Genomic DNA, 114,480 nt, shown 5'->3' on the forward strand with positions numbered 1-114,480 from the left:
CATTAACTTTGATTATGGTTATTGTTCCATGACCTATGGCTGTTTATAAACAGAAATTTTCTCAATAGCAATCATACCACATCATCTTATTAATACCAGTATTATTTATACTGTCAAACCCAGTCATTTGTTTTTTCTTTCTGTTCAGATTTGTTAGCTTATAGGTTGAACCTCTTTTAATATAGACAATGCAATTTCCAAAAGGAACTCCTTTTAAGGAAAAAAAAAATTACTATAATGTTTCGTAAATAAACTGTTATCACAGAGAAATGTCTCGCTTTTTTGTAATTTCAATAATGCAAATGTTGAAATTAAAATAGCAACACTTTAACATGTAAGTTTTGCAATTATTCAAAGTAAATGAACCCTGACTGAAGGTACATGGTAAAGCAATTTCCATGGAAATGAGATGTACCAAAGCTAATACAACTGCATACTAAATACCATTGACTTATCATAAGTAGTTTCCTTTAAACAAACTTAACAAAAACTAATACATGTAAACTAAGCAAAATTTCAAAGTCAATAAACCATAACTGAGGGGGTGGGGTCAAATAATCTCCATGGTAATGAGATATGCCAATGCTAATACAACTGCATACCAAATATCATTGACCTACCACTAGTGGTTCCCCATAAACAGACCTAATCACAAACTAATACATAAAACTAAGCAAAAGTTTCAAAGTCAATATACCATGACTAAGGGGACAGGGCCAAATAATCTCCATGGAAATGAGATATGCCATTGCTTATACAACTGCAGACCTATTATCATTAACCTACCACTAGTGGTTCTCCATAAACTAACCTAATCACAAACTAATACATGAAAACTAAGCAAAAATTACAAAGTCAATAGACCATAACTAAGGGGGCAGGGCCAAATAGTCTCCATGGAAATGAGATATGCCAATGCTTATACAACTGCAGACCTATTATCATTAACCTACCACTAGTGGTTCCCCATAAACTAGACCTTATCACAAACTTATACATTGTTGATGGCGCCGCCTCCGAAAACAGCATACCTATGTCTCGCTTTTTTACTCTGTCAAGCGAGACAAAAATCACATCCTGGAATCTTAAGTTCATATGCACTTATTCTTTACAAAGTTCAAAACACAGGGCTGTGCAGCATATTTTCAACATGTTTATGCCTTTCAAAGCCTTTTTAATAAGCAAGGTAATTAATATTCACAGTACTTTAAAAAAAAATCATTTTAATGTTGAAAATTGATGAAGGGAAATGTAATATTCAACCAATACAAACCTTATAAATGAACGCAAGTCTTTTAAATTCTCTGAAATACAAAATTCAATTTACTTTTCCATATATATATATGCCTTTTTCAGCTGCACTGGTTTTTCTGTGATCAATTTGCTGTAATATTTTCAAAAGCATACACAAAAACATTATGATTGGTTTAAAAAAATCTTAAAAATGGAAATTAATCAATGATATAACGTTGTTTTTTTTTGGTGTACAACCAATGAGATTACCCATAGTCCTTAGATTTTGAAAAGGAAAATTACATTTGTTGCATAAACACAGCCAACTTTGCCAAATGATTATGATGAACTAAAATCAAAGGAAATTACATATAATAAGCTTTCCAAATAGATACCATGGTCCCAATTTATTATATTAGTAAACTCAAGGAGATGGTGTTTATAACCTCCTTGTTTAATTAAATGTCTTTTACTGACCTTTGTGGCATTTTAAATAGCTACTGAAAGTACAATTTCTTTGAAAAATATTGATTTTAGTTGAAATGATAGGACGTTTTTTCAGTGGGAACTCACTTTTGTCCTGACTGTATATACTCTGAGTCTAGCATTGTTGAAAATCTATATAATGGCGTATATTGTCTGGATTTCCTATCTAATACCAATTTAGATGACTTTAAGTAACTAGAATCTAAGAACTGAAAAGAAACATTTAATATTAAAACAAGTCAATGAAAAAATGTTATACTTCTCAAATAGATAAACCAACATGAAGAAATGGTTAAGAGTCATCACTGTGTTTCCCATCCAACCTTATTATGTATGAAAAATTTGTGAAATCTTTAATTCTTTAAAAGTAATTTTCTGGAACTAAAAGTTTGAAATCCTGAACAGAATACATTAAGGTTTATGACCCCTTCTGTAGCCATCTGAATTCGAAATTTTCAAACTGCAATAATATCAAAACAGCAAAGATAATGTACAGTAGAGATTGGCCATTTTGTACATATACCAAGGGGAAACTTCGAACAAAGCATCATTATTTATAGTTTCATTGCATTTGATAGAAAATGGGAATTTCGAGACATATAAAACCAGATTCTTGTAGAAAATCCACATACTGAGATTTTCGTTATAAAATTCTAAACATAGATTAATTACTTGTTTGTCCATGGTGTGCTAGCGTTTATTGTTTACAAAAAGTCCTAAATAACCTTTTAAGGTTCATCATAACAAATGGACAAATATGGCCGTATTTTCACCTCAAAAACTACTCTGTGTATAGACTTACCTGTGCAGTTTGGAAAGTTTTAAGGCCTGGCATCCACTAGATATATAAAAGTTAAATTTATTTTGCATATCAGAAAGATAAAATCGCTTTTGGATTTTGATGGGCATTTTTTTTCCTTCCTGCAGAGGGTGTAAAAATAAACAAACACCTGAATTGCATTTGATACTGTCCACTCAGTTTCTACGGTTTATTCCCGATTGTCCCACTTTTTAAAATTTTAGAGTTCTGATTGTCCCACATTATTTTATGAAGTAAAATGTTCTTAGATAAACAATGTAACTGTTGTTTGTTTTGCTAAATAAACAAGAATTAATTTATTGCACATTTAATATTAATTTTATAGAAGTATAAAAAAAAAATGTTTTTTAAATCATTAGATTAATGCACTTAATTTTGATTTAAAAAATATTATTTCTGATTTATGAAATATATCTACAATGTTACGTTATTTATAAAACAAATTTCAATACCGAAATTTTAATTACATTTTCTCTATAAAGTTTTTGAATAAATAATGCATGCAATTAAAAAAAAAAGAAGGTATAAACTCATTTACATTCTACACTTTACACGAACTTGTTGATGGAGAGATTTTTCCAGAAGTCTTTACAATTTTACTAGGGAAGTCAGAGGACATTAATACAACATTCTCTGCACTATTGAAGACTGCTAACACCCAACGTCAGATTCACCTGAACCAAACAACTTCCTTTTTTTGATAACGAAGCTGTTGTCTAGAATTCTGCCAGATCAGCCTTTCTAAGAATCAATATCAAAGGTTGTTTTTCCAATACTCCCAGTGTCTTTGCCATAAAGTGCAGTCAACAGGACTCGTCACCAACTATAAAGAAGAACCAGACTTCCATAAAAAAAAAAGATGTGGTATGATTGCCAATGACTAAATGACACAGAAATTAACAACTATAGGTCACAATACGGCCTTCAACAATGAGCAAAGCCCATACAGCAGAGTCAGCTTTAAAGGTCCCATATGAAAAATGTAAAAAAAAATCAAACTAGAAAAACTAACGACCTAATTTATGTACAAAATAATGAACGAAAAACAAATGTGTTACACAGTAACAAACGACAACCACTGAATTACAGGCTCCTGACTTGGGACAGACACATACAGAACATAGCGTAGTTAAACTTATTTGAAGGTGCCAATCCTCCCACTAACCTGGGACAGTGTTGTAACAGTACAACATAAGAATAAACTAAAAAAAATAAGTTGAAAAAGGCTTATCTCATCAGATGGGTACAGACAGAAATACATCTAACAAATCACAGAGTGGACATGGACGTGGACGGCTACTTATACATCCCCACAACAAAGACACTAAGTACAGATCTTAGAGTACTCGCAGTTACTGACAGCTAGTTCAAAGCCAATAAAAACTAATTAAAAAAATCATGCATCTAAGACTAAAATTTTATGATTTCATATTATATTCCATGTTTGATGATACTTCAATTGTACCTACTACATGTATGTGCAAAATATAATATGTAAGTATTATTATTTGTTCATGGTTTTTTTCATATTTTATAAGTTACAGTGATTAGTAACCTGTAATTAACTGATACAGACTATAAAAACAAATTAATCACTATCAAAACAATTCCCAATTGTCCCACATTGAAACTTCCCAATTGTCCCACAAACATATTCCCGATTGTCCCACAAAATTTCATTACTTTTTTACCTGTAATTTCAAAAAGTGGGACAATCGGGAAGACACCGTTTCTACCTTTAACTCACCTATAGATGTGTAGATATCTATTGTCCATGCCAATCAAGGACAATTAATACAATACAAACCAGATGTTACCTGAGAGGGAGCATCTCAAAGTTGTATCCCAACTTAGTTAATTTTTACACCTTCTGCAGGAACGAAAAAAAATGCCCATCATAATGCAAAAAAGATTTTATCTTACTGATATGCAAAATGAAATTAACTTTTATATATCTAGTGGATGCCAGGCCTTAAAACTTTCCAAACTGCACAGGTAAGTCTGTACACAGAGTAGTTTTTGAGGTGAAAATACGGCCATATTTGTCCATTTGTTATGATGAACCTTAATTCCAAAAAAAACTCGTGGTGAGTCATAAAAGTCTAGCGCACCCTAGAAGGTGTACTTGAATAGGTCCGTATTTACATTTGTTTTAACCAATATCTTAATTTATAATTTTGTTTTAAGGAAATCATTGCTAGCACTGCATGCAATTATCGTCTATCAATCAAGCACCGAATTGTCAAATATTAGATTGCAAGGGGAAAGGCTGTGGATTTTCTATAAAATTTCCATAAGGCATATGTTGAGCATTGAACATGTTGAATCAACAGAAGGGTACATGATCCCTAAAGTAAATAATTATTACTACACTAAATACCTTAAACTCGTCATGAAACTTTAAACTTTTTCATGTCTTCAAAAATTTTCAGGAAATAATGCATTTCTTTGTCCAAGTAAAGATCAAACTAATTTGAATTCAAACCTAACCTGTAAGTCACATGATCATACGTACAGGTAAAAATCTTTTCACTTGAAATCTACTCACTTCATACTTGAGTAACTGGCTTGGTAGAAAAATATAATAAATGAAACCTGACACAAGGTGTTTCACAAAATATGTAACAGAATTTTGTTCAGATAATAAAGCATTCCCCTAAAGGGAAAATGAACAGTAAAACCTAAAAACATGAGGCTCCAATAACCTGCATAATTTTTGGAAAATTTTGCATGATATTGCTTAAAGCATTTAAATGAGTACATATCTAAACACTGATATTTGGGTTAACTCAGTTAAAAAAAACGTTTTTACAATATGAACAAAGGTAATTTTGGACCCTTTGGCCCCTTATGTTGACCATAGTAAAATGTGGCTAAAATAAAAAAAAAATCCAAATACACAGTTAAATTCAGCATATCAAAGAACCTCAACAATGCAATTTTTTATGACACTTTAGACCCCAATGTGGACCAATTTAAAACGGGGCTCAAAATCTGAATACAAGAGTAGATTCGGCATATTTTAAAAAGTTTGATTGATTGATTTTTGGTGTTTTGGTGTTCATATCAAGATCAGAATAATGTGATAAAGAAGAATAGTTATATACCAAACACAAATCAGAAAACGTTTTACTATCACGGGGGTCATAGGACAATTTCAAAGTCAGAGTGACCTTACTTTGGTAAATGATACACCCCAATCTCCATGTTGTATCAGCATAACAAAATTGGTCTACCTAAATTCTATGGTACAAAAATTATGAGTGACCTGACTTTTGGATATGACACATCCTTGAAGCCCATGATGCAACTGCATACCAAGTTTGGTTAACGTAAGTTGAATAGTATAAAAGTAACCTGACACAGACGGACAGACACATATTACTATATTAGATACGAGTAAGCTGTTCATCTACAGTAGAGACATTATGAACCATTATAATCCACCAAATCTGTGACTGTTGTGTGGGACCATAATCAGTTCTTTGAATAGTTGTTTCCAATATAGAAACAAAGTTGATATCGGTTGCTTGCAGAAAAAAATCTTATATAAACTTGATGCACCTCATGATAGTGTTGGTCAATTTCTAATTCATCCCACAGTTTAGAATAAAAGTAGATGTTTGGGATGTGTTATAGAGAAATATCATGTATTTTTAAAACCTATATGGTTTCTTCTTAACAAAATTCTTATTTTTATCCACAAATGGTGTAAAGTAAAAGATTAAAAGAGTAAGACTCTTGAATAAAGATCTCTGTTACAGTCATTTCCATTGCAGTCTTGGATACAGGTTTTTTGTAATAATCTTGGAATGTCACCGATTTTATTTCTTATATTTGAGTAACAGACACAGTTGAAATCAATTTGAAGAATTTTTTTGCTCTTATAGTCACATTAATGATTTTGACATTATATAGGCATCTGTTGAAGATCATATCAAGATCTCTTCCTATTGTTTTTGTTTTGTTATGATGTGGCATATACTCCACATCTCTTTTTAAACTTATTCATTCAAGCTGTTATTTCAATTTTGAAACTTAAAGAATCGTAGCAAGCATGCTCATGTACCCCATGCCCCCACATTGTCACCGGACAAAAAATCTCACCAGAATCCTAAGTTCAAAGACTCATAACTCCTACAAAAGATAAGTTCTTGTAGATATACACATCTACATATTATGTCCTATTTAACTACAAAGTTTCATGAAATTCTGTTATGTGGATTCAGATGAGTTGCTACAACTAACTGTTGCAGTAGTATATTTAGACCAAAATTCTAAGTTCAAAGGGGCATAACTCTAAGAAGAATAAAAATTGAATCATAATTTCCTGTCAATTTGCACATTTACTATGTCCTTAACAGTAACCTACAAAGTTTGATTTTGATATGGTTTCAGAGGGTAGGGATGGCAAGAACAGGACTGATGAATAGACAGACAGACTGACAGACAGATCTGCTTTCAATATTATTATTTTCTTTACACTTTCACCTCAGCATCACTTGTGCCTATGTGTTTTTTATTTATTGTATTATATGTAATTCTAAATATTTCATGAAATTTTTGTATTAAGTATATTCATCTTATACCCTATAACGGTTATGACAAAATGGATAAGTAAAAACTGACTGTTGTCAATGTAACGAAAATAAGATACAGTCTGTGTTTGTCAAAAATGAAAATTCTAAAACAGAATATGAAAGTAAATTTTACTAGCTAAAATGAAAGATACAACAATGAAAAAATTATATAATTTGTCCATCACATTTAATTGTAGTACAGTACAGTCTTAAATTTCTTCTTCATTGTTCAAAATTCATTTATGTCATGTCAAGTTTTTTTGTCTCTTTTGATCAGGAGGAGATAATCCATTCTCTTCTTCATCATCATCATCATTTTCTTCATCGTCTTTATTTTTTTCTGCAGACTTTTCACCTATTTGAAATTTTACTTAACATATTATATAGGTAAATATACAAAAAAAATCTTTATTAAAAATCTATATCTTTGCAATTATAGTTAATAGATATATGGAGATGTGGTATGAGTGCCAATGGCAATGATACAACTCTCCATCCAAGTCACAATTTGTAAAAGTAAACCATTATAGGTCAAAGTACGGTCTTCATTTTACCATGTTAATTGTCCATTATCAATACTGCCTACTCTTGCCAATTTCGCATGAGATGCCAGTCTTTTGTCCAGCAATACTAATTTCTTTTAAAAGAAGAATCACCCAAATTAAAAACAGTATTTTCTTCCATGAAAAGGGTCCCATGAATAAACTGTTTGTTTGTATTTATTCATTAGACCTTTGTGTACACAGTTGCGGATCCAGAGGGGGGTCCAGGGGTTGGACCCACCCTTTTTTTTAACAATCAATGCTTTGGAATGGGGACATATGGTTGGACCCACCCCCTTTTATCCTGGGTTGGAACCCCCTTTTAAAAATGGCTGGATCCACCCCTGCTACAACATATGTAAAATGATAAAATACTAATTCATTTGTTATATATCTGTTTTTTTTAAATCAAGCATCATTAGTCATGAATTTAAAAATTAATCAAAATAAAGAACTTAAGTTGATTCTGTGATTTTTTTTAGATTTAATTAACATTTCAAATGTGCTCGACTTCAACACACTGTATGAGGGTCATGATGGATGGTACATTCATGACAAATAAAAGTAAAAATTCATGTCAAATGATGTTAACGGTAATTTTTGGTGCATGACAATAAAATGTACACTTTCTTTTAGACGATAAAAAAAAACGGCTAATCAGTTTAAATTAAAAAAAAAAGTCAGGGACACAAATTCGTCGGACAAAATAAATTAATAAATATAAGTTAGATTTTATGAGTCGTGGCATATGCACCAGACAAAAGGTGTTTTGAAATACAAGGAAAACCCAACATATCAACGAAGAAGGGCCTCTTTTGCTGTGCATAAGATTAAAACTTGTCACCAGGTCTTCAGCAATCGGCTTTTTAATATTCATTTACAATGACAACACATTCATCATTATAACAGAAACCAACATTCAATGTGTTGTAAGCGTTACATTTTTTCACACAAGAACATTTTAAACAGTGTATTTCTAAAATGACCGAGTGTCAACTTATATGTGTTTTGTATTGCACCATTAAGTAAAAATAACATATATATAGAAAATGACAAATTAAAATAAAAAATTAAAAATTAAAACAGCAAATTAAACTATCTATACATAGATAACACTAATCAATTTACTTCTATGGTCAAACTTAAGAGCGAGGAACACGATTCCCTAAAAAAGAGTGATTTGAAAGATTTTTTGCATTAGATTTCGAGTTCTCAAATTTGTTTTAATAGTTCCATCACATTGATGTAATGTCATTACAGGATGATACTCCCATAACAAACCGTGCATACATTCATTACATGTACATATGTCACCAATTAACACAAGTTGTATTGTTTCAGATTCAATTTAACAAAACAAACAGTGGCATCCTGTTGAGTATATATAAGGCATCGTAATTGGAGATAGGAAAGACAATCAAGCGGCAGGGTGCCTGCTGATAATAAAATTCATTTGACAATATATCAATTTCGAGCTTTTTTTATATACCACCTTTTCATTTTCTTTAAATATTATCGAAATACAAATGATGGAAAAATGTTGTACGGGTGAAAAAAAAAATTGAACAGCGAATCGTTTATTATTATTTAAATGTAAATGTATACTTTATTAATTATTATTAAATACGTTTCGCCAAATATTTTGTGTTCAATATTTATCGTTTCTATTTGAACAATAAAAAATAGCCGCAGTGAACACTTTGAATTTGAACTTATTATGTATTATTTCATTTATTTAAGAACAACTGGAATTTATTTTACATGTATAACAGCATGATCTCGCTAATGTACATTGTTTTCGTATATTAAATTTGTGTTGGTTATTTTTTTTTAAAGACAACTTTTCAAAACGCCGGAGATCTAAGAATTTCTTAATTTAAACTGACTTTTCTGACATCAAAATATAGCTTTTTGACAGGAGTATTCAACAGTATGTATTAATAGTATTTCCTTTGCATATTAAGTGTGCTTCAATTTTTTTAGTTACTGCTGTCTCGTTTCTTTTGAGGTAATTCATCGTTATTTACTGATGTGGGTAAGGGAATTTAGATAATGAAATTTAAAACAATCGGAGACCTAACAATGAGATAAGATAAACTGATTTTTTTATACCAACAGAAAGGTAAATCTATGTAGAATTCGGTCGTATGTTTTAATAAGAATTCAGATGATTAATAAAAATAATATGAAGAATTAATGAAGGGTACCCATTTATTTTCCCATTACTTTCTATGTTAATCCATGGAAGTAATATTTAAATATTACTTCCATGGTTAATCGAACATCATTAAAACATTGCATCCCGGGTGTCGCTGATAAGGGTAATCGGCCATTAGTGTTCTTCATTCTTGGGTATGTCGACGTCAAACTCAAATGGAAGGTAGATGCTTTATACTAGCAACAGTGAGTCTAGCATGTCTAGGTGTTAGCAGTTGCCTCGATTTGTCCATCCTTTAAGTGGAAAGCAGTAAGAGCCAAAAATGGCATTTTCCTCATAAATCAGTAACAAAATAGGAATTTGCTTTGAAAATGTTTTCTCTTTTCTTATCATTAACTACAGGTATCCTATGATAAGTTAAGACTAAGCGCTACTACCATGACTGCCTCGTGTGTTGCTGAGACGTATCTCAAGGTACAACCCCCTTCCAAACATAACATTTTGTCTTTGTTAGAATAATTCGTATTTGGTTAAAAAAGTAATTGGACCTCACAATATCAAGATTTTTCGATGATAAAGTTTGGCGAAATTATCAGACTTTCATAAATATTTCAGAGCGAAAGGCGTTTGCTGACTATGGGAGTCAGGAAATGTGTAGCATAACACCAAAGTTTAATAACTTTGTATATATTTGCTTTGTTAATTACTAGTTCTTAAAACTATCAAAATAGATATGTTAGTGGGTCAAAAGGATTGCACACAACTTTACTTGCTTAAAAACGACATGGTGGCGTATATATTTGTTCTTGTCAATCTGTACGTATACGTCCATACGTTCCGATTTTTTTTTAGGTTTTGTGTTTAGCTCAATTTCTCGAACAAAGTTAGGACAAATTTGGGTCACTAAGTTTTACGTTTAGGTCCATTTCGCAGTAACCTATATATTCGAGTAATGTATCAATGATACTTCACAACTATAGTACTCTTGTATAGTACAATGCTGTATCGTGACATAAGGTCACCAAAACTCTACACATATTCTTGTTAAAATGTGTAGACCACATTGGTCATATGTCAATTCCTATGGTGTTTCGATACTTCGGTAACAAGAAGTAATGGTCAGTGTTTCGATCGACCATTTAGTCGATGCCGTATACTATTTAGTCTACCTCTAGTTCTTTAAGGTCGGCGAAAAAAGAACTGAATTATGCATGTCGAAACTCTAAAATACATTTTATTTAAGGGGAGACCAGGAAACCGTGGAAACATCTTCATCATCCGGGTCTGAGGATGAAAGAGAGAAAGAAGGCTAATTGATGCAGAATCAGATTTAATTCTGATTTCGACAGATTCGGAGGGAAAAAAGCATGCAACTGAAAGTTTTAGCAACCGTTCATGCATTGAATCTGACTCCTCTTCCTTATCGTCATTGTACATAATTGCTGATCCTAAGTATGTTTGTACCATGGAAAAAAGTAATAGTGATGATGATTCTGTAGAAAAAAATCATGAACCAGTTATCAATATATCTAGCAACACTGATCTCAGCGATGTCAGATAGCGGCGATTCATTAACAATCAGGTAAACTAAAAAAATGAAGAATATACATACAGAAACAGCACGACACCAACCTAACATGTCTACAGTAACATTGGCTTTGCTAAAACAATGACGTGGATCCTATCTATTGAAATACATTGCACTTTATCTAAAAATCCAAAACTCGAATGGACCAGCCCCTTTTGAGCCCTTCTCTCTGTGAAGTGGTATAGGCTAGGTCAAATCTGTTAAATCGAGAGCTCGAACAGAAACTGCAGGCTATTACACATTTGTAAGTCTTCTACAGTTCAAGCCAGACTTCCAAATCAAATCTTTGTCTCTATGGAAGAATTAAGTAAAGGTTTTAAGTCATGCCCTTATTGCACTTCGTTGACAATGCTGATAAAATTGGGTTCACATGTATCATAAGGGTCTTGTATTTGGCACGAAGACCAATTAGACCTTTATAAGGATTCATTTTATTGAGGATATTGAGTGCATGCAACACATGTCATAGTTCATTCTTAAGCTTTGTTTTTGTCCAGTAGTTTAGCTATGTAAACTTCAATTTATGTAGGCTTTTACGCTTCATCATGAATTATATAGTTATATTATACACGTTGTAGGGAAAAGGAAGATGTAGAGCAACTGACTAAACAGTTAACCGTGCAAGGGGCATGTAAACATATACTAAAATGAGATGAAAAAGATTATGTGTCTTCTGTACCAGTTGACTGCATTGAGACATCAAATTTTGTCATCGATACTTTAGCGCTGAAAGATCAAGACGACCTTCGAATTCATATGGCAGGGGCCATGAAAAACAATAGAGTCCAACGTGATTATGTCTCTGTACAAATGTCTGATGGAGAAATATCTGATATGACTGTCTTGAAGAAAAAACCTTCAGTAATGAGAAATTCCATTTACCGACTCAAAAGAACATATTTGACTTCGAAGAACACTAAAGGTTTTAGGAGACGACTGTATGAACCTCATGACAGTGCTGGAAAACCAACTAGATTTGTAATCTTACAGTATGTGGTCGAAGATGTTCCTATTTTCACGAATGTGCATGGTAACACAAAGACGAGAAACACGCCGTACGTACGTACAAGTAAGCGAGTACTGGCTGATATAGGCGAACATCTTGACGCTGGGAAACGCGCAAAAGAAACTTTCGATGTGATTTTTGAAGATGCGGGTGGTATGATGCATGTCAGTATAGCCCTTTAGAATTGCCGAGAAACACTAAACAGATTTACAATGGAAAGTCGCAGTTGCCGGAAAGGATAGGGATAGCATGTTTCAGCTGATAAAAGCATGCAAGGACCAACAATCACTTGCAGATCCGTACATTAGACTAGTACAATGTGCACCCGAATTCGGCTGTATTTGTTCATCAGATTTGCAACTTATGGAAATGGATATGTTTCTTAATACGAATCCTTCAGAGTGTACAATTATGGGAATAGACCCAACTTTTAACCTCGGCGAATTCGTAGTAACGCCCATTGTGTACAAGAATTTAAAGCTAATTCATCGCAGAACAGGCGAATGTCCCACGTTTTTGAGACCAGTGCTTATTTATCAAACCAAAACGGAGAGAGCGTTTGATTTCTTTGCCTCTTCAATTGAGTCCCTCCGAAACACTTTAGCTGACACACTCTTTATTGGAACAGATGATGAATGTTCAATTTTCAACAGTTTTAGTAGGTACATGCCAATTTCCAAAAATATGCAGTTCTAGCGTCATGTGCGATTAAATTTGGAGAGAAAGTTGCATACGCTAGGGATAAACAATACATATACAAACCAGCCAGTTCATTAAAGATATTTTTGATAAACATGTTGGACTTGCAGATTGTTTAACTGACACTGACTTCGAAAATAAATTGTTGGAATTGAAATGTGAATCAAGAAAAACAACGGAGCCAGCGTTTTATACATGGTTTTTAAAGTATAAAAAAAACCTAGTGCAAAACTGCTTGCTACTTCCGTTAAGAATTAGTTATGGTTTCGGATTTTCGCATTACACAAGAAATGCGAACGAAAGTTTGAATAACAGTATTAAAACAAAAGACGGATTACCAAGAGAACGAAGTTACCGTTTTCTGTACCAAAATGCGGGAACTTGCTGACGAGCAGAAAAATGACACAGGGAAGGCGATTATTGGTATGGGACCCTACCAGATCCGTACCGAGTACATGTGCAGCCATGTACTGCTTAGTTCAAACTTTCAGAGTTGTCTCGCAACAAGCATATAACAGCCTTTCTAAAGGCTCCACTTAAACCGTCGCAATTTAGGTCATCAATACAGGTTCCGTTTGGGAACAGGCTGGGACTTCAGGAACATCTCTTGAATCACAAAGGCACAACAACAACATAAAAGGTTATCGATTTCTCTAGAAGAAACTCATCTTCATCCCACAATTCACGAGCCGATTTAGAAAAAAGCGGAGTCGCTTGTTGATTCTGGTTTGGTAAATAAAGCGCCTGGTGTCCAAAACGGATTTATGGTTGCTTGTACGTCTGGAAAAGATCCACATTTTGTACGTCTTTTAGGAAGCGGAAAGGGCACTTGCAATTGTGAAAATTTCAATATTTTAAGCATATGCTCACATGTATTGGCGGCCTCTGAATTTGGAAGACAGCTGCACAAACTTATCAAATATCTTCGAAAAAAACTCAATCGGCACCTAATCTTCAAGAGTTGTCAAAGGTTAATATGCCAAAACACCTACAGAGAAAGCCGAATCAAAAACCGCGATCAAATAAAAGAAAGCCTACGAGAGACTTCGGTTCAAATCCTAACACAATGCCAAGTGCATCCATGGAGGACTTGGAGAGTGACAACGGTGGATATCACATAAAATCTCTGATTGGTACACAGATTCGTTCTTGTTGTGGGCAGCCAATTCGATTGCCGCCACATATTCCACCGCCACCGTATGACATTGTTATTTGTCAAAAGGAGTATAGAACCTTCAGCAAGGATGGACAACTTAAACTCACACTTCAGCCCCCAAATGTTCATTACCACTTTAGATTATAGTGTATTTTAAGAAAACACGATGACTTTGACAAGAAAAAGTGAAGTCTCCGAAATCAGTAACACCAAATTTCACAGCATTACATCGTTCTTATCTTGACGCAAACTTTATCATGGATTACTGATTTTGAGTTCGTTATTTTATACTTTCATGACTTCAGGGATATTCGTTATTTTATACTTTCATGACTTCAGGGATATTCGTTATTTTATACTTTCATGACTTCAGAAGTATATTTATGTTTTTTCAGTAAAGCATCGGAGGCTTTACAGCTATATTATTATGTCACAGTATTTTATTTCCGTCCCGCCTGATATTAAAGTGTTGGAGAGCTAGGCATATGGTAATGCTTTTCCGACATTAATACCAACAAAGTATTTCGGTATTGTAATTAGGTATACATTTTATATACAGTGAGTGATTTTGTCAAGAGTTGCATACAAATATAGTGCATCCGCCAGTGTATTGTATTGATTGTTACATGTATTGATTTGTATTATCTCCCTTACTCCATGTGTCATGTACTTGTATGATTATTGATGGGTTATTTCCCTTTATTGTTTCCCGCCTCACATTGATTATTAAATGTGCCTTCCTAACGATCACATGTGTTAGTTTTCTCTGCTTACTGGCGATCTAAGTTTCTATGTCTAGTTACCAGGTTTCATATCTGTGGTTATCCATACTTGGTTGTCTCATCGGGTTTCTCTTACGTTTTCTTTCCATTATACAAGAACAGATACATTTTTGTAACAGGAAGAATCACCAATGCAGAAAACCAAAACAAGATATACCACACCGCCAACAAACAAATATATCAGGATATCGAGACAGACTGACTTGGTAAAGACACCACATGTGGTGTACATATAATGTCTTGTACGGTGACCTATAGTTGTTTATTTCTGTGTCATTTGGTCTCTTGTGGAGAGTTGTCTCATTGACAATCATACCACATCTTCTTATTATATTGAAGTCAATACCCCTCAGTTCTCCTCTAATCAAAAACAATACAAAACACGACGTATAACAGATACATTAATTTATATATCTCGCATTGTATGGAGAATTGTTTACGTAACAATTAAAATGTGCCGTTTAATTACTTCTACAAACACAAAAATAAACATGACAAACATATGAGACTATATCCGACCACCAAAGCTAAGCTGTACAAAAACATTGAAACAAACAGAAATAATCCGATTAACAAATATAATACTTATGGACACGGCAGCAGATTTTTGTGTGTTGTTAGGTTACTGTCTATTTGACGTTTATCCTACATATCTTTATATTCATTTAATTGCTGTTTGGAAAATCAGAAAAGTCAAACGGGCTCCAAATCATAGGCTAAACATCTCCTTTATTTATTTCAATAATTTTTTTTTTCTCAAACTTATTCATCGACCAAAAAGAAAAGATGCAACTTCTTCCAGTTTCCGTTTCCGTTCCGTATTCCGTTTCCGCCGTTTAGCAACACCCTAAAAACTAGAGGAAAAAAAGTAGTATTACGTTTTCCCGGCTTTGGTTGGCCTTTTGTGTTACCAAGGTAGGTGAAGGAAGTCAACTTAGGAGCGCTGTGATTGGATGTAAGGGTACAATATATTTTTTTTATTTATCTATGAATAACTGCTGTGTGTATATTTACAGTATAAATTTTGAAACCCATTGAAATATTTTCTAGAGAATTATTCGAAAAGACTTCCAAAATTTCATAAATTTGGTGTAAAATGACGGTGGGCATGGATAACATAAACAAGCTCCGTTGGAAGTTGGTCGTGATACTATTTGACTTCAATTTTTAAAACAGAATAACAAGTAATAGCTTTTATAAAAAGCTTGCCGTCTCATAGCTGATGAAAGTGGAAAATGTTTTCTCTTTGTAGTTTAATTCGTTCAGAATTGTATGTAAATTTTAGTGGATTACAAAAATTATAAAAGGCTTATACAATTTTTACATCGCGATGACCGTGAGGGCATTCCGATGTATTGCTATCGCCTAGATTTCCATTACGTAACTTTCGTTTTGGGTTTGTAACCGATCTATAAACATGATAAATACGCGGATATTAACGAGTGCAAACTAACATTCATTATCGTTTGTTATAAATACATCTCTTCAATGAATACTAATAAAAATATTTTTCTATAGGACATAATTTAATAATATGAAAATGTTTTGTCGTTAGATATATATATATATATATATATATATATATAAGTAAAAAATCATTGATAATATCTATGCACACGTACCGAAAAATTGTGTTAAAGCATGCGGAAGAATATCTCAAGAACGTTTTGCGACAATCCCGGCAAGGACCGATAACTCTCTAATTGTTTTTGCGGGAAAATATGAATGCCTACTCATATCCAAACTTTTAGAAAAATCGAATTTTTACAGAAGAATGTCCACCATGCACTTGCACTGCACTATTATAAGAATAGTATAATAGAATGATATACAAATGGATGAAAATTATATATATATATATGTAACTGTTATATTAATATAATATATAACAACAGACCAGTGTATACTGATTTGTATCACTACAACATAATAGTTATTACGGTGAGGTTGAATTTCCTGTCATTTATTCATCATCCACGCACGAACTTGTCTCAGAAAAAAATATATCTCTGTACATTAACCTCAGTTTCAGGTATAGAGATGTGATTTTTTTCTGTGACAAGTGCTTTTGACCATCCACAAGAACTTGCGGTCATCCGATGTTCAGTACTTCAGTACTTTGATTTAGATTTACCAATTTCTTTTGGGGAAAGTATTGACACTGGAAATGGAGAGGTAATGTCTTTTTATCGATTTTTTTTTCAAACAGATATAGGAGTTGTTCGTTGACTTTTTCTTTGGTTGTTTGATTATTTATTTGTGTTAGAAAAGTATGGCCGCTTCCACCTGAAAGTTTTTCGTTCATAATAGGCATCGAAAAGTGTAGAGAGTGAAACGTAGTAAAATTTAAACATATTAAAACACAATTAATATATTTCCAACGGTATCTCACATCTGTTTAAAAATGATCCTTAAAATGTAAAGCTTCACATATATGTATGGTTATTTTTGTTGTCGATGAAGATTTTGTCTATTCATTGCAGTTGGACTGCAATGTGGAATGCCCCTCGCCTCTTTTTCTATATTTGAATAGTGAGTATCCTTACAATTAAATGTTTCTTTTTTCAGATTATTTGGTTTTATTGGACTTCTTGATTATATTTTTTGATGAAAAATACTCAAGAGTCGTGAGACGGGTAATTTGTTATATAAGACCTATTGTAAGCGCCTGAAATTCAAAACATAGTAGTTTCGCCGCCATTCTTTTTCAAATTATAATGGACGTCGTTGGTTATAAAGAAGGTGATAAGTTCTGCAAAGCTATTTTAATTTCACTATGAGGCCATCAACATAAGAGAATCAACAAATTTGACTAAAAACTTTATTAAGCATACAGCTTGATACTGTATCTGTTGTTATTGTTTTACTTGTACATATCTTCATATTTATTTACGATACCATTTAATGTTGGATAACGAATAAGGCCCTTATCATACTTACCCTTAAAAGCTTGACATACTGGATTGACATAATCTTTTGTGGGAGACCGTTCGTATGTTGACATATAAATGTCTTTTTGTTTTATGATCATAGTATATGTATGTTTATACTTGTTTTACAATTCTTGTAGAAAACATACAATTAAGAATAATCTTTTAAAATGCCAACAGTATTTTCGTCTTTTAGATTATAATTTTCTTTTATTTCTCTTTCTCTCATATAGCATGTCTAGTATAAATAGTCAATAAACCTCAAAACAAACATTAGAAGTTTGTTCCTGACCCTGCTCATAGCTTCAAGTAATATCTGAATTATTTTTTTGTAACACAAAAATTGTTCCGGCGTGACATTTGTTCAGCCGGAACTTATTTCATAGGAAATATGTTCCACCGGAATTTATATCACAGAAAATTTATACCCGGAATATATATTATAAGGAAATATGTTCCAGCAGTGTAAAATTTGTTCCGGAACTAATTTTTTTACTAAATGTTAAATAAGTTCCGGTTGTTAAAGATTTACATGATGCATTAACTTTATATCAAGCAAAACATTCTATAGTTGTACCTGACAAATTTAATACTCAACATTGAAGTCTTTAAACAACACGAAAACATTCAAAATAAGGTAAATCTTTTAGAAATTCAAATTAAGTCAGCATATATATCATGTATATTGTACGTAGATAATATGATTAAAAAACAAATGCACAACTATGATTAACAACTGTGATAAATATTTAAAATACATTATTTCATTTTTCTACAAATTCTGATATGAAGTAACATATGTTGAATTGTAATATTCATAAATAAATGATTGATCTATAAAAATTTTCTGATGGATTTTTCCGGCTTATTCTTCGCTTTTCTGCCTCAATGAATTATTGTAATTAAACATTTTGCTATACTCCACAAAATCCATATTGGATGTTTACACCTTTTATTTATTACATTATCAATATAATACATGTTTTTATAATGTACTTGAATTATAACTTTAAACTCACTGATAACAATGCTCAGTATTAAAGATAACTTGTATAACCAGTGGAACATATTGCACAAACAAGGAACTTATTTCACCAGGTAAGGAACAAATCTCTCAAACCCGGAACTTATTTCACTAGGTAAGGAACAAATTTCACAAACCCAGAACTTATTTCACCATGTAAATTGTGGAACTTATTTTATAGAGATGGAACAAATCATATAGACATTATCTGTGAAAAAAGTTCTCCCGGAATATATTTGCTGTGATATTTGTTCCACTGGAACTTTTTTCACAGGAACAAATTTTGACTCCCATATTCACAACTATTCTATATATTATAGTTGTTAGACTTGGGAGGATAAAAAACTTTAAAATGTTGTAATGACATGTCCATTGAAGAAGACCGTAGATTGAACTTTAGAAGTAAATTGTCACGTTTTGTTTGTTGCTTAATTGGGTTGCTGTCAAAATTAATTATGTATACTTCACATCTCCTTTAAAATCATTCATAGAAATTAAACATTGCTTAAAATATGTTAGCATACATGTATAATTGCTTTTACCGTCTGAGAGTAGTTTTTTGTTCTTCTTATATTCCCCTTTATGCTGGTATAAATTCACAGACGTATAATTTCTTAAAGAATAATAATAATTCAAAACATGAAGGACACATATACCTTCTTCCAAAAATTCATAAAATTAATCTAGAAATAAGTAATGAGGCATTGCGAACTGGTCAGCTAGCAGGACACATTAATGTTCGTTACCGACCAATCATCAATAAGTGTAACTCTCCCGCGAAAGATACTTACTTGATCTATTTATAAATATAAAAAAAGAAGATGTGGTATGATTGCCAATGAGACAACTTGATTAACAACTGTGATAAATATTTAAAATACATTATTTCATTTTTCTACAAATACTGATATGAAGTAACATATGTTGAATTGTAATATTCATAAATAAATGATTGATCTATAAAAATTTTCTGATGGATTTTTCCGGCTTATTCTTCGCTTTTCTGCCTCAATGAATTATTGTAATTAAACATTTTGCTATACTCCACAAAATCCATATTGGATGTTTACACCTTTTATTTATTACATTATCAATATAATACATGTTTTTATAATGTACTTGAATTATAACTTTAAACTCACTGATAACAATGCTCAGTATTAAAGATAACTTGAATGTATAACCAGTGGAACATATTGCACAAACAAGGAACTTATTTCACCAGGTAAGGAACAAATCTCTCAAACCCGGAACTTATTTCACTAGGTAAGGAACAAATTTCACAAACCCAGAACTTATTTCACCATGTAAATTGTGGAACTTATTTTATAGAGATGGAACAAATCATATAGAAATTATCTGTGAAAAAAGTTCTCCCGGAATATATTTGCTGTGATATTTGTTCCACTGGAACTTTTTTCACAGGAACAAATTTTGACTCACATATTCACAACTATTCTATATATTATAGTTGTTAGACTTGGGAGGATAAAAAACTTTAAAATGTTGTAATGACATGTCCATTGAAGAAGACCGTAGATTGAACTTTAGAAGTAAATTGTCACGTTTTGTTTGTTGCTTAATTGGGTTGCTGTCAAAATTAATTATGTATACTTCACATCTCCTTTAAAATCATTCATAGAAATTAAACATTGCTTAAAATATGTTAGCATACATGTATAATTGCTTTTACCGTCTGAGAGTAGTTTTTTGTTCTTCTTATATTCCCCTTTAGATATATTTTTAGTCCTCTGTTCTTCAACGTCTGCTATTTTTGCTAGGAAGAGCTAGCTAGGTAGATCTAGACAACATCCAGCTCAGCCCAAGTGTGTGTGGGGGCACTTATTATGTAATGAGTGGAAGGGATGAGTCGCTGGGATAGGTCACTATTTGAAGCGTCATGATATTGCATGAGGTCGAGAAATTTAGGTGAAATATAAGACAAGGTTGATGATTGAATCTGAAACTAATCAGATGTCGATATCTTTTTTACAGATGCAATTAAAATCACCAGAGATTGTGTATATATGTCTCTAAAATCACTTTCGTAAATGTTTAAGATATTTGTCAAATCTATCTACTATTTACTAGTATCTCCTAATGAAATCTATCTACTATTTACTAGTATCTCCCCATGAAATAGCGTAACAATGTCAGCTATGTGCAGGTATATATACTTATTGTAAAAAATATATGATAGCTAGGGTAACTACATGTATGTTCTTTTATCATTCAAGATATATATATATATAAAGGGAGGGGTATTGGATGTCTCAGCTGCTCAACCCTGCCATAGAAAGGTCGAAGTGCCGCCGACCCCGCCCCTGAGATAAAAATTCTCGTGTAAATTAATATCAATCGAAAAGAAATTATTTAATATCTCCGTTTTAAAATGTTTGTGTTGCCTTTAGATTATCTTAATTACTGAGTACAAATAAATATAACCTAAGAAAAAAGCGTTTTCCTAAAAGTTTTCTTATGTTTTCACGTATAAAATGTACGCGTGAGCGACTGGATTGAAATAATCACGTGTGTGTTTACAAATCTTCAGGATATTCGGCTATTTATAGATAAGTGTTATCTGTGTGACGATATGCATGATTGGTAACCAGGCAAATCTATTTACTAAAATAAAGAGTTCAGATCCGACACTCTACGGGATTAAAAGACATTTACTAGGTTTGAATTGTCCCAACCAACCAACGAACTTTAATTATTACAGCGTCGGTAATATCTTCCAATCAGATAGCAAGAAAGCCTTTAGCCCGCACACTGTCGATCGTTCAACTCTTAATACCGTCTCCGAGGAGACGGTAATAAAATACTAACACCACACATAACTGTTTTGTCCAGGTTTTTATTATAAAAAGTGGTAAATTTAGAAAATGTTAGTGTTGTCGCCTATGGCAGAATAAATTTAATACTACCGTTTTCCCTACAGGTAATTTAAAAAAAAAATGATTTTAATTGTTACCTGCAATTTCCATATGAAATTGGGTCCCTGTCCGGAAATGCATTTCGGCAATAAGCCTCGGAAGTAACAATAATTATTTCTTGTTACTTTTTGACCCTCAATGCTCCACTTCATATTTTCAAAACTCGGTTAAAAAACTAATGATTATATTGACATGTTTATTTCTTTGTATATGTATTTATGATAGGTCTAGTTACCGAAGGTTAGATATGTATTTTTATTTTTGGAGGATGTGGTCGGGTAAAAACTGTGGGTAACGCAACCACTAAACACTACACGTTTGTGTCAGTGTCAGTGTCCTGCAAAAATGCACACCGGAACTCTACAACTAATGATGAAGATTCGCCCTATATCTACTAACACGGACAATAGACTATTTTCATATTACCTACTTTTGACTCCGGAGTTTATATTTTTTTCGACAGGTTACCTGATCTGTGGTAGGACATCTTGGTACTCGGTCAACTAAGAGCAACTTAAAAAAGTAAAATTAAGCTTACAATCGGTACAATTTGGGGGGGGGGGGGGGGGGTCAACTGTTTAATGTTATCTATACATGACAATGTCATGGGAAAACAGTAAATCTTCCCCCTAAATTGCACCGATTAAATGTTGGATTTTACTTCTTTTGGTTGCTCTTACCTGGCGGAGTACCAGGATGTCCTACCACATAGTAGGTAACCTGTCGAAAAATTACATAATCCGGAGTCGGTAATATGAAACAAGTTGCTTTTTTTAAAAAAAAAAGACAATACGTGAACCTTAGAACTTTTTTATTCTAATTATTAATTCAACTGAATAAGAAATTATATATCAGTGTTATCTTGGCCATGTGTTTGGAGGATAATATTTTCTTTTTATTGTAAATCATTACAATTTTGGCATGTTGAGAGAAGTGTTAAATATAAAGCAAGGAGAGAGAAAAAATTCACAGACGTATAATTTCTTAAAGAATAATAATAATTCAAAACATGGAGGACACATATACCTTCTTCCAAAAATTCATAAAATTAATCTAGAAATAAGTAATGAGGCATTGCGAACTGGTCAGCTACTATTTATAAATATAAAAAAAGAAGATGTGGTATGATTGCCAATGAGACAACTCTCCACAAGAGACCAAATGACACAGAAATTAACAACTATAGGTCACCGTACGGCCTTCAACAATGAGCAAAGCCCATACCGCATAGTCAGCTATAAAAGGCCCCGAAATGACAAATGTAAAACAATTCAAACGAGAAAACTAACGGCCTAATTTATGTACAAAAAATGAACGAAAAACAAATATGTAACACATCAACAAACGACAACCACTGAATTACAGGCTCCTGACTTGGGACAGGCACATACATACAGAACGTGGCGGGGTTAAACATGTTAGGGGGTCCCAACCCTCCTCCTAACCCGGTACAGTGGTGTAACAGTACAACATAAGAACGAACTATAAAAATCAGTTATAAAAGGCTTAACTCATCAGATGGATACAAACAGAAATACTACACAGGGTGGACGTGGCCGGGTACTTGTATATCCCAACAACAAATAGACACTAAGTACAGATCTCAGAGTACTCGCAGTTACTGACAGCTAGTTCAAAGCCACTAACAACTAATTAAAAAAATCATTCATCTAAGACTAAATTATCAATTAGTATACATCCAACATCCAATTATTGAAGGGGCATAACTTTTACATTCAAGATACAAAAAAAATCATTAATAAAATAGAGTCACACGAGGTAAAAAAAAGTATGCATTCTTATTGCCTATGATGTACGTCAATGTACACAAATATGATCATTGATAATTTAGAAGAAACTGTTATCAATGCATTAAAATTTAATGACACACAGGAGAATATACTTAAAAGATTCTCAACAAAATAGATTTAACTGCATTTGTTAAATTAATTCTTAGAAACAATGAATTTGAGTTTAATGGACTGTTATACAAACACATTATAGGAGCGCCCATTGTCACCAACATGCACAGATCTGCATCTGTCTGCCCTATTCATTAAAATCTTAGATAAATTCCAATGGAGAGAAAACATCAAATTACACTGTCACTAGGGATGACGGTTTTATGGTCTTCACAGGCAAATTAGAGCAAGTTGAAGATTTCTTTAACCTTGCAAACGAAATTGACCATCTACTTAAGTTCTAATATGAGGTGTCGACATCTAGTATGGCATATTTAGAGGGTGGTAAAGGGTTATTTTCGTGCAACGTTTTCGTCCTTTTTATTTCACGTGTTTCCGTGTTTCGACTTTTTATTTCTCGTTTTCTCGTGTTTGGTTCGATGTGCGTGCTTCGTGTTTTCCCTTAATTATTTTCAGTGTTTCGTGTCGGTACTCTTATTTTCTCGTGCTTGTCCCGCATTTGATTAAAAAGTAAACCGGGACTAATTCAAAGTCAGCCTAAATATTGTTTTAAATTATAAACTAATTAACTGGTCCCAAGATATTTATTAATGGCCTATTGTATTACTATGATAAATCGGATGCAACTAACGGATGCTAAAAGGTGACCACATGCAGGGTCGCCATGTCCATTTATAATGACTGCATGATCTCCAAGAACGGCTGAGTAATAACTTTTGGTACTTTTTTCATTAATATTGACGATTTTATTCCGTGGCTTCGTTTTTCCAGAGTGTTTTTTTTCCGTGCAACTTTGCGATATGTTATCATGTGTTTCCGTGTTCAGACCCTCCCTTTTACCGCCCTCTATTTAGATACCGAAGTGTACAAAAGTGAACGATTCCATAATAATGGAATTCTTGATGTTAAGTCACATAAATTAACTACAGGCTCTCAAGAGCCTGTGTCGCTCACCTGATTCTTCTTTGGTTTTGGAAATCATGTTAAAATAGATTAAAATCATAACAGATACCCTAATAATGAGTGAGGCCAAATTTGGTTTAATATTGGCCCTGTAATTTAATAAAAATCCTGGTGGCCATCTTGAACAGTAAATCAGCAACAAAGTAGCAACACTTCATCAGCACCTCATGTGAAACATTTATGCCATGTTTGGTTTCATTCCATTCAGTGGATCTCTTAAAGAAGACATTTGTATGTATTTCCCATAGGGTCCTATGTTAAACTAAGTCCCCCACTGGCGGCCATCTTGGATGATGGATCGGCTTCAAAGTAACAACAGCACCTCATAAGGAACATTCATGCCATGTTTGGTTTCAATCCATTCAGTGGTTCTCTAAAAGAAGACATTTGTATGTATTGTCCATTGGGTCCTTTGTTAAACACTGTCCCCAGCTGGTGGCCATCTTGGATGATGGATCAGCTTCAAAGTAACAACACTTGGTCAGCACTTCATAAGGAACATTCATGCCATGTTTGGTTTCATTCCATTCAGTGGTTCTCTAAAAGAAGACATTTGTAAATATTTCCCATTATAGGGTCCTATGTTAAACTAAGTGCCCCCCCCCCCCCCCCCCCCCCCCCCAGGCGGCCATCTTGGATTATGGATCGGCTTCAAAGTAACAACACTTGGTCAGCACCTCATAAGGAACATGCATGCCATGTTTGGTTTCAATCCATTCAGTGGTTCTCTAAAAGAAGACATTTGTAAATATTTCCCATAGGGTCCTATGTTAAACTAAGTCCCCTGCTGGCGGCCATCAAGGATGATGGATCGGCTTCAAAGTAACAACACTTGGTCAGCACCTCATAAGGAACATTCATGCCATGTTTGGTTTCATTCCATCAAGTGGTTCTCTAAAAGAAGACATTTGTAAATATTTCCCATAGGGTCCTATGTTAAACTAAGTCTCCCCAAGGCGGCCATCTTGGATTATGGATAGGCTTCAAAGTAACAACATTTGGTCAGCACCTCATAAGGAACATGCATGCCATGTTTTGTTTCATTCCATTCAGTGGTTCTCTTAAAGAAGACATTTGTATGTATTTCCCATAGGGTCCTATGTTAAACTAAGTCCCCCACTGGCGGCCATCTTGGATGATGGATCGGCTTCAAAGTAACAACACTTGGTCAGCACCTCATAAGGAACATTCATGCCATGTTTGGTTTCATTCCATTCAGTGGTTCTCTAGAAGAAGTTCAAAATGTAATAAGTTAACGACGACGACGGACGACGACGGACGACGGACGCCAAGTGATGAGAAAAGCTCACTTGGCCCTTTGGGCCAGGTGAGCTAAAAACACAGAAACGTATCAATTTTTACCAATCACTAGTGCACATCCAAAACACACATAAATTTAAGAGCATTACAGTGTGTGAATAATATAAGAAATTTCTACTTCTACCACTTAGTGACCACCTTCATTTGGTTGACTATCCTGTCACTGTTTGGTGTGCTCTTGTATATTTAACAAGTCCAAAAATAATTTTAACAGAAAAGAAATAATTTGTGCTGTACATAACATTTATACATGGTGCAAATAAAAACATGGGACTCAAAGTCAAAGTCAAAGATTTTATTGATATAAAATCCAAAATATGGATTGTCATCAACACACAAAGAACAAACATTAATCATTACAATCAATTATATAACAATACAGAACATAAAAAAAAGAAGAAAGAGGTATATATATAAATATATAATGAGTATTTTTATTTTCCCCTTCTATCTTTTTGACTGAGGAGGTACAGTTTTAGATACTAGTATTACAATTTATACAATATAAACATAAAATAACTTAAGTTAGTGAACTTCTGAACGTGTACATCTCATTAATACCTTTAATGCAACATTTACTGACATCATAATCATTACTTCGAAATATGAAATAGAATTTTTCAATGTCTGAAAGATTATTGAAAGATGGTAAAATATCAGAAATATTCTGAAAAAATTTATTCCTCAGATCATTGAGTTTGGTACATTTTATGGTAAAGTGTAATTCATCTTCAACTTCAAATTTACATAGGGGGCATAATCTGTTTTCTAAATCAATCTTTTTATGTCTGCCTTTTTCAATCATAAGGATACTATTACTTATCCTTATTCTTACAAAGTTTGAAATATCAGCTCTGTCTATATCTAATTTTAAAAAGTTCTCCATATCAAATTTCATCTTCAAATCCTTGTAGGTTCTTAATTTGTTTCCTCTTTTATCATTAACACTTTTTGAAATGGAATTCTCCCAAAATTTTATGAAATCATTTTTCAGTTTTTTATTTATAGCAAAAGTTAAACGATTTTTACTAAGTGAATTTTGATTTTCCCAGACATGTTTAAATCCAACTTTTTCAAATAACAATTTAATTTTTGTTCTATACCAGTCTGAGTTATTATTAACACTTGATGAATAAATCATATTTATTAAACTATCTGGATTTGAATTGACTACATGATGCCAGTAACCTACACACAGTTTGATAGCATCAACAGAACATGGGATCATACCCAATTCCCCCAGAACAGCCAAATTTGATGCAGTTTTGTTAACTCCTAAGATGTATTTAGCAAATTTAATTTGTACTTTTACAGGTTGATATAAAAAATATCTAGACTCCATGGAAGCATTATTTTTCAACAAAGTATCTAGACATAAAATTTCACTACAGTAAAGAAGTATAGGTTTTACACATGAGTCAAATAATTTAAGATTTGGTAATATATTTAGTTTGTCTGAATGCAGTGTTTTGGAAATGCAAAATGATGCTTTTCTAGCTTTTTTACATAAATATTCATTTGCTTTGGTGAAGCTACCTGAAGGTTTAAATAATACTCCAAGATATTTGTATTCTTGTGTAATTTCTAGTGCATATTCCTTGTACTTAAAATTGTCTTTTTTAATTACTCTTCCTGATTTATTGAATACAATAACCTTTGATTTGTCTATATTTACTGATAAATTCCATGTGTCACAATAATTTGATAACTTACTTAAACAATTTTGTAGACCTTTTGCAGATTCTGATATCAAAACAATATCATCTGCATACATAAGACATGATAAATTTACATTGTTTAATATAGTGGGGTCACATGAGTTGTCAAATATTTTGACAATATCATTAACATATAATGAAAAAAGTGATGGACTTAAAATACATCCTTGTTTTACTCCTACTTTTGATGAAAACAACGTTGTTTCACCTTCTGTAAATTTAATTGAGTATTTAACTTCATCATACATATTTTTCAAAATATTGAAAAAAACAACCTGATAGGTTATTACAGGACAATTTATATAATAATGCTTCTCTGTTAACTGTATCAAACGCCTTCTTAAAATCAATAAAACAAACATACAATGATTTAGATAACTTGAAGGCCTTATCAATAAGACATTTTAAGGTTAAAATATGATCACTAGTTCTACAGTGTTTCTTAAATCCAATTTGTTCACTGCAAACAATATTTTTTTTCTCTAGAAAATCATCTAGCCTGTTTGATAATATTTTAGTAAAAAAATTTCCAAAACAACTAGATACTGCAATTCCTCTATAATTAGAGGGGTCATTAAAACAACCTCCTTTGAAGATTGGTTTTATGAAATTTTCTCTCCATAAATCAGGATAAATTTCACATTTTAATATAGCATTGAAAATACAAACAAACACTTTTGCATTAATATTACAAGTAATTTTTAACATTTCATTTAATATACCATCAGGCCCACTGGCCTTTCCCAACTTCAACTTCTTTGCTGCTTTCTGTACCTCCTCAGTCGTAACCTCTGAATTTAAAATTTCAATATTTTGATTTTTATAAGAAGATATGTGTATATCTTCATTTTCATATCTATTTATATGATCTATATTCATTAATCGATTAAAATAATTCAGCCATTCTTTTGGGGATATATTACAACTTGGGTCGTTACTCACTTTTTCTTTTAACTGGTTAACTGACTTCCAAAATTCTGATGGGTTTTTGTCTTCAGATTCTAAAATATTTTCCAATAATTTATTTTTAAATAGTCTATGTTTCTTTCTGGTTAATTTATTGAATTCTTTTTTATTAAAAGCAACTTTTTGTCTAAAATTTTTGTCCCAAGGATTATTACTTAAATTCCTAGCCAATTGTTTCACATGTCTGTATTTAACTTCACACTCGTCGTCATCCCACAACTTTTTCTTTTTTCTCCGTTTCTGAAAATTTGGTTTATTTGAAATGTTTTTTGTACTTTTTGTTGCAGCACCAATCAAAAAAGAAGAAAATTCAGAAACTTTTTCATTTAATACTGTACAAAAACATTTTTTGTCAAGTGATTTATTAATGTTTTCTAAGTCTTCACATAATTGATTTAAATCAAAATTTAATAAGTTTGACTTGAAAGAAATTTCCTTAGTATCATTCCATCTAATGTTTCTCATATTTTTCTTTAAACAATCTTGTAAATTTGTATCAGAAAATTGAGATAGAATTTTTACATGTATAGGACAGTGGTCAGAAAGTATAGGATTGAATTCATCCACCTCAAAACTCACAATATTTTGTAAAAAATTTGAGTTACAAATGCAATAATCATCAATTGAAGCTCCAATATAGTTATGATATGTTATTTTCCCTAATGAATCACCAATGGTTCTACCATTTAAAATTCTAAGTTGAGCATCAATACATAAGTCAACAATATTCTTTCCATATTCATTTGTGTTTTGATGTAGTTCAGTATTACGAAATTTTTGTATATTATCTGCCACATAATTAAGTGGTAAAAAATTGTCAAGAACATGATCTGAGTCATTTACTATAAAATCTTGATCCCCTTTGTTAATGTGAGCATCTAAATCCCCCATTACCATAATATCTCCCAACTGACTAAATTTTCATTTATTCATGGGACTTGAAAATTAATGTGCATGCAGTAGTCTCTTGAATGAGTCAAGACTTTTTGCAGCGGTCACTGAAATAATAGTGACATCAATGAATTAAATAAACATTTAATTAACTTACAAGATAACTTAATTGATAGAGAATACTGTAAAAACGAAACAGTAAAAGTTGTAAAAATGTATATTAACGAACAGTCTTTATTTAATTGTTTTATTTTCATTTGAAACAGATTTTTTTTTATCTGATTTGTCAAAATGACAAGTGGTCATAATGATTTTCTTGTTACAAATCAAATCCCAAAGCCCACTATAACTCATTATGTAGAAACCACAGCACTATTTTAAAATATTTATCTGTGAATATCTAGACACAGATGTTTGATAACATAGGTCGTTATAATTAAATGTTGACCATTTAACTTTCACTTGTTTATCAAAGGGTACAACTGTCAACTTTGCTCAAGTAAGTAAACCCTTGCAATGCATAAAATGTAGCTTTACAATAAATATACATGTTTGAAAAGGATCTATAGATTGTTTATTATCATATATCAGATAAGTGAATTAGCTATCTATACATGTTTGAAAAGGATCTATAGATTGTTTATTATCATATATCAGATAAGTGAATTAGCTATCTGTGAAAATTCTTTATTGCCATGTTTTAAATATCTTAGATACACCGTATGGAGGTGCTCTTAATTGCAGGAAGCTAATACAGATAAAACGAATAGGTGTTCCGAATGAACAATAATTTAGCTTCCGAATATTCCTCCATAGACTATATTTCTAACTAATAAATATGCGTGAACCCTCAGGGGTTCACGCAAAACCCTCAGGGGTTCACGCAAAAAGTCTACGCTGTGGTTGTCATTTTTTCAATTTTAATTACTAGATTCCATATAGATATAAGAAGATTTGGTATGAGCGCCAATGAGACAACTCTCCATCCAAGTCAAAATTTATAAAAGTAAACCATTAAAGGTCAAAGTACGGTCTTCAACACGGAGCCTTGGCTCACATTATAGGTAGGTCCGTATGCTATTGCTTATTAACCTCACCCGGTCTCCAAAAAAAAAACCCGCGAAACCACAAGGTAGGTGAAGGAAGTCAACTTAGGAGCGCTGTGATTGGATGTAAGGGTACAATAAATTTTTTTTTATTTATCTATAAATAACTGCTGTGTGTATATTTACAATATAAATTTTGAAACCCATTGAAATATTTTCTAGAGAATTATTCGAAAAGACTTCCAAAATTTCATAAATTTGGTGTAAAATGACGGTGGGCATGGATAACATAAACAAGCTCCGTTGGAAGTTGTTCATGATACTATTTGACTTCAATTTTTAAAACAGAATAACAAGTAATAGCTTTTCTAAAAAGCTTGCCGTCTCATAGCTGATGAAAGTGGAAAATGTTTTCTCTTTGTAGTTTAATTCGTTCAGAATTGTATGTAAATTTTAGTGGATTACAAAAATTATAAAAGGCTTATACAATTTTTACATCGCGATGACCGTGAGGGCATTCCGATGTATTGCTATCGCCTAGATTTCCATTACGTAACTTTCGTTTTGGATTTGGAACCGATCTATAAACATGATAAATACGCGGATATTAACGAGTGCCAACTAACATTCCTTATCGTTTGTTATAAATACATCTCTTCAATGAATACTGATAAAAAAAAATTTTTGTTTAGAACATAAATTAATAATATGTAAATGTTTTGTCGTTAGATATATATATATATATATATATATATATATATATATATATATATAAGTAAAAATATCATTGATAATATCTAAGCACACGTAACGAAAAATTGTGTTAAAGCATGCGGAAGAATATCTCAAGAACGTTTTGCGACAATCCCGGCAAGGACCGATAACTCTGTAATTATTTTGGCGGGAAAATATGAATGCCTACTCATATCCAATCTTTTAGAAAAATCGAATTTTTACAGAAGAGTGTCCACCATGCACTTGCACTGCACTATTATTAGAATAGTATAATAGAATGATATACAAATGGATGAAAATTATATATATATGTAACTGTTATATTAATATAATATGTAACAACATACCAGTGTGTACTGATTTGTATCATTACAATATAATAGTTATTACGGCGAGGTTGAATTTCCTGTCATTTATTCATCATCCACACACGAACTTGTCTCAGAGAAAAAGATATCTTTGTACATTAACCTCAGTTTCAGGTATAGAGATGTGATTTTTTTCTGTGACAAGTGCTTTTGACCATCCACAAGAACTTGCGGTCATCCGATGTTCAGTACTTCAGTACTTTGATTTAGATTCACCAATTTCTTTTGGGGAAAGTATTGACACTGGAAATGGAGAGTAATGTATTTTTATCGATTTTTTTTTTTTCAAACAGATATCGGAGTTATTCGTTGACTTTTTCTTTGGTTGTTTGATTATTTATTTGTGTTAGAAAAGTATGGCCGCTTCCACCAGACAGTTTTTCGTTCATAATAGGCATCGAAAAGTGTAGAGAGTGAAACGTAGTAAAATTTAAACATATAAGAACACAATTAATATATTTCCAACGGTATCTCACATCTTTTCAAAAATGATCCTTAAAATGTAAAGCTTCACATATATGTATGGTTATTTTTGTTGTCGATGAAGATTTTGTCTATTCATTGTAGTTGGACTGCAATGTGGAATGCCACTCGCCTCTTTTTTCTATATTTGAATAGTGAGTATCCATACAATTAAATGGTTTTTTTTCAGATTATTTGGTTTTATTGGACTTCTTGATTATATTTTTTGATGGAAAATACTCAGAGTCGTGAGACGGGTTATTTGTTATATATAAGACCTATTGTAAGCGCCTGAAATTCAAAACATAGTAGTTTCGCCGCCATTCTTTTTCAAATTATAATGGACGTCGTTGGTTATAAAGAAGGTGATAAGTTCTGCAAAGCTATTTTAAATTCACTATGAGGCCATCAACATAAGAGAATCAACAAATTTGACTAAAAACTTTATTAAGTAACAGCTTGATACTGTATCTTTTGTTATTGTTTTACTTGTACATATCTTCATATTTATTTACGATACCATTTAATGTTGGATGACGAATAAGGCCCTTATCATACTTACCCTTAAAAGCTTGACATACTGGATTGACATAATCTTTTGTGGGAGACCGTTCGTATGTTGACATATAAATGTCTTTTTGTTTTATGATCATAGTATATGTATGTTTAAACTTGTTTTACAATTCTTGTAGAAAACATACAATTAAGAATAATCTTTTAAAGTGCCAACAGTATTTTCGTCTTTTAAATTTATAATTTTCTTTTATTTCTCTTTCTCTCATATAGCATGTCTAGTATAAATAGTCAATAAACCTCAAAACAAACATTAGAAGTTTGTTTCTGACCCTGCTCATAGTTTCAAGTAATATCTGAATTATTTTTTGTAACAAAAAATTGTTCCGGCGTGACATTTGTTCAGCCGGAACTTATTTCATAGGAAATATGTTCCACCGGAATTTATATCAGATGTCGATATCTTTTTTACAGATGCAATTAAAATCACCAGAGATTGTTCATATATGTCTCTAAAATCACTTTCGTAAATGTTTAAGATATTTGTCAAATCTATTTACTAGTATCTCCCCATGAAATAGCGTAACAATGATAGCTATGTGCAGGTATATATGCTTATTGTAAAAAATATATAATAGCTAGGGTAACTACATGTATATATATATAATAGCTATTATATCTATGTTTTATCATTCAATATATATATATATATATATATATATATATATATATATATATATATATATATATATATATAAAGGGTGGGGTATTGGATGTCTCAGCTGCACAACCCTGCCATAGAAAGGTCGAAGTCAGCGCCGCCCCCGCCCCCTGAAGATAAAAATTCTCGTGTAAATTAATATTAATCGAAAAGAAATTATTTGATATCTCCGTTTTAAAATGTGTGTGTTGCCTTTAGTTTATCTTACTGAGTATAAATAAATATAACCTAAGAAAAAAACATTTTCCTAAAAGTTTTCTTATGTTTTCACGTATAAAATGTACGCGTGAGCGACTGGATTGAAATAATCACGTGTGTGTTTACAAATCTTCAGGATATTCGGCTATTTATAGATAAGTGTTACCTGTGCATGATTGGTAACCAGGCAAATCTATTTACTAAAATAAAGAGTTCAGATCCGACACTCTACGGGATTAAAAGACATTTACTAGGTTTGAATTGTCCCAACCAACCAACGAACTTAATTATTACAGCGTCAGTAATTATCTTCCAATCAGGTAGTAAGAAAGCCTTCAGCCCGCAGACTGTCAATCGTTCAACTCTTAATACCGTCTCCGAGGAGACGGTAATAAAATACTAACACCACACATAACTGTTTTGTCCAGGTTTTTATTATAAAAAGTGGTAAATTTAGAAAATGTTAGTGTTGTCGCCTATGGCAGAATAAATTTAATACTACGGTTTTCCCTACAGGTAATTATAAAAAAAAATGATATTAATTGTTACCTGCAATTTCCATACGAAATCGGGTCCCTGTCCGGAAATGCATTTCGGCAATAAGCCTCGGAAGTAACAATAATTATTTCTTGTTACTTTATGACCCTCAATGCTCCACTTCATATTTTCAAAACTCGGTTAAAAAGCTAATGATTATATTGACATGTTTATTTCTTTGTATATGTATTTATGATAGGTCTAGTTACCGAAGGTTAGATATGTATTTTTATTTTTTGGGGGATGTGGTCGGGTAAAAACTGAGGGTAACGCAACCACTAAACACTACACGTTTGTGTCAGTGTCAGTGTGTCTTGCAAAAATGCACACCGGAACTCTACCACTAATGATGAAGATTCGCCCTATATCTACTAACACGGACAATAGACTATTTTCATATTACCTACTTTTGACTCCGGAGTTTATATTTTTTCGACAGGTTACCTGATCTGTGGTAGGACATCTTGGTACTCGGTCAACTAAGAGCGACTTAAAAAAGTAAAATTAAGCTTACAATCGGTACAATGTTGGGGGGGGGGGGGGTCAACTGTTTAATGTTATCTATATATGACAAAGTCATGGGAAAACAGTAAACCTTCCCCCTAATTTGCACCGATTTAATGTTGGATTTTACTTCTTTTGGTTGCTCTTACCTGGCCGAGTACCAGGATGTCCTACCACATAATAGGTAACCCGTCGAAAAATTACATAATCCGGAGTCGGTAATATGAAAAAAGTCTACGCTGTGGTAGTAATTTTTTCAATTTTAATTACTAGACTCCATATAGATATAAGAAGATGTGGTATGAGTGCCAACGAGACAACTCTCCATCCAAGTCAAAATTTATAAAAGTAAACCATTATAGGTCAAAGTACGGTCTTCAACACGAAGCCTTGGCTCACATTATAGGTAGGTCCGTATGCCATTGCTTATTAACCTCACCCGGTCTCCAAAAAAAGACCCCGCGAAACCACAATCCCGTCTCCTCGAATGGGACCTACTGAATTAGATTTATCACCGGGTTTTTACTTACATGAGCAACAAGACGGGTGCCACACGTGGAGCAGGATCTGCTTACCCTTCCGGAACACCTGAGATCAAACCGGTTTTTTGATAGGGTTCGTATTACTCAGTCTTCAGTTTTTTATGTTCTGTTTTTTTTTAACTGTTGTTTGTATGTTGGTGTTTTTCTGTTTTTTTTTTGCCATGGCATTGTCAGTTCGTTTTCGACTTACAAGTTTTACTATTCCTTTGGTATCTTCCGTCTCTTTTTTATGATGATTTTCGCACACATTGTGCTTCAATCTATAGGAAAGTTCATAAACTATTTTATTAATGCCACGGTAAAATGAAATCGGGAAATTTATTAATATTTAAACCGCGATGTATCATTATTATGATAGTGAACTACAAATTTCTTCAAGTTTCTATCAGCAAACACATACTACAAGGTCGAATATTTCATTGGAGATATACGTAGCTGTAAAAAGGTACATTGTAACTAATAGCATAATTATATTTTAAATTATATCCTTTGATATAAAAAACAGAAGATGTGGTATAATTGCCAATGAAACAACTCGCTACCAGAGATTAAATGACTTAGAAGTAAACAACTAGCCTGAGAGGTCACCATTTTTTATGTTTGTTTTTTGTTTTTCATGTTTATTTCGGTGTGTGTATGCAGAGACATATGTGTATATATGTCTCTGGTGTTTGCATGGGGGTCGTTAGTTCATTTAATTTAAAACTGAAGCCATAAGTATGGCACGCCTGAACCACTTTTATAGATTATCCTAGATTATCTCAGATAAACTAGGATTATCTCACTATTTTACATTAAGCTCAGATAAACCGGGATTATCTCGATTTTTTTCAGATAATCCCGGTTTATCTCAGAATTTTAAGATAAACCGGGATTTTCTCAGCTTAATGCATATTTGAGATAATTCATTATATTCCTCACAAAATTAGATAAATAATTAACTGGAGAAAATCCGGGATGATCTGAAAATTCTGAGATAATCCGGGATTATCTGAGAATTTTGAGAAAATCGATTAACTGAAAAAAAGTAGCCAATAGAAAGCCACGACACATTGGAGGAAAATTTCATGGTCATAAGGGATAAGATATAGATACAATGGTGCATCTATACAGATAGAGAAGAATGAAAGATTACGCTCTTACGGGAAAGGTGTTAGAAGTTTTAAATTTCCAAATTTGATAAAAATAACAATTGATTTACTCAGGATGTACATGTATGACAAGTGTATCGATAATAATGAAGATCAGAGGGATCTAGAATTTAGAAGTTTATCTTGAGAGGTTTTTTAAGAGAATTTGAATGTTATATCCGTATTTGTCTTTATGAAGATAGTGAAATATGTTACATAAATCTGGCATCCGCACAATTAACTAGGACAAATAACTAAAATGTTGAAATAAGTTAAGCAAAGTTGAAATACACCATTTCGAAGTTCTAATGAGTTTCCTTTTAATAAAGTTATAATCTTTAAAAAAAAATATCACGCGCCGTTTTTCTTTCCTTAATTTTCTCTTAAAAGAGTAAAATATGGTGCAGGAATTTATCATCCATTTATTGCGAAGTGTTACATTTTAGTACTTACTTGGCGCGTGATATTTTTTTTTTTAAAGATTATAACTTTCTAAAACGAATCTCATTAGAACTTCGAAATGGTATTTCAAATTTGTATAGACCTAATCAACATGATAATTGGTATCGAATATGATCATCGGTCATGCATGACATATTCCAAATAACGGCGCGTGTTAATAAACACGTCAATAACTTCTGAAATATTCAATTAATTTTATTTAAACAAAAATATTAAGATAACAAAATAAATAATTTATCGGACGCATACCATCAACGCCCACTAAAATATCTATTACATGTCCTGAAGGAACTCAGGAGGCCCTGAGCGGTTTTAAAACGTACCGCAAAATTATTACTTAAAATAATTTTTGTTGACTGTTAAATGAAATACATTTCAATTCATGGAGTGTCAGTGAGTTATAATATATTTTACAAATGAGGGCCCCACTTTGGTAGTCCAACTTGAACACATTGCGCGATCGTATATATGCAATCAGGAACAGATGTATCCACGAAATTATATTAACATTTTATGAACTTGCCTGCTTAAATAAATCATGTTTTAGTTACAACATACACTTGTAATGTACTATTATTTATAAATCAATGTTTAAAATTCACATATATGTGCTAAGATTAAAACTTCATGTAATATTTCAATACTTTATTCTTATAAAATTTTTCATTAATAAATACTGTTTAAACTAAGATTAAAATTTCATGTGTCATACGGTCATTCCAAGTGTCATTCGGTCATTCGTGTTACGTATCTCCAGTACTTCTCTATGGATAAAAGCTAAAACTACTGAAAACAAGTTCACCAGAATTAATCGAAAACTTCCAGAAAAAGCTACTAATAAGCTTATACTCTCATTAACAACTTATGTAGCAGATGTTACTATCAACATCCTAAACGGAATACTACCAGTAGAAGCCCAACTACATATCCGAGTACTTGGACTATTGAACAACATCAGTAATCAGCCCGAAAAGAGCATAGATAAATTGCTAGCTGACGACAACTTAAACTGAAAAATAGCCAAAGTTCTAGTTGCTTGTCGCTATAAAACATATGCCCAAGAAGTACGATCTACAAAATGGTACATGGACAACACCGTCAAAAAAATATTATGGACCTCCAACATCAACAAAACAGTACAGAGCTACTAGTCTAAGAGTAACTTCAGTAAATAGCAACACTGTATTCTAGCTTCGAAGGCCGTACGGTGACCTATGGTTGTTAGTTTAAACAGATTTTATTGTTCAAAAATGACAAATGGATTAGATACAAGTTTTTCAACTTAGTAACGTCTTCTCCTATTGTTGTCAATTTCTGTGTCATTTGGTCTCTTGTGGAGAGTTGTCTCATTGGCAATCATACCACATCTTCTTTTTAATTTCCAAAACGACGAGTGTAAAAAAAAGCAAATATGCAAACATACAGCCTGATTTATATTTACAACAAAAACAAAATGAAATACAGGAAGAAAGACTCAATGACACCATATCCAGAAATCAACGCCACTCTGCTTATTTGAATATTATACTAAAGAAATCGGATACGGATCACGGAAATTATATTGAAATGATAGGGAATTTTGAAAAAAAATTTCTGTTTTAACTTTAACTTAAGTGATAGACAGGTTGCGGGGACAGAAAATAAATATACACAACAATATACACCATTTAAACGAAACATAATGACTGTCGTTGCAAAAATCAAGGTTCCTGAGCTATTTTAAAAATCGAAGCGAGAGGCTTTTAACATTGCAGTATAAAATACAGGCTAAAATGGCTGAAACGTCAAATTTGCAAACTTCGTGTTGAAAATTGGCTAACAAAGTCATTACAAAAACAGGTTGCGGGGATGAAACTTGAAACTTGAATGTCCAAAGAATAAGCAAGTCCAAACCTTGTATGTGTAGTCGTTGAACTCTAGGTTCCCACGTAAAATTAAAATGCCCCTATTTCAAGAAGAATAAACTCACGAAAACACGAAAAATTCACTAAATTCGCGTTCATTGTTTTGATTTTGACCGCCTGACAACTTTACGGAAATATCAGAGTGATAATGAACAAGGACTCTGTGACGGGCAACTTATAATATCCGTGTTTTAAAGATTTTAATGATATCAAGCCAGTCCAGTTCAAACTATTATCACGTGGTACAATTCTCATTTACATATTATGAATATTAATTAACAAAAGTACTACTAATTTCTGGCTATGACAATATGTCATGACGGAGGAAGGCACATGCATTTTTGGAAGGGGCTTAAAAAAGGTCTAGTGCCAAACCATACCTTAAACTGAAACTGTACACATGGGATAAGACCGAAGTCAGAACTTAAAGTAAAAATTTGTTGAAAAAGGTCCAGGGTACCGTTTCACAAAGCCTTCGTAAGTCTACGTGTCATCGTACGTTCTCTGTATCTGTATGAATACGTTGTCGATACCAATACTGGCTTTAATACAACGGTTTGAGAGAGCGCCGCCGATTTATTGGCGGGGCGTGAGAGCAGATTTGAAGCTCTCTACGCTTGATGCGCGCACTACAGTGTCGTCTAGCTGATTCCACGCGATCACTGTCTTTACAAAGAATGAGTTTGTATATTGTGGTGTTTTGCTTGGTGGAATGTCAAAACACTTAGAGTGATTTTTTACTTGCTTTTCCACAATATTTGTTGCGTGGTATTCTTCGAATTTCTTGGCAGTTATTGTTCTCTTCGGACGTGCTTTTTTGAGGAATTCGTCTGGTTCAATAGCGGGAACCAGTCCCTCAACCACTTTGTACATAAATATTAACTTCTGGCTTGTTCGTCTTGTCTGGAGATCTTGTAGTTCTAGTTGGGCAAGCATTTTGGAGACACATCCGTCCTCTCTTGACTTGTAGTCTCTGGTGATAAATCTTGCCGCTTGACGTTGTATCCTTTCAAGCTTATTTATGTTAGTTACCGTGCAGGGGTCCCATACTATGGCTCCATATTCCATCGTTGATCTGACGAGCGAGATGTAAGCTGTTTTTTTACAATCTTGTGGGCAGTATTTTAAGTTTCTTCTTAGAAAGCCTAGTGTTGAATTTGCTTTCTTTGCCACGTTTGATATGTGGGTGGTCCATTTGAGGTCCTCCGAAATTTGTAGGCCTAGGTACGGGTTATGCTGGACTTGCTGTAGTATGTGTCCATTTAAACTGTAGAATTTATGGCTCTTGTTTCTGATGCTTAGGATGTAGCATTTTTTGGCATTGAACCGCATTCCCCAGTTATCTGCCCATACTTCTAGGTTTTTGAGGTCTTCTTGAAGTATGTCGTGGTCTTTCTGAGATTTCACTGTTCTGTAAAGAAGGCAGTCATCAGCGAAAAGTCTGACTGAAGATTTGACGGCGTCTGGGAGGTCATTTATATGGCAAAGGAATAGCAACGGTCCCAGGACTGTGCCTTGTGGGACTCCAGAGTCGACCGTTACTTCTTCTGATTGTTCTCCTTCCACTACCACTTTCATTTTCCTGTTTGTCAAAAACATATTCAGCTAGTTTTTTATTGGCCCACGGCTTCCATAATCGCCCATTTTTGATAGTAGTTTCTTATGGGGTACTGTGTCGAAAGCCTTTGAGAAGTCTAGTATGGCAATATCGGTTTGTCGTCCGGCATCATATGCTTTCATGAAGTCGTTCATAGTGACAAGTAGTTGGGTTTCACATGAGTAACCGGATCTAAAACCATGGTTTAAAGATGTTGAAACATCATGCTTTTCTAGATGTTTCATTATGTGCCTGCATATTATATGTTCCAGGATCTTACATGGTACTGATGTTAACGATACAGGTCTGTAATTCTCAGCAGCATGTTTATCGCCTTTTTTGAAAACGCATGATATGTTTGCGTTAAGCCAGTCTTGTGGAAGGGTTCCAGTGTCTATAGATTTTTGGAAGATTGCTGTCAGTCCTGGTGTAATTTGACTTGCACATTCTTTCAAAATTCTGTTTGGAAATCCATCTGGTCCAGAAGCTTTTGATGGGTTGACATCTTTCAGCAGTTTTTCTAGTCCCTTTTCTGTTATTATGAGGTTTGGTATAGATTCCTCAATATGTTTTGTTGTGTCTGGTATTGTTGTGGATTTATCTATAGTGAAGACCGATTTGAATTGTTGTATTAGGATTTCAGCTTTCCCTTTTCTGTCGCTGGTGAGTTTCCCTTTGTTTTTTAATGGGGCTACTCCAATGTTGTCATATTTTCTGGATTTGATGTATTTCCAGAATGGCTTGGTATTGTTTGTTTCTAGGCCCTTTAGTATGGTGTCGTTGATATATGACCATTCGGCTTTCCTTATTTGACTTTTGACTTCTTTTTGGAAGTGCCTGTAGTTTGACCAATTTTTTGTTCTTTTAGCTTGCTTGTATAATCGGCTTTTCTTTTTGAACATCTTCCTTATTTTGTGTGTTATCCAGGGAAGGCTGTTTTTTGAGCGGATTTCTTTGGATGGTATATGTTTGTCCATGCTTTGGAATAACTCTTTCTTGAACGTGTCACTCATTTCTTGGACATTTGAACCTTGTGTGTACATCTGTTTAATTCTTATTGATGTTTTAGAGATGTCTTCATTTAGTTTTTACCAATTTGCCTTTGAGTAGATATAGCATTTTCTTGGTTTGCTGCGTTAATAGTATGGCTTAGTGTCGCAGTCTGTTATCACCATTTCATGATCTGATATGCCTGGTGCGTTTTCTGATGTTTTAACTAAAGATGGATTGGCGGTGAATACTAAATCAAGGAGGTTGTTTTCTCTTGTTGGTAGTTCATGTATTTGAGTAAGTTGGAATGTGGCTGTTAGTTCCATAATTTTGTTTTGGATTTCTTTATCGTTTGCATTTGAGTTAACTGTTGATGTTTCCCAGTTAATATCTGGACAGTTAAAGTCTCCTGTTAACATGATGTTGGTATTTCTGGCTATTGCCATGTTGAGTGATTTTTCTAATTCTTCCACACATTTCATGTTCCTTTGTGGCATGTAGAATGAGCCGATAAGTAGTTCTTTTTTCCCTTTAAGTTGTATTTTAACCCATTCTATTTCGCAGTTTGTAACAAGTTCAGTTTGTTCTACAGTTATGATGTCATTATGGACTAATATAAAGACTCCTCCTCCAAGCGTTCCCCTGTCATTTCTATATGCTGTATAACCTTCTGGGAATACTTCGCTTGATTTTATTGCGTCTTTTGTTGGATTTTTCCCAGGCTTTTCTCCTTTTAACCATGATTCCGTTCCACAAATTATGTCGGGTTTTATGTAATTGACTGCTGCCTTAAATTCTGATGTTTTGTCTTTTATGCTCCTACATTTAATAGTTAGTATTCGTAGGTTTCGTTTTTCCGGTAGGTTGAAGATGTTTTTGCTTTCTGTTCTGCTCTTATTTGTTGTGTTCTGACTGGTTTTTGAATTTGTTCTCATTTTGGGGCTGCTGGCTTTCAAAGGGCTGAATATGCTTGATGATATGGATTCAAACGTGATGTTATGTGTAAGTGGTTCGTAATAGTTGGTAGTATTTAGCTCGTAGTTATGAAATGTAAAGGATGATACATTAATGCTATCGCATTTACAGCAAAGCCATTGAACATTAGATCTTTCGAGTAGTTCATAGTCAGCTGTGCATAATTCGATGCATGATCTATGATGCCATATGTCACAATCATCGCAGCATACACCTTCGCATTTCCATGTTACAGGGTGATCACAAAGCCCACATGGGTAGATGCTTTCTTGTTTCTCTCTAGGAACTGGATTTTGTTCTATGTCACCTCCAAGTAGTATTAGGAGTAATACAAGGTGATGTTTTGTCTTCCCTTTTATTGGTAGTGAAAGTGGTCGTCTACCTGTGTGTAGCATGTTTTTGTTTAGTGTTGACGTGAGAAGTTGTTGATGTTCCCATGATTTGCCTGTTGTAATGCTGGTTCCTATGTTGTACAGGAAGCCGACTATCAATATTGTAGCTACTATGTTCATATTGATTAGATATGCGTATATATGTTGTTTTTAGTGTTACAGTTTTTTTGGTGAAGCGCGGAAGAGCCCGTACTGACCTCAAAACTGTAAGCGCTTGACCAATGATCTAGTTGAGTTCAGTGTGTTATTTTTCCCGGTTTCTTCTGTATATTTAGCTTTCTATTGTGGATTATTTGGTTTGTGTGTTTGCAGTCTCGGTTTAGCGCGGAAGAGCCCGTACTGACCTTGAACAGCAAACACTACCAACAATCTAGTTGTGCCTGATCTGCTATTTTCTTGAGCCAGGTGCGTGCTAGTAAGTTGTCCGGGTGTATGCCATCTACATATAAATCAAAGTTGTAGTGTTTTCTTTCGGCTGTTGTGCGTTGAGCTCCTTTCTTGTATTTTGATTTGACTTGCAAGTCGTTTGAGAATTTTGGTGTATGGCTGTTAACTTCTGTGTTTAGTTCTTTGACTTTGTTGTTAAGTTTTATGACTTGTTCTGCTAATTCGGTGTCTTGGGATTTGAAATCCTCTGGTGTTTTGTGTTTTTTGACTTTATTCCAACGGTGTATTGAATATACTGGAGTTTCTAGTATGGTAACCCTACAATCTCTGAATTTTTTTGTCATTTCTAGGCATTTTCGGTAGAATTCAATGATATGTGAGATGGTTTCTTCTCCATGAGATGTTATGGATATATATCTTTTGTTGTAAGTTGTCAGGTCACATGTACCAAACCAGATGTATATCCAGATAGGGCCTAGTGTGTCTATTTTATGTTTGATATTTTTTTCTAACCAATCATATCTATTTTTGCTATTTGCTCCACTTGCACTCCACCATATTATTGAGTTTTCTACTTGGTTTGATGTTGTAACCCTCTTTTTAAGCCAGTTTCCTTTACTATCCGAAAGTACTACGGGAGTGTATTTTTTCTTTGATGTTGGTGTGCTTGTTGTCTTGTTGATGAAGTTAACGAGTTTATTGCTTGACATAAGGTTTGAGATCTTGTGTGATGATTATTAAATATTTATTTTTGTACAAAGTGATGTATTGGGACTGAGTTCCTTGCTATTACAGTTAGCCGCACATTTTCGATGTAAAGTTAACCTAGTTGTACTGAAGGTAAACAAATAAAGATGGCGGTAAATTGATTTGAAAAGTTATCTTCAAGTTTGTCGAAAATTTCACAATTTTCTGCACAAATGTTTGTATAAGGGAATTATATGGTGTAATGTTTGTGTTTGAAAATAATTCCTGATAAATTTCCCTGCAGACTGTGTCTAATTATCGCTGTTATCTCCGTTCACGTTTTTGTGAAGAGTGCTTTCTTTCACGTCCGCACTTCTATCGAGTATGGCATGCCAAATAAACATTCTAGATAATAATTACGGATGGCGAATATATAAATAACAGATCAATAACTTACATTGTAATTCAGACGACATAAGAAGACACCATATGTGACAATTTTAATTAGTCAATTGTTTTAGTGTAACAGAGTTGCTTTTTTTCTTAGATCTACAAAAAAACACAAAACAAAAAACGAACTGGATGCTATCATATCAATATAAATGCAAGTAAATAATTTTAACCCGTTTTCAATATTTAAGATCTGAAACTTTTATTATTAATATAAATTTGATACAGAATTTAATACGATTAAACAATTATGCAAGTAGTCATAAAAATTGCTCTGCCTAATGAGTTTAATAAATCATATTGCACAGGGAGAGAAGCTTTTAAATACTTTCTTTCATTAAAAATGAAATTACGACGTCGGCTGAGAGAGCATGGTATATATTGTCCGTTACATTTATTAACAACACCTTGTACAAATATTCTTTTCGAAAATAAAAACAGTTAAATAGAACAAACAAAACTATCCGTCACAATGATATATGAGGGTCTGGATTAGGGGGGGGGAAGGGGAGGGGGGGTTTACATTTCTGTATTCTGTAATTCTTTTGGCCATTTTTCTCTATTCAGTAAGAAATGTGCTTATTCTGTAAATTCTTGTGTTCAGACCGTGCATATGAAAATTTCCTGTTGTATCATGATTTTGACATGATAAGATCTTTTTGTCTGTATCAACGACATATAAATATTTGAATTTACATTTTAAATTGATACAAAAAATCAAAATTCTCTGATCTATAGATTTTCATAAATGGAGTCTAAAATATATCCATAATAAATGCACTGTATCAAATGCATATATGAGAACAACTGCTACGCGTCGCATACTATGTATAGAGACATGCATCATAAATCTAAGTTAAAAGACAAATTTTAAAAAAAAGGAATTCTAAAAGCTTTCTTTGACAAATTTTATACTAACTTCATTTTAACAAGTTTAAATTACATTTTCTAAAATAGAGCTAAGAACTGTTTGTAATGTTGTAAATTTAATTCGTTTGAAATTTTTATTCAAATACGCTGTTGAAGATTACTAAGCGCCAATAGAAATCAATAATTTTGTATTTTATAAATTAGTGTCTTCGATAATGAAAAATTCGTCATCGAACAGTCTCATTATCATGTCGGTATTCGAAATGATTCGTTTCATTGTTATTACAAACAAGAGGCTCTCAAGAGCCTGAATCGCTCACCTGTATTTCAGAGGAGAAGATTTTTAAATGTTAGCAAACTTGATGAACAAATTGTGTAAAATTGTCTTTAAAGGGCAATAACTCCTTAAGGGGTCAATTGACAATTTTGGTCATATAACTTTTTTGTAGATCTTACTTTGCTGAACATTATTGCTGCTTACAGTTTATATATATCTATAATAATATTCAAAATTATAACAAAAAACTGCAAAATTTTGTTAAAACTACCAATTCGGTGGCAGCAACCCAACAATGGGTTGTTCGATTCGTCTGAAAATTTCAGAGCTGATAGATCTTGACCAATTAAACAATTTTACCCCTGTCACATTTGCTCTAAAAGATTTAGTTTTTGAGATATAAGCCAAAAACTGCATTTGACCCTTATGTTCTATTTTTAGCCATGGCGGCCATGTTTGTCGATGGATACAAACTTCGGATACAATTTATAAACAAGATACGCTAAGAAACATTTAGTTAAAGTTTGAAGGTAATTGGCCCAGTAGTTTCAGAGGAGAAGATTTTTAAATGTTAGCAAACTTGATGAACAAATTGTGTGAAATTGTCTTTAAAGGGCAATAACTCCTTAAGGGGTCAATTGACAATATATATACAGAGTGGTGGGAGATATACAGAGTGGTGATATATATACAAAGTGGTAATAGATATATACAGTTATGATATATATGCAGAGTGGTGGTAGATATACAAAGTGGTGATAGATATACAGAGTGGTGATAGATATGCAGAGTGGTGGTAGATATACAGAGTGGTGATAGATATACAGAGCGGTGATAGATATACAAAGTGGTGATAGATATACACAATGGTTAATTATAAACGAAGTGGTGATATATATATACAGAATGGTGATAGATATACAGAGTGGTAGTAGATATACAGAGTGTTGATAGATATACAGAGTGGTGGTAGATATACAGAGTGGTGATAGATATACAAAGTGGTGATAGATATACAGAGTGAAGATAGATATGCAGTGTGTTGATAGATATACAGAGTGGTGATAGATATACAGAGTGGTGATAGATATACAAAGTGGTGATAGATATACAGAGTGGTGATAGATATACAGAATGTAGGTAGATATACAGGGCGGGGACAGATATACAGAGTGGTAGTAGATATACAAAGTGATGATAGATATACAAAGTGGTGATAGATATACAGAGTGGTGATATATATACAGAGTGGTGATAGATTAACAGAGTGGCGATATATATACAGAGTATTGATAGATATACAAACGAGAGATAGATATAGTGGAAATAGATATACAGAGTGGTGGTAGATATACGGAGTGATGGTAGATATACAGAGTGATGGAAGATATATACAGATTGGTAATAGATATACAGAGTTGTGATAGATATACAGAGTGGTGATAGATATACATATTGGTGATAGATATACAGAGTAGTGATAGATATACAGAGTGGTGATAGATATACAGAGTAGTAATAGTTATAGTAGGAACTTGTTGAATGTCTTATAGTGATGGCAAATATACGTTGAATGTCCTATATCTAAAGCATGTACTTGTTGAATATCCTATTGGTATAGTAGATACTTGTTGAATGTTCTATATAGTAGTATAACAGGTACGTGTTGAATTCCTATTGTGATACTAGGAACTTGTTGAATGTCCTATATTTATAGCAGTTCCTTGGTGAATGTCCCAAAGCTATAGCAGGTACTTGTTGAATGTCCTATAGTTATAGATGGTACTCGATGAATGTCCTATTGATTTCCCGTGTGGGTTATGGTTACCAGAAGTAGAGGTATGCATGGTATCTAAAATTACCCATAGCACTAGACCAGTAAACGTTTTGAAGCATTAAGGTAGAAGGTGTCTGGTTTGTCACAACGACCACCTGAACTATTACCGGCTGTCGGCCACGATAATAGAGGTAGAGATAGAGTTAGGCATTGACCTCTAAAATGGACCAAATCATTTATACATTTAAAAATTATAAACCAAATTCATGAAAGAATCCCACACAGTGATTTTTTTCTGAGACTTATTTTTCGACATTCCAATACACTATGACAGCATGTTTTTTTAGTCTCGTAAACACCACAAAGGACATACTTTGAGCACAAAAAAACACAATGTAGCAGAAAGGATAACAAAGGAGTTTATAAGAGCACAAAGGACCTTATAATCACTGTTTTGTAAGGAAATAGTATTTTTTTAAATCTGTATTTCAGAAATGTCAATATATGCTTTGCTTTATCAAATCTTATTTTGGACAAAAACAAAGAATCTACAGAAATGTTCTTACTTTATGAATCTAAATTTGCTGTGAGGAACAAAAAGTGCACATGGTGCAATAAAAAAAAAGGTGCAATAAAAAAAGGACTGCACAGCTGTCTTTTGGGTATATGTTTCGTTGGGCTGTTTGATGAAACAGATAATACACCTGTCTAGATAACCTCGATATGTAATTGTAATAAAAGTATATCATCATTCCGTGAAATATATGGCCATGAAGAATATATTTATGAAAATCTCTCTGAACTTTATACCTTCTAATAAAAAATTTTACAAAATGGTTTCTATTTCTCCCTTTTTTACATCAACAAACGATGAACGATGTCTTTGGTCGTCGCTTGTGTAAATGTTTATTAAATAAATATTATTGTATTTGATAAAGTTTATATGTTTTTAAAGACTGTATTTTTTAACACTGAAATTTTGAAAATGTCATGTTTTAAATACTATCATTCAATACACTAAATATAGTTGACCTATTGCTGATAAATTCTAAAAAACAGACTTATCGCATATAGTATTAGTAAAATTAAAAAAGAAAACATTATTTTGTGCATTCGTCGACTTTGAAAAAGCGTTTGACACGATTTGGCGAGACGCAATGCTTTTGAATAATATGAATGGATGTATGTATAATGTTATTGTAAATATGTATCAAGATACTAAGTCATGTATGTATTTCATATAACAGTTCCGTGTCTGATTTTTTTCCCATGTAATAACGGGGTTAGACAAGGCGAAAATTTATCGCCTTTTCTTTTTTCTCTATTTTTGAATGATCTTGATTCATTTTTCCAAACTTGTAATATAGAGGGCCTAAAATCAGTCTCAAAAGAGCTTGAAGAAAAACTTGACATATTTTTAAAACTTTTTATTATTCTGTATGCTGATGATACTGTGTTGATGGCCGAATCCGCAACTGAACTCCAAAAACTATTAGATTGTTTTCTAGATTACACAGATGTATGGAGGCTAAAAGTAAATGTTGATAAAACAAAGGTCGTGGTTTTTTCAAGGAGAAGACCATCATGTAATTTTCAATTTTTCTTTAATGAAAAAAAACTGGATATCGTTGATGAATTTAACTATTTGGGCATAATTCTAAGAACAGGTAATTTTAATAAAACGAAGCAATTTAATGTAGAAAAGGCTACTAAGGCTTTTTACGAAGTGTTAAGACTAGGTCGTCTACATAATCTTTCTATATGTAGTCAGTTGGACTTATTTGATAAAATGGTAAAATCAATATTACTGTACGGTTGTGAATTATGGGGTACAATGTATTGGAAATAATGAGATAATTGAAAGGGTACAACTAAAATTTTGTAAATCATTATTAGGTCTGAAAACATCAACACCCTCTTACATGATTTATGGGGAGCTTGGAAGATATCCTATAGACTTGGATATAAAAACTAGATTGATCTCATTTTGGGGGAAATTAAATGCTGGTAAAGAGACAAAACTATCATATACTTTATATGAATTGTGTTATCACATGTCTATTAATGACAATGTGCATTTTTCATGGTTAAACAGAGTAAAAGACTATTTTAAATGAATGTGGTATCCCCAATGTGTGGGAAATGCAATCTTTTATGAATTGTAAATGGTTAGTTTCATTCATCAAGCCCAGACTTAAAGATCAGTTTGTACAAGTCTGGCATTCTTTGCTTGAAAACTCACCAAAAGCACTTAATTATAAACTATTTAAAGATGTTTTTGGAAAAGAAGATTATTATGAAATTCTTGGGAACAAACTGTCTATTGATTTTTGTAGATTTAGGACCACAAAGCACAAGCTCCCTATTGAACAGGGTAGATGGAATGATATAGTTAGAAATAATAGATTGTGTCTTCTATGTAATAAAAATAACATTGGTGATGAATTTCATTACATATTAGAATGCAAATACTTCCAGTTGGACATGTACACCTTACAGTCCTTCCATATACCGAATATACTTGACCTATTGCTTATTGTATCTGAGATATAGACTTGACCACCAAAACTTAACCTTGTTCACTGATCCATGAAATGAGGTCGAGGTCAAGTGAAAACTGCCTGACGGACATGAGGACCTTGCAAGGTACGCAAATACAAAACATAGTTATCATGTTACTCATAATAAGAGAGAAATTATCATTACAAAAAATCTTAACTTTTTTTTCAAGTAGTCACTGAACCATGAAAATGAGGTAAAAGACAATGGACATGTTACAGACGGAAACTTCGTAACATGAGGCATCTATATACAAAGTTTGAAGCATCCAGGTCTTCCACCTTCTAAAATATAAAGCATTTAAGAAGTTACCTAACGCCCCCCCCCCCCACCCACCCACCCCCTTTCCCCATATGTCGAACTTTCTGCGACAAAAGTCGCAGGCTCGACAAAAATCCATCTGATTGTCTAAAAAGATAAGTCCTTCCTTAAATATAATCAAAGAGACAGTTTTTTTATCACTGGATTGTGCTTTTATGTCTTGTTGAAGAGAAACAGGAAACATTGTATGTCACATTATTATTTCAAAAATGCAAATACTGTTAAATACAAGCAGATTATGTCTTCAAAACACAAATCAGAACTGATTAAACTTTGTAAATTTATAAAGATTATAAAAGAGAAAAAGATTGAACAGAAACCATAAGAATATAAATCTTTCAAAATTTCTTTTTCGTGCATGAATTAAAATATTGTTTTGAACAGTCTTAAACAAACTTTTATTACTTTTTACTATTTTATTCCTGTTATGTGAACATTTAATGGGGGCAGTTGTTATATATTAGCACTATAACAGGTAGAGCTTTGACAATCTTGTCACCTGTAATTACATTTACCTGTAAGAATAAAACGTTTTGGTTCAAGATTTAGAAACAGAACGAAGAGGTTTTCTCCTGTTTCTTAGCCACGGGTGTCATTCGGTTTATCGAGAGAAATGATAGTGAAAGAATATCTTACGGTGGTCAAGTATTGCGAGACGATCGTGAAAGCTCTGGTACCGAATCGTGAATGTAATTAAATGTAAATTCTACTTCAGAATGTGTGAAAAAATCGCTGAATTTTCAAAATGCGGAACAAATCCGAACAAAAAATATGTCTGTCAAAATGATTCAACTTCCTCAACATTACTGTGCAATAAGATAAAGAAAAAATGCAGTACTTTATGACAAAAACACAAAAGGCACAATGCATGTCTATGGGATTAATTAAAAAACACTTTTTTTGTACCTATAATGGTCATGTTGCAATATATCATGATATATTTGAAATTTAATCTTTGTTGTGTCCAAAAGTACAGTATAATAAAAGTATGCTCTTCCCTTAAAATCGTTCATTTGTTTATGAAAACCTTGAATTTTGTTGATTTTTCATCAAACTTGATCGTGATAAATCAGGCAACGCATTATTTTGATCGTGAAAGATAATGCGTGACCAGACTTTATAATCAGAAATCAATATTTCTTTTACCATTTGATATACCTGCAACTGGTTGAAGCCTGTAACTTTTTTGATAAGAAAGAACATGAAAGCTATCATTTGTTTTTTAAATTCAACACTTTACCTCTAAAGTTAAAAAAAAATTAACTTAAAACGTATCTAAATCAGTGTGAAAAATTCAGCTCTGAGAATCGGACTAGTACAAATCAAGCAGACCGCCATTATTTAGTCAATACTATGGGTATGCAACGTTTAAACCAAAAAGTTAACCATCAACCAAAAACTTATAGCAAAAACAGCATCTTTCATGAAAATTTTTAGATTGAACGATAACCAACATTTTGTTATATGTATCTTTGTATACAACGTAGCAGATGTGGATTGATTTCCAATGAGATAACTATATATTACAGAATAAAGAATACCAGAGCGCAAATGCTGAAATGTCTCGTCTGCTTTACTTATGATAGTATATTTGTTGAACTTCTGTAATATTAAGGGTTTTACTAGAAGTGTCACATACTCTTAAAATTGTCAATGATTTATAAAAAGAGGTCAAGGTCAGATGAACCATGACATACAGATCTCTACAAAAATCCCGCACACCAAATATAGGAGTCCGATGCTTACAGTACCTTAGAAACTGACAAATGTAAAAGTTATGTTTGGCCAATTAATTCGGAACATGAGGTCGAAAGTATATGAACCCTGACCGACAGTCAGACACAGACATCTTACTATCATTCAATATATCAAATACAATTGACGTCATATATGAAACATGCATACAGACATGTACACCATACACCAAATACCGTGGCCCTATAGCATACAGGTATGTAAGCTTTATAAATAATATTAGGCATAAAATGAGAATTCAAAGTTATAAATACAAAATAAAACATCTTAATGTATAAAAAAACAATACTTATGAAGGACGGACAAATGGACTGGTATTGATACAATTTACCATGTCTGTGTGGTATTATAAGATATTAGATCCAATGGCATTGCATGATTATAGCCCTATTCACCAGCAAAAGAGACCCGGGTCAGTCATGCCAATCTAGTTTTTTTTTAATACCAATAACAAATATTAATTATCATATAATTGAAGAATAGTATGAACGTCTTCGTAGCATTAGATCTTTCACGATCCTTTTCACGATCTTCAAAAACCGGTACGTGATCTTTCACGATCCGAAATATCAATTTTGTGTAAATATTTCTTTTTCTACCAAGTTTCAGATTATGTTTTATTATACAAAATAACTATGAGAACCATTTGATGCATTCAAATAGAATGCCCTTTTTCGAAGAACAATAGTTTATTTTATTGGAATTTGTGAAAAAAAATCATGTTTGTTTACATTTTTGATGTCACTGAAATGTCGAGGAGCAATATGCCTTTTGTTGTTTTCTAAATTAAACTATGTACTTTTAGAACTGGATTTTCTCACATACTGATCATAATGTTCAACCATTTTGACAGACAGTTTTATTTTGTTGTAAATTTGTCCGTGTAATTAATTAAATTAGATTATTTAATGACTTTTCATATGTCTTCTCGATTAAATTTCTTTCACGATCCGGTACCAGAGCTTTCACGATCGTCTCGCAATACTTGACCTCCGTTAGATATTCTTTCACGATCATTTCTCTCGATAAACCGAATGACACCCGTGTTAGCGAGTACACACACATTTTGTATTCAGACAATGTACATCCTACAATTAATAACTGGCGCTTTAAGGTTCGTGGCATATAAACTCTTATGTATTTAATTATTTTGAAAACAAAATGAAAATTATGTCTAAAGAATAACCATGATGAAATAATTGTTTTTTCCATAATTGAATCGTGCATTATTTGTATTGGATTACTTAGTTGCCTTCTTTTTAGTGCTATCTATTTTGTTAACTGACAAATGACGAAATAATGCAATAGTTAAAATTAAATATTTTACAAAACTTTGTCACGATTAAAAAATTAAAACCGACTGAATGAATTAAAATATGAGAATTTAATAATTATCGATGTCGAAATTAGCCGTCGGTAATAAACAGTCAGTTTGTGTAAAAGAAATAGCTACCAAATTTGTTTATTATGTATGTACAAAGTATATGTATATTGTATATAATCAGCCCTTCTGTATATTACTTGTTTTTATAATTGATTCAACAAATTTCGCCCCTCCTCTGAAAAAGGACGCTAATTTTTATATAAAATCTCGCAAAATTATGACCAATATTTTGGCACATCCCCGTTCACCCAATAATAGGAAGTGATATGGTTTCAAAGAGAAAGTAAAACGTTAAACGCCGGATTGTCGTCCAATTAAAACACTCGTTACATTGTTCTTTTGTATATTTAGAATCCGAGATAAACCTAGATTTCTCGAGAAATGCGATAATTCATTATCTGAAATTGAGAAAATTAATTATCTGGAGATTAATTAGGACTATCTGAAAATCGATCTGAAAAACCTAGATTTTCTTAATACTTTGAGATAAACCGGGATTTTCTCCACATAATGAATTTTCTGTAATTTCTGAGATAAACTAGGATTTTCTCGAATTTGAATTAAGCTGAGATAATCTTAATTTATCTGAGATAACCCGGGATTATCTGAGATAATCTAAGATTAATTAATAAAAGTGGTTCAGGCGTGCCATACATAAACCATTATAAAAGTCAATTACTACAATTCATATGCCGGAAAACGGTTCCGTACTACTAAACAACAAAGAATATGTCAGTCAGTGGAAAGAATTTAAAAACGTAAAGGTAAGAATATGTATTTTGTAGAACATTTTCCCAGGTAACTTTAATATTCGAATTTATTATATACTTAGTAGTAAATACAGGTAAATTGTAAGTGTAATACAATCAATGACAATCATGCTGTATCAACCATCCGTGATGATATCGATATCAGTCACGGTTACAGAGCTCTTGGGATTATATTGGTGTCTCGGGTTGATACAGGTATGATATTGAAAAAGCCATATGATATTCTCTATATACATTATAATTCTAAACTTGTCGCATTTATCTATCAACATGATTATAATGTGAACTTTCAGCAATGATATACAACGTTGCATTTATTAAAATACATTGTATGGATTGTATGGCTGCATGTAATTAAGCGTCATGTAGTGGTGATATTACGTGGTGAGTATAAACATTACATTATCCCCTATATGGTGTGTTGAGAAGAGTAAACGTACTAGGAATTTGACAGAAACGTTTCAAAAATGTTTTCGTTTTTAAACATTACAATTTGTTTGTTTCGCTGGGGGATAGGGTTTTTTATCGGGTCAAACAGTTGTTTTCAATTTAATAAATAGGAAACTGTTTTTTTTTTCAATAACATAGACATGATAGAACCTAGATTATTTAACAACAAAAAACCATGTTGTTTATATTAATTTTGTTTATCAATTTTCAATAAAAACAAACTATTTTATACTTCTTTTCTGAAACAAGAAGATACATTGTCGGTGTCTTATCGTAAAAAAAAAATCAGTATAAAAGTAAAGTTTAGAAAGATCGTAATGAAAAGGAATATAAAAAAAGGTATGGAAAGCTTTCTTTACATACTGAAGTTAATAAAATAATAAAAACAAAACAAATAAACATCATAATATATTATCAATCTAATGAGATAAACTCATCATAGATACCAGGCTTAAATTTTTATACGCCAGACTATCGTCTACAAAAGACTAATCAGTGACGCTCGAATAAAAAAAATATAAAAAGGCAAAATAAAGTACGAAGTTGAAGAGCATTGAAGACCCAAAATTCCGAAAGGTCTTGCCAATTACAGCTAAGGTTAGAATTAGTTCTCTGCACTTGCACCTCATTTTCTTTCGGCTGTTTATATGTCGCGCGTGGAAGTTTGTAAACATTGCATTTTTGCCTGGTTTTGGAAAATTGACATGGATAATATTTAGAGCAAGCAAAAGTTTAATTGATTTCGAAAACGAAACATAGAGTCACTTTGGTTTTAAACGAACTTCAAATTTAAATTTGAGATACACGCTCAATCAATGATCGATCAAAAATGCTGTCTTGATCTGTCTTGATCATTCTTTAAACGCCTCTTCAATTTGAACCAGTGTTTAGAAATACTACAAAATGGCTGCAATGGAGTTATATCAGGAAAAGTCTGAGACTATTTGAAAATGACCTGGCCAGTCAATTGTCAGTCAGACAATCATGGTTCTACTGTTGTAATTTTCCCATTGACAGTTCAGTTTTGGTTTTTTTCGAAGCTGATACTGACTATTAATTTGAAGCCATATTTGAGGGGCCTGATGGGGGGGGGGGGGGTCTCATCACGATTTGATTTTTTTGTCAATCACGATTCACAGAAAATAAATTTCCATGATCACGGATCACGAAAATATAAAAAAAAAAAATCTGTAGAAAAACGGATCACGATAGCGAAAATGCGCCGATCACGAAGAACGAAAATAACCCATCAGGCCCCTCATATTTCAGTAACAAATGACAGACGAAGCACATATTGAAAGCAAAAGATAAAGAGCACGGAAGAAAAACATTAAAGACATAAATGGTACTAAAAATGTTCCCATTAGGGAGAATTTCTTCTGAATCAATTTCTCTCAATTACAGCATCTTCATCGTTGAGTAAAAAATAGTTGTTATCAGGCTTCATTTCATCGATCATTCTAAACCGTATGATATGGTTCCAGATTCGTTGTTCATCAACTTCCTGTTTACAGAATACTTATAATATTAAAATTATTCTAACTCATGCAGTCGATGTATTTTCGATCAATTTTCTTTGGAAACTACAAATAAAAGCTTCCTGAAATTTCTTATCAGGCTTTATCCTACAATTGGGTGTCTTATCATACGTTAACAGCCCTACAGATATCGCTAGCCATACAGATATCGCTTTAAAGCCCCGCCCACTGACTTGAATGTGTACATGTGTAACACACAAAATCAACCATGCAACAATATCAATAATCAGTTATTGTAACGGTCAGTTCGAAATTCTGAAGCGTAGGACAAATCATACACGTTTGTCTTAAATCGGACAATGTTTTGTTATTTCTTTTTACTGTTTAAATTAGTTGTTATGTTATTATAAATAATTATTAACTTTGAGCGATATATGTATTAGTGTTGACTATGCGATTTTTTTCGGCGTACCGGTCATCAGCTGATTGTGTGATTTTTTTTAAATATTACTTCGCGGGCCTCAAAGGTAAAATAAACAAATACTAATATATTTTAAATCGAAAATGAATGCAATAAATGTGAGTATTTCTGTCTTTCAAAGCAAAAACAATGTACAAAATTAATTGCAGGATAAAGACAATAAGGGGACGACCATTTGATATTCTGGGGGGGGGGGGGGGGGGGGGGCCAGGAGGATTTTGAAAATAAATAACTCAGCCTTGATAATCACAAAAATAAATGGTTTGTTCTGTGGTAGTTTGAAAATAAATTACCTGACTTACAATGTATTGAAAATAAATAACTCAGCAGGTCTAATCGAAAGTATGAGATGGCACCAGATTCTTCATAAATTCATCTTTTTTCCAAAAAAAAATCGGGAAACACTTCCCATTTCTTTTAATAATAAAAGTATAAATATTATTTAAATATACTTGAAATGTCAGAAAATTGGTATCATTTAACTTGAGGTTAATTGTCTCAGGAACACTTTCCCCACTTTTATTAAATCAGGGCCGTAACTACATTGAGACAAATGCCTCATGTAGGAAATTTCAAAACCAAACGCTTATCTCCATATCATATTGTGTTCACCGTGAGTGCCTTGCAAGAAGCAAGTTCTGTTCTCCCTCAGACGTAGCCCCTGATTTTTCGGGATCAATGTTTCTTATTTATTTGTCTTTTGTTCATTGATTGCCCTTCTGTATTCTGTTAGTGTTGCATTCATTTTGTAATTTAGTAATTTTATTAATAACTTGATCATGAGTTTAAAAAAACACAGCAGCCACAGACTTAACTATGTGAATTACATTTTTGCTTTATCATGCATACATGTATTTGTCTTTTGATGTTGTTCCTAGAAACTTAAGTCTCACACTGAATCTATAACGTGATTTTTTTTTTGAGACCAAAATATTGTCATAAAATTATTAAAACAGAACTTGCATTTTCAGTTTAAGAAAGGGTCTGGGTAACACCCAGAAAGCATGATTTTGCATCATTTGTTCTATAGCTTCTTGGGCCTTCAGTGGTTCAAAAACCCTTCAAAAAAAATTTTGCCTCGCTCCGCTCGGCGAAACATGTTTGCTAATACTTTTAAAAGAGCCTTAGTTACAACCAAACTTTAATACTGTGTATGAATGCAATACATGTATATGCATTGGGGAATATAGAAGATTCATTTCTGCAGAGGATAATAATTAATTTCTGATTAAATGGTACATAATGACTCGACTATACATGAATTATTTATAATAAACAAATAATTTAAAAATTGTATGTTTTTCAATATTATAAATATAGCTGTGAAAATAAATAATCAGTCCCTTGCTTTAATGAAAATGAAAAATCTTGCTTCAATAGTGCAGAAAATAGATAATCTGTCCTCTTAGTTTACAAAAATAAATAACCGATCCAAAACAAATCCTCCTGCCCCCCCCCCCCCCCCCCCCCCCCCCCCAGAATATCAAATGGTCGTCCCCTAACTGTTTATAGTGTCTTTAAATATCAGCTATATTTGTACTCGGCTCGAAACAGGAGTAATAGCTCGCTGAAGCTCGCATTACACGGTGAAACAAACAATCAAAAATCGAAAAGGGGCAAAGTTTACTTTAGATAAAATAATATTTAATCTAATTTTTATACGAGACCTTAAAATATTTTTATTTTTTACTATGATGAAACAATGACTGTAAATAAAAAAAAAATATCAAAAAACATTACATTCATCGATTAAAAAGTAAGCATCTGAAATCGATGTTGAAACGATTGTAATTTTAAAATTAATTGATTAAGTTTTGTCATTATTAAAAATTATACAATTTTAGAAAAGCTGATTTATATATTAACATTGTGTACTTTTTAAAATGAAGGAATTTTAGCTAATAGGTAAGTATTAAATTGTACCGGAAGCAGAAGAACTATCCATTTTTGAATAATTTATCCTGTTTTGTTATCACAAAACTATCTCATTGCTATTTCACATGTTGGAATGAATATTAAATATGATTTACATCCCTTTTACTAACTTTTGTAACACTTAAAAAGATTTAATTATTACAATAGGGGAGGCTAATTTTGTAATGTCACTCGAAGTTGTGAATATGTTTAACTTATAAATTGGTCAGACAATACTTGGTCATGTTTTATGAACACGACCGAGTATTATCTAACCTATACATAAGATTCATTGCTAATAACTGACAATTGATTTTCAGTCTTTCAGTCAAAAATGACGGAAGGAGCACAACGCCAAAGTCAACATATTAAAGGTCGCACTGAAGACCAAGTAATACAATTAGACACTGATGAATCAAAAACAATGTTAAAACCAAACCAACAAATTAGGCCATTACTTCCAAACAAATGTATCAGGGATTTTGCGTTAAAGTTGTATGGTATGAATGTTTTGAAATTTGAGGAATTAGATAGTTTTGAGGACAGGAACTATCATATCATCGTAGACCCTGTTATAAACAATAACTATATTAAAGACTTCAGCAAAACAGGCTACGTTCTGAAGGTTCTCAACTTGAGGGATTCCAAGACACCAGCTTTTATAGGTAATAAAAGTATTAACATTTAATTTTGAGGTGTATGCATAATGAGTCTATCACCTTGCTGTTATTTACACTGTACGATATTTAATGTTTTAAGTAGAAAAAGGAGAAGATCCATACATTAAAAAGATAAAATTTATAACTAATTGAAGATATCCAGTATATTTATTGCAAAAGGGAGGCGGATGATACCAACAAGATATTCAAATTCATAAGTCGAAGACAAACTGACAATGCCATGGCAAAAACCGAATAACAACAAAAAAGACAAACAACAGTTTACACAACACAGCATAGAAAACTGAAGACTGAGCAACATGAACTTCACCAAAATCGGGGGGTGATCGCAGGTGCTCTGTAGATCCTGTTCCTCATGTGGCACTCTTCGTGTTGCTCGTGTTAGGTACAAATTCGGTGATAAGTCTATAATTAAATTTCGAGGAAAAGAGGATTGGATAGTGGTTACGATAATTGGAACATACCCGTCGTCATAATTGAAACAAATATTCCACAATGGTCAACCGACTCGTGATGGCGTCTGTAAAGAAGGCATAGGGATGACTTCAACTTCACCACATGCATTGGAACCAATGATTTAAATAGCTCCCTTTTAAGCAAGCATATCACTCTTTGAATATTTATTCTCTTTCGACGGAGCTAAATTTGAGGTTTCATATTGATTTTGTAATCGTTTTTCTTGTTTATTAAGTTATTTTTTCCCCTATATCTATATGATCTTTATAATTATGCGTAATATTTTATTACCACAACTGGGTCGATAATACGGTTTGTAGATTGCAGGTCCAAGATGTATCAATAATCCGATGTTCAATAAGTGTTTTCAAAACTCAACCATTTTCTGTCTTTTTTTCTCGATTAGTGTAATACACAATGATTGACTGGTGGTGTTTACCTTTCAGAACACGTGGCTATATTATGGCGGACCATTTGTATTGGTAGAGGAAGCCGTAGTACCCGGAGAGAACCGCCGAACTTCGGCAGGAAAACCGAGGCGGGGTTCGAACTCACAACCTCAGCGTTGATAGGCTAGGGATAGTTGTAGATGAACAAGAGGCCCTAAACAAAAATACAGAGAAAAAGAACATGACAAATGAAATGACAAAAAAAACCAATTTAAGAAAAGCGTATTTATTTTACTATTTGGTTTATGCATGAGACAAACATACGGTATACAAGTTGAACAATACGAAAAATGTATAATTCTTATTATTACAGAAGCACAACATTCAATCTTAGAACATTTACGGAGGAAGAACATTCCTGCGCAAGAAGTTGTACAGAATGTAGAAGGAAGAATGTGGTCACTGCAGGGTGTTACTAATAAATCTAATGGTAACAATTGAAAGAACCTTTAAGTTACAAAACACTACCATAAAGGAAAAGTCGTAATAGAATATGTTAATTTTGTTAATAAAAAGAAGAGAGTGATTATAAAAATTTGATATAACGATCAGATACTGGTTTAGTTTTATTTGTAATTTTAATGTCATCATTACGTCAAAGAACTAGATTTTATATAAGTACATGTATATTGAAAGATAGTTAATATAAAAAAGAAGATGTGGTATGATTGCCAATGAGACAACTCTCCACAAGAGACCAAATGACACAGAAATTAACAACTATAGGTCACCGTACGGCCTTCAACAATGAGCAAAGTCCATACCGCACAGTCAGCTATAAAAGGCCTCGAAATGACAATGTAAAACAATTCAAACGAGAAAACTAACGGCCTAATTTATGTACAAAAAATGAACGAATAACAAATATGTAACACATAAACAAACGACAACCACTGAATTACAGGCTCCTGACTTAATGTCTGCTTTCAATTTACCTAATATCAAGGTTGTTTTATATAGTATAATATTAAAATAAGGAGATATAGTATGCTTGGCAATGAGACAACTTTCCACCAGAGTTCAAATAACGAAGATAAATTTTAGGTCACCATACGGCCTTCATCAATGAGAAAAACCCATACCGTATATAGTCAGATGAAGGACATGAACTATGATCGACAATCACCGAATTATATGTTCCTGACTTGCGACAAGCACATCAAGAATGTGACAGGGTTAAACATGTTTGTGAGCGCTCAACCCTCCCTTTACCTGGGACAGTGGTGTTACAGCACAACATAAGAACAAAACACTGCTACTTTACAAAATAATAACCTACAGACTCAATTGTAAATTTATGAGTACAACTAGACCAATTCATGTTTTTTAAAACGTCCGTTTTATTATATAATTATTGTTTCAAAATGTAGATAACACTAAATAATTTGGGTGTGTCCGAAGCGCTTTTTCGGATTTACCTTCATAAGAAAAGCAAAACTCCCTAAATTTGAAAGCCAAAGATATTAACTAGAATTTCGCGAGGGGCTATGAGAAGCAACACAAATCCTTTTTTAATACAATGATATTGTTTTATAGAAATTAACAGCCGATACATTTTCCATATGATGAAATACATGGAAGGAGAAATAGCTATTACTAAGCCCTATGTTCCAGTGACTTTATTCAACATAGGAAAGTTTGCTGGTAGACTACAGAATGCTCTAGAGGTATATAACATTAACGATATTAAATATAACTACATATACGATATGTTACCAGAAAGAGAGCAGAATTGTATCATAGTAAACACAATTTCAGCTTGGAACATAAACTAAATGTATGAAAATGGACAATAACTCCTATAAGGAGTCAGCTGACAATTTAGGCTATGCTGACTTATTTGTGTATCTTATTGTGCTGAACATCTTTGATATTTACAATTTCTCCATCTTTTTTGGTTTCTGCAAAGATGCACAAAATGGATAAAAAAGATCTTTCCTATAAGGGGTCAATTTACAATTTCCTTATTTGTAAATCCCCTTTGCTTTAATATTTGTGCTATTTCTGTTTCTATCTATTATGGTTTCTCTAAAAATGGTAAAACATCCTCAAGGGCAATAACTCCTATAAGGGTTTAATTGATGATTTTACCATGTTGGCTTATTAATTTGTAGATCTTCTTTTGCTTAACAATTTTGCTTTTACAATTTCTGTTGATGATTTCTATTATACATCTATCAGTATAGTTTTCAAGATAATAATCAAAAACTCCTCATTTGATATATTATATATTTATTTTAAAAGATGCCATTTATTCTCATGTTATATTCGACTGAAAAACTGCACTTCAGGAAAGAATGGCCAATGGATGGAAATATCAGAGAAAAAATGATTTATGCAATTCTTAACCGTAATTTTATCTATTTCTCAGGATTTTGATAATGCTTTTCTAAGAGAAAGAGTTTGCCAATGGAATTTGGCAGAATGTCCTCGAATTTTAGATTTCGTGTTTGCTTTGAAAAGCAAGGAATATGCGCAACTTGTAAATGTTATCATAAAAGAATATATCAAAGAAGTGAAACCAGTGTTGGGCCAGTTAAGGAAAGGTAAAACTCCATCAGATAGTTCAGTTTTTCTAACAGACAAGTGCACTTGACATTTACGTTAATGATAATAAAATGCAATTAAGATAAAAGCTTTTTTTTTTAATTTTTGTAACGTATTACTAATAAGATAAAAGAAGATGTGGTATGAGTGCCAATGAGACAATCCTCCATCCAAGTCAAAATTTATAAAAGTAAACCATTATAGGTCAAAGTACGGTCTTCAACACGGAGCCTTGGCTGACACCGAACAGCAGGCTATAAAGGGCCCCAAAAATTACTAGTGTAAAACCATTCAAACGGGAAAACCAACGGTCTAATCTATATAAAAAACGAGAAACGAGAAACACTTATGAACCACATCAACAAACGACAACTACTGAACATCAGATTCCTGACTTAGGACAGGTGCAAACAATTGCAGCGGGTTTAAACGTTTTAATGGTACCAAACCTTCACCCTTATCTAAAACAATAGTGTAACATCACAACATAGAAAAACACACTATAAAATATCAATTGAAATGGCTTAACTCAATCAAAAGACATATTAACACCGGTGAACATACACTGAACAAATAAATTTGATCTATGATACAATGCAAATACAAAATGAATAAACTAAGGGAAGAATAATTAAAGTAACATGTTATACCGCTGTGAAATGTTAAATAATTTAAGAAAAACAACATACTTGAACAAAAATATCAGCCATTTGCAATTACTTTAAACACAGGTAAATGAAAATAATTTTGTTGTTAGGTATACGTGTACAGTTCAGATAGAGAAAGGAAATATTTTTACAAAATAAATAATTTTGATGTTCATAGTTCGAAGAAGTGAAAATTTATAGTAATACCAAACACTTATCAAAGCTGGTATATAGACCAGATATAACCCTGTATAACATTAAATAACAAAAAAGCATTACAATTAGTATCAACAGGTCATAAACAAGAAAGTACGCTTTGAGAGTACTCGCAGTTACTGCCAGCTAGTTAAAAGCCAAACACAATTAATAATAAACAATCATGCATCAGAGACTAAGACTTTTAATTTTACCATTTGGAAACAAATGTCGGAAATCCCTGAAATAAGGCCGAATCAGTTAAATATAAAAAAAACATTATACAACTTATTTTCTTGAAGCCCCTTTCATTGCATTTCCATGTTTTGTTGCTTATCTCTGAATTTTATGATATACCTGAACTGCTGTATTATTTCTAATTTTTTGGCGTATTTCCGATATACTTCAGTAAAAAGTCATTTTGATTACAAATGCTCTAATTGCTAGATAAACTCAACATAGATACCAGGCTTCAAATTTTGTACGGCAGACGCGTGTTTCCTCTACAAAAGACTCAATCGAATCAAAAAAGTTAAAAAGGCCAAAAAGTACAAAGTTGAAGAGCATTGATGACTTAAAATTTTGAAAGGTTTTGCTAAATACATCTAAAGTAATCTATACCTGGGACGGAAATCCTAAGTATTTCGTAAAATTCAAAGTTTTGTAAACAGTTTATCTTTAAGTTTGACCATACTAGAAAACTAGTGGAAAGAATACAATGAAATGGATTTTAATTTTACATTTCTAAAAACAGATGCTGGTACCTGCACGAAATAATAGCTTATAATTACTATGAAGACATGCTCACAAAGATATGTGGATGCCAAGAAATGAACAGGGGTGTCCTGTTTTAACGGTTTAAATGTAGTGGTTAACTATCTATGTCACCTGACGTCTATACTTTCTCATCATGCAAATGTCTATAAATTAAGCAGAAAGTAAAATAACAAAAATACCGAATTCCAAAGAAATTTCGAAACGGAAAGTTCCTTAACAAATGGCAAAATCAAAAGCTCAAACACATCAAACGAATGGAAAACAACTGTCATATTCCTGACTTGGTACCGGCATTTCCTTATGTAGAAAATAGTGGATTAAACCTATTTTATTTCTAGCTGAACCTCTCACTTGTATGACAGTCGCGTAAAATTCCTTTAAATTGACAACAATGTGTGAGCAAAACAAACAGACATAATAAGTAAAAACAACGAAAGAACAATGAATGTATAAATTAGGGATGCCAATGCGGGGAAAAATTACTAATCGAGTACTCGTTGGTTTTATCGAGCGATACTCGAGTACTCGCTTTGGAATATATCTTCAACACTGAAACAACATACGTATTTTACATTCTCTGGTTTGTTGTTCAACGGACGATAAACCATCTGCATAAGTATTTGGGACAAGGTATTACACACCATAATTAATAGCTCATTACCTTCAGGTACTAATTAAATAAAAAACAATAAACTAATCAATATAATTTAATGAACACTTATTTGAAAATTATAACAAGGAAAAATCATGTCAAACAAGAGTATTTGGTAATCGTTAAGAAAACACATTTAATGTTTACAAAGGCGTTAGGGTTAAAAGTTTAACTATTCACTGAGAGTAACCAGAGGATGCAACGAATTTATTTTATTTGGAAGCATATTCTTTTCAACTATTATTAGGGACAGTCGGTTTTGCAACTTTATAACTAACAGTCTTGCAGACGAAAATATTTGCTCTGACGGTACCGATGTGACGGAATGGCTAGGACATGTTTAATTTATCTAAGTGTAAGCCTAGGTATAGCCCACGTATTTTCGGTGGCATTTTAAATTACAATTTAGCACAATCATTCAAAGCAAAATGTATTTTATTTACTAGAATGATTAATCAGTGATGCCTATTTAATTTTCCGAAAGAGGTTCTCAAGAAGATCAATTTTATATAAAGAAGACAGCAATATTCTTACAGGAAACCGATTAATCGAGTATCGTTTTGGTATGCGACACTCGAGTACTCGAGTACTCGTTGACATCCCTAGTATAAATGAATAAAAAGAACTGATTTTTTGCATTTAATTAAAATATATTCTTATGTTTTTTAGTACTCATTCACGGTGACCTTAATGAAAACAACATTCTTGTCAAAGAGCTTGGTGATCAATCCAGCGTTCCACAGGAAAAACGAACTTGCGATGTTATCGGTATTATTGACTTTTTCGACATGCATAACAGTTACACAATAACTGACATAGCGATTTTGATAACACACATGTCTACCGAATGTAAATGCATGGATTCACTAGATGCAGGAGGACATATCTTAGCAGGTTATCTGACTGAGAGTAAACTAACAGCCGTGGAAATAGATATTCTGAGGACATTAATCTGTTGTAGAATAGCACATGTTGTAGTTATGTCAGGGTATACTCTCACAATGGACCCTGATAACAAATATGTATCATCTTACGTCGACAGGTATAAACCTCTTCTATGGAAATACTGGAACACATCTAAAGGCGAACTGCATGAAAGATGGATCACAATTCTCAAAGAATACGGCATGGATAATTTATACAATGTTTAAAAATGGTAATGAAAGCATTCCACTTGAATGGTGTTTAGCTACGATTTAGACAAACAAGAAAATACGTTTTTTATTTGTTTCCAACATTCACAAGTGTAAAATGATATTTCTCTGTTACCACAGTTACCACTTACTTTACAAAATAAGCTCTAAAACATCGCTGTTGTATTATTGGCTTCAAAGTCAAAAATTTAACCTCATTTGAATCCGTATTCATGCGACCTGCAATCTAACCTTTGTTGGAAATGGGTTACGCATGCGCTCAACATGTACAGGGATTAAAACGAATGTCAGCTGAATAGGTGAAACTAGGAAAGGCAGCAGTAGGAAGTCTGATCTCGTTGATTGATTCTACCTAAGAAAATCGTTCTTATAAAAGTTATGAGTAAATGATTTATATTCAATTTATATATGTTTTTATCCATGAAATGAGATTGAACAGAACTCAGAAATCGAAATTATACTGTTGCACGTGCTAACCTATCTTTTTTTATTTTATGTTTACTTGTATGCTTATATCTATATAAAGTGGTGGCATGCCCATTGCCAGTTTTCGCGGGTCATGTCGGTAGTTATTTAGATAATGTCCAGTCAAGAATACACGAAATACTATATAACGACATTGTGTGTTGTTTTCTATGGAAATTCTGTAATTCTGAATTACTATTATAGTAATTCTTAAATCAAATGGAAAAGTTTGAATTAATTCGGTGGGCTAATGCCCCTTTAAGACTAACATTTTGTTTTATTATGCAAATATCTGAGGTTGATCTCTGATTATGAATAACCAGTTTCCATACAGAAAAAAGTAAATAACAAAAATACCGAACTCAAAGGAAAATTCAAATCGGAAAGTCCCTTATCAAATGGCAAAATCAAAAGCTCAAACACATCAAAGGAATGGAAACAACTGTCATATTCCTGACTAGGAATACAGGCATTTCCTTATATAGAACATGGTGGATTAAACCTGGTTTTATAGCTAGATAAACATCTCACTTGTATGACAGTTGCATAAAATTCCATTTTATTGACAACAATGTGTGAACAAAACAAACAGACATGATAGGTAAAAATGTGAAAAATTAGGGGTACAGCAGTCAACATTGTGTTATAATCTTAATCACTATAAAACAAACAAATTTGTCAACAAAGAAAAACAAAATGGCATACAGACAAAGCACAAAAGCAAAAATTAAAGACAAGAATACAAAAAGTGACTACAGCACAAAAACACATTGGCGGGATGCATAAGTACCGAGCCAACCCAAAAGGATATCACCAAAATGGACTAAACAGTAAACTTTATTAAGGTTAATAATTTACAAAGACAAATAAAAGAACACTATAACACGTTATTAAGATGACAAACAACGTCAGTACCTAGAATCTATACTTCAAGACCATCATGTATCATTTGTGAAGCTGATACGGAATATTTAACAACAAGGTCTTGGTATCTTCCGATGAACTTTTTTTAGAAAAAAGGACGAGACGTTCTTTGACATAACCCTGATTCATCAACTTTCTGCTCAGACACTGGTGACGTTTTATAGAGTCCGGGTAGAAGCTGTAAGCTCTTGAATACGGAATGAGTTGGGAAATGTCAATGATCATTAGATCACAACAGAAGAGCAAACATCTAAGTATTTTTCATCATTTACTTGTGAAAATGAATCCAGAAATCGCTTTAGACTCACGAAATTTATTATGTGTTATTTTCGTTCACTAACACTGTATCGATACCTCTTCTGTTGGATTATAAGTCGTCCCCGAGGGTATCATCAACCAAGTAGTTCATGATTCGGTACAGACATGATTTAAAACATACATTTTTCAAATTTCCGATTTAGAAAATAAGATTCTACTGCCTCAGGCAAAACTGACCTTAGATTAATTCGGCTATTCTTTTTAGATTCTTTTTAGCCATGTATAGCTCTTACCGTATCTACGTATATTTTCATCTCATCTCTGGATTTCAAATGTTTAGGTTAAGTTGGGGCGTTATTTTTATTTCAGTTATTCTCAAATAGTTCTAGGTTTTTCAATTCGGTTGCCTTGTGCATTGCCATTTTCACCCCGATTTACCAGATTCGGATCGACCTTTTGTTTCTTATGAATGTTTCCATCTCTTCAAGCTTTATTTGATATTGTTTAGAAAGTCACGAACATTATCTTAAGCATCGAGAGAGCTTGTCAAGTTAAGAATATTGTGCATTAAAACTGGTAGCGTTTTTTTCTGGAAATTGCAATGTTTAAACAACCAACAACATTAACAGGTTTTGTATAACCATTAAAAAATGAAAAAATAGTGATATGTCCATTCGTAAATCTTGTGACCAACCTCTACTTTGTCGAATACATTAGAAATACTTTATTCGCATTGTTCCAATCAAGTAAAACAAGTTCCCAAAAAGGTTGGTCAAATGCCATGTAGTATACATTAACAGCAGACATGCATATCGATATATCTTTCATCTTTTAATCAGTAGGCTGTTTTCCTAAGGAAAATGCATCAGGGGATTGTACACTTCATTAGTGTAGTTATTAAGAGTTCACTTTCATAATTAATCTACAATGAAAAGTCATTAATGTATAGTATTTTATAGTGCATGGAAAGCCATGTACTATGAAAATTAGAAGGAAAAAAACTGACTTTCCATTGGACGAGAAGGGGTGAGTATGTTCTAAATACCTATATAGAGTTATTTTCTTTCAGAGCGATAGGTCTTTATTTTGAAGAATCAACCCGGACGATACCAAATTTCAATGAAATTTGCTTCAATGCATAAAATAATGACTTGGGTAAGGTCATTATTTCTCTGATTAAAATGAAACTATAATTTACTTAAACATTTAATTCGTTTGATAGTTATCGTTGCCAATTGGGGTTTTACCTTTTTTAATTTTCCATCTTTGATGGGGTTTAGGCAGATACAATCCTTTCCTCCGTTTATTAGACTGAAATACCCAAAAAAAACATTTTAACTTTCGAACAAATAATGTATTTTTTTTAATTATTTATCGCTACGATAAAGGGACATTATGTGAGATGAATTTAATAATACAACACTTTTAAAACAAGTCAGAATTAACACATTCGTGTTTAGGATTTTGAAAATCTCATTATTGGATATGATACTTTGACCTATGGATGTCCGTTTTTCGTGTAACATGTATCACGAGTTCGTGCTTTCTTCGTGTTTGTTCTTAACTTTTTTCATCTATCAAATGATCAAATGACCAAATGTTCTTATTTTCTGTAGAATAACAGTCACGTACTTTAAAATGGGTGGGTGGTGGAAGCATAATATTTAATGCTGATTCTCAGCTTTAAAAAAAATGGTATTGCCAGACTAAACAAAGAAAACAATTGTTCTGAATAGTTCGTTAAAATTGTTGAAAAAATAATCTGCTTTTCCGCGATAAAAATGTCATGACAAAAAGATGAAGAAAACATAGCATCCCCTTTCATAAACTAAGTTGATACAATAAATTACTTACAAAGTGACTTGTATTTTTCATACACCTTAACAATTCATTCGTTTCTTGCTTTCTGCAGTTACAGTAATGTTTTTATTGTAACTAGATAATGATTTCTAAAGTTTACATATCCAGATTAATTAGTGAGTTTTATTTCACATTATAAATGAGCCGTAGGGCGTATCAAAACCTGAACGCACACGAAAAGAATATCCCACTTTAGTGTGGTCGGTAAAATAGGATGCAAATCCTGCAAATCTTTGCTGAAAATAATATTATTTTGACGGTATATAAGTCAGATAATGCATATTTCAAAGTTTAAAAACAATAATCACTAAATGGAATTAATAAATATATATTTGCATTCAAATGACTATTTAAATTGTTTAATTCTTTTCCTTTTCCTTGATTTCGAATATTATAGGCATTTATTGCACCGTTTTTTATATTGTTTATTCATTTTATTTCTTATGATTACCAATTAAAAGACTTTGTCCTACTATGTTTCATCAAAAAGAATTGCCAACGTAGATACAAATATATTGTTTTATGGAGAGATAAATCAGACTTATGAAAAAATACTCTGATGAAAAAAACTGACATTATAAAGATGCTTGATTTTTTAATTGATAACATATTTTTTATGTTTGGAGGACTTTTTTTTCAGCAAATAGTCACCATTCCCCTGCGGACCAACTGTCCTCCTCTACTTGCCTACGTGTACTTTTATTCATATGAGGCAGACTTCATACAGGAACTTCATAGAAAGAATGAAAGGAAGCTATCCTTTAACTTCACGTTCCCCTATAAAGATGCTGTCCTCTCACTAAATGATAAAAGTTAGGAATGTTGAACGCATCAATGCCATCGAATTTAAAATAATGGATACAACATATACCGTTAGGTCGGCTTCATATCTTGACTTACATCTAAAAATTGACAACGAGGGTCGGATGAGAACAAAACGTTACGACAAAAGAGATGATTTCAGCCTCCCCATTGTGAACTAACCATTTCTACATAACAACATTCAAGCAGCGGCTGTATATTGACTATATATCTCCCAGTTAATACGATATGCCAGTGGGTTGCATTTCCTATTATGATTATCTTGATAGAGGGCTACTGCTTACAAGGAAGCTATTACACTAAGGGTTCCAAGTGGTGAAATTGAGGTCATCCCTTCGAAAATTTTACAGATGCCATCACGAGTTGGTTGACCGTTATGGAATATCCGTTTTGATTTTGCTTCCCAATTGTGACCTTTTCATTTTTAAACCAAAAGTTTCAAATGGTGAAGTTGAAATCATCACTTCGTAAATTTTACGAACACAATCACGAGTTGGTTGACCGTTATGGAATATCCGTTATACAGATGATATCGGATATGTTCCTTATGTCGTAACTACTATCCCGTTCCCTTTTCACGAATGTGACCTACCGAATTAGACTATTTACCGGCTTTATAATAACATGAATACGACGGGTGCCACATGTGGAGCAGGATCTGCTTACCCTTCCGGAGCACCTGAAATCAACCCCAGTTTTTGGTGGGGTTCGTGTTGTTGTTGTAGTACCCGTATTTGTGACATTTTGTTCACGCATCGTTATCAATATAATGGAATTTGATGCGACTGTCGTACAATTGAGAGGTTTAGCGCTATAAAACCAGGTTCAATCCACCATTTTCTACATAAGAAAATGCTTGTAACAAGTCAGGAATATGACATATTTTCGATATTTGAATTCTTTGATTAGTTATTCTTTTTATTACATTGACAATGGAATTTTTAATGGAATTAAAGTAGAAAATGCAAGGAACTATATCTTTCCCTACGCATTCACAATTTGCTTTGATGCGACGTCATCGACAACGTCTTGACAACACATATTGTTGTATGACGTCAGAGGAGTGTGTGAAATTATCGGTTTTTATTTCACTGGGAAATCACAGTAATTCATTGCAACCAATGTAATAAAAATGAATAATCACAAAAATTGCGTCCCCTCAACCCGCCTCAAAATATTTTGTCAAAATTTGAAACACTGTTAAAACAACATTTTACATGAACGAATGTAGACTGCTTCTTATTATCACAAAGCAAATCTCTTTAAATTTAACACCAAACAAGCGGACATCGGTAAAAAAGCTATATGCAATTTTGTTTTTCAAATCTTCCTATTTAAGAAGTAAATGCTTCTTTTTGTTATTTTATTCGGGATGTAAATTTAGGCCACATTACTAAATTGATGTTTAAATCTCATAAATCTCATAAAATCTCATAAAAAGAAAACGCAAATAAACTCTGAAAGGAGCCAGAGCAGAATGTCGACAGAGTAAGCGTCTCCAGCTTTATAAGCATCAATTGTGCGAATGTCACAATCGGGCATGGGATACAATCGGTAAAATTACAGACCATTCGACAATACTGGTATCTAAAGACTTAAGACCGCGAAAAAATGTCGGTAGTGAGTTGAGACACAACATATGATATTGGTCAACCAATTCGTGATGGTGACCGTAGAACTTATTTAGCGTCGATTTCATCGTTCTTCTCATAACTCTGCCGGAGCAGTTTTGTATAAGGAACACACCCATGATAATTAAGTCCGTAAACGCCTTGACCGAAGCAAATTCTTTCGGGCTTCATACTAAAAAATGTGCATATGAATAAAACTTTTACTACAGAAATATTCAATTCTTATAATTACTGTTTTATTCCATAACCAGGGAATTCCGAGTTATTGTTGAAATGTTGTCATGGTTAGCACATGTTGTCATACAAAACATTTAAATCTGCAATTTTATTGGATTATGAAACAATAATTTTGAAATGCCTCGCGATTGTTGTCTGCCAAAATATCTATGTGTTACTATCATTTCTCAGTAAATACCTGAATTGAGACAAATCTAAGTGACGTAGACAAAAAGTACTGCTGTTGGAAGTAAAGGCAGATAACGTTCACTCTGGTATGCAATTTTCATGTGTATTGTTCTGAAAGCCTATGGATTGTTTATGTGCTTTATAGCATTTAAGTGCCAGTCTTTGTAAGGATCAGGCAATTTTGAAAAAAAATCAAAACATGGAAAAAAAAAAAACCACCGACCTAACCATTCTATTATGAAGTTACCCTCATCTTAAGTGTCTGGTAATTCGATAAATCTCCATATAACTTTTGGTTAGAATGATATCAAATTACGGAATTAGCTCCCCTTAATTGTTAATTTCTAGCCCATTTTAACCAAATTATATCTTGATTTCCAGAACAGGAAAAGAAAAACGAATGTTATATTCGTGCACCATTAAACATTTTGAACATATATAAATGTCAACTTGAGTGGGGTTTTGTTTGTCATGGTTTCACCACTGTCTGAATCTAAGGCAGATTGGCACTTAAATAAACACATAATCGGCTACTTTTTACATTTTTGATAAATAGTAATTAAATCATTTGTATATGTTAAATACATTTTGTGTATATCGTCCTAATTGTAACTTAATGATTTGCAAATTCATCATAAATGAACTATGACTCTTTGTGACTTAACACATGATCAGCCACCTCTAACATTTTTTAACATTTGTATACAACTGGTTTTCTTCGTAGTAAATGTTGATTGTGGTTATTTGCCTACAAATTAGTATAGTAACCGGAGTGGATTAAGGAAGTAAACTGGAAGTATGGCATGATGAATATACTTATGTTAAAATGCATTTTATATAATCAGTTCACCACATCAATATTTAGTAGTTATGCAGCTTACAGACTAATTTGAGTACATTTAGTTTTGTAGGTACTTATGTTCATGGCTTCAAGAAAAACATATTGCTTAGTGAAGACTTGATTTCGTAGTTTTCCAAAAGTAAGCATAAAAGCTTTAAAAAATGTTGACTTCGTTGAAAATTCAATTTATTTGTTGTTCACCTTTACCAACGAAATGCACAAAAATAGTATTCTACGAATAATGATGAATCGATGGTACAAGTCGATATTTATTCAAAAGAGAGAAGCAAGGAAATAGGTTTTAAAGTCAGCGTGGAGATTGTATAATATACATTTCTCATAACTCTTTAACTTGACCCCTTGATTTTAACTGTAATTCTACCAATTAGAAAAGTAAATACGATGACAATATATTGACGTTCATACACATAAGGTATCCTTCGACATGGTTTCCATATAAGCAACATTTGTTTATGAATTCAATTTGTATATCTCTTTTAAGTTAGATCGGTAATTTGTGTCATTAGTCTTTTTGTTATTTTTTATTTATTCTTTGTGTCGATATGATGAATCAATATAAAAGTAAGGAGATGTGGTATGATTGCCAATGAGACAACTATCCACTAAAGTTCAAATGAAGTGGATATAAGCAATTATATGCTTTAAGCCCTTTTCAAGCCCTTTTAAACTGATTTTTATTGGTTGTTCTTATGTTATGTTACCTTTCCAAAATTGTTCGTGTTTAGGTTCTTTTTGATTATATAGCTCTTCAACTGTTTCGGCTCTTATACTTTTATATCTTATGGCTTTCAAATATTCGGCTTTGAGCGTTCCTAATGAACGTAAATCCAGAAAAGCGCTTCGGCTGCATGAAATTTATAACATGCTGTTTTCATTGTTTGTGCGGTTCCGCCACTATCACAGGCTAAGCGACGGTTAAGCGATCGCCGACATGTTTAACCCCACTACATTTTGTATATTCCTGTCATAAGTCAGAGGCCTTGAATTCTGTGAGTGTCTATTGTATTTTTTTTTCGTTTATTCTTTTGGTTTTGGTTTTCTCGTAAACAAAAGTTTACAGGCACATAAGGCTTCTAATAGCCTTGCTTACCTCAATCCTATTAATTTGAAACCCCATTCGCCTTGAAGTTGGAGATGAGAAGATTGTTAAACACTGACATTTGAATTCAAAGATTTCCTGTGGTGGCAATGTTTTTCATCCATGCGAGAGAAAAAAAACAAATGATAACAATTCAAACGAGAAAACTATCGACCTTATTTATAACAAAGCAATTTACGGAAAACAAATATAACAGACATGAACCTACGATAACCACAGATTTCAACATGCTCATGAATTGGGACAGGCACGTACAGAATGTGGCGGGGTTAAAAATGTTTGTGAGCGCTATAACCCCTTTACCTGGGACAGTGGTGTAACACCACAACATATAACACGAATAAACTGTAAAAATCAGTTGCAGTAGGCTTCATTCGAAAAATCGGTAAAAAGGAACAGAAATAACTGACATAAAAACAATAGACAAATAGCACCGAAAAGAGTACTTGCAGTTACAGTTAGGTCAAAGCTGATTACAACTAATAAATAACTTATGTTCTTCCAGACTAAAGTATCAATCAGTACAAATCCAACAGATTGAGTGTAAAAACGTCATAAACATTCTGATTAACACATGACATTGTGCAAGTCCAACATATAAGTTTTCAGTATCGAAAGGATGTAGGATCATGAGTTCGCATAACTGTATATATATAGCAATAAAAAACAAAAGCATTGGTAGTACCGATAACCACATTATTAAAAGATGTTACTACTGTCTTATATTGATAACTTACAAGAACAAGTTTATTCAAAGGAACATTTAGTTTACGTTGATCGTGTCTAAATGTGCGGGCTTTATAAACAATATCACCTTTTTATAAGAATTCTATATACAGGTACAGCCAAACTTTCTAGCCAAATCTTTGTATCGATGAAAGAATTTGGTACATGGTTTAATTAATTTGTGGTAACGAAATCCGTGACTTAAAAATTTACCAGTTATACATAAATTACGTGCATTGAATTCTAAAACGCGACTACAGGTGTAGCGAAAACGTTGTGAAATATACACACTGTAAGAAGGGACCAAAGGCACATCACCGTCCAAAAATGTAAAATTAACAATCGGAACGAAAAATCGTCTCCTTTGTTTTTAATTTTAGTATAGAGTTTCCCTGGTGAAATCGAAATGTCCAAACCTAGAAAAGGACACGTAATGCTGTTCGTATTTGATTTATTTAGAGTAAGTTTCTTTGGGTAAATTTCAACAGTAAAATTAGAAAATTCTTGATTATCTAAAGCTAAAATATTATCAAGGTAAATGTTTTTTATTGATAGATTATAAATATAATTTAGACGGATCTTTACTTAGTTTGCCTATTAATTGTAATTCAAAACAATACAGGAACAAGTTTAATATTAAAGGGGCATAATTGGTGTACATAAGAATACCTACAACCTGTCAATAAACTTCATTTCATCACTGTTACAGTTCCAGTAAGTGTATCTAGAATAATTTCCTTTTTCATTACAGATTTTGCAAAGGACCATTTGATTCAATAAGAGAACTTTAAGATTGTGTGGTAGTGTAGTGTACAAAGTCGAAAATAATACCTGTCAGCCGAATTGAACGGACCATCAAAAGCACATGGTTTATCAAAAATATCCAAAAAGTTTTTGACACTCAAAAAAAAGTTAATTCCATTATTTTCATATGCTTAATTACCGAAAGTTCTGAAAAGAAGTAAGGGAACTAGTTAACAACACAGACAGATTAGTCGTAGAACTCTTACTAGAAGCTGAGATGAAACGAGATTTTAACGGGTTTTCGTGTAGTTTAGGGAGCAAATGATTAGTAGGGACTTTCAAATGTTCAGAGGAGGCCGTAAGCTAATTGTGGTAGTGAAATGATTATTTACTATTTGACTCTCTGTGGAGCACACTGCCCTGATAGATGAATGTATAATTTCATTCTTAAGGATTTCAGCGTAGTATTTACGTCATACTACTACCACATAGTTGGCTGCTTTGTCGGTTGGTAGAAACACAAAATGCATTGCGAGTATTTGAATTTCGTTTTTTTTTTATTCTAGAATTGGGCGTATTACTTACCCTAAAGCTTTTATTAATTTCTAAATTATTTTCAAAATGTGATATGCGAGTATTCACAATATTCAGAAATTTAATTAAATATGAATCAAATGACTTTTAGTCAATTTTAACAATAAAAAAAGAGCATCTTTAATGACCTGACGACTCTCTTTCCAATTTATTTTCGACGGTGGACGATATTTTGCATACGTCTCTTGCATAATTTGGATACAATTTGCTTAATACTTTCATAGAAAATTACAGAAATGTAATTTTAAAGGATTTTTTCAGTTGGAAAAACTCAAATCCCAATAACTGAGGACCCTACCATCATTGCCAATTGTGTTTGAGGGAGTTACAACCTTAGTTTTATCCAATTACTAAGTTTATGAAAAATGAAAACAACAATTTATCAAGTTCGTGCTTCCGAAGCGATTTTCTGGATTTACCTTCATCAGAAATGCCCAAAGCTAAATATTTGAAAGCCAAGGATGTATAAGAACCAAAGCAGTTGAAGAGCTATATGACCAAAAAGGACATAAAATAATAGCCAAATCCATCTAAGGTCAATTTTTCCTGAGGGAGTTGAAACATTAGTTTCTAAATAATTTCTAAATTGATAAACAGACAATTTAAGAAAGATTTGTTATAAATCATGTCAGTACCGAGGTATTGACTACTGAGCTGATGATACCCTCGCGGACTGATAATCCAACTGTAGCGGTATCGACCAAGTGTTGTAAAAAAACGGAAAAAAACTTTATAAATGTCATGCGGTCGAAGTACTTAACTGAATTTACCTTCATTATGAACGCAGAAAATCAAATATTTAAAAGCCAATGTTTATAAATTGTGAAACCGATCATTTAAATCATGCCAGTATTGATGCACTGGGAACTGTATATTTGTCAAATATACATAGTTGATAGGTATAATACTTATTTCCTTAACTATTACTCTTTTCCGTACGTTCTGGTGGGGAGAAACTTATGAAAATTCTATATGCAATTTTCCAGTTTGCATTGTTTTTCCATAATAGTTATTGAAAAACTGGTCATTATCGCGATATATGGACTGCCCACTAAGAGAGTCAATACAACTGTCCTACTGGCAGTTCATGTATCACGATAATGACAAGTTCTCCAATACCTATAATGTTTATTTCATAGAGGAATTATGTTTTTAAGAATTCTCATAAATTCAAATTTTTCAAAGCAAACTCGAGTTAATGTTTTAAGTGCAATTTTTTCAGTACATAAATACAAAATAAATTTTTCTATTATTTTTATACGATTATTTTATAACTAACGAATTGCGATTGCGTTTTATTAAAGGGACATCACTCTAAACAGAAAAACCACGTCCCATTGGTCATTAACATGTGAAAGTCTTTTAACGACCGGTTTTCTGGCCCGTTTTTTTCTGTTAAAGACCGATGGAATTTTTTTACTAAAGAATAAAGAGAAGCTAATTCTTAACCGATATGAAATAAAGATGAATAGTGACGAAAACATGTCTAACGGAAAACCATCTGAAGGTGATTCATTATCGAAAACTACATCAAATGATGAAGACCAAAATTCAGAAGAATTCATGACCATGTTGAGACAATACCAACCCTGCCACCTACATTTGTTAAGAATGATACATTAAGGCTGAATGGAATGACAGTAGTGGAATATCAGGAATTAGAGAGCTATGATGACATTAACTACCATATCACCGTAGATCAAGCCGTCAATAACAACTATATAAATGACTTCCACACAGCAGGCTACGTACTGAAGGTCCTTAACGCAATGGACTCACAGAACGCCGCCCTTATAGGTAAGCCACGTAAGCGATAACACATTTTGTACATGATTTTTCATCAACATTAAAAAAACGAAAATTAATCCATTTTACCTTTTCGCAGTTATATCGGTCACACAAAAGATTATTTTGCATTATGGAATTTATATTGGTTCACATTTTTGTTATTTCTTAAATTTGAGTAAACATTTCATGGCATAAATAAAATTGTACTCTTTGTTATAAGTTACTTTAAGATCTGCTTATCCTTTCCATCCGGATCACATGAGATCACCCCCAGTTTTTTGGTTGGGTTCGTGATGCTCAGTCCTTAGTTTTCTTTGTTGTGTTTTGCGTACTGTTGTTTGTCTGTTTGTCTGTTTGTCTTTTTCAGCAATGGCGTTGCCAGTTTATTTTCTACTTACGAGTTTGATTGTCCCTTTGGTATCTTTCGCCTGTCTTTCTTACATCTCTGTGCTTTTTTTGAGAACTTTGGGGTTTTTTTGTGTTCAAGTGAAAACAGTTTAAAAAAAATCCTACTCTATCAAGTGTTGACATTGGGTTTTCTTACTGAGATATGCTAAAATACCCCAAAACAGGTGTTTGGAACTTTACCCTTTTAAACAACATTTATAATGGTTCGTAAAAAGTATGCATTGTTTTTTATGTCCTTTTGGTTTTATGCTTTCAAACTAATATTTTTTGGGGTATTTAACATTTGATTCAAACTTTTGATCTCAAGCTAACCTGATAAAGGTTATTTCAAGAACAGGTGTTAACACTGTGCGGGACTAATTTGCCATTCCAGAATTGGCAAATCTGACTCTGCTGTTTTACAAGATAACAAAAATATTTTTTGGCCAAGTGATAGATAATTAAAAGAAATAATTTATTTTCGAGTGAATATGATCAAAAATGTAAACAAACAGATTTCTTTTCTGGTAAGACGTGAAAAAAGATGTCAGAACCTATAGTTAATATCATAAAAGGTAAATTAGTATTTGTAAAAAAAAATTTTTTTATTAACCTTACATTATTTTGTTTTAGAAGTGTTTAATTTAGCCTTACAATGCTTTATTCCAAAATATAGATTAAAGCCATCATATACACATACCAATGCAATTGTCAACGGAACAATTCATCAAACCAGTTTGATAATGTTGTATTAACATGTCCAGTTGATAAATAGGCAACTTTCATCTGTAATTCAGATATCCTCATGAAAGTGTACCGATATGGATTTCATACAGTAAATATTTCGTGATGTAAACCATCTTTATGTGAGCTCAGACATGTTTGATTGAAACGTACATACGTAAACTGGGTAAATGAGTGTTTTTTTTTAATAGAACATCCATCCTGAATGTTTCATTTTCTGTTTGTTTTGATGATAATGTTAGTTATCTTGGTTGTACAGAATTTTACAACGGTGTGGAAAATTCATAAACCCTGCGACGCAACCGAATGATGTGTGCATTTTCAAAACCGGAGTAAGATACCGTCCACCCCTGATTACACCAAGATAACGAATTTATTTCTTATGAAGCGTTCAATTTCTCATATATATACCGGGGTATGAAAAATGCATATGAAGAACTTCCACGATGTTACTGAGTAGCCCATGTTGCTGCGCATTGTCAAATATCACCTTTTTAAATCTTTTTTTTTTCGAGAAATTTGAAAAAATATTGGGTTTTTTTCATTTTTTGGGAAAAAAAAATTTCAAAAAGAAAATTATTTTTTTTAATTTTTTGCACCCAAAATTTTTAACTTTGACAAATTTTTTTGATGATGGTATTTTTGCAATTTTATTTTTTGAAAATGTTGGCAAAATTTTATCCCCCGGGTGTTTGTTTCCATTAGAGTTATATTTGTGACGTGTACGCATATTATATGCACATTTCGTTTATTTTTTAATTATTTCAGAAGGATCGTATTAAAGCTTACAGATTATTTATTTCGTTGTTTATTAAATACATTGGATAAGTCCCCTAGTTATTCATCAGCTCAGTAGCCAGTACTTCGGTACCGACATGATTTATAACAAACCTTTCTAAAATTTTTAACCTCCAAGGCCTAGGAGGACTGGGGAATAGAAATATGGTCACTTAGGTCCTCTTCAGACCGGCAGTTAAACCCTTGCCAAAGTAGGGCGTCCGTTTGGCCGTGCAGGAGGTTCAAGTACACAGCCACGTCCGGTCAGAATGGGGCGTGAAGAGAGTGCCAAACTCACTGCACGTTAAGAACCCTTACAGCAGCTCTTTGACTTAGGTGGCCTGTTGCAAGGCAACATTTCTGTCCATATCCAATATACCCTAATTTGCAGTGGCAGCCGACATTTCCCGACCTTCATTGCGAACGTCCTCTGTTACAGGATTTATTATTCTTAATTGGTTCTCGTCTTGACCATGCAAGAGATATTTGCAACTGGGCGTTAAGCAGCTAACAATCAATCATTTAAAATTGTCCGTTTACAAAGTCAAAAATTATCAAGAAACTAAGGTTTCGATTATATCAGACAAAGTTGACCATGGATGGATTTGGCTATTTTTTTAGGTCCTTTTGGTCTTCAAATTTCTCGGTTCTTATACATCCTTGGCTTTTAAATGTTCTTGATCGTTCTAAGCGAAAGAAAATGCAGAGAAGAGCTTCGGGCGCATAAAATTTATAAAGTGTTGTTTTATTTTTTTATTAGATATTCCATTCAATTCAAATGTTATTGTAATATTTTTTATTGGAGGGAGGGGGGGATGAGGCCTTTTGTAGAATAGTAGAATATTTGGGTTTATTGAATTTTTCTGATTTTTTCATGCTTTTCCTTAGTTTCTTTGCTCCGAAGTTTTTTTCGTCACATTACTATATGTATATAATATATCATAAAATAGTATTGACGGTTTAAACAAAGGTAGCATGACATAAAATTTAAAAGATTATGAGTCTCTCTTCTAGGTTCTAAATACTGTTTCAAAACGGACCCAGATATTTCTTATATATCCTAATACTGCAAGGTTATGGTAATATGTTTTCACAACAGAAAGTTACCATTTAATTGAAAAGGGTTAAATTTGATCAACATAGTAATATGTTTTTGTGACTTATTAAGAATAAATAATATTGTCCTTCGCTAAATAACAGTTTCAAACTAGAAGAGTCAGTTTTTAAGTCAAATATTGCCTTCTTTCTTATTCATATTATCTTCAAAAAAAAACCCGGACATTTTGGATGTTGCTTTCGAAAAAAAAACGGACAATATAAAACACTGAATTGTGAGTGATTACTCTGAAATTGTGCGTCGTTTGTGCTCAAAACATGTATTGCATTCAGAATAAGATGAACAGTAACGAATACAACTATTATATTCGCGAAATAGCAGTAAATCGATCTGATCGCATGTAATATCACTCGACAAAAGTGGACCGATTCACTCGAAAAAAACACTAATCTCAGCTGGACACTATACCTACCGTGAGTCTGTTTAAACAAAGTGTACCTCCGTATACGTATATAAAGTTTGTAATATAATATTAATGTTTGTCAATGTAAAATTATATCAAGGAAAATAAAGTTATATAATATTTTTGTTTTGCTATTATAAAAAAATAAGTATACTGACGCATTGTTCAAATATCTATCATCTAGGTTGCCTGACTGACAAATCATTACTATTTATTTCACCTACTTTGTATCCTTTAATAAGAACACAATACGCAATCTGCAAGATGCTGTGGTAACTGTTGAATAAATTTTTCACTTTTTGCTCGTCTCTTATTTAAAAAATGACTTGTGTTTGTTAACAGTCTGACCGGACGAAAAGCAGTTGAACTATTATCTTTCGGACTTTATTATTTACCTTTTTATTGGCGTCTCATCTCTATCTCAAATTTTCCATGTTATTATCTTTTTTTAATGCATGTATTTATTAATCCGATAATGATTTCTTTTGTATCTACATGTGAAAGTTTCAACAAATTTATCTAACAATGGACAATAACTAATCCCTATATACATGATTATTATGTTTTATGTACTTCTATAAAATAATTTACATCATGCCAGTTTTGGAAAAGGACTCGATCTGTAAACACAGAACTTTTAAAATATTATTGCATGTCATATATAATTATTGTTGGACCGTTTATTAAATTGTTAAACTGTGATAAAATACTTTTTTTTGTATCGGCAGAAGTGGAAACAAATTTCGTCACAGATTTTGAAACGGTTTTATAATACACTTTCAATAGTCTCCTTCAAAGCATGTCAACTGATATTGAAACGTGTCGTGCAATGCATGTTTACTATACATTGTTTAGTATAAATAAGGCTATTTTCTCTCAACGGGTCAAGTTTTATTACATCTTTTAAAAATTCGAGCTTATCTTTATGCATTTTCATCCTGGTATTATTTCATTGGCAACATAATAATAAAAACGTTTCTCAGTTTACTGTTGTTTTACAGTTTAATTTTTCTTTAATCGCTTAAAACTGCTTCTGTTGAAAACAATACATGTCCAATATACATACTGCGTCTACAAAGATAACATTTATTAACAAAAGGTGTAGGTTTGGTTAGTTCAATACAGCAGGTATAGTTAAATCATCAGCTGTAATGGTAGAAAGGACACTTGTGTATTGATATGCGACAAATCACATAAATATATGTTGTATTAACCAAATGTAACACAGGAACGTCGTTAGTGTTCTTCATCTTGATAGTGGCTTGAAAGTCATTGTCGATTAATTCCAAAAACACACACAATCATTAGGACCAAGATGACCGAATGCGGTTCCCGGTCGATTCAAAGCAAGGACTTTAAAATTGCTATTTAGCAGGCAGCTTTTAGTAGTAAGAGCAAAACTGGATACCCTCGTAGTCAGAAAATATGTTGGAATTGGGTGACAGATCTCTCGGCTGTACATGTTTATATGTTAGCTCCTCAAATCGCTTCATATTGTTTTGAAGAAACCCCCTAAATGATTTGCTACGTTTGGAATACATACGATACCCACATTTGTTGCTATTGGTTATTTGCCCCTGGGTTTGTTGAACCACAAATTCGGCACACGTAATTTAATTATTAGTATAAGCTGACGTTACAGTCGGTACTTAAATGGTGATTCTGTTTTCTGAAACTTTTTCTTTTTATACTATTACATCCTTACTAAATCAAACTTCAATATAGTGATAGAAGCGCAAAACTTTTTACTTCATGTTCATCCACTATCTGTCACGGTTTATGAATTATTTTAATAATAAGGTTAAAATTATTTTACAAAATAACAGAAATGACACGTTTAGGTTTCCATAGCAGCCATCCTAGAAACCTGAATCCCAAATCTTTTGTTGTAAATTATTACCAGGCAAAAGTCACTGTGATATTTTATGCTGATCACTTCTATATAAACGGGTACGGATGCACACAAAAAAAGTGTAAATGGTACATGCAAAATGCCTATAATTTGTCTTTTTGAATACAATGAAAACTCCCTTAAATTTATCAGTGTAGCAACCTTTCCCGCACTTTTTTTTTAGAATTAATTCTATTTTGAATCTTACCAATTGAATTTTGTATTTGTATGTTACAATATTCATGAAAATTAATAAAAGCGCAGGACAATAGCTGCTTGAAGTTGGTATTTTTTTTTCTACGTCAAAATATGCAATGTTAAGGGGACATATACATTGTTTTGTCATAATATTTCTAATATATTTATCAACAGTTATCAACAAACAACATTACAAGAAATTCTTGCCACGGCTTGGTTGGTGGTTACAGAGAATTGCTATATGTGTCTTTACTTCCGATGAAACTTGGGTTAAAGCTACATGTAAGAAGATCTGTCTCATTTTATTTTATACATATTTGAATTAGCCAACATTTGTTTTAAAATCTTTTAAGGAAAATTGCGTTTTTAAATATACACTTTAGTCATCTCCAGTTACTTTAGAGTCTACTGAAAACTCGTCCAATATGTTGTCATCTAGATGTTTAATTTAAAGATTATCAGTTGTTCATCTTCAAGAGAATCACGACAGGTATAGTGTCATCATGGAATCATGTTTTTTTGAGTGATTTAATCGAGCTTTTCGAGTGGATTAGATCAAAAACGTAAAAAACAGACTTTTTTTTCTAGTAAGACGTAATAAATGATGCCAGAACCTCATATTCAATATCAAAGAAGGTGAATTAGTATTTGTGATAAAAATTTATTATCAACCCTATATTATTTTGTTTTAAAAGCGTTTAATTTAGTCTCAAAATGCTTTATTCCAAAATATAGATTAAAGCCATTTTTTATACACATAACAATTTCAACGGAAATGTTAACATGGAATCTATATATACTTAGATATACAGACACTATACAAAAAATATTGTTTTTGCATTGAAAAGGACATACTCATTTTTATGGCAAAAAAGTATATTCATTTTTATATGTCCGTGTTTTGTTTAAGAGTGCTTCCTTTTTTTATCGAGAGACCAAAATTCCTATGCCTTAAAATGTAATCTGTCAGTGCATTTACGTTTTAAAAAAATGAAAAGGTTCAATAAAGTACTTTTCAAAGCACGAAACAATGCAATAAACCAGTTTGATAATGCTGTATTAACATGTACCGATCTGGATTTCATACAGTAAATATTTCGTGATTTAAACAATTTTTATGTGAACTCAGACATGTTGATTAAGACGTACGTACACATAGTGTTTAAAGCGGGTAAATGTGTGTTTTTTTTATCAGAAAATACATCCTAAATATTTAAACTAATAACTTATAAATTTCTTAAAACTGTATGAGTTTAAAACGGAATCCTGAGTTACTGGAAACAAGTGATGGTAGGGAAAATGAGTGACAGCAAAATATGTCACTCATTTTCCCTACCATCACTTGTTTCCAGTAACTCAGGCTTCCGTTTTAAACTCTTACAGTTTTAAGAAATTTACCCTCCTCCCAAACATCAATATTGAAATAAATTACCAGGTATTGATTATTGATAATTTGTATAGCATTCAAGATTTTTATTTCAGTTTGACTACCACATGTCAAGATAAGATTCATTTTACATCTTACTGATGAAGGATATTAGTAATCCGAAATATCTAAAATTTGTTCATGATTTAATTATTCTTTGGTGATGTTGTACCCTTTTAGACTTGTTATATATTATATTTTGTAGTGTACTGTATCATAATTTTATGGTCCATCGCCCCGTAAGATTTATCGTTGGCTATTATTCAGTCATTTAATATATATATATATATATATAAACAAGTCTAAATTGAAAACAACGTTCAAAACTATGATGGCGTTGAATAAGAACCGCAATTTTTATACTTGTGCATGCAAAACAAATTTCTTGGTAGAGGGGTCTAAATACAGCATATATATATATATATATACATAATTACTCTAAATATCAGAACAACAATGTTAAATCTGCAAATTTGGGGAAGCAAATTTTTGTTCTTCCCTCGTTTAACATTCGTGTGCTGATAGTTAGAGTAATTATGAATATAATATGTATTTTCAGTCGTGTATCACCTTCACTGGTGATCAAATGGATTGATCTGTCGTAGAGTTGTCACTTGTTCAGACGTTCTTATTATAAATATGTAATTCGTCTAAACAACAGCCCAACAATGTTAGATCTGTAAATTTGAAGGATTCGAACTCATGCTACTGAGATATCGTGGCACCAAATCGCCTTGCACTATGCCCGACGCGCTAGACCACTCGACCACCTAGGCTCTATAAATAATAAAGCTTTCGGTGGCCGGGTGTTACCTTACCTCGTCAGTAATAAAAAATTATGTTTTTGTGACTAAATAAGAATAAATAATATTGTCATTCGCTAATTAAAGTTACATTTGTACAAACCAGAAAAAGTCAGTTTTTAAGCCCAAGATTGTCTTCTTTCTTCACAATATCTTCAAAAAGCCCGACAATTTGCTGAAAAACCCGGACGTTTCAGATGTTGCTCTCATAAAAACACGGACAATATAAAACACTGAATCGTGAGTGAACTTCACGGAAATTGTGCCTCGTTTGTGCTCAAAACATGTATAGCATTCAGAAAAAGATAAACAGTCACGAATATAACTAGTGTATTCGCGAAATAGCAGTAAATCGATCTGATCGCATGTAATATCACTCGAAAAAACCTGATCTACACTCGAAAAAAGTTGACCGATTCACTCGCAAAAACACGATCTCAGCCGGACACTATATCTACCGTGGACACGTTAATATCTATTCTCATGTTTATGAAAAAACGAGACAAGTAGTATTTATTTCCTTGTGTTATCTGTGCTTTACTGAAGGGGATTTTATGTAATTCCTCGCGTGTGTATATATATATATCTTAATTGTTTCGATATGGGCGTGTTGGCAGTGTTCTTGGATTTCAAGGAACTTAATATTTAATAACTATTAACCAGCTTGTCCACCATGCTGAAATATAATTTTTTTGTAATTGCGTGAAAACTGTAGTAGATGAATGAGAGGTAAATTTTTGACAGAGGAAAATATTCTCAACGTAACAATGAATATCTATTTTAGACGACTCGTTCCTGGAACAATTATGTTTTATAACACAAATACATTTAAATCTCTGTTTTTGAATATAAAGACTAATTTGCAATATATTCGGATAAAAATCATTGCACTAATCGGACATTTAAATGTATTTACATGTAGTTTACTATATTAACTTATTGTGCAAATTAAAACTAACGGCTTATTATCCTACTGCTTTGGTGTGGAACCAAGAGTGCAAAGGTCTACAAATATGATATAATTGTAGGATATTTAACATTTACCAATTATCATTTGTTGTCAAAAAATTCAGGTCACTAAGAGATTTTCGGAATATAGCGTTGTTTTAAACTAAATCTGAAATGAAAAACTTTTACTTAGACCTGGGATGTACCTTTCTATTAAATGTGATTGAATATGTGTTCTATTGTGGAGAACGGGATGCCCAAAACAATCCGAACCTAAATGACGGAGACCGATTGAATTGGAATAAACCAATTTTACTGATTCGTATAACATTTGGATTAATATGCAATGTTGCTGCTTTTATAACTGTATGTGTAGTTAACAGGGAAATATTCGTAGAAGGGAAGACTGCTCTGGGATTGTTTATCACTATTGTTGTGTTTACTGTGATAGCATATATTGCTATGGAAGTATTAATGTGGTTAGACACAAAACGTATTGATAGTAAGCATATCCTTCTATATATGATACCGTACAGAGCATATGAAATAGAATTTGATATCTTAGTTTTTTTTTACAGTTTGGTGTTATCAAATTGGGAAATGACATTGTTTGCCACAGCTACAACCGTACTTGCTATTGTAGATTTAGTTGTGAATATTATAATACTTGGAAGAAATTGTTATGACTATAAAAACAAAAACATTACAATCATTATTATTTTATGCGGTATCTTACTTCCACCATTTTTACCAATTGTTGCTTTTATGTCAATAATACGAGAAAAATATACATAACATGATTAAGCTACGCTAATTTTTCAATTAACATACTTATGTTTAACCAATCAAGTCATTCTTTAAACCTAACATTTTCTTATAACTAATTACTACGCATTTCCATATCTGTTTAACATTGTTTCTCAATATGAGTGTTCAGTATCACCGTGTAGAACGCCACATATGGGTTTGTTGGCTATGAATGTAACGGGTAGGTGACTCAGTAGCGAAGAACAAAAAAAATCGAGATACGTTAAAGTGTGGAATGTGGTTGTTGTTTTATAATTTTGGCACAAACTAATTTATTGATTTAACTTGCATTTGAAACATCAGAGTCTGCGACAATAAAAAACGAGGATGAGTGTTTGAGAAAAACAGAGTACTGGGGACGTAAGACTCTTCTTGCTGTAAGCAGATAATTGGTATTCCGTGCAATGCATTATTTGAGGCTAACAATTCTCAAAAAGAAAATGCGATACCTTTACCTACCTCGATCGTTTTTCTTTTCTTCGAAGCCGCTGAACCAGTATCATACATAGCCACCCCATCAGCCCACAGGAGGAGCTTTACACAGTGAGCTTTATCCAGTGTGTGATATCTTCATCAATTTCAAAATGATTGCATTGATTGTTTATTTGATGGCTGCTTAATACACTGAAGACAAGCAGAGATATTTACGTTTATGCGCGATTGATATACATATCAAACTAATCAAACAAATCATTTCACTGGTTGTTATCACTGTGTTAGGTGCTTAAGGGAGAGCCATTTGATTTTTTTTTTAAATCACCTCATAGTATCCTATCATAATAATGATACAGCTTAATTTGTAGTGGATTGGTTCATATGAAGCAAGTGTGCTAGTTTTCAATTTTGGCAATTTTGATTGTTAAGAATTTTTTGGCATTTATTGTGTATAGCCCAATTGTTATCTCCGCACTCAGCGAAGGTGCATACATTTTGTTAGTTTGCTGATTGTCGTATTTGTATGGTGGGATACGCTGAAACCTGACTCAATGTTAACACTATACATGTACATTGTGCCATACGATTTTTAATTTTGATATTTCACCTATGGGGAATAATTGATATGAAATTTACATGATACGAGTTGTAGAGAAATTCAAATATGTGAGCTGAAAAAAGAATTATGAATGGGAGAAATAATATTTTGAATTTTCAGTTACTACAGTCAAATTTTGTACAGTATTTGGTGGAAGAAATTGACACTTGAATCAAAGCTCATATTCCTATTTTAACATTATATTTAAGAATTTAACAGATGGTGTTTGAATTTTTTGTATGGCCCTTATGACATTTTCTTTCGAATTAAAACTAATTATATAACATAGGTGTTGAGATATTCAGCGTGTCTATTTTCATATAAAATGCAAAATGGTGGGGTGGTTTTTTGAAAGAATATATTTAATATATTTCACTGTAATAAAGAACGAATTGTATTCAATTATTTTTCAGCAAATATATACCCAGATCTATGGAAACGATGTCATCTTTTTGCATATAACTACCAAGTCTTTGATTATTTTTTTGGAGTCAGGGGTTAATATGTTATATATGTATATATTTCTATTCGATTTTGTACGTCAATAACAAGTTTGATCCTTGATCTGAGTCAAGAATTATTGGCCATGATTTCATTAGAAGGTACATGAAGGGCTGTTCAAATATGAAAACGAACAATAAGGGCGAAGAGAAAACATCTTTCGAACATATATTTACAAGAGAAACAATTCAGGCTCTAGGGCCTTTACTACTTTTTTCTTGTATAGCTCTAAGCGTATCTACGTATTTTTTCATCCCTGGCTTTCAAATGTTTAGGTTAAGTTGGGGCGTACCTTTTGTACCTGATGAAGGAAAATCCAGAAGAGCGCATCGGACTTACGAAATTTTTGCCAACCTAGATACAAATATGTTGCTTTATGGAGAGATAAATCAGACTTTTGAAGAAAAAAAACTCTGAATAAAGAAAACTGACATTAGAAAGATGCATGATTATTTTTATTGATAACATATTTTTTACGTTTGGAGGACGTTTTTTCAACAAAAAGTCTTCATTCCATAGAGAAACAACTGTCCTCTTCTACTTGCCTACTTGTTCCTTTATTTATATGAGGCAGACTTCATACAGGAACTTCATAGGAAGAATGAAAAGAAGCTATCCTTAAACTTCACGTTCCGCTATAAAGATGCTGACTGTCCTCTCACTAAATGATCAAAGTTAGGAATGTTAAACGCATCTATCCCATCGAACTTGAAATAATGGATACAACATATACCGCTAAGTCAGCTTCATATCTTGACTTACATCTAAGAATTCACAATGAGGGTCGGATGAAAACAAAACGTTACGACAAAAGAGATGATTTCAGCTCCCCCATTGTGAACTAACCATTTCTATATCATGTTTATAGCAACATTCAAGCAGCGGCTGTATATTGAGTATCTATCTCCCAGTTAATACGATATGCCAGATGTTGCATTTCCTATTATGATTATCTTGATAGAGGGCTACTGCTTACAAGGAAGCTATTACACTAAGGGTTCCAAGTGGTGAAATTGAGGTCATCCCTTCGAAAATTTTACGAATGCCATCACCAGTTGGTTGACCTTTCTGGAATATCTGTTTCACAGATGACGACAGATAACTCCAATTGACGTAATAACAATCCTGTTTGTTTTCTTTTCCTAGAATGTGACATCAAGAAATAAGACTCATTACCGAATTTTTACTTACATGAGCAACACGACGAGTGTCACGTCAAGATCTACCTCTGAGATCACCCTCGTGTTTTGTGGGGTTCTTGTTGCTCCGTTTTTAGATTTCTATGTTATGTTTGTAGACTACTGTTTGTCTTTTGGTCGATATTGCTTTTTTGCCATGGCGTTGTCAGGTTGTGTGGAATCATGTGTTTGAATATCCATTTAGTATAGTTCGCCTCTCTTTTACCAGTAACAAAGATCACAATAACCAAGTAGTCAAAGTACAACTTTCTTGGTTTGTGTTAATTTTCCCGCCGAACAACGCTTTTTATCTCTGCTAAAACAGTTAACTATAGAATAACTAATCGAAGAATTCAAATATCGAAAAATAGTCAACGAGTGACCAAACAACACATTAATTCACAAATGCACGAACTATTCAGAACAATTGTTTTCTTTGTTTAGCCTGGCAATACATTTTTTTTTAAACTGAGAATTAGCATTAAATATTATCAGTGTTGTTCAGTCACGAGTTGAATATTTTTCGATATTTGAATTCTTGGATTAGTTATTCTTTTTATTACATTGACAATGGGCTTTTTAATGGAATTAAAGTAGAAAATGCAAGGAACTGTATCTTTTTCTACGCATTCACAATTTGCTTTGATGCGACGTCATCGACAACGTCTTGACAACACATATTGTTGTATGACGTCAGACGAGTGTGTGAAATTATCGGGGGTTTTTTTCACTAGGAAATCACAGTAATTCATTGCAACCAATGTAATAAAAATGAATAATAACAGAAATTGAGTCCCCTCAACCCGCCTCAAAATATTTTGTCAAAATTTAAAACACTGTTAAAGCAACTTTTTACATGAACGAATGTAGACTTTGCTTCTTTTTATCACAAAGGAAATCTCTTTAAATTTTTAAACACCAAACAAGCGGACATCGGTAAAAAAGCTATATGCAATTTTGTTTTTCAAATGTTCGTATTTAAGAAGTAAATGCTTCTTTTTGTTATTTTATTCGGGGTGTAAATTTAGGCTACATTACTTTATTGATGCTTAAATCTCATAAATCTCATAAAATCTCATAAATCGGGAATGGAATACAATCGGTAATATTACAGACCATTCGACAATACTGGTATTCAAAGACCTAAGACCGCGAAAAAATGTCGCTAGTGAGTTGAGACATAACATATGATATTGGTCAACCAATTCGTGATGATGACCGTAGAACTTATTTAGCGTCGAATTCATCGTTCTTCTCATAACTCTGTCGGAGCAGTTTTTGTATAAGGAACACACCCATGTTTATTAAGTCCGTAAACGCCGTGACCGAATCAAATTATTTCGGACTTCATACTAAAAAATGTGCATATGATTAAAACTTTTACTACAAAGAAATATTCAATTCTTATAATTACTGTTTTATTATCTATGTGTTATAATCATTTCTCATTAAATACTCCATTTGAGACAAGTCTAAGTGACGTAGACAAAAAGTGCTGCTGTTGGATGTAACGGCAGATAACGTTCACTCTGGTATGCAATTTGCATGTGTATTGTTCTGAAAGCCTATGGATTGTTTATGTGCTTTAACGCATTTAAGTGCCAGTCTTTGTAAGAATCAGGCAATTTTGAAAAAAATCAAAACTTGGCCGAAAAAAACCCCACCGACCTAACCATTCTATTATGAAGTTACCCTCACCCTGAGTGTCTGGTAATTTGAGAAATCTCCATATAACTTTTGGTAGGAATGATAGATAGCAAATTACGGAGTTAGCTCCCCTTAATTGTTAATTTCTAGTGCATTTTAACCAAATTATATCTTGAATTACCAGAACAGGAAAAGGAAATGAATGTTATATTCGTGCACCATTATACATTTTGAACATATATAAATGTCAACTTGAGTGAGGATTTGTTTGTCATGTTTTCAGATTGGCACTTTTATAAACACATAATCGGCTACTTTTTACATTTTTGATAAATAGTTATTAAATCATTTGTATATGTTAAATACATTTTGTGTATATCGTCCTAAGTGTAACTTAATGATTTGCAAATTCATCATAAATGAACTATGACTATATGTGACTTAACACATGATCAGCCACCTCTAACATTTTTTAACATTTGTATACAACTGGTTTTCTTCGTAGTAAATGTGGATTGTGGTTATTTGCCTACAAATTAGTATAGTAACCGGAGTGGATTAAGGAAGTAAACTGGAAGTATGGTATGATGAATATACTTATGTTAAAATGCATTTTACATAATCAGTTCACCACATCAATATTTAGTAGTTATGCAGCTTACAGACTAATTTGAGTACATTTAGTTTTGTAGGTACTAATACTCATGGCTTCAAGAAAAACATATTGCTTAGTGAAGACTTGATTTCGTAGTTTTCCAAAATTAAGCATAAAAGCTTTAAAAAATGTGAACTTCGTTGAAAATTAGATTTATTTGTTGGTCACCTTTACCAACGAAATGCACAAAAATAGTATTCTACGAATAATGACAAATCGATGGTACAAGTCGATATTTATTCAAAAGAGAGAAGCAAGTTAATAGGTTTTAAAGTCAGCGTGGAGATTTTATAATATACATTTCTCATAACTCTTTAACTTGACCCCTTGATTTTAACTGTAATTCTACCAATTAGAAAAGTAAATATGATGATAATATATTGACGTTCATACACATAAGGTATCCTTTGACATGGTTTCCATATAAGCAACATTTGTTTATGAATTCAATTTGTATATCTCTTTTAAGTTAGATCGGTACTTTGTGTCATAAGTCTTTTTGTTAGTTTTTATTTATTCTTTGCGTCGATATGATGAATCAATATAAAAAATAAGGAGATGTGGTATGATTGCCAATGAGATAACTATCCACCAAAGTTCAAATAAAGTGGATGTAAGCAATTATAGGCTTTAAGCCATTTTCAAGCCCTTTTCAACGGATTTTTATTGGTTGTTCTTATGTTATGTTTCCTTTCTAAAATTGTCCGTGTGTAGGTCCTTTTGGATTATATAGCTCTTCAACTGTTTCGGATCTTATACATTCTTGGCTTTCAAATATTCGGCTTCGATCGTTACCGATGAACGTAAATCCAGAAAAGCGATTCGGATGCAAGAAATTTATAACATGTTGTTTTCATTTTCTGATCTGTTCCACCACTATCACAGGCTAAGGGACAGTTGAGCGATCGCAGACATGTTAAACCCCACCACATTCTGTGTATGCCTGTCATAAGTCAGAGGCCTGGAATTCTGTGAGTGTCTATTGTATTTGTTTTTCGTTTATTCTTTTGGCTTTTGGTTTTCTCGTAAACAAAAGTTTACAGGCACATAAGGCTTCTAATAGCCTTGCTTACATCAATCCACTTAACTTGAAAACCCATTCGCCTTGCAGTTTGAGATGAGAAGATTGTTAAACACTGACATTTGAATACAAAGATTTCCTGTGGTGGCAATGTTTTTCACCCATGCGAGAGAAAACAAAACAAATGATTATAGTTGTTCGGGGACTTTCATATAAAAATTAGGAGATGTGGTATGGTTGGTAATATGACAACTGTCCACCAGAGTAAAAATTATGTGGTATTAAGCAATTTTAGGCCACCGCACTGCCTTCAAAAATGAGACAAACCAATACTGTGTGGTTGACTATAAAAGGACCTGACATGACAAACGTGAAACAATTCAATCGAGAAAACTATCGGCCTTATTTATAACAAAACAATTTACGAAAAACAAATATAACAGATATGAACCTACGACAACCACAGATCTCAACATGCTCATGAATTGGGACAGGCACGTACAGAATGTGGCAAAGTTAAAAATGTTGGTGAGCGCTATACCACCCTTACCTGGGACAGTGGTGTAACACCACAACATATTACATGAATAAACTGTAAAAATCAGTTGCAGTAGGCTTAATTCGAAAAATCGGTAAAAGGAACAGAAGTTACTAACATAAAACAATAGACAAAAAGCACCAAAATAAGAGTACTTGCAGTTACTGAAAGCTAGTTCAAAGCAGATTACAACTAATAAGTAAATTATGTTCTTCCAGACTAAAGTACAATCAGTACAAATCCAACGGATTGAGTGAAAAACGCATGACATTGTGGAAGTCCAAAATATAAGTCTCAGTATCGAAAGGATGTAGGATCATGAGTTCGCATAACTGTATATATAGCAATATATATTTAGTTATGTTTTAATTAAAAAAAACAAAACAAATGCATTGGTAGTACCAATAAGCACATTATTAAAAGATGTTACTACTGTCTTAAATTGATAACCTACAAGAACAAGTTTATTCAAAGGAACAATTAGTTTACATGGATCGTGTCTAAATGTGTGGGCTTTATAAACAACATCACCTTTTTTATGAGAATTCTATATACAGGTAAAGCCAAACTTTCAAACCAAATCTTTATATCGATGAAAGAATTTGGTACATGTTAAAATTAATTTGTGGTAACGAAATCCGTGACTTAAAAATTTACCAGTTATACCTAAATTATTGAATTCTAAAACGCGACTACAGGCGTAGCGAAAACGTTGTGAAATATACACACTGTAAAAAGGGACCAAAGGCACATCACCGTCCAAAAATGTAAAATTAACAATCGGAACGAAAAATCGTCTCTTTTGTTATTAATTTAAGTATAGAGTTTCCCTGGTGAAATCGAAATGTCCAAATCTAGAAAAGGACACTTAATGCTGTCTGTATTAGATTAATTTAGAGTAAGTTTCTTTGGGTAAATCTCAACAGTAAAATTATAAAATTCTTGATTATTTAAAGCTAAAATATCAAGGTAAATGTTTTTTATTGATAAATTATAAATATAATTTAAACGGATCTTTACTCAGTTTGCCCATTAATTGTAATTCAAAACAATACAGGAACAAGTTTGATATTAAAGGGGCATAATTGGTGTACATAAGAATACCTACAACCTGTCAATAAACTTTATTGTCGAAACGTGCATAGATATGGTAAAGGAGAAAATTTACAGCTTAAACATTTCATCATTGTTACAGTTCCAGTAAGTGTATCTAGCATAATTTCCTTTTTCATTACAGAAGAAGGCTTTATATGAGTTGGACCAACTAAATCGACGACCAGATTTTGTTTGGTAGTGTAGTGTACAAAGTCGAAAAATCATACCTGTCAGCCGAATTGAACGGACCATCAAAAGCACATAGTTTATCAAAAATATCCAAAATGTTTTTGACACTCCAAAAAAAGTTATTTCCATTATTTTCATATGCTTAATTACCGAAAGTTCTGAGAAGAAGTAAGGGAACTAGTTAACAACACAGACAGATTAGTCGTAAAACACTTACTAGAAGCTGAGATGAAACGAGATTTGGGCGTATTACTTACCCTATAGCTTTTATTAATTTCTAAACTATTTGCAAAATCTGATATGCGAATATTCACAATATTTAGAAATTTATTTAAATAAGAATCAAAAGACTTTTAGTCATTTTTAACAATAAAATGAAAGAGCATCTTTTATGACCTGACGACTCTCTTTCAATTTTATTTTCGACGGTGGACGATATTTTGCATACGTCTCTTGCATAATATGGATACAATTTGCTTAATACTTTCATAGAAAATTACAGAAATGTAATTTTAAATGATTTTTTTTTTTTTTCAGTTGGAAAAACTCAAATCTCAATAACTTAGGACCCTACGATCATTGCCAATTGTGTTTGAGGGAGTTACAACCTTAGTTTTATCCAATTACTAAGTTTATACAAAATGAAAACAACAATTTATCAAGTTCGTGCTTCCAAAGCGTTTTTCTGGATTTACCTTCATCAGAAATGCTCAAAGCTAAATATTTGAAAGCCAAGGATGTATTAGAACCAAAGCAGTTGAAGAGCTATATGACCAAAAAGGACATAAAATAATAGCCAAATCCATCTAAGGTCAACTTTGCCTGAGGGAGTTGAAACATTAGTTTCTAAATAATTTCTAAATTGATAAACAGATAATTTAAGAAAGATTTGTTATAAATCATGCCAGTACCGAGGTATTGACTACTGAGCTGATGATACCCTCGCAGACTGATAATCTACCGGTAGCGGTATCGACCCAGTGCTGTAAAAAACGAAAAAATTTCATACGATCGAAGCGCTTAACTGAATTTCCCTTTATTATGAACGCAGAAAATCAAATATTTAAAAGCCAATGTTTATAAAATATGAAACCGATCATTTAAATCATGCCGGTATTGATGCACTGGGAACTGAATATTTGGCAAATATACATAGTTGATAGGTATAATACTTATTTCCTACACTATTAGTATTTTCCGTACGTTCTGGTGGGGAGAAACTGATGAAAATTCTATATGCCATTTTCCAGTTTGCATTGTTTAGATGAATAGTGACGAAAAAATGTCTAACGGAAAACCATCTGAAGGTGATTCATTATCGCAAACTACATCAAATGATGAAGACCAAAATTCAGAAGAATTCATGACCATGTTGAGACAATACCAACAAATAAAGCCAACCCTGTCACCTACATTTGTAAAGAATGAGACGTTAAGGTTGTATGGAATGACAGTAGTGGAATATCAGGAATTAGACAGCTATGATGACATTAACTACCATATCACCGTAGATCAAGCCGTCAATAACAACTATATAAATGACTTCCATCCAGCAGGCTACGTACTGAAGGTCCTTAACGCAAAGGACTCACAGAACGCCGCCCTTATAGGTAAGCCACGTAAGCGATAACACATTTTGTACATGATTTTTCATCAACATTAAAAAAACTAATATGAATTCATTTTACCTTTTCGCAGTTATATCGGTCACACAAAAGATCATTTTGCATTATGGAACTGATAATGGTTAAAATTTTTCGTTATTTCTTAAATTTGAGTTAACATTTCATGGAATAAATAAAATTGTACTCTTTGTTATAAGTTACTCTAAGATCTGCTTATCCTTCCGGAGTACCTGAGATCACCAGTTTTTTGGTTGGGTTCGTATTGCTCAGTCTTTAGTTTTCTTTGTTTTGTTTTGCGTACTGTTGTTTGTCTGTTTGTATGTTTGTCTTTTTCAGCAATGGCGTTGCCAGTTTATTTTCGACTTACGAGTTTGATTGTCCCTTTGGTATCTTTCGACTCTCTTTCTTACAGTGCTGTGCTTTTTTGGAGAAATTTTGGGGTTTTTTTGTGTTCAAGTAGAAACAGTTTTAAAAAAAACCTACTCTATCAAGTGTTGACATTGGGTTTTCTTACTGAGATATGCTAAGATACCCCAAAGCAGGTGTTTGGAACTTTACCCTTTTAAACAACATTTATAATGGTTCGTAAAAAAATATGCTTTGTTTTTTATGTCCTTTTGGTTTTACGCTTTCAAACTAATGTTTTGGGGGTATTTGACTTTTGATTCAAATTTTGATATCAAGCTAACCTGATAAAGGTTATTTCAAGAACAGGTGTTGTTCGCCCAAACATATGTCGTGTTTCATTTTTTTTTCTCTATTTATTATCAAAAGCTTTTGACAAATGTTCATGAAAAATATTCTTCAGATACCAGTAATCTATCAACAAATCTTATCACATAACTATGTTTATATAAAATAAAGAGATGTGATATAATTGTCAATGAGACAACTGTTGTCCATCAGGGACCAAGTGACGTGGATGATAAAACAAAACACAAAACTGTACTATGTTTGCAACAATAAAAAAGCTAAACTGTATGTAAAAGTAACAATCATATTTAATGAATACTAAATATTAATTAAAGTCAAATAAAACTAAATAAATAAATAAAAAGAAACAATAGACATGAAAAAAATCTTTTTAATAAAAATACACAATTACAAAAAAACATTCCTCTCCTACTTGCAGTTCATTTTCACAAATCAGATTACTGTAGATTCATTTATTTCCGTGGGTACCAATTTTTGTGGATTGAGGAAAAAATTGTATTTCGAGGTTATTTGATTTCGTTGTTTTACAAAAATCTCCATACACGCCTTATAAAAGATTGAACTGTGTTCAACATTCAAATTTATGATTCACATGTACCCACAAAATCCACAAAAAATAATATCTCACGAATAATAATGCATTCACAGTAGAAAAAAATATGCATATCAAATTTACGACCAAACATTTTAATGACCTCCATGATCTTCGATTCTCATTGCAAGTGGTTTCTATTTCTCTACTTAAAATTTTCATTGGGTAATTCTTGTTGCAGGTGAACAATTATATATTTCTTTCAATCAAACAATTAGCAATTGATAGTAGAACAAGAATGTGTCCATAGTACACGGATGCCCCACTCGCAATATAATTTTCTATGTTCCGTGGGCCGTGAAATTGGGGTTAAAGCTCTAATTTGGCATTAAAATTAGAAAGATCATATCATAGGGTACTAAGTTTCAAGTTGATTGGACTTCAACTTCATCAAAAACTACCTTGACCAAAAACTTTAACCTGAAGCGGGACAGACGGACGGACGAACGGACGGACGGTCGAACGAACGGACGCACAGACCGAAAAACATAATGCCCCTATGTGGGGCATAAAAACAAAATTCATTGTTATGCATTGGAAGCAATAATGATTAACAAAAAACAAAATAAGAGAAAAAAAAAATTAAAAGACACCGTATCATATCTTGTTTACTTTTAATCACAACGTATAGGAGACGACACAACATCAATAATACGATATGATAGACTATGAATAATATTAATTATCAATAAAAATATCCGGGAACATTTTGTGGCCTAAACTCTGAAAAATTAGCTATATTGATAAAATGTGTTCCCTGTTATAGTGTGCATTGTTTGTTTATTTCCCAAAAGAGGCCATGCATTTAGTTCTGGATCACCTGAGGAGGAAATGTTTTCCTGTACAAGCATTTGTATCAAATGTTTATGGAGACATGTGGTCCAGTGAAACAGTTGTCAATGAATTTGGTAATTATACATCATTTATTTAAAAAAAACACTATAAGAATATGTTTGAGAATTTTCCAAATCACAACAAATCGGCTTACTATAATTATAACTAACATGTATAAAGTTTAAGCACTTTGTAATAGGTATATTATTTCATATCTATTTATTTTTTGTATTGTTAAGCATGAAAGCTCATCTTTATCAGTATGATCTGCTAACTCGTTCCGGATAACATAAGTTCTCCCTCGAGTTTTTGGTGGGGTTCGTGTTGATTAATCCGTAATTTGTTGTTCTGACATGATTTATAGCATACATTTCTTAATTGTTTCCTTGATAAATTTATAAATTATTAAGAAACTAAAGTGGATTTACGAATTATCTTCAGGTCCCTTTTGGTCATATAACTCTTATCAAATACTTATACATCCTTGCCTATTAATCTTTGTGGGTTTGAGCATTCCTGGTTAAGGTAAATAAAAAAAAAACACTTCAGACGCATATAAGATTTAAACGGTGTTATTTTCAATTTATTGTGTAATGTTTACTATTGACATCTTTCTTTTTGACATGATGTTGTCTGGTTTTTATGATTTCACCTTGGTATTTTTCCTTCTTTTGCTACATTAATTTATTTTAGGTTATCTTAATGCTTTACATACTAAGGTTTTTCTACTACAGGAATAGATTACCTTAGCTGTATTTAACAATACGGCTTTTGGAATTTTGGGTATTGAGCTCTTCAACTTCGTAATTTATTTGGCCTGTTTTAGTTTTTTTATTCGAGCGTCACTGATGAGTATTTTGTAGACGAAACGCGTATCTTGTGTAAATTGTTTTTAAGCCTGGTATCTATGATGAGTTTATTTACAGGAACCAAAAAGACATATATTGTTTCAATGTTGACGTACCTGGAAGGCAAAACAATGACGAGTAAACAAATAAATCCTTCTTCTCTATACAATATTGGAATATATGCTGGATTATTACAGAAAGCATTAGAGGTATCATAATTTTTTTCAAAAAAAAGACAATTTTTACCTTTCGATCAAATAGGATTTGAATTACAAATGTATAAAACAAAATAAAAGAAAGATAACCCCAACGTAGTGTTGGGGTTATCTTTCTCCTCACACACACACTACACTAAAACAAGATTGATATTAGGATGAGATACGGAAATTTATCATTCTACCCCGGGGCATATAGTGATGAACATGTTCATTCGTCCGTTCAGCTATTCATCCATCAGTTACACTATAAAAGTCTTTTGGTTTTCGAATAAAAATTGAAATTCCGCGTCTAGACATCTTTTGATATTTAACACACGTGTCATTTAGATCTGTTGAAGCGGAATTTCAATATTATTGAAATTCCGCTTCAACAGATCTTTTGAAATTTAACACATTGTCAAAGACCATAAAATTCAACTCAAGTTTGATTTTGACATGTATTTGAATTTACCGTTCGAAAATAATGACCCTTAAGTGTTTTAAAAACTTTGGATTTATGGGGTTTTCGGATTAAAAATAAAATATCTTTAGATTTTAACACACTGTCACTCTATGTCAATAAATCTATCGAAGGTCAATTTTGATTTTGACGGATTTTGCCTTTACTGTTAAATTATCTTTAAAATATGTTTTTTTTTTATAACAAATGCCAGATGACAGATTCCTGAGTTTTAACAAAAATGTCAAATACCATAAACTGCCGGTGAAGTGTGCTTTTGGAGGATTTGCGGATAAAAATGTTATGTCCCGTAGTTTTCTTTGATAAAAGATAAAGGGGGAAGCGGGAGGTATGGATGATATATAAAATTAGAAGATCAGGATGACTGCTAATAAGACAACACTCCACCAGAGACCAAATGACATAGAAGTTAACATACCGCATAATCAGTTATAAAAGGCCCCGAATTGAAATGTAAAACAATTCAAACGAAAAACTAATGGCCTGATTTATGTACAAAACAATGAATGAAAAAACAAATATGATATACATCAACAAACGACAACCACTGAATTACAGGCTCCTGACTTGGGACAGGCACATACAGAATTTGGCGGGGTTTAACATGTTTGCGGGAGCCCAACCCTTCCCCTAAACCTGGGACAGTAACAGCACAACATATTAACAAACTATAAAAATCAGTTGAAAAGGGCTTAACTCATCAGATCGAAACAAAGCAGAAAAACAAGTAACAAAAAACACAGAACGGACGTTTCACTTAGTATAGATTTTTTTTCCCCTTTTTTTTCTTTAAAATTTTCCATTTTAAATTGGTTATTTCTGATTAATATATAAAAGCAAATAATAATGATATGGTTTGAATAGGTAAATTAAAAAATTTTAAGTTCTTAGACCACATTCATTCTGTGTCAGAAACCTATACTGTGTCAAATATTTAATCACAATCCAAATTCAGTGCTGTATCAAGCTTGAATGTTGTGTCCATACTTAATACCCCAACTGTTCAGGGTTCGACCTCTGCGGTCGTATCAAGCTGCGCCGAGCGGAGCATTTTATTTGTGTTATTGACAATTATTTTGTAACTGTAATAGATAGAGAAAAACATTTAATTTCAAAAATGATCGGAAAGACAAGACCTACAAATAAGTAGATATTGCTGAAATGGTTGGTCAACTCTTTGTACGAGTTTGTGCCCTTAAATGACATTTTTTTTGCATATTTGCCTATTATCTTGAAAACTGTAATAGATAGAAAATTTAAAAGAAAAAATGATCAGTAAGACAAGATCTGCATAGATGAAATTGTCAATTTTCTTCTTGTAGGAGTAATTACCCTTAAATGAAAAGTTTTTCACTTTTTCATTATTATACGACCGCAAAAAAATTTTGTGATCGTATATTGGTATGACGTTGGCGTCGACGTCGTCCGAAGACACATTGGTTTTCGCACTCTAACTTTAGTTTAAGTGAATGGATCTCTATGAAATTTTACCATAAGGTTCAATACCACAAAAGGAAGGTTGGGATAGATTTTGGGGGTTATGGTACCAACAGTTAAGGAATAAGGGACCAAAAAGGGACCAAATAAGCATTTTTGTAACTTCCAGACATAAATTGTGTGTTAGTGTATGGATCTCTCTGACATTGTACCACAAGGTTCCATATCACAAAGGGAATGCTGGGATTGATTTTGGGGGTAATTGCCTCAAAATTTTAGGAATTAGGGGCCAAAAAAGGGGCAAAAAACAAGCATTTTTCTAGTTTCATGACAATAACTTGTGTGATAGTGTATGGATCTTTCTGAAATTGTACTACAAGGTTCCATATCACAAAGGGAAAGCTGGAATTGAGTTTGGGAGTAATTGCCCAAAACGTTTAGGAATAAGGGGCCAAAAAAGGGCCAAAAATAAGCAATTTTCTAGTTTCCAGAGAATAACTTGTGTTCAAGTGCATGGATCTCTCTGAAATTGTACTGCAAGGTACCATACCACAAGGGGAAGGATGGGATTGATTTTGGGGGGTAATTGCCTCAAAATTTTAGGAATTAGGGGCCAAAAAAGGGCAAAAAACGAGCTTTTTTCTAGTTTCAGGACAATAACTTGTGTGTAAGTGTATGGATCTTTATGAAATTGTACTACAAGGTTCCATATCACAAAGGGAAAGCTGGAATTTAGTTTGGGGGTAATTGCCCAAAACATTTAGGAATAAGAGGCCAAAAAGGAGCGTTATCGCAGTTACTGACAGTTAGTTAAAAGCCATTAACAACTAATAAAAAAAATCATGTATCTAAGACAAAAACAAGAATATCATTAACAGTCAGAGAAAAACAAAACATTGTGCAATGCAAAAATATAGATATCGACAAATTGTAGCACCGTGAATTTGCATATGCATATGTATTTAACAATAATATTGGTTTGGTCTTAATTTACTGATAACAAAATCAATATTTATAACAATAAAAACAATATTCAAAGATCTAATTACAGTGTTGAATTGGTAACATTTTAGAATAAGTTTATTTAAAGGATCGATAAGTTTACCCGGATCGCATCTTAATTTCCGGGCTCGGTAAACAACATCTCCGAAAAAAATAGGATGTGCTTTCCCAGTTTGAAATAAGTTTTCTACAGGTACAGCGAAACTTCATAACCAAATCTTTGTATCTAAGGAAGAATTTAGTAAATGTTTTAAGTAATTTGTGGTAAAGAAATCCCTGACTTAATAATTTATCATTAATACATAGATTACGTTCATTGAAATCCAAAACGTCACTACAGCGAACGAGTATATAAACACCGTAAGATGGTGCCAAATAAACATTTCTACTTGACATAATGTTTTTCTATCTTAAACAAAAAGTGATTAACTATTATGTACAGGTCATGTTCGATTTTTACAGATGACATTTGGGGATGCCACTAAATTAACTAATTCTTATATTTAATATTGGTTTAGATATGGTCATCTATCTATGTTTCAAAAAATGTAGACTGTTTTTTACTTTAGGCAGGTTCACGTCTGTTTTTAATAAATGTGATGCACATGTATTTAGAACAGTTATTGATACTGACAATCTTTTTCAAGTATTTAAAACAGACCTATCAATTACGATCCTTTTTTGTTCTATTACTTTTTACCTGAAGTAAATAAGTAAATTTTGACATATCTTCCTTTCAAAACATTTTGAAAGGCTTTGAAATCTTCATAAGTTACAACAATTGGAAATTTCTATTATACGCTTCATTGAATGACCATCTGAACTGTATGCTAATAAATATAAGAAGATGTGGTATGAGTGCCAATGAGACAAATTTCTATCTAAGTCACAATTTGTAAAAGTAAACCATTATAGGTTAAAGTACGGCCTTCAACACGGAGCCTTGGCTCACACCGAACAGCAAGCTATAAAGGGCCCCAAAAATGACTAGTGTAAAACCATTCAAACAGGAAAACCAACGGTCTAATCCATATAAAAAAACGAGAAACGAGAAACACTTATGAACCAAATCAACAAACGACAACCACTGAACAACAGGTTCTTGACTTAGGACTGGTGCAAACAAATGCAGTGGGTTTACACGTTTTAACAGACGCCAACCTTCACCCTAACCTGAAACAATAGTGTAACATCACAACATAGAAAGACACACTATAAAATATCAATTGAAATGGCTTAACTCAATCAAAAGACATATTAACAAAAACAAGTAAACATACACTGAACGAATAAAATTGATCTATGACACAATGTAAATACAAAATTAATATAAAAAAAAAAGGGGGGGGGGAGATGTAAAACAATACAAGAAAGACAACCATAACCTTGGACAAAATGCCGCCAAATAAAATAACGTACACATGTAAATAAAAATAATTTTGTTGTAAGGTATACATGGAATACGGAAATATCTTTACTGTTGTTAATAGTACGAGAACAGAAGTGAAAATTTATCGTCATACCAAACACTTATCAAATAAATAGTATGTTATTGGTCAACTAATTTCCATATCGATGTTCAAAGAGATTGAGGAACAAGTATTTCATTACCAACGAGTCGATTACAATGAGCCAAGAAAAGCTAACAGTAAATCTAACCTCAGAAAATTAATGTGCATTTTTTAGATAGGCTATGTCAACTGTTTCATGAGACAATTAGCGTAAACAATATTTTATTATGAAATCTACAAATTACAATATATATTCACATTCACAAATAGGATTCAAAAACAAGCAACAAGTGCTTATGTTATTCTATCTCCTTGTTAAATTGGATTCAATATACAAATATAAATCAAAACTACATGCTCTGTTACATAATAAAAATAAGATAATGTCAGTTGAGTTTGATAATGAACTGAATGAAATGCTTACAGGTGTATTGTGTGAATTATTAGTTTGTAAACCATTTAGATTTAATATTGAACCTTTGTACCGTAAGAAATAAACTAATGTTTTCTTCATTTGAAATCATATTTGAGCCGTTTATTAGTAATTCAGTGTCCATTGGTACTGTTAATTGTATCATTTCTTGTCTTATGTTCGAATATAATGGGCAAAATAATAAAAAATGCGAGTTAGTTTCCAAGACACCACAGCGACAGTGAGGAGAAGAAACTAAGTTTCTAGGAAACAAGTGACAGTTTAAAGAACTACTATTCATTCTTACTCGCGCATGACGGATTTGACCTTTTCGACATCCAGCATAAAAGTATAAAGGGCTCGATCGTTCTGATTACGAATATGTTTCTTAAATATAGATAGCGATTCACAATTTCTTACACTTAATGGTAAATTATTCCATAATTTGATGGATGACGGAAGATAATAATCTTAGTACAGTTTTGTACGGGATTTCACCTCTAATATATTATTACTTTGTCATAGCCAGGCAATAAATCTTGCAAATATTTTGGGGTTTTGATATTAACAATTTTATGAAGCAGTATTAATTTGTGGTTACTTCTTCGATCTGAAAGTTCCTCCCATTGGGTTTCTTTATATAACATCGAAGTACTTGTGAGTTTAGTCCCCCCTGTAACTATACGAGCAGCGTCCAACTGCATGTTTTCGAGTTTTTCATTAAAGTTTGATTTCCTGAATCCCAGATAACATCAGCATGAGACAATTCGTAACTTAATTTTCTTTTTCAAATTACACAACTAAACCATTGAAAATATTCATTAGAATTTGTTATACATGTACGTATATTCACATGTCATTGTTTAAGAAGATATTTATTTCTTATTACAATCTTCGTTTTGCAGGATGTTGATAATGATTTCCTGAGAAAAAGGGAAAACCAATGGAATTTACTACAGCTCCCAAAGCTTGTGAAATTTGCACCTGTTCTTGAACACAAAAAAGAGTTCCAGTTACTGAAAACGATCATGACAGATTTCAAGACAGAAGTCTTCCCAGTTTTGGAGCATCTAACGAAAGGTAAATGAGAAAATCATTTAACAAAAAATAGAAAAAACCAAACAAAAAGAGGAAACCGTCATTTACAAATATGGACAGTGTCGGATATTTTACTGCAACATTTATTTAGCGTCAAAGATACTACACAGAAAATATTAAAGCTCTTTTTCATATTAGAGCTTTTTCAAGCAATGCATGCTAATGGACAACTGGAAACTTGCAATGACAAAAAGAATCATGTAGGCTTCTGTGGTGTTAACTTCATGCAGAAACTTATCATCTGCACTTTATTTTTCAGGTATCCATCAGCATTTAGTTCTATAAAAGGATACTTAGTTTCAAGAAAATAGGATGAAAGTTTAACTGAAAAATTATTATTGAATTAAAAGACACCATCAATATATTTAAAAGTTATTTCGCTAAATGCATTCCATTCTTGATTGCCTTAAGTCTTGTATTTTATTCATATAAGCATAAGAGGAACAAAATAAGTACTCATTGGAATGCTTAGTTAGTAAAATTAACTTTCCGCTAATTTGAACAAATTATGACAAACATGGTGATAATTTCCACTTGGTGTATAGTTAGAATCATCGTAATTTTCTACCTAGAATATAAAAAAACATTTTCCATTCTTAGATTATAAGCTCTGTTTGGTGAGAAACCTGGAATTGGGACTGGCACTGTTGAAATTTGTCTTTTTAATATATTAGATATCAGGCGATTGCCACAGATACATGTAACTTTCCTCTGAATTCCAGTTTTTATTCATGGCGACTTGAACGATGGTAATATACTTGTTAAAGACGTGATGGGGCGGACAAATATCCCAGAGGAGAAAACAACATATGACATTGTGGGCATTATCGACTTCCTTGACATGCAGTACAGTTATACTATAGTTGATATTGCCATTTTAATAGCACATATGTCTGCTGAATGTACATGTATGGCCCCGATAGATGTTGGTGGACATGTTTTAGCTGGATATTTGACGGTAAAAGAATTGACCCACAATGAAAGAGGTATTCTCAGACTTTTAATTTGCAGTCGATTGGCACAACTGGTAATATTGAACGAATTTACTCTTTTAATGGATCCACACAATAAGAGTGTACTGTCACACCTTGAGAATTACAAACGAGTAATTTGGAAATTTTGCCAAACGTCAAAAACTGAACTTTATAGAAGATGGAATGAAGTATTGAGAGATTACAACATTGGAAATATGTTTACTATTTTGTAGAAACAATTCAATTTTCTTTTGTAATTCTAAAGATAAATAATTATGTGACATAAACTATAATTCTAAATATGCTAAATGGATGTATTTGGTTTTCTTGTGTGTCCTAGTAGAGTGAGTTTGGACTGAACCGATCTTAATAGATAGTAAATGAGTAAATCATACTTTGCAAGGAAGCAATCGCAAACCACAAAAACAGAAACAATATGACATGACAAAACTGTCCAAAACAACAAACATTCAACTATGCACACAACACTAAACAGAAAACCAAGGATTGAAAAACACGAACACCACTTAAACCCGGGATTTATTTCGGATGTTCCGGGAAGGGTAAACAGTTCCTACATTCATAATTCAAAAAGTAAAAAACTGACGTATGAGTGTATCGCTGTAAAATTAATTATGACAATACACATATAGAACGCTTGGTATACCATCAGCTAAAACTGTAAATGTATGTCATTACAAAAGTCTAGCTGATGATTTTGCAGTTAGCAGTTATAAGTTAAAAACATATAGCGTGGTAATAAAAATATGTTCGGTACACATCACTGAGACAGCAATCGAACAATCAGTTCAAGCAAAGACATCTAGAGGTTAATATGCGGTTTTCATTAATATTTAAGTTCTATATCAGGTGGTAAACTCATACAATATACTTCTTCTCTGTAATTTCCACATGCTTTACGTTATATTTGTGGCCTGGTTTCATGTGTTTGCCTATGTAAATATAATTTCTACAAATCGTAAAGATGCTTAAGGGGAGGAGTCAGACTGTTCTACAAGTACAACTACAATCCCAGGAATAAATTACCTTAGATGTATTTGGCAAAACTTTCATGAATTTTGGGTCCTCAATGCTCTTCAACTTCGTACTTTATTCGGCCTTTTAATCTTTTTTGATTCGAGTGGCACTGATGAGCCTTTTGTGAACAAAGCGCGCGTCTGGCGTACACATTTCAAATCTTGGTATCTATGATGAGTTTATTTTCACTCGGTGACGTCATTCCGTACAATAACTTCCCATTGAAAACAAGACAAAGAACAATGCCACATGTACCAATTCTTTCAAATTGATCTCTGTTTTGAACAACAGTCACCTGCAAATTTTGTTTAAATTAAACATTATTAATCATATATAGTACATACGTTTGAAAACATGCATTTTCTCTAAGTTTTACAAAAATTAGCAATGATCACTTGTCATAATTACATCTTTTACAAATTCTTTTCAAACAATTAAAAGACTGCCAAATTAAAGCTAACCCGGATACATCGTCAAAATTAAACTTGACATCGGTATTTTATCTGCCGACCGATAAATCGTCCGCCTGCCCGCCGTTCTACCCAGAATTTCATCATGACAATTTTTGTTTATTACACAGAGTTTTATTAGACGTGTTAAGAAAGGGATTTAAATACTGCGCTGATGTTAAATACCAATACCGATACAAGATTTAAGTGTGGACTTTCTCAGAATGCAATTGAATTGAAAAGTATCCCGGCGTAGTATAGTTTAGGTTTGCGATGGGTTTGATACAATTTGAAGCAAACGGTTAACTTCGACTCCAAATTTTAAGACGTGCATTGGCCTTACGTAGATCTTAATACATTCATTTGCATTTTTGTTTGATTTAGGAGTGCAAAACAAAACTTAAAAAAATATATGTAAGGGTCAAGAATGGGAATGACGATTTTACGACCACAAGTTCAAATATATATATTAAATGATATGAGTAGAATATGTTTAATAGTCAAATAACTCAGTTTGACTCTCCACAAGTCCAGAACACAATTTTGAATTTTGAATAGGGGTTTATTCTATTATTTTATTTTTGGTGGAAAAAAAGGGGTATACTTTAGTCAATCAGAATCATGTTTTGCCTGCATAAGACTTCTTATAAAAGAAGGGAAAAAATACCAAGGAGGCAATCGAAAATAATTTGTCTAATAAAAACATTCAACACTATAGCAAAACAAAAATCAACGAAATGACAAACACATTAACAAAAACATTTGAAAATCATAGATAAATAAATACCTGAATACGTGAAGAGATATATGAACAAATGGAACCTAAAAAGTAACCACATTCCCTTCCTCTTCTTCTTTATTGTGATATTACGCGACTTTCACGTGAACAACTTGCCACGAACTATCAGCAGGATCTACTTATAAATATGGAAGACCTGATTTCTCATCGTCTTTTGGTTTGGTTCATGTTGTTCAATTCGTTCTGTGTATTTTTAACACCTTCAAATGGTTGAAAACCGTATATTTATCTGTATAGAATGTTGTTTATTTTTGTGCTGTTCGTAGCTCTATGGTTCACGTATAAACCAAATCATATTCGTTCGTCCTGACAAAACACGAGATGTGGATAATGCAAAATATTGGACACTGGAATTTAGGCAAACAAAAATCATTTATCAATGTTAAGCTTTTGTAAGAGAAAAATTACCCATGACAATTCACTATCTTATCATGGAATAGAAAAGTATGTTTTGTAAATGTTATGATCTGAATGGAACTGTTTTGCAATTTTGATTTGATTTTTGTCTTGTATGTCTCCACAAAGTACCCACAACCCTAAATGTTAAAAACGTCTGATATTTTTTAGCGTGTTCGACATAAACTTGACATTCTGAAATTCTTCTATTTAGTTTTTTGCATTTTATTTTTTTCCTTTTCGGTTTTGTCTTACTTGGTGTCTCCTTTATGGCGTAACAATTGGTGGAAGGTTCGCATAAATCTTATCACATAAATTAACACAGTTTGGAGGAAAATCCAATTCCAAGTTGGTGCCAATTCTTGAAAGAAGGTTGTCTTGCTGCGCATCGTTTTAATGTTCAAGAAAACCATTTTTCATGAGCCGTATGTCATTCGTATTGTCTAGAACTATCTGGGTATGAATGCAATGAATGGACAGACAGACGAAAGAACGGACGAATGGACCCATCCACCCATCACTATATATCGTCCAATTTAGAAAGCGGAGTGTATATAGTGAATATTAGGCAAAACAAAATGAAGGAAATCGGAAAACAATTGCTCGATATATAAATTAGCAGGACTTGAAAGAGGTGAAAATGAATATTCCATTCTCAAAATATCCTCCTGACACAAAAATAATAAAATTTACTTCTCCATATGAAAGTTTAACGCCACTTTCAACAGTATCTCAATTTAATCGTGGTGTTCTGTTTTGTTGGTAGAGGAAGCCGTGATACAACGAAGAAAAAAACTTCCGACCCTTCACTAAAACGTTAATTTAACATGCTTGAATAATGCCCAAATGTGGTAATCTTTTCAAGCTTAATTTGATAACCTATTTTGTTCACTAATTGACAAAAGTTGATAGAAAGAAAATGTCAGTTAATATTTTTTTAGGTATTGTCCCTTTTTAGCAATACATTAAATTTCCAGAATGACCTTTCTAGATAAAATAAAAAGATAAAGATAATCAAATTGAATACTCTTCTGTTTCATTCTTTTTTTTTCTTTTTATTTTAATTGTCAAGTACACAAATTTCTAGTTTTTTTATTTGAATTTTAAGCTACACATTCTCTGTTCTAGAAAATGATACAAAATAAGGAATTTTGGTATGATTACCAAAGTAGACAACTTTCTACCAGACAATAAATGACGTAAATGTTTACAATTATAGGTCACCGTATAGCCCCCAACAAGGAACAAAACCCATCCCGCGTAAAAGCTATGAAAGGCCCCGACATGAAAAGTATATTTTAAATAAATTTCAAATTAACGAACATTTTGAACAAAGATTGATGAGAGTAAAAAATCTGATTCGGATGTGATTTGATTGCAGTGGGTTTTTTTATTCATTTATTTTGATCACTTTGCAGATTTTCCTTGTAGTCGTTCAACAAAATAGTAAGAAACTGGGGAACAACGATCTTAAACCGAATCGATCACTACTATGAAACAATGCAGTTTATGATGATAATATTAATAATGATCGTGTTGTTTTGCTGGATCCTCGTCCATGTATTGCAAAATAAATTGTTATTATTTAATTGTTTAAAAATCATTTCAGTATTATCAAACAAACTCATGCAGGTAACTTTAATTAATGAATGATTAGCTGTACTTTTTGAGATGGTCCCCATTGTAGCCTGTAGTGGTATCAGCGTCAAAATCGTATTGACTTTCCTAACACGTCTATTATTAAATGGTGCAGGCCATTTTCCTTTGATTTGTACCACTCAGACACGGGATTAAATGCCGAAAGTTGTTGAAAACCAAGTGGAGTTTTTCGAAAGGAATTTAGCAATAACTTCTCCATATGGCCACATCATTTGCGCATAAGATTAAAATTTCAACAATTAAAATGCCGTTATAGACTTTTTAAGAAAAATAATTGAATATTGTGCATGCTTTAGTTAAATTCAGATTGCAGAATTGGTTGATTGATTTTTGTGTAAACGTCTTATAGCAAATATTCCATGTATTATATTCAAGACAAACATTAAAGACGTCGTCAACCAAAGAGCAAACCGATTTTGAGTTGTATGGAATATATTCTTAACTTTAGAGTCAAAACCATTTGGCTCAATCCACCTAAAGTAAATCCAACAGCTTTGTCCCTCAGCCATCATTTGAGAGGACCATTTTAACTACATATATGCTTAGATCTTTCAACAATTAAGAAATACAAAATCTTTTCGCACGGACTGCGGAAAAGGGGTCATTAATATGTGTATGACACAAAACATTTATAGTACACTTTAGGAGTTGTAAGTAATTTACCTCAACAGGTAGAACAAAAAAAACAGAGACTTGTTGCAATTTCGGCAGCCCCTGGTATGAGTGGAATTCAAGTTCATTTAGACATAACATGCTGATATGTGTAGTTTTTCGAGAAATTAAAAGAAAATAATGAGTTTTTTGTGTTTTGCTACAAACATGTTCTTGGATTAATTTGCACTTTTTTAACGGTAGAATCATCAAATTTGGCAATAATGTACCTCTGGGGATAGGTAAAACAATACAAAAAAAAATTGGTGTGGCTCGCCTGGTTCGGCACTTGGAGTGAAAACATTTTCTCCCATATGATTTTTTTAAAATCCTACAGGATTTTCAGAAATCCTATAGAATAAAGTCATAATCCCATAGGATATTTTTAATATCCTACAGGATATTAAAATCCTATGGGATTTATAATCCCTTAGGAGAATAAAAATATCCTACAGGATATATTTTCTCCCTTAGGACTTAAAAAATCCCTTAGGAGAAATAAAAGCATTTCCTACAGGATATTTGTCTAATAATATTATCCTGTGGGATAAAAGATAGGATTAATAAAAAAGAGAAAATAAGAGAGAAAATAATCATATAAATTGCATAAATCATATAAAATGTATGCAATTTATATGATTATTTTCTCTCTTATTTCAACTTATATTTTAAATTGTGACTATCTATAGTTCCGTAACTTTCTATCTGTATAAACCAATGATCAACAAGTGCATACATTTTTCAATCTAATTAAAATATAGATCTCTGATTTCGTTATACTACCGTCATATGTATTATATACGCATCTTTCTGTACATAATAGGAACGGGGTAAATACACACGTGATTAAGTTTATGAATATAAATATAATAAATACACACATCTTTTAGGAATAAAGTCTCACCAACTATAGCATTACATATATAATTGTCATTCTTGGTTGAAATAGTGGAAGGAGTCATTTAAGAAATGTACATGTACGCTGTAATTAGTAGTAGTTATTCAACTTCCTAGAAAATGTGCTGCATAGCTGCAGTTGCATTGTACACACCATAAATATATTTCCAGTCTATTTCTTTCATTTTTATATGTTAACTCAGAGACATATATATATATATATATATATATATATCTGGTTAACAACAACAAATATTTCAATATTTGAATTTGCTGTGACTTACTGTTCATCTTTTTTCCCCGTTTCTTTTTTGAAATAAAAAGCAACGTTCCAAAGGGGAATTAAAAAAAACCCACTTCTATCGAAATTTACAGATAAAAACGTAAATTTACAAATAAAAATAGTTCCTGAATGTAATTTAAAAACTGAATGATTGTTTTAGTGATTAAAGTTGAGTAAGAATTTAAAACATTTATCCTACCTAGGACACCTCTTAAAAGATGACTGATGATGCTTTACAATCGTGATAATTTCTGAGACATGGTACATTCTGTATAGGTAGGGATTTACTTCGACATTTTCGGGTATTACAGCGGAGCTACATATTTATTACCTGTATATGGTAAGGTACTCTCCAATGAAGTCTCACGTATATGTTCCAGACCATATGAGTATTTGGACCGTATGCGTATATTCGTACGGTCTGACCATACGCGTACGATCGCACCATATGAGTATACTCATACGGTCTAGGACGAACTCGACCATATATGTATTTGGACCATATGGGTTAATTTTAGACAAACATTTATCAAATCTTTTATTGAGTTTTAAAAAATTAATATTATTACAATTAGATGAATAAAGTGAAATAGTGAACATTCAATCAATTGAAATTAAATATTTATTTAATTGTCTATCTGAATCCTAATGTGGCACTCTCATCCAGCGGGGTGACACTTGCTGCCACAAGGAACGTCATATATGTTTTACATTTACATGTTTTGTTCATGCATGTTCCTTTGCCAGCAAGAGAAAAGCTTGCTTGTTTTGCGGCAGTCGATGTAATGAAAATCCTTCTGTTTTCCAATGTGCAGTTTTCAATTTTGCGTGTCAAAAGTTCTATATCACCCATATCATAATTTGATTTAAATATGCCAAATTCACATGATAGTTTGTACAAACTTGCATCTTTACCAATTATATCATCAACCTTACATAATAATCGGGAAAGATCCTATCAACATCTGGTATTATTACAGTAACAAATTAAAGCTACCTTTTTCATTCTTTGCATTGCAGTAGTTTTCGACACGTTTTTATTATATTTTCTCATTGTATTTTCAACATATTTTTATATAATTTCTGTCCAGTATCTTTGATGGATTTGTAGGGAAGTTCCTCAATATTCTTAAT

General features: G+C 32.5%; 2 protein-coding genes across 7 annotated transcripts; both read left to right on the forward strand.

Moving 5' to 3' along the window:
- Window positions 1–18,540: 18,540 nt before the first annotated feature.
- Window positions 18,541–66,532, forward strand: LOC127734655 (hydroxylysine kinase-like). Of its 6 annotated transcripts, none has more exons than XM_052244649.1 (6): window positions 18,541–18,617; window positions 58,677–59,021; window positions 60,255–60,371; window positions 61,478–61,608; window positions 62,313–62,487; window positions 65,429–66,532. In XM_052244649.1, exons 2-6 carry the CDS (start codon window positions 58,691–58,693, stop codon window positions 65,908–65,910), a joined length of 1,236 nt encoding a protein of 411 aa, XP_052100609.1. In that variant the 5' UTR covers window positions 18,541–18,617; window positions 58,677–58,690; the 3' UTR covers window positions 65,911–66,532. The 6 variants fall into 6 exon arrangements, with proteins under 6 accessions (XP_052100609.1, XP_052100605.1, XP_052100606.1 ...); XM_052244645.1 differs by lacking the exon at window positions 18,541–18,617 and adding an exon at window positions 18,952–19,078; XM_052244646.1 differs by lacking the exon at window positions 18,541–18,617 and adding an exon at window positions 20,099–20,229.
- A 25,903-nt stretch (window positions 66,533–92,435) lies between these two features.
- Window positions 92,436–107,702, forward strand: LOC127733492 (hydroxylysine kinase-like). The gene is made up of 6 exons (XM_052242845.1): window positions 92,436–92,533; window positions 96,700–97,059; window positions 99,175–99,288; window positions 100,141–100,271; window positions 106,008–106,182; window positions 106,923–107,702. Exons 2-6 carry the CDS (start codon window positions 96,714–96,716, stop codon window positions 107,405–107,407), a joined length of 1,251 nt encoding a protein of 416 aa, XP_052098805.1. The 5' UTR covers window positions 92,436–92,533; window positions 96,700–96,713; the 3' UTR covers window positions 107,408–107,702.
- The last annotated feature ends 6,778 nt before the right edge of the window (window positions 107,703–114,480 follow it).

Source organism: Mytilus californianus, unplaced genomic scaffold (assembly GCF_021869535.1).
Source record: "Mytilus californianus isolate M0D057914Y unplaced genomic scaffold, xbMytCali1.0.p SCAF_3, whole genome shotgun sequence".
NCBI lineage: Eukaryota > Metazoa > Mollusca > Bivalvia > Mytilida > Mytilidae > Mytilus > Mytilus californianus.

What these genes read in the sequence shown, in the direction of transcription:
- LOC127734655 (XM_052244649.1), top strand. Translation starts at nt 58,691, where the DNA reads ATGACGGAAGGAGCACAACGCCAAAGTCAACATATTAAAGGTCGCACT. An exon ending in CAAGACACCAGCTTTTATAG is followed by an intron (nt 59,022 to 60,254) that starts GTAATAAAAGTA and finishes TTATTATTACAG; the next exon opens with AAGCACAACATTCAATCTTA. An exon ending in GTTGGGCCAGTTAAGGAAAG is followed by an intron (nt 62,488 to 65,428) that starts GTAAAACTCCAT and finishes TATGTTTTTTAG; the next exon opens with TACTCATTCACGGTGACCTT.
- LOC127733492 (XM_052242845.1), top strand. Translation starts at nt 96,714, where the DNA reads ATGAATAGTGACGAAAAAATGTCTAACGGAAAACCATCTGAAGGTGAT. An exon ending in AACAGTTGTCAATGAATTTG is followed by an intron (nt 99,289 to 100,140) that starts GTAATTATACAT and finishes GTTTATTTACAG; the next exon opens with GAACCAAAAAGACATATATT. An exon ending in TATTACAGAAAGCATTAGAG is followed by an intron (nt 100,272 to 106,007) that starts GTATCATAATTT and finishes TTCGTTTTGCAG; the next exon opens with GATGTTGATAATGATTTCCT.